General features: G+C 38.3%; 1 protein-coding gene across 1 annotated transcript; it reads right to left on the reverse strand.

Moving 5' to 3' along the window:
- Positions 1-6600: 6600 nt before the first annotated feature.
- Positions 6601-77109, reverse strand: cntn3a.1 (contactin 3a, tandem duplicate 1). The gene is made up of 22 exons (XM_053316873.1): positions 77055-77109; positions 67077-67209; positions 63924-64099; positions 51960-52055; positions 42894-43097; positions 42129-42231; positions 41594-41778; positions 38744-38883; positions 33445-33577; positions 28960-29110; positions 21936-22063; positions 16967-17142; positions 14840-14957; positions 13473-13631; positions 13111-13260; positions 12197-12267; positions 11435-11669; positions 10028-10143; positions 9561-9747; positions 8692-8804; positions 7584-7752; positions 6601-6708 (listed from the first exon to the last, which is right to left on the reverse strand). Exons 1-22 carry the CDS (start codon positions 77107-77109, stop codon positions 6617-6619), a joined length of 3090 nt encoding a protein of 1029 aa, XP_053172848.1. The 3' UTR covers positions 6601-6616.
- Positions 77110-144179: the final 67070 nt, after the last annotated feature.

Genomic DNA, 144179 nt, shown 5'->3' on the forward strand with positions numbered 1-144179 from the left:
TACTGTACACAAAGCTAAAACAGGACTCTTTTCAAGTCTAATTTCTTATGTTTTATTTGTATTCAAGAATAACTTCCCTGTTGAAACCATTCATGTTCAGCAGAATGGTTTGGATGTCGTGCTGCAAAAAAGAAAACATTTCACGGTTCTTGATTGGTTGACAGTATGCCACCACAGTTCCAAACATCTGGAACAATTAAAGACATAGTCCAACTAAATTCCCTGAAACCTCTCAGGGCCTCTGTATCCAAACCTCTCGCTTAAGTATTCCTCAAAGGGAATTAGTGCAGAAGGGGTTTGTTTAGATAATCTGTGTGCTCGTCTTCATTCACACTGTGGAATAATCCAAGGTCACATGTTGGTATCCTCCCAATTAGGAAATGTCATTTGTGGGAAAAAAAAGTTAAATTAGAAAAAAATGGCCATGCACAGAGGAGTGTCTTGTCCTGCTGTAGTGAACAACAAGACATCGTCAGACTCATGCTGTGTGTGCTAAAAAAAAAACCCAAAAAACTTGTGTGTGTGTGTGTGTGCTTGCACTCTATTAACAAGTAAAATAATGCATTACATTTAGCTCCAGTACAGTTACAGCATCCACTAAAGCAAGATTTAGTAAGCTACATTAAATTTTCATCCCAGCATAACCAATCAAATGAGCAAATGAGCTTTGCCCCACCTCCCGTCACACTGACTGACGATGCACTGTTGAATAGAAAGGATCATCAAGACCCTCTTCTGGTGTTTATTCAAGTTCTTCTGTCTCACCTTCAGGATTTTATTAATATTTTACCTTGATGTGTGGGTGGCAAGTAGGCTATGCAAAGATGTGATCTCAGTCGCTGGGTCATGATGGACCTTAATTGGACTTTTTGAGAATTTCTACATATGTGTCTGGACATTAGTAGCTGTCAATACACAGTATACCTGTTGTATTTATCCAAATGGTGGCGATTTAGTCTCTGAGCATGCTGATGTTTCAGAATGAGCCCAGTTTTTTCTCTTTTCCCAGCCTTTAGATGCGCTTTCAGAATACAGCTGGATATAATACCACTTTGTGTAGTAAGTACATAGAGTAGGCGCACACTATCCTACAAGTTGCCCAACGGGCTGCTGCATAAGTAAATCTAGTATTTGAGATAATGTTTGCATGATAAATCTTGCATTATTGGATTGTAATTGAGTAATATGGATATTAAGACAAGAATGATGGATCATGATATCCAGGACGACATGGTGAATCATGAAAGAGTCAACATGAGAAATCACGAAGAGATTAAGGCGGCAGTATTCACAATCTGAGTTTTGGCATGTAAAACAGGAAATTAAGTTTCCTCACAGGAAATGAAGAGTGTTCAGAAAAAAAGAAGCAAATTTCAAATACACTGTGCATTTGGTTTTGTTGATCCAATGACAGCAGAGTGGTTACAGTTCCCTCCCTCAGTCACAACCCATTAACACATTTATCTCATTTCAAGCCACTAATGCTGTTAAATTATTACATATCAGTTTGCTTAAAAAATACAAATTTTACCTCCCAATAAAGGAACACAGAGTAGGCCTGTAATGCCCACTTGTGTTTTTTCATTGCTGATTGTTTTACAAAATATTGCAAGACACCTTGAACTGCTGACAAGGTGTTAAGCATCAGAGCCCTTCCAATACTCTTTCAAGTGCAGTGTTCTAGATAAAACATACAGTAGGAGCATTAGTTCTGTGTGGTTTGGTACATAAATGTTAGAGCGATGCCATAGACATGTAGTGTGCCAATAAAAGGGGGCCTATTATGCTCATTTCCAGCTTTATATTTCTATTCTAGGACTCCACAAGAGTAACTTTGCATGATTCACAGTTCAAAAAGCTTCACTTATGGTTTGTCATAACTACCCCTAAAACAATGGAAAAATGCCATAAAGTTAGCAAAGTGGAGCAGTGAACTTGCACACTGTGTGTGGAGCAGATGACCATATAAACAAATCTGTCATGACCTGACATCAGCTAGGGCGAAAGTTGAAAAACAATCTGAGTAATCTGAAGCCGGTGCTTTTGGCCACATTTAATATGAACATCTGACATTTTAACATGATACATATATGACTGAAAACAAGGAAAAGCATAATAGGTCCCCTTAACGGTAAAAGTTAAATTGTACAAACTGATTTTGTATGAAATACTTCAAACAACTTTATATGAACAAGCTACTTTTAATTACTGAAGTGCTAAAGAGTCAAATGCATAAACTTGACATGGAAAGATTTCCCTTTAACTCTGGTATGTCTCACATTACTTGCAAATCTTGCAAACGTCACATTTTATATATAAATCAATAATTTCAGCTACAAAATCATACAGTTGAGAAAATAATGCTAAAAACATGTCAGGTTTATGACGGTATTACTGAGGTATTAACTTGGCCTTCAGACACTGAACTTTACATGTGTAGTGTAACTCCTGTTGTGTTTCATATTTTGGTTCCAAGTCATTTAAAGTGGTTAACTCATGAATGTGGGTGTCAAACCGGAAGGTAGGAAAAAAAAAAAGAACCAATGCAGCCATGCATACCTTGTACTGTATATTTGGTGCCGTTTGGTGGATTGTGAAGATGTAAAGTAGTTAATGGCCATGGGCTTGACGTACACTAGGGGGCACCAGTTACCTAAAAGAAGAGAGCTTTGCAACAACACCAACTGAAATCGCACTCATCCTCCATCGCTGAGGGGCAAAATTATCCATGGATCAACCTGTAAGGTCAAACTTACCCCCCTCTGTCCCGGAAAGGTCTGCTCTTGGAAGTCTTACAAGTAATAACCAGACTGTGATTAATCACTTACACTTGGCTAGGGCTGAGACACCTGGTGCCGAAGTCTGATTGGATGGCCTCTGGCTGACCCTTAAACTTAGCCCTCTCCTTTCTGTACAGAGTCCTCCTCTTCCTCCTTCCTCCTTCCTCCTCTGCAGCTTCATCTCTTCTGCTCTGCTGCTCTTCATTGCTTGGTGCTGTGTCTTTGCTGTACATTGTACTTGCATTCCTTCGAAATGAATAAAAGATGGGAGGGAAGGGAATCCTCTGTTTGATCTCCTCCACTTATCTGTGTTTGTCTGGTTACTGCTGGTGTATGTGTGTATTTGTTCTCTGTGATCGCTAATGAAGTACAGCTACTGTATTTTTAAATCATGAAAAAATAATGCAAGGAAAATTATTACACTTAAAGGGAAGTTATATATCCTATGTGGGGGTGTAACAGTGCGTGTATTTATCCTGAACCATCACGGTACGGACATGATGATTTGGTGCATGCTGTCATTTGAAGAATGCTCCATGACCTGAACAATCACCCAATTATTGTGGTGGTACTTGAATTTGGGTCATTGGTAGCCTGACCTTTCAAGTTTCTACTCTTCATAACAGATACACCTTTTTACACATGATTGTTGAATTGTTGAATCTCACAGTCAGAAACTGAGCATTAATGATATCCTCCATGTGAGGGCAGTGGGTGTGAAGATCTGTACAAGAGCACCAAACCAATCACAAGGAGGTGACGGACTTGCCTGTACAGGTACTTGTATATCATACTGATTGCACTTGAGTATCTTGTGATTTGAAACATGAGTTGGGTCACACATTGATAATGATTTACAGATTATATTCTGAAATTGCCAATTCAGGTTCTGACCTTTTATCTGAATGGAGTACTGCAGAATGACCCTGAACTTCATGTAAGGAACATCAGACTTTACAAAGAATCTATAGTGTTCTTGTGAGGAGAATGAAGTGTATGCAGGTCTGAAACACAGCCCCAGGATAAATTTGGTTAAATGTAGTGCTACTGAGTTTCTACTAGTGAGATCAGTGAGTAAGGCCTACAGTATTATCTGGGAATATTCCTAAAGCTTAGAAAGCAGCACATGTACTGCCTCTTCATAAAAGGGGGTATCACCAGTGAACCAAATTACTACTGCCCAATCCCCAAACTGTCATGTTTAACCACAATCTTAGAAAAACTCTTCAGTAAATAAATGCTTCACTTTATATGAGCATTGCATCAGTGTGGTTTCAGACTTGGACATAGCGCTGTGAAGACAGGATGTAGTAAAGCAGTAAATGATATAATCTGTTCTCTGGTTGGGACAGGGTGTTGTATTGCCCTGTTCATTGATTTGTCAAAAACATTTAACAGAGTGGCTCATACTCTTCTTTTGGATTGTACTTAAATCAATTGACACAAATGCATGCAACTGATTTCCCAGTTATCTGACTGGCAAGACTCGAGCAATAGTTGCTGACTGTCATCAATCTGGCTTGAAGTTATAAAAGGGGCGCCACAGGACTCAAAATAGGTCCTATCCTGTTCACATTGCACATAAATGACCTGGGCACATTGATTTTTAACAGTATATTATTAAGTTGATGACACAATAATTCACTCATCTGCGCCCTCTATTGACAAAGCCGACTCCTTCAGTCTGCATGTTGAAGTGTCCTTGGGCAGGAAGTAAACCCCAAAGGTGTGTCAGTGTGTGTGTGTGAATGATTGGACTCTTCATGATGAGCAGTCACCTTGTCTTATATTAGTGTCTTTTCTTTGTGTTCTTCTTACATTTTGTAAGTCATTTGTCTTGTGTTTGTAATGTAAGCATGTATAAGATTGTAGATTTTACATATTTTACAATTTTTCTTGTATGGTTTGTTTTTTGTATTTTTGTATTTGCAGGGCACCATTGTGAATGAGAGCTTTACTCTCAAATGTTTTTTCCCCATAAAACAATAAAGGTTTCTATCACATGTTATTCCACAGATTTGATCAATTTTGTCCTAAAACTGTGAGTCAGGTTAGTAGCGGTTCAGATTTATGACTACAAACGGAAGGTTTATGTACTTCATATAAGTTTAATCTCCTTTCAGCTCCTTGATGTGAAGTTAAATAAGACAATCCAAGTACACTCGGTACTTGGAAATAATAACTTCTTAGCTTTTTTCCAGAGCAAACTTCATCTGCTAAGGAATCTCCAGAAAGAGCTGGCAAGTAAGTGACACTCAAGATGTTTTCTTATCAAACTGAAATTTCCACAATCTCAAAATAATACCAACACATTTTGTAAAAGCTTTTCTTTAAATGTCATAGCCTGATGAGGAAGCAGCACTTACATCAGAAATAAACCCTTTGGCCTCTTCTGACACCAAAGAAGGAAATAAGGAAAATGGCATTATGTTTATTAAAAGCAGGTTGATCCATTCAGACATCCTAAGCAATGTAGGGATGTACACTGACCAATCTCATGCCAAACAGCAGTTGACAGTAAAATACCATCACTTCTTTGTAATAAGGTATGTTAGAAAAGTCAGCAATCACCGCCACTTGTACTGTATTACAATGCTCATCATGAAAGACATAGGAGAAAGGCATGTTGTTTCTGAGCCCAAAAAAGCCCAAATATATGATCTAAAAAGTAACAAAAGTGGAAAATCTGAACAAAGTGTACTGTCAGTTATTCATAAATTATAGCATGAGTGAGCCAATATACAATGCGGATAAACAAAGGAGGAAAATAAATAAAATGCGCCTTGAACAATAACAACATGGATAATAATCATAAGACTTAAGGCTCATTTGGGACCTGAGGATTTCATACATACAGTGCACAGTACAACAATGCTGCTCAGACTGCTCAGCATGACTTTGTTATGCACTTCATCATGGATGAGGGAGGAAGGTATGACATTGATTAATCAACACAAGTCTGCTGTTTACACTGGAAGGTATTTTGGGGGCATACACTAATTTTCTCATAATGATACAATAGGTGGAATCAAACCTTATTGGCTCAATACCTTTGGTTCCAGTCCATTTCATGGCAACTCTGAGGTTTTGATGTAATGTGATGTAACATAAAAGTATGAATAAAATCCAGGCAAAGTTACAAAGGTCCCAAACTCTGGTTTGTCATAAAGCAATGAGGCTTAGCGCCCTGTCTTTTTTGGCAGGGATTAGTAACAGTTGGTGTTCCTTCTTAGACAGTACAGAAACTTTCCCAAAGACAGTTCAAAGACAGGAAAGAAATCACTTTAACCATTTATTTTCTTAAACCAAGCTTAAATATAACTTCACTCATTTAGGTATGAGTTTTGTAAGTGTTTATGTCTCCTCCATCTCCAGTAAGCCACAGATAAAATTTCCATCATCCAACAAAAGTCCAGTGATACACACATATCCGTTCAGGAGAACCTGCACAGTCCCCAGGGAGAAAACATACACACATCCTATTGTGCATCACACACCACCGGGCCTCCAAGGTGAGAATGTTATGAGAATATCCATTGGTTAGAACAGAGCAAAGAAAAAAAAAATCCTCAAAGAGACTGCAGTCGAGTCACGGTGTCCTTTCAGTTCCATAAATGCAACTTCAGAAAGAGCCAGTTCCTTTCAGTAACTCCTTTAGAAAGGTGGATGAAAAAAGAGACTTCTTCACAAAGAGATCTTTGTAGAAAGAAGAGGAAAGACACAGTAGGGTAGGGAAGGGAGCAGGTGGAGATGCGGCTGTCAGCCTTTTGTTGTCTTTGACCTGCTGTTTCTCCTTTTAATAAGCAGCTGTAGTGCCTGGTTCCTGCAGATGTTTGTCATAGTACAGTCCTGGATGTGATGATTAGAGCTGCAAGGTTGACCAAGGGAAATGCTGAGCACTCTGGAGCTGCACCCATGGCTATGGCGCCTGAAATGCACAAGCAAATCCAAATATAACAGGTGTTAGGTCTGGTATTTTTAATGTCCGGTGTGGTCTAGAAATATGAACTCTGACATAAAGGTCTCACATAAATTATCACAGCACAAGAATACCAATTGCAAAAAGTATCCAAGAATTACTAGATCACTACAGAGAGTTACCAGATGGTGTGAGTACACACTTATCTCAATAGATGGCACTAGTGCATAGTGCTTACGTCTGAGGTGACCTGAGTCGACTTGTGAGGTGGGCACAGCAACAGACATAGTTTGATAAAAAGAAAGAAAAATCCACCCCTATAACACTTCAACACTGTTTGAACAACCAGCTACTGGCAATACTCCTCACAAGCCTAAGCCTATTTAGTTGTTTGATGATATATATTTCTCAGGCTTTAGATAACAGGCAGTATTTCACAGATATCTAAGACAATTGTACACATGGAGTTCATACTTAGCTTCAAAGAGAAAAGGCTTATTTGAAGAGTCATCACTCTACACAGTATTTAATGGGAGTCAGAGGTATCAGTTTATCTGTAGATAGCAGCGTCAAAAGACCATAATGCAGTGGAGTCGCAGAGCATCATGTAAGTCAGGGCTAAAATGTCGAATTGTCACAAGCTATTTTGTAAAGGCATTAGTATACATTTTATGTATTTGCTTAGACATCAAAGTCACCTCATGAGAAAGGGAAGTTAAGGAAAAGTAAAGTTGGTAGACCAAAAACTTTTTACACTCCTTCAACAGAAATTCCTTATATATTCTAAACACTAGTGCATGGGTATGTAGAACACTCAACACTTGCTAACATACATATTTGATGTGATATCTTACAAATAAAGACATGGCTCAGGACTGTCTCACCTGCTATCTTGGGGATGGTAATCTGGCGGCTGCTGCTGCCTTCCCCACCCTCACTGAAGGGTTTAATCTGGATGACATAGTCCTGGTTGACAGGCAGCGACAACTCCAAAGAGGTGGTGTTGGTCTCCACCACACTGGGGCGGCTGTGTTTGTCCTTGCTGTACATCACCTATAGAGAGCAGAGAGAACAATCATAAAAATGTGATTCTTGATAACACATTGACAAGCATCGACTCAAATCTAATTGTAAATGACCAAATGTGTTGGATGACCAGAAGAGAGGGTTCAGGAGTAACAAGGGGAAAGTATGGATGTAAAAGTCCAGATTGTTCAGCTGCAGCTTGAATTTATTCAGTGGATACACCAATCCATTTAACATACAGTAAGCTTGCTCTGTGCAGTGACTGCAGGTGATTCAGTCCCAAACTTCACAGTTGATACATTCTCTTAACGTTTTAACTACTTTTTTAGGCTGATAAAAAGATTCATAACCACCTGATGTTTAATCCTTGAGATGATTCTTAAAACATGTATTTTGCATAAGATGTTCAGAGTATGCTGCTATGATAAGTGAAGTGTCAAAATGTGGCAGAATAACAATCAATCACCTGGGAACACTGTACATGTATGCATCAATATGCTTTTGCTGCAATGACTCCTCCTTTAGTAACAATCCAAAAAGCTGTACATTTTTCTACAGTTTGTAGCATGGGGGTATTATTGTAAAAGAGAAAAGGTAATTTGTCAAGGAATATAAAAATGGCACTGATAGATTTCACATAACCAGAGCTTCAATATGAAGTGGGGACAACATAGCTTCTATATCAAATTAAATTGAGTTAACAAAACTGTGAGGGGTTTAAATGCTTTATGACATAATGTCTAAAATAAGTAGGCATCTAACCTTCCTTATGCTGGTAAACAAGGGTGCATTCACAAAGAGTTGTCAAGACTGACAGAAACATGTACTCATATGGAGTAAATGGACCAAGTGACAGTCTGTCATTCTCTGTTATGTTACAATCTATAAAACCATTCACTTGTCAGATGTGTAGCCAGTCCACTTTAAGCTCTCTGTTTTAGAAGTGCAAAACTCTTCACTTTTTACCTTATATCCTGTGACTTCTGACTCATTCTCCAGAGCGTGGACTTGGTCCCACCTCAGGATGACCTTGGAGTTGGAAGTGTTCCACATGATTTTGACTGGGGCTTGACTAGGTGCTAAAGGAGGACAGGGGGTGGGGAGGCAGAGGAAGAGGAAGGTGAAAAACAACAAGCCAACTAGTCAATAAACAGTAAAATCCTGAACCAACTCAGCATGAAGGATATTTCTCATTATCGGTTTATTATCCCACTGTTAGGAGGGAGCAGTGGGATGATAAACTAGGCAGAGTTTAGCTTCCCACACAAAACGTACTCTAGGAATATTTGAGTAGGAGTGAGATCAGTCTTTGACTGTTTGTAAAGGGGATGGATTGGAAGACAAGAAGAGACATGCAGGAATGTGTAATAGGTATATTATCACTGTGATCATTTATTTTAGACCACCCTATATAGGCTGGAAATAGCTCATCATTTGCCAGCTATGCCTGCATTGAAAATCGCTTGGTATGACAGTAAATGAAGCTAGGCTTCACTAAAAGATTTGCCATGTCTATCATATGTCATCTCTCTGTTTCAGACTATTATCAGTTGTGAGATGCCACAAAAAGCAGGAAAGACTGAAAGCTGACATGTATGGATATAAACAATGCAGGTTTCAAAATATTTTTAAAGAGCTGTGGACGTTTTATGAGAAAGAAATTGCATGTTTTCAGGCATCACCTAGCTGTGCATAATGCATTTTGGTGAATGCAAAAATAACTGTTGTTACACAAATAAACGCCACATGGAACCTTTAAGGCACCTGCAGTCAGAGAAAAACAAACAAAAATGCACAGTCAGTTGCCAGCTGTGTGTTGTAATGCGAGTCCTTACGTGGTTTCTTGGTTGTGACATTGACTATGCTGCTCTGTGGACCAACTCCAGCACTGTTATAGGCCCTCAGGGACATGCAATAGGCACTGCTGCCCTCAAGATCCCTGATGAGTACTGAAGTTTTATTCCCCACCGTCCTAATCACACTGGCTGTGTCCTGCTTCTCTTTTTCACGCCAGTACCGCAGCTAAAAAACACACAGCAGATACAAAGATATCACTTTATCAGTCTGCACGTAACTGCAAATACTTCAATCTACAACTATACATTTGTGGGCATGAATCCTGGAGGGCTTCAACATGCTCATATACTGCGGTTTACCTCATGAATGAATAATTATATACACAGAAATATAAAAAGGTCATCCAAATGTTTTCCAATGAACACACAAATACAATGCCACTAGCGGTTGGCACTGTCTACTATATTTGAACAATTCCTATTGTGTGGGCATGTGTTAGGTTGACCTCATAGCCCAGGATGCGTCTGCGATTGTTGCTCCAGGCAAGTGGCTTCCAGGTGACCTCTACCTCGGACGCTGATACACTCCTCGCCCTCAGCCTCCCAGGAGCTCTGCTGGGCTCTGAAACGCATACAGGAGAGTCAGCATAATGGAGGAGACATGGATTCACTACACCCACGTCTACAGTAAGACTAATAAATATATTATAGGTCCATCCAATCAATCTTTTCCCACATAATCCTGGAAAAAAAGTTTTTGCTGGAATCTGTATAAGTCAAAAGTGTGACATATCTGTGACAGCACAATTATATTAATAATGTGTTTAACAATTGAAGGGGTTTTGAGCTCTTCCATAAGAGCTCACTGATAAAGAAAAAGACTAATTTAATACTTTGCAGGAATAAAATATTTACCTGCTTTGCCAATGACATGTGCATGTTTAGAAGACACACTAAATAAGATAAAATTAGCATGTTTGGAGGACTACCTTTAGTTTTTACATCAAGCAAACCTTAGACATAGAAAAAATTATTATTATTAAAAATATTACTGAGTTTTGGTGGGCAACTTTCCTTGATAAGCAGCTGTTTGTGTGAGTGCAAAACTGAAACAAACACTGCTTGCAAGTGGCTGTGAGAAATCTTTAGACTAGAGTCTATCGATTGTACATGACTTTATAGCCTCTGAAAACCTGTGTTCTTAAGTATTTCTCTATAATAAAGTATTTATTAAATATTTAAATGCACCTCAGAAAGTTCAGAAAAACATTTTGAAGGTTTTACCACATTTTACCTGCATATTTGCAGCTGATCTGCACCTTCAGGACATGATATGTGTGGTTTGATCAGATCAGATTAATTGACTATGACTTCTCGACATAAACAAACAAACCAACAACTGTTACCAAAAGTTGGTTCTTATGTTGCTGAATCCCAATTGGTGTATGGAAATATTGTATGTGACCTAATTTATTTCCCCACTGTGCCCTGCCCACTTCAAATCAGTGAAATGCAAACATTCTCATGTGAAATAACCAAAAGTGTTCAAACATGTAGGACCACATTACTCATGGTACAAACTGGTTGATAAAACATGTTTTAATTCTTTTAAGTTGTTTGGGACCAGGTTTTTAGACCCAATCCACGCTACATAGAACAATTTCTAGTGTTCAGTTGTAGTGACAGTTATTTGAAATCGACAAATGTTTCTTAGAGAGTTGCACGACTTTGAGGCACTAGGTGTTTAAAAATGAAAATGACTAAAACTGGAATCAAAATACACATTAAATAAGATGAATCTAATGCTGCATTGTTGAAGTGTATAATTGCTGGCACAGTGTTAGTGTTGCTATACATTCCCAGAGAGAAATCAGTTAGTATTTTCTATATACAGTAGCTGTAATAGTACCCACCTTCCTCTGCTGAGTAGATGGTAGTCACTGTACTGAAAGGACCTTCTCCCTTGTTGTTGTAAACCCCGACTTTGACTTGGTAAGGGGAAAAGGGAGGGATGCTCTCATTCTTGAAGACGTATCTTGAGGCGTCCGGGGATGTGACAGCAGCTTGCATCCAGCCTTGTGCCCCGAGTGGGCGGAAAGCCACCACATAGCCAAAACCTGGACCGCTTTGCACCTCCTCAGGAACAGGCTAAGGAGGATTGAGAAGACTCAGAAGGGTGACTCAAGAGAGACAGATATGACTGATTTTAAAGTTATAAATACCTAAAGAAATGCACTATGAGCACTTAAAGGAATAGTGCTGAGGGTCATCCTGTACTTGCAAGCCTTGCATGAACTTATCAGTGTCTGGTTAAGAGGTTTTATACTGAGAAATAAAATTGAGGTATCCAAACAGAGATGGAGAATGTTAAAATATACATTATTTCACAGCTGCTGTGTTTCATGCTGCTGTATTAAAAGGTTGGTATTGTACTTTTCATATAAATGTGAAAATTGTGCTTTAAAAAAAATTTAAATCAATTTTAAATACATTAACAGTCAAACGTTTGGACACACTTTATCATTCAGCTGAATCGGAAGGTAGAATCAGTAGTCCGGACTTTTGACCGGTACTGTATGTATTTATTTTTATATAGCATATAAATGAAAACATATTCAGAACCTCTGACTCAAACACAGAAAAAAATCATGTAATGTATGTAAATGCATGTTTACCTCCCAAGTGATAACAAGCTCTGAACGTCCCCCACCACCACCGTTCACTCTGGCTGGTGTCACCCTGGGAACTGACAGATCAAACACAACTTTAGAAAAACCAGTTTACATATTCAAATATATATATCAACATATGTATGTATAAGTATCTGCAATCCTAAATGAATGAATAATGTAGTAATGTAGTATGTAGCACATTGAATCCAGTGACTTAACATCCAAACACATTTTGCTCTGTGGACTTTTCTTGGAGTTCTAAATATTCACATGGTCAGAACAAAAATGAAACAGGGACCCACTCAGACAAACAGGAGTGCTAATAGTGGTTAAAAACTCAACAGTGTACCTTGAATGAAGTCGTAAAATACTGACATGTACTCGGTTAGAGGGTCTTTTTATGGGTTGTTCATTATGAAACTGTTTCTTTTGTTTTAGCAGATAAATATTTTTCTGTATGCATATGTGTCTGTGCATGTGTTGCATGTGTCCTAATATGTGTGTACTTAATGGACACTTATTCATGCATTTGGCTGTGGATAGTGTTATTTTTTCATATAAATCCTTCTTAATCCTGTAGATGAAACAGTTGGTTCTGTATCAAACATGCTGTATCTATTATATATATTTCATTGCATTGCCTTAGAGGATTTGTTTTTCCATGTCAACATACACACATGAAACTGTCTGACTGACGCTGTCTGGCATCAATATATTTCTTGTTAATGGTGAATGAATGTGTTGTATGCCCTGAGGAAGTGAAGAATTTTATGAAATACGCTGGTACAATTAAGTTCTTTGAAGGGATCTAATTGCTGCCATGAAGTAGGATCTCTTTACATATAATGTGCATAATTTGAGAAAGATTTCTGTCACTATTGGCAATGGAGGAAATGTAAGGGACTTCTAATACATACGCATTTCTTTGGTGCGGGCCTTTTTGGAGGGTTTGCTGGGCTCTCCTGTTCCTATGGTGTTGGTTGCCAGGACTCTGAACTCATACTCCACCCAGGGACTCAAGTCAATGACAGTGGCTGACAGCTGCTTCCCCCCGAGCAGCTCAGGAACTGAGGAGACATCACAGAAATAACCTTTCATCAAAGCCCTGCAAGATCTGCCACTGAAAGTTAGCCAAGCTGATGATGTGTTATTTACTGCCATTTCATATGTGGTGTTTGAAAAGGATACCAGTCACGCGCCCTTCTTTCTATTTTATCTGCTCAATAAACAACTACATTTGCATAATCTACACAAAGACTGTCAGATGAAACCAACCTACCAGTGGTTACAGCCTGCCACCCGAGAGAGAAGGGCGTCCTGGCCTGGATGGTGTAGCTGAGGATGGGACTGTGGTTGTCCATCCCGGGTCCCCAGGACAGAGCAGCAGTAGTCTCTGTCATATCAGTCACCTGACAGTCCACAGGGGGGCCGGGGGGACCTGGAGGGATAATTAGTCATAGTTCACTCACAGGATGACATATACTGAAGCGATTAATGAAGACAAGAGTCAGAATAAAGTTCGAGTGGGTGGCTCATGTTTAGTACAGAGAGAATCTCAAACTAACACGTTCTGAAGCTTAAGTGCAATACTGAACTACAACTAATCCAAATACGGACGTACGTATGTTTGCTACGTTGGAGGAAGAGAAGAAGAAGAGCAACAACAGAAAAATCTAAACAAGGAGCAAAATCTACAGATTGATTGATTCAAGCAAATGTAATCTATTTTATCTCATGATATGTCTTTCTGCAGAGTAGCTTATTATACTGTAGTTTAGGCAATAAAGAAGGATCATAACATGTCCTACAGCAGTGGTTCTAAACCTGGGGATCAGACTCACTCCAGGGATTTTCAAGATAAATCAGAGGAGTTGTGAGAAGAGCAACAAAATAGGAAAGAAGAGAAAGCATGAATATACATACAGTTTGCCTGGCTTTTCTCTTGTAAAGTACTGGACATGTCTACTTCTCCTAAAAGTGACATGAAATCTAAATATATAAAATGGAAATTCATTCCTTGGTGAAAGTTTTTATAACTCACAAGCATAATGTAACCTTTGATGAAACAACATTGGTTTATTTTAAGTAGTAAAAAGCCAGAGAGGTTGGGAACCGATGCCATAAAGGGGTATATGTATTGTTCATTATCAGGCTTGTCATGCTTTAATTATATCTGCCACAATAGCAATGTTCATATTCTTTCATTCAATTTGTGGTAATGTCATAACTCATAATGGTAATGTTTGTCTTGCAAAGATTAGTGAGTTGATTAATTTAAAAAAGTCAAACAGAACTGAATAGAAGATTATTGACTTACAGTTATTAATAGATACAGTACTTGTGGTGACATTCTTTCATTCACTGTCAAAGGCAGTAAGCACTTGGCATGTGAAAAGACTTGCAGTGAAAACATCTTTGCTTTGTGTTACACTACAGTGGAGAGCCTTTCTCTGAAAGTGCCTTCTGTCTCAACATTGTATCTCCACAGCCGCCGTGGTCTTGCATGTATTTAAGAGAGTAACTGCACAGCTGCAGTGGTGTAAGTGTGGACACTTTTGTGCTGTGACACAACAGCTTAATGCTTTAAAGCTACAAATCTAACTTAAAGGTTTGATTTATTTTTACATGTGTGAGGGACATCCTTACCTCTGACTACCACATCAGTGGCAATAGACACGCTGTCCACCTTGGTCTGTACTGCACATGTATATTTCCCAGCATGCCTCAGCTGAATGTTCCGGATCATGATGTCACCAGCCGAGCGCTGTCAGTGCAGAAGTTAGGAAGAAAACAACGACAAATTCACAAAATTAATTCAAATGACTGCAAATTCAAGTGCAATGTCATAGTGATTTATTTTGGCATTCAGTTTATTACATTATGGAAGATAAATATACAACACAAGTCCAATTACAGACTAAATGACTGAGTGCAGGTTTTCATCATCATTTAGCATCTTTTAGCATTGTTGCCCAACAGCATTCAATTGAAAGCAAGTTTTTTTAATACTGTTATTGTTCTGTACTGTTCTATACTGTCTTTCAAAATGAGGCATTTTTACTGGATAGACATTTTGAGTCCCATAATTTCATCAATAATTCCACCAAGTGCAACTCTCACAGGAGCACAGCTACCCACAGGCAGTAACAATTAGCCCCACAAAAACGGAAAATGCAAAATGCTATAAACCTAACAAAAGAGGGCGGCTGTATCCAACATTGTGGTTGGTATAAATATTGCTGGAGGCATACATAACTGTTCACTTAAAAGATACACTATGTTCTTTAACAGCAGACTTCAATAGTGCTGCAAGGTTTTTAACTGTATATACCTGATTACTATAGTATCTATCTGTATGTATTTTAGTATCTATAGTATTTGAAAATAACAGCTTGAATTAATTAATTTTTATTACATTTCTGAGCAATAATGCATTGCTCAGGAAGCTTGCCACTACTCAAGGTATGATATTTCAACCTTAAGGTACTATAGCCTTTATCATTGTATATGACTCACTCAGCTTCTTAAAACAGACTTTTTACTCAGTAATGTGTAATATTTACTCTCAATCTGTATCAAAGATGTAAACATTCAGGGAATGATACTGCAGATGTAAAAAGTACACTGGAATATACACATTTAGGACAGCACCTGTACCTGGATGGTAGCAAATTTCTTAAGCCCTTATAAACCTGTGAGTCATGACACTACTGTATGTCACAAGCTTTACTGCTATCTTGTGCTCACAGCAGACTCATCAAAAATGAAAAACATGTCAGGGTCTCCTCTAAAAGAGAAATATATGCACGTTTGAGTAACGAGACGATGCAGCAGTAATATGTCATCATTTTCCTTTCCACAACATGTCAGCACCATACAGGGGATTGGTGCAGAGGAGTCAGGTTTTCAAATGAACTGCAGGGAAACACACAATTATAAAGCGCCTGTTGTTCATGATCATGCTGAAAGCAAATAATAACAAGAGGAGATAAAGAAGCCAAGACCTCATAATTGCTTTTCCTAATTAAAAGAGAAACATATTTGGTGTTAGATGATCAAATGTAATGCATGAATGAGCATTGCATAATGAATTCATTGGTTGATGCTTTTGTCAATGGAGGAAGTGTTATTAACAAGCAAAACAGGCAAACATAGAGCCCTCTTGTTCAGACAAAAAAAAAAATCTCGTCGGTATGATTAATCATGAACAATTCTTTACTCCTTAAAAGATTTGCCTAAAATTAAGCCGTAGAGAAAAAAAACCCCATAAATGTTAAATGATCACTTTAATGAGTCACTTCTTTAGCAGTCACTTTAAACTACTTTATATGTGTACAACTTTATCTATATAACAGAAGCAATATGAAGTGTGAAACTATACACATGTAGCTTTACTTTAAGCCTGTCCTTAGACTCTTGCTGAAAGCTTTTTTTTAAGCCTCAAGTCATAAGTTCAAGTTGAAACACGAGGACTGTCAAGAGGATACAGAAGTACTTGTTTTTTATCTCAAGAAATGTTACTTGGCCAACAAAATAATCTGGCATCTCAAATATATACTGTTGTTCTGCCACAATAAATACTTCAAAGGTCATTTGAAGAACTCAACTCAGAATGTGTGTGTGTGTGTGTGTGTGTGTGTGTGTGTGTGTGTGTGTGTGTGTGTATGATTTCCAGAGAACAAAGGGATGTTCAAGAGAAAGACACAGGCTGCAACATACAGTACTGTATTTCCTTTGGGGACCCAAATGATTTTAAGACACGGATGCACTTACCCCACCAACTTTTTCAAAATAAGCCCCATGGCTTCCAAAGTGGATGACCTGCTCATTGAAGAACCAGGTGAACTTGAGGTCCAGTGTGGGGTCGTGAGATACCTGGCAGGGTAGCACAATGCTCTCACCCACAGTCACATCCAGATGACCTGCTGGACTGGTGATCACAGTTGGGTCTGGAAACAGAGAGCACCAAGTTAGAGGTGGGTGGTTTTTCTTTGATGTACTGTTTTGCAGACAGTTCAGGGTGCCTACAGTATAAATAGCAATCCACTTCTTTCAGCTGACTTGTTTTTAGTTCTGTATGTTCCCTGAACACAGAGAAATAATTGGAAAAACATGTCACACTCAAAAACAAGTTGCACCAAATCCAGGCCCAGATATTAACCAAACATTAACAAAGGCTCTCAGGATAAATTACTTTTGAGTCTGGCAGTAAGTTTATATTACATCTCTTTCTTTGAGTTTAATAAATCAGAGCATGGTCTTATATATATCATTAGGCTTTGACAGTGAAGAAGTAAAATAAACAAACAAAAGGAAAAAAGTCTGCCATTATTGCAGGTCAGATCTGAGTCTATAATTTGGCTCTGTTTGTGCCGAGACAAAAAGCCATCCTATTTCATCCTCAGCGTGGTGCGCATCAACATAATCTTTGGTCTGTCTCAGCTGGGTGTCTCATTCAACAGCAGTGCGGTGCAGAGAATATAGTATGGGTTGAGAGGCCCATACACCAATCCACTGTGAATTATGCATGCATGTCATAAGCATCTAATGGACAGGCAAGCCAATGCAGCATGTCAGGGGGAGTAAAGGTCTATATTCAGCTCTGTCAAAACAAGCCAGCTTGTTTATCTTGCACCCCCTAAGGAGAACTGGCTGGTCATGGCAATGCATTCCAGGTGAGTCTTAGGAAACTTTGGCACTGGATGCAAAATGAGAGGGGCAAAACTTTCTGCTTCTGATAGCAAAGCTGTCACGCTCATTTCCTGCCATGACTGGAAGGAAAATCACAAACTGGCTCCTTCATTCTCTACAGCGTGCTCTGTGCATGCCAATTCCCATTCTGTAAACCATAAAGAGTGTTTTTTTATTGTATGGATCAGAGAGTGTGTATAGCCTGGATTTTAATGTTTCTATTTGAATTAGCATAACATCCATATTGAACAACCACAGTCTGAAGATGTGAAACCTAAATAATACGCTTGTGGTTCAGATAAGTCAAAACAACATGTCTGGGATGAAGTGGAAGCTGACATCAACTCCTGGTGGAATCTCTGGAATTATTTACACTTGGTAAGTCAGGTGAAATGCAATTAACTGCAATTAACTTGACAGTGAAAGCAAGCTGTGTTCTGAGGACCAGAAGGCTGTACCACAAACAAAGTTCAGCTCAGTCTGGCTCTCTTTGGGTTACCTCGCCTCACTGACACTAACATTGTTAACCTGGAACTACTAGTATCACAAAGCTGGTGTCATCTGGCTCTGTTAACTCTGGGCTTTCTAGTGCATTCATGTGAAAGATGTGACATTGTCAAGTACAAGTGACAGTATCGGAAACATGATTGAACTACTTATCATACTCTGGGGATAATTCAGATTTATAAAAAGCAATAAGCAGTATTCAATGAAGGGAGACATTAGAAATAACTTCCAAATATCAAATATAAGGCCAGAAATAAGTTTAAGAATTATTACATAAGGAAACTTTGCCCAATTAAAATGTAGCTACAATAGTCACAAGGTATTTAGTGTTGTAAACTATCACTTACAGTAGGGGCAAGAAAAGGACTGTGTGGCTTTTATGGCCGCAAACAACTGTGCCGAAAAAAAGAAACCATGTAATTCACAAAGCACCCGCAAAGGGTGAAAGGCACCCCAAACTGCGCTGTCAAGCAAATAGTGTCTTGGTGGTCCTTTGTTATTTGCACATATGCAAATTAGATAACATGCATACATTTGGCGCAAAATTGTCCCCTTTCTATGCAAATGAGCCTCATTGAAAAACAGTCAATTCCACAAAGAGCAGCACTAATAGGCACACACAGTTAGAGTGAAATTATTTGCTTCTTCAGAGAGTTGGTGGAAACTGAAGCACACACTCACTCACTTATTCTCTCTCTCTCTCTTCAAATCTTCAAGCTTGTTAGGCATTGAATGATATTGAATTGATATTGAATGATATCAAGGGAGAAATCTTCAGTCACAGATTGGGGGGATCAAGTGATTTTGGGGTGGTATGCTTATCTTGAACTTTCAGCTACTTAAAAATAAAAATGTCCTGACAGTACTGATGGAGATCAGGATTTATCCATGCAGGCTGCTTCATTGCAATCCCACGTATAATCCTGAATCTGTGTGTAACAGCTGACCTGTTGATGTGTAGCAGAACACTGTCAGATCCTGACCTATCAGGTGTTAATGAAATTACCTCTGCTGTGCATAAATGTGCACAGCTTCTTTCTCAGTTTGGAGATGCATTTATCATTTCAGCTCCTGTGTGATGCTGCAGCCAGCTGTGACACACAGCCAGCTGTGGACAACAAACAGAACATCAGTATTGATGTTTCTTCAAAATCCTGGATACGTTCAGTCACACCTGAACAACATTATTGTAAGATTCAGAAAGTAATCTAAAACATTTCAGACCTGCCTGAGTCACATTAATAGCTGTGTTTTGACATTTCAGTCAATTATGTTATAGATTTGAAATACTACACGAGTAAAAGAATATGTGCAAGTTGGTTTGTGATTGCGGAGAGTTCTGTGTGTGTGCACCTCTGCTAACTAAAGCCACACAGTTTGAGGCTTTTGTGCTCTCTGCAGTTTTCATTCTTTCAAGTTTTGACCCAATCCTCTGAAATGAACTTGCTGTGCAGCATTGGTTACCATGATGATCTAGCCCAAAAGCCCAAAGATCACTGGCTAACTCTGTAGTACCTCACTCACTTCATTTGACATTCACAGATTTATTTCAATACTAATCGTAAAATATAAAATCATATGAAACTTGTTGATTTATCTTCAATTGATAGGAAATTTACTGTTATCAATTTTTGAGGATTAAAGAATTTATCAATAAATTAAAAAATATATACAGATTAATCAATAATAAAATATATTGATTAGTTGCAACCCTAATCAACAGTAAAAGCATTGACTGTTTACTGCAAATACTGTGCTTGTGCAGTACCTCTGATTAAAACTTGAGAGCAGTACTGTCCTTGACTAAAGATATAATTAACCTTCCCTCTGTGACCAATATAATAAATACACACATATATACTGTATAACAGCTCCATTCGTAGATGTAGAGGCTGGGGGGGAGGGAGGGGGGGTGGTGGTAAAATTGGGCTTCTGTGCAAACCAATTTGCAATTCAAAAAACCTGTGAAGAGGAATAACCAAAAGGCATTTTAATAGAGCACTGTTGTTGACTCTGCTCTTTAGAAGGACCTAGAAAATTCATTGCACTGCAGAAGTGTGTGATTTAAATGGATTGAAATCTTAAACAAACCGAGCATGGCTACGAGCCACGGTGCAAAAAAAATATGAATTAAACATTGAGGCACATGAATGCAATGAGCCTCGTGTCTCCAGCCACTGCCAATCAACTAATTGGAATGTATATCTGTCAGGTAAGAAGAGGGCTAGGCTTTATAGCAACCCTGCTTCACTGTTTGTTCATCAAGTGTACAGTGCCGGTTCATTTAAAATGCAACACTGGTTGTTATCTCACAGCTCTTGTAGACTGCCAGATAATTTGTTTTGTATTCCTCCAAAATACTGACAACCAGAGATGATGTTTTAGTATATTACAAAAGCTGTATAGCAAATCCTGCACAAGCCCTGATGTTAATTTGTGTTGCGTTATAAAGTTCATTCTTAAAATACACCACAAAAAGCAAACACCCAGATAATACTTTGCATATGCTTGGTGTCTTACAAAATAAACATTATTGCAGTAACTGTATCATTTATGTGTAATATAAGAGCAGTTGTTGCCAAAAAACTAATGAGGATAAAATAAACAATGACTATGTCTACATGCACAAAATATTCTAGTTTTTGCCATTAATCTAAAAAAGATTCCTACTGAGCTGTTTACAGTACATGGATAATTAAAATGAATATTCTACTAACATTCCTGTTTCCATGCAGAGGGTTTTAAGGGTTTCCCTTTGCTTCAGTGGGAATGGGAATCACAAAATCTCTGCAGGCAGTGAAGTAAACCAGTGGGGTGAAAAACATTAGTGAGCTGCTGCCTGATATTTATAGGTGATGCTGATATGACTGATATTATAAATGTATAGTTACAGGCACATCCAGTACCTATGTTGTCCCATGATGTGTACTACGTTAAGTGTTTATTGTGTAACACGCCGAGTCGTCACCGTCAGTCGATGGCATGCATGTTAGAATAATAGCCAATCCTCCGTCCCCATCATGGAGAAGCTGCGTTCTGTTTTTCCAGCCCGCCATTAACAGCTCTCTACTCTTCTCTCATTCCTCTCTTCTGTCTGCCTTCCTGCTCCAGCATATCATTTTGCCTGTGCAGGGGTCCGTTACACAACCAGCCCGTCATGCATCTCTATCCCAGGATTGCAAACTGTTGGCTAGTTAGTTTGTTTACAATGCACAGAGCCACAGAGCGAATATGTGTCTCAATTGGCCCCCACAGAGACACATATTGAAATGTGCTGTATAAATGTTAAAGAATGCTCTTAAGACCTGAATGATACAGGCACATCCCACATGTCTTAATCACAAAATGTTACATTCGGAATAAGGCTTAATGCAGAATATCCAAACCTAATATGCTGTTAATATGAACTGTATTACATTCTAAATATTAGGGTAATAATAGTGCAATATTAGTATGTAAACATAGTCAATAGGTGATTTACAGCAAACCACCTAGGCCTGGTGTCTGAAGTCAAGTCATGACAAAATATTAAATGGTATCTTACCTTTAACCAGAAGGCTGCCAGCACTGCTCGCTACTCCAAACTGGTTTCTGGCTACACATGTGTAAAGTCCAGCATCCATTTTTGAAACATTGGAAATGCGCAGGCTTCCACTATCCATCACAGTAACTCTGTGGGTAAAAACAGGATATACATAGGTACAGTGTGTGAGTATAAACATCACTATGTTAGGTCTGTTGACAGTTCATCTACTCTACTCGTGGAAGCTTGAAGTGTCATTTTTACATATATTCAAACTGCATAAAATCTGTTTTAAATGAGCAAGCCCCCTCTCCTTAAGCATTTTAACTTTAGTCTGGAGTTTATCTCAGTGACTTTTAATTGGCTCCCTTTGCTTTGGTGTGACATAAGGAGAACCCCAGTGTGAGGAGTTTCAGTTTGATTTCTCACCACAGAGTTGATAAGACCAGAGCAAGATCACTTGGGAGAGGAGTCTCATTTTGATTTCTCAGTGATAGCAAAGGGAACTTTATATAACTGAATACTACACAGTAGATCTACTCATACTGTGTAAGTGTGTCTAAATTGTTAATAAGAGAAATACTGCATCGGCAGAAATAAATATACAAACAGAATTGGACAAGAACATGATTTTCTAAATTCCTGGCCTGCTGCCTAAACAACTCAAGTTATCCCAAATGCTTCACTAAATGCAGCTAAAATATTCATTTTAACACAGTTAATCCAGCACTCCTGTATTCAGTGCTACAGTGCATGGTGTTTTAGAAAGCTCACCCTAAATGCACCGTTAAGTACGGATGGAAATGCAGTGTAATGCCAAAGCCCCTTTGTCAGTAAATCAGATAAAAGCCAAGAATAAAATAATTTAACTATGAGATCATTGAGTTCAATATGTTGCCATTATACTGTAATAATAACAGCGTTTGCAACCTGGATAAATATCATGTATATTTCAATAAATAGAGAGTAGATGGTAAAACTACAAAAAACAACTACTACTCCTACTGTTACAAATAATAACAATATTTAATACTCATATGTCTTAATGCACTGAGACATAAAATAAAAACCTATCCCAACCAGTTTGTGGAATTTATCCAATTGAATCTTGTTTATGTCACTAAAATTTCAGCAGCAGAGGAAAAAATGTGATCTGTCTGGTTGTGTGGTAATAAAAGGAACCTCTACAACAGATTGCACAAGCAGTTGGCGTCATCAGTCAAGCCTGACAGATTTTATCTGATAGAGAGAGTGCACTGATAACACCAGTCAAAAAAAAGGTGCTGGAGTGATGCAAAACTAAATATGAAAGAAGTCAGCATCAAGGCACTGCTTGAACAAAGTGTGTATGCTTCTGGTCCCTGACGAGTTATCTTCCATGTTGAAACTTCATCAGACAAGAATAGTTTCATCTCATAGCAACAATTAATCTATAGTTTATCATTTCACTCACTTACACTTTCTTTGACTCAGACAGTCACAGCTCATTATCATTTGTGTGTGTTTAACTATAAACTATATTAACCCTAACCCTAACCCTAACCCTAACCCTAACCCAGTACTGACAGAGTAATATAAAGGCACACATTTCCAAGCTGAAAAACTAAACCTAAGAAATGTTGATGCTGCAAGCCTGAGAAGATCAAACATTAGAAAAGTGAAATGAATGAAAGGGTCACAGGTGACTGAAGCACACAATAAAGAAATAAATGGGTTGATTAAAAAGACATTCCTCAGTGAAAAATTAGCCACATACTACACAGTGAGCCTTGATGAAAAGTGATTTCTCATGTGTGCAAATAATGAAACAGAAGTGCTCATTTCTATTATTATTTTTTATGTTTGTTCTTATTATTTATTACCTACATTAGCCTTCTTGTTCTGTTGTTCCTTGTTTGTAAAATTAACAAAATGTGCAATAAATACATGTTTAAAGAAGTGCTCATTTCAAACCTTTATTTTATTCAAATATAATCAGATATCACTAATACAAGCTTTATATAATGCAGCACTAAATTATTTACTTTTCATACCTGCTGTTCATGTTTGATCTTTCCTGTAAACAGCTGGCTTAAAAACACATTTTCCTTGTTCTCTCTTCTTTGATTTCTGTAATTACTGGAGATAATCTATCACGTACCTTAAGAGACAGCGTGGATGAAGTTTTTTATTCTCCCTTCCTGCATTCTCCTTCTGTCTTTTGTCATTTCAAATGTTTTCCAGTGCTTCAATACTTTGAGGATACAGTAGTCACTGTTTCTTAATTTACTGTTGTTCAAAGTAAATAGTCTAAAATAAATAAAGCCTACATTATTGGCCCCTACTAAAGATGTTTCATTACTAAGCTGTAAATCATAGTTGTATTGTCTTTGTTAATTCCTATTATTAGTTACAGTATATCTGTATTAGGTGTCCTAATTTAGTTTATCTGTCAACCTGAATGTGATTTACCAAAGAAGCCTCTACCGTAATCAAAGACAACATCGTCTTATTATTTATTTGCTAAAAACATTTTATTTTGGGGAAGGTAATGGAGAGATCTAATAAGCATGAATAAATTAATTAATTAATTAAAAAAACTGCCCCCATCTGTCTGAAAGCATAAAAATATCGACTAAACCTCTTGTCACAGTTTAACACATTTTAATAAGTCTGTGATGATACAAATGTCCAAAACTCTTGTTGACAACAAGGAGTATTAGATGAGGAAAAAATAGATCTTATAAATATTCACAGTTGGGGGTCCAGTATGTAAGAACTTGTTAACATCAAAGGGATGGAAAAACAATTAATAACTACGGGTCATGATGTCAAATCACACTGAGATTACCCATTCTTCATTAAATATTTTCCTTACATGCTTGCAGTGATGGTGACAACACACTAGAGAAAACAAAATCAATAATGTGTCAATCATCCTTACTGATCATCATGAGACTTCTGTAATAGTAGGGGAAGAAATGGTTTGTCCTTCAACTGTCACACTGAAGTCAAGAATCTGCCTTGTTGAGATGTTCTTAAACAACACCAAGTTACTGGGTCTGATCTCCAGGCATGAAGAAAAAATCACTACTGGGATCAATAAAATATTACGCTGTTAACAAGATAGGTCAAAACCTAGAATATGGCTGGAGCATGTATGGTCAATGTGCAGAATTGTAGCCAATTTGTTAGAGAGATAGTCAGTGGTACAGTAGTATCTATAATGTGGATTCCTGGGAATGTAATGTTCATTGGCAATTTTCTGAAGTGGTCCCAGTGATATTTATTGTTAAAGTGTTGGGATGTTTGATTAAAAGAGAATGTATTTTAATTTTAAAAAATGCAAGTATGTTGTATTTTTTATTTCATGTATTTCTATCTGCGGATGTCTGTAAATTATGGTCCATCCTTAATATGTACTATTAGCATGCTATTTTAATACTAGGTATTATCATTATCACCCTGAGGATGTCAGAGAAAATGTTTGCGCTGATTCATTTTGAATGAGCAATGCCTTAGGTCGAAATTCCAACACTGGGCTGACTAATGGTGTAACTTTATCACTCATCAATAAGTCCATCAGTCAGTGATGGCCAGACATTCAGGGTTACAGAGGTGGTCTGTTACCATTCCAGCCAAAAATTAATTCCACTGAGCTAAAAAGGCAGCCACTGCTTGCTGAACTGATAATTAATTTGGCCTGGTGTTATTACAAATAAGCAATAACCATTAAGCCTAATGAGCACAGACTAATATTTCATGATGTGAAACAGTTGTTAAGACTTACATTCTGGCGATACAGCTAGAATAAGATATTCATGATCATTAATGTGTTGGGATTTCTTGTCTTAGAAAGAAACTATAATGCTGGATAAACATTCAATTCTTGTGGGAGAAATTTGTTATTGACATTTTTGATGGACGCTAAGCAGAAAATGCTACAGCTTCACCGTGAGCAACTATAGAAAATCTATCTACAGTTACTTTCTTCAGTCAGAAAGGTCATGCCAATTGGATCAAATTAAATTGCACTAATTTTTGATACTGCCTCTCAACCCTAGTTACAGAACAATGTCCTGACCACATTTGAATCCTTAGAAATTAATTAGCCCTGTTGATAAATGCCCACCGCAAATCCTCACTAAGAGCTCCCACCTTATCTTCTTAACTGCACATGACAGTGTAATGAGATTGAGACAGTCTTTCAAACATAACTGGTTTGAAAGGTGAACTTGAACACTCGTTTCTAAAAGATCCCTTGAAGTCATTCTGGACCTCCCAAAATGATCAAAAATGACCTGTATCGCCTTGGAGGCTGCAAGAATTAAAATACATTAGCCTCTTCTACAGAGCCCATTCCCCTGTGGTGCCGGAGGTATATTCTCCTAACTGATCTGACGACTTCCTTTGTAATGGACTATAACAAAGAGTTATGGATATGAGATGTCACACGGATAAGACCTGCCATTAAACTGTGCAGTAGCCTGTGTAAGGCTTCCTCCTAACCAAAGCTTCAAAGGAACGGTGAAAGATAAAGATGTAAGGGGCATTATCTGTCTGAAATGCTTTTACTTTGTTCCTTTTTTCTCTTAAAGGTTGCCCTGGAGCAATTAAGGTATTGGGGAAATTTGTGGTGTACATAAAAGCTTGAGCAGTACGATATAGTAAATAGGCACTTTACCTCAACCTTATTGGCTGGTGTAAAAGTGAGCTACTGGCTTTAATCTACAAGCTTGGTCTGTTACTCCCTGGTGTAACAAAGAAACTAAAAGGCTGTAATGAAAAACATTATTTTAACCACTTAAGAAGAATTGTATAATTAGCTCAGTTTATTACTAGGAACTTGTAGTACTCACAAGTGCTGCTTATTTCGCTTACTGTGATATATGATTAGCATCTGGAAAACTTGCCGTTTTACAGTAGCAGGATTATAAATGGATTCACATTACATGATGAAGCAATAAATATATTGTCTAGCATAACAATCTTTAACGCAGTGGTTCAATCTAAAGGTAATATTCCTGAGAGCTATTCCATTTTACAATTTCTGGCAGTGGTCAGCAGTGAAATGAAATTAGGGTAAGCACTTTATCGTTAACCTCATAGGTTGCCGCATAAGTGCACAGCAACCCTTTTATGAGCCTATCTTGTTATACATGCCTGGCATATGAGCTGATGTAGGTATCGCCGCTGCATGATTTCATTAACTAATCAGATCCTGCCTTGTTCTTAGTTGATTTGTTCTCCTCTGCTCCAGATCCTTGAAAACATTATCCCTGGAAGATTAGAAGGAATTATGGGTATTTTAGTTGAGCCAGTGGGATGGATTAGTGTTGTGCCACTGCTGTAATAGCATTGGTAGCAGCCCCATTTCGATATGGAGGAGAGTAAATGCTAACGAGCCAGGAACAGGGGAATAGGTTTGCGAGAGATGCTGCAATAATGTCAAAACCTAACATCTTGTATGCAGCTCACCCACTTCAGGGCAAGGCAGTAGAGTCAAATCTCAAATGGGAAATCTTGCGTTTATGAGCACAACTGATATTGCACATTGCAATATGGATGCATTTTCCCTTCAATACTTAAGAGGATGATAAATCTGCAATCTGGGTCGGACATTTAGCAGCCGTTTGCAACACATAATCTTGGTGCTGATTCTGCTGCCCCCCCCCCCTCAAATAAAACATCTCACTCCTGTTACCATGATGTCCCTGCCTGGCATTAGTAACAATCAGATTGCACCTTCAGTTTCCCCAACATAGTGTCTGACTAGGGGAGGTGAGACATGACTAAACCCGCTGAACCCCCACTGTGGTGAAGATGGATATCCCAGAGGTTGTGTGTGGAAAAGCTGCTGAGCTAGTTGAACAATTAATCCAATATCAAATGAGAAATCTGGACCCCCACTATGTCACCACATGTGCTAGCAGGTGTGCTTTCCCTCCTGCTGATACATTCCTGCACAAATAAAGATATTATCAGAATGGGGAAATGCATCATGACTGATTTGTGTAGACTACACTGTGTTTTATACAATGACAGATTATGAAAGCACACCTGAGCAAAACACACCCTGTTTGTTGAGTAACTGTCCTTACTGCTTTCCTGGGCCATAATTAAAATAATCAGTGCATTTTGTTCCTCTGACCTTAACTGTGGGATTAATGTTTTTTGAAAATGTAACGTGACATGTATATTTTTACTGTTTTTTGCAAGTAACTCACATTTGAAACACATAAAGCATATGTCTACTCTAACAGTGATCACTGATATGAAAGCCATGCAGTTTAAAAGCTGACTACCACCATCTCTCAGACTGCTGCCACGTGAGAAGAAACAGTATGAATCCTAATCAATGACTGACTGCTCACCCTACAGACACTTTGGCCCAGCATTACGTCTTCAGCAGGAGAATTGGTTTTTCTTGTCTGATTAACATTTGGTTTTCCTTTTTCTTTTCCTCTACAGCACACAGAGGTATTTCATTGATCTGTACTTAACCTGATTTCTAATAAAACAAGGTGTCCAGCTAGTTCCCCTGGTGTCACCACCACTATCGCATAAGTATGTTGTTCAGTGGCTAGCCATTGATCAGTCCATTTGGGGATTCTGCCATCTGTCTCTCTGGTAGCCTGGATCATCGTCTGCCTTGTGGTCTAATGACCCTCCAGGCCTTACATGCTGCTAATGAGCTGATGGATCAGCACATTGATCCAAGTGCAGCAGTCTAGGAATGGCCAATTACCTTAAGTAAACAGTGCAGAAACCAGCTCTGAGCATGGCCAGGAGAGCAAAGTAGAAAAGAGTTTGCGGAAGAAATGTAGATAGCAGGGGGGAAAGTGTTGGAGTGCAGAACGTGTTGTGCAATTCAAATTATATTGTGTCGTACTGTGGTTCTTTTCTTTGCAGTTTGTCACCATGAATACAAAGGGTTTTTTTTGTTTTTTTTTAAAAAAGAGCAAGTCGATGAAATACCATTCTGCAAGTAAAACAGTCAAACTAAACAATTGTGATCCCCCACACACACAACTCACTTATTGCTCTAAAGAAAGAAACACGGTACCTGTGGCTCTCTCTCAAGGCTTCCTTTCCCTTCCTCCATGAAATAACACCCCGAGGAGACATCCTGGGCTTACATTCGATTAGGACGTCGCCACTCTGTCGAGCCAGAGTTTGGGCCTTCAACAAGTTCTGGGAGAAGTCTGGCGCGATGGCTGATAGAGAGAGTGTAAAGAGAGGGATGTAAGTACTGTGAGGGAGACAGGAGAAGAAGAAAGAGAACGTAGGTTTTATTTACTGTCAGAGAAAGAGACAAGGGAGCAAAGGGAAAAGAGCTATTGAAGAAATGTGAGTAGAGGAGCATTCTTAAAACATGCAGGTCACTCCATCCATTAGATAGATCAGCTCTCACATCCTTTCCTTTTTACACACATATTGTTTGCACACAGGCAGACAGACAGACTCACATGCACACATAAATGTGGGGAAACAGACACGGCACATCATTTTCAGGAATACATTTTATTTGAAAGAAGAGTGGTTTTCCAATTCCATGCATTTTCCTTAAAAGGACATTATGCATGAAGAACGAAGCCGTGGGGCTCCAAAGCAAAAATGAGAGAATGTAAAACGAGAGTGAAGCTTTGTTGCTGCTCCTTTAGGCCTTAATTACTAAGGCGCCGTCGTCGGGAGCTGTTTTGTATGCGCACAGACTCAGCAGAAAGCTCTTCAAAGTGAACACACAGCCTGGCGCCAGTGACATGGCTGAGCAACTGCCAATGCATGACAGTGCATGCGAGTACACAACGATACATTCATACACACATTGCACCTCACAATTATTTCTTGACAAGTGTGAAATGCCAGCGTTTTTTTTCATCAAGGCAACAGATATTTATCTGGTCTTCTCACAGAAAGTGGGTATATTTACATGAACTTCTATGTTGACTTGGAGGAGTTACAGTTTCAATATAGTGTTTTTATCCTCACGCCCCTGTTTTTTATGTTGTTAGCCTAAACGACATGCCCAAGTTGTGAGCAGCACAGATCCCACATAGTTTGAGACTCAGAGATGTGTCTGGTATCATTGGAAAGGAAACACTCTCAGGATTCTTGTAGAAGTGTCTGTGTGATTCTGTGACTTACTGACAAAGAGTGGCAGAGGTTACAATGATGGGGTTGTTTACTCGCCCATAGGTTTGCCTTTACAATGACATGTGTACAGACATTCAGGGACATCTCAGCGGGATATAGACACAGTGAGGCCACAGCCACAGGTCTTGGCTTCATGCAGTCCAAATTTGGAGTCAAAAGACCAAAAGATGAATTTTTCAGAATTATTTTTCAACAGGTATGTCCATGCGTTTTCCTCAGGTCCTTTTTGGAGACTCCAAATGGACACTTGGTTACCAAAGCTGTATAACCGCAATCAAACACCTATAACTTCACATCCCCTTTGCCTACAATCAAAATCTTGGTCTCTAATGAAAGCTGACGCCATATTATTATTATTATTATTATTATTATTATTATTATTATTATTATTAATATTATTATTATTATTATTATTATTACATATAACCATATTTTTTTGTTTGGCCATATCTATCTATCTATCTATCTATCTATCTATCTATCTATCTGTTTATTTTGGTATAAGTCATATGTTAAGTCGAAGAAGAACCAACCGTGTACCAAAATGCCGTGTGCGTAATGATATATGGTTCAACTCTTTTACGCACCGGGCGCACGCCGGTTACGCTTGGAGTTTGTTTATGGACAGCCAAACTTCATAGCTTAGTGTCATACACCTTCGGAAACCTCTGACTTGTTGGTTGATTAATTAATTAACTAATTAATTAATTAATTGATTGGTTGGTTGATTATTTAATCAATGGATTAAACTTATTTATATATATATATATATATATATATATATATATTTTAGTTATCTTTTTAACTTTTTAATTTTTAATTTCTTATTTTTCTTAACTCCTCCTTTCCTCCCCGATATTCACCATTTTACATACAGACACACACAAGCAACACCCAAACATAGCATGTTACAAAAAGCCCCTTCCCATAACCCGATCATGACCACTTTCTACTCATTCACAAACAACTGAGTCCCGTCCTGTCAGTTTTGTCATCGTCCTGTCCCACTGTCTGTCTGTCTTTGTCTGTCTGTCTGTCTCTCTGTCTCACCTGTCTATCTGTCACCTAGTTGCGTTTCATGTGTTTGATGTTTCACCTCACGTGGTGCTATGACTCCAGGGTCACATGTATGGCTGCGGTAGGACAAATTGTATTTTGTAAAATGTATTGCCTCATTAAGAATAAAGTTGTCCTCCGAAGAGGGGGGGTGGTGGTGGGGAAAAAAAAAAAAGGAAACCTCTGACTATTGGCTAAAAGGTTATCAACTTCATTTCACCGAATATTTTCATAGGCTGGAACAGCAGTCAATCAAAGCCATGTCGTCTTTGTTGTCGGTCACATGTCCTCATTGGCTTTGGAGTACTGCCTCATCCTAAACACCGATTGGCTTGTGTGTGGTGTCGTCAGAAGCAGAAGAGGCTCACGGTCGTAAACATCTAGTCACGTGTACTCTGAGATGGACGTGCAGGTCAGGAAATGACGTAAACGGACTGTATATAGTTTGTTATTTGTGTTATTACGTTACGTGTTGGACTAAATACATGGACATATTGAGGAAAGTATTTCGGTTTTATGGAAACGGATTTCATATTTCACAAGAATGGATACTTGGCGAGCTGTACAGAAAGTCCTGAGTCATAAGATGATCGTTGTGGATAAAGGGAAGACTTTGAAGGTATGTAGGCATTATAGCTTTTCTTACTTAGCTCAGGGGCTAGCCGAGTTAATCGCTAATACTATTACGGCTGTGAGCAACCATATAAGTCGTGAGTGGTCTTGAATGAATCAGGACAATCTAAGCTTTCCAACGATGTACGGCATGAATATATATGTTTAAGGGTTGGTGTTTAAAACATCCAGAAGAACTTGTGGCTACCTCCTAACATCCGTCGGAACAGCGTGCGTTAAGAGGTTAAGTGAATGTACTAAGGTACTACAAGAATTAAACAGATCCTCTGGTACGGAGGGAGACCACATAATATAAGTGAGAAATGACGAGCATTCATGAAGTGTTCACAACTGCATGATGAACAGTAAATTAAGATATGATGGTGGTACATAAATGATGGAAAAGTGTATCAATCTAACACTAATAAACTATCATCTATTGCTATCTATATAAAGTGGAGATGTGGCACATCATCAGAAATGGCACTGGGCATTTTTCATAGTTTTCTGACATCTTATTGAAATGGGGTTCTTAAGCACACTACGTACATAATAAGGAAAAGAGATGGGGTTGCAAATAGGATCTCGTAGTGTATGTCTATAATTGTTTGTATTATATAACTAGCTGATTACTTTTTGGTCTCCATACCTACAGTACAGTCATCTGAACCTTCTCAGGGGCTCTCAGAGTTATGCAGTTTCAACCCTGTTACATGCAGTTACTTTGTGCTGAGCTGCCAATCAGAATTATAAATGTTTCTAAACACAAATGCTGAGCAAAGCTGCTGTGTCAGAGCATGAAGTGGATTTGGCAGCCTTCTAACACTTTGTTTTACTAATGCCATTGTGTCAAACTGCAACAGCAAAGAGCTGTGAGTGCTTATACAAGGATATAAAGTTTAGCAAGATACAAAGAAGTGAATGACTAAATGTGCGAAGATTGTATTGTATGTTGGCAGGTACTCATAGCAGCCAAGCCTTTAAGATTAGGAAAAAAGGATTACATTTTAATACTGAGTACTAGGGGAAAGATGGTCAGGAGATTATTTCATTCAATTAAATAGAATTAAATAGATTAACATTTAAATATCAAAGTGTTTCTCTCATCTCCTGTTGTTTTCAGTGCACACAGCTTCTAATCTCCAAGCAGTCATTTCACCTTTTCCAGCTGATCTGCATCCACTGAGGTTACTTGATTTTGATAGCAGGACAAACTACCGGCAAAAAAAAAAAAAGTGCACAGGAATGTTCTTGACCTCAACACATAGGCAAGAATAGAAAGAAATGTTGTTTTGAATGTGCCTATAGCTTTAATTTAAATGAATGGGGAAGGTTGAGTTTATCCCTCAGATCTACTGCTCAGCCTTTTTGCAAAATGTTTTTCATATACAAACAAAACAGAAATAGAGCAATATTAAAAAAAAGAACATTAGGGGATTTAAAAAAATGATATTTGTGATCCAATTGGCAAAACTGCAGACGGACATGCGTAGCAAATGTTCTGCCAATAAGACTGTGGGTGTCAGAGATGTGACCTCAAATGTGGACCTTTAATTATAGCACCACTATCAATCTGACTGGTATTGTATTTATTTTGGCAGCGTTTGCACATGTATCAGCATGCCAAATCTGAGTTTCTATCATGAACCATGTAACAATGATTGGGGAGATGGCATGGGAGCAATTCCACTGAAGGTATTAAGAGGAATCAGCAAAATGATCTTACCTATGACTCGGAGCTCAGCGTTGGTAAAGATTCTGCCGTGCTTGTTCTCTGCGACACACTGGTACATGCCGATGTCAGCCAGATTTAAGCTACTGATCGTCAGCACTCCATTATTCACCTGAACTCTGTCCTGCTAAGGAGACACGCATACACAAACACACACACATACACACACACACACATGCAAATACACACATTTAACACCATGTGGTTCAAGATGGAAGCTGTTGTACTAACCTGAAAACAAACTAAACACGTTTAGACAAGATGAACAGTCAGCAGCAAGTGTTCAAGTGGTTGCCTCTGGTATAAAAATGTACTCCAATAAAGCCTAAGGTTTACATGCAGTCAGGATTTATATTTGTGCTGAATATAGTGCTATCAAAATCATATTTCCAATCCTTTACATAATTTTGTGTCTGTGCCACTGCTTGAAGCTGCATTCATAGATTTATTGGCCACTTAAGATATAAGAACTTGAAGTTGAAAATTACACATCCGTTATACGCCTGATAATGAGTTAGCAAACAATCACCTATTTGTACAAACTTAAAAAACAACAGTTGCACTGATTGTGTTTCTAGCGACCCAAGATTAATATGAACTGTTTTTATTCACTTTTTCATTTCCACCAGTACCTTGGTTTCTTCATCAGTTCGAGTCATTAACTTGGTCAGTCTGCTGGTGGTGAGGAGATAGTTTACAGAGCTTATTATGGTGGATAATTATCTGTCTTTCACATTGCACACAGTCATTTGATCTATTGTGATCAAGCAAAAATGAAACGGGGGATTCAGGTGCATGCAACCAAAGTCAAAATTTCAAAGCATAAAAAAAACATTAGCACATCCAAATATGTTATTATTCCTTGTATTTAGTTTGTTTCATCAAACTTGAGCACAGGGGAGACATGCAGAGATGTATCCCTTGTTCAATGTGCAATATTTATCCACTGTGAACATAAAAACATATTGATTAGAGGAGCTTAAGCATCAAACTTCATTTTGATGAACCTCTGTTGATTAAGAAACCTTAAATCCATAGAGCATTGATCCAAATAGCATGATAACAAGTTATGGTAATGGACTTAGATTTTCTTGAGACATTAGAGAAAATAGGGTTACTAGACTCTGGGTTTCTCAAATGTTATCTCAATAAAGTTTTACTGATGTCACACAGGTTGACTTGTGTCACGCTTCCCCTGCTGTAAAAAAACACTCAAGCAATACAACAAAATTACTACAATCATACTTCGTTAGGACATCTGTCTATATCTGACACCTACTGCAGAATGTCTTTATACTGTTTGTACATGGTTTAATATAAACGTTACATGAACCATTTGCATTATTGCGCTGTTGCTTTATATGGGTCAATGAATGAGTTACATAAAGTAATAAAATGTCACTGCTAATTCAATTACTTCTCAGGTATTACATCAGCCTTTCAAGCTTTTTATATCTATCTCGTTTGAAGCAGCATTTGGTTAATTTACATAAATTTTGACTAAACTGAGATGGAAAAAGATAAACACACACACACACACACACACACACACACACACACACACACACACACACACACACACACACAAACTAAATGCTAAATGGTTAGACATTTGAAGTCAACAACTATTATACATTAGCAAAAACATCACTTCTTGTTGATCGCAAACTCTGGATGTTTTGTGTTTTACTACTGACCTTTCACTTTAAGAAATGTGTAAGATCTATTTTTATAGAAATCCTATACACAGTCCAATTAGTGCTATGACAGTATTATATGCTAGGTGTTAATATGAGAATACTGGACTAAAACCGCTTTGAGGTGGGTAATTAGGGCTATATATGGACATATTAAGTACTACGATGCCAAGTGTGTTCATTCTGATATATGGCCTGATCTAATTCAAGCTTTAGCCACACATTTTCTCTCCTCAGAGGAGTTGATAATTGAAACACTGCTAATTTTCTGTAGTCTTAATAGTCCCGTGGTGACTTGATGTAACCTCCCTCTGCTTAACATAGCACTGGCCACATTATCAAATGGTGGTTGAAATCAAACCTCAGAAGAATTACTCAGGAATAAGCTATAGCACACGGGGTATTTTGTTCTCCACCAAGTACCATAGAGACTTAGATGACAGAGAAAAAGTGCTAGATGTATGAAGCTTTTTGTTTAAAAATAGATACATACAATTTTAAAAATGCCTACACAGAGTACACATAGTAATAGCAAAACAGGCTTCTCTTCCCCCTACTCCTTTTGGCCTTTACAAGGGATGGCACTGCTTTCTGCTCCCTTTTTATAGTTGTGTCAATTTAAGTGTGGCAGCACTCATTGTTCTTGCCCTTGATCTTTCCCACTGAGTGTAGCTGGACCTTTTAATGTCACTGACAAAGTAGTCCAGAGGGTCCTGCCGCCAGTCTGTCTGTCGTCTGGAATCATTACAACACTGCCACTTGAAAAGACAGGGACTGTCCCTTAACATCAGTCAGGGACATGGCTGAGGATCTTCAAACAGGGCTATTCCTGAGGTCCAGTCACACGATGGACACATGGCTGACCTGGCGCTAATGCCACCACCAGAGGGGGTCCTGGGTGAGGATGGATGCAGCATTTTCCAAGTGGAATACAACAGGACCCTGGGTTTTTGGCTGGGAATGGAGGCTTACATGTGTGTTCAAGGGAAAAAAGGATGATAGAGAGAGAGAAAGAGCAAGGAAACGAAAGAGAGTGATGGAGAGAGCCATAGAGACGTTGAATAGATGATAGATGGTCCTTTTTAGGTTACACAGTGCAAGGGCCCCGGGGGATGAAAAAGATGAAAGAGATCTGTGTAAGTGCATGGGTTGGTGCCACACTGCGCTATTCTGTACCCACTACCCTGCTGAAAAACCCTCAGAGACTCAGTGGTGGCTCTATCACAATCTCTTTAGCACTGGAGACAAATGGTGGCATTCGTCTGCTTCATGGCCATCATTAATTATGCTTGACTCTACTCTGATACCAGCGTTGTTCCAAGTTGAGCTCTTAAATGGCAAATCATGGATACTCAGTTTGGTGATGTAATTATCCCATTCCTGATTGCAGAAGTGCACTGAATGTGTGCTAAAACACTCCTCAGAGGGCATGTCCCTGGCTTTGGAGGTCGGATGTAGGAAAAAAACACACACTCATATATGTAACTAAAGGGGGAGCTGGTGGTAGAGTTGAAAAATACAAGTGTGAGTGGGTCCTTGTTTCACTGGGGTGACATTTTGAAGTGACAGCCCTCCTCTGCGCCATTTAATTCCATTGGAGGGGCCACAAAATTAGATGGAAAGAGAGAAGAGGGAAAAGTGGGAGAAAAAAAAAAGCTTGAAAGAGACCATAAGAAAGAGAAAGAGAGCACAAGAGATACTGAGATAAAGAGAGCGAGAGAGCGAAAGGAAGACTGATCCACTCTAATGAGGAATAACAAATGGCCCCCTTGGCCTTCCTCTTCTTCTCCGTCTCTCTCTACATCGCTGACCTTTGGGTTTGGAAATTGATTTACTGTTGCCGCTGTTGACGGTGGCATTTTGAAAATGGTAAAACCCCACATCATTAATATAGCCACATGTACAGAGAATATGTTACCTTGGCCAACTGCCAAAGGATTTTTTACAATGTTATTTACAAATCAATACTGGGGATGCGCAGGTGGAGTGATAAGGGTTCTCTCTGGTTAAGGATGTGTGGCAAAGAGAGGAACTGACCTTTTGTACGCCCTTCAAAAATAACAAAATAGACAGCCACTAATGACAGAGGGATGAAATGTCCATGACAGTAATTCCTATTCATACAGATTAAATTTTTGGATTTGTGGATAACTACTTCTGTGTCATAATGGCGAGCCATTTAGAGTGCTACTGTTTAATCATCTTCCGTGCGAGTGCATTGTGATTCAGCTTTCTAATTAAAGTGCCCCAGATTTTGAATATTATCTTAGCTCTCAATTCAAGTTACAGAAAATTATACCCACCTGCCCCCTCTACAGACATGTCCAACAAAACAGCAACAGTTTGGTTTTGGTCTCATTACCCAATCCAAACACTGACACTATCAGTGACTGTGATTCACTGGAGTCCTACTTTTTAGGCAGAAAGCACACTCGCTCTAACTGCACAATAACACAAAACGAGGCAAATTGCCTAAATGTTAAATGTATTTTGGATGATAAGGCATATTTTCACCTTCCCCAGAGAGAGGAGACTTAATGATAAAATTGAGAGTAGGAGATAGGAGAGATTGAGCACTAAATTGTCAACAGTCCCTTGTTGATGACAGGCTGAAAATGGCATCACTTTGGCTTCCTTGCAAAACACAAACACCCTCCCCCAACACATACACACACACACACACACACACACTCTTTTGAAGCCAAATTTAGTCCCTAGCAAATACAGCCATTTCAAAGTAACATGTTCTTGCCAAATACAAGCCTATGAGTTGGAGCAATTTTACTTCTCAGCAAAATGAATGCAATAAAGTGTGAAGTAACACAGTGCACACTTAAGGCAATCTTATCATTATTCATCTTACACATTCATTGTGCTCATTTCCACCATTTAACCAGCTTAGGGGCTGTTTTAATGAAAAAGAATATTGACCCTCTCCTAACAATAACGATATGATTTAATACCAGCCAGTTACACAGAGCCTTCAGAAATCGAATGTGTTTGTTGTCAGAAGAGTGTTAAACACTTTCATAAGTGTTGATTAAAGATGATATTATCATGTTATTAGTAACCAAGCACAGGTTTGTCTAGGGACTAACACAGCAGCTTCTGGCTTAAATGTGAGATGGAACAATGAAGCAGTAAATAGTGTATTACATTTCTACAGCTATCTAATGTTAGGGTTGTAGATCAACAAAATACTGCAGTGGGACTGGAACAAATGCCTCAGGGCAGAGTTTTGTAAGCAGGTGATTTCCACAAGAATAATTTGAAGTACTTGTCTAGTTTGGCAATAAAACCAAAATTGTATTACTTACATTCTTCAATATTTGGCACTACAATATGAAAGAACAGTGGATGCTCATCAATGATATTCTAATGACTGGTGGCTGTACCCACTTCATTTTCCCAGATTTGAATTTTATTTTACTTTTTTATTTGTTTCTTTCCATCTTTGTTGTACTTTTGAAGGGGATCGGTGCTGCATTGTGCGGGGAATTGAGCATTCATTCATGTGTCTGTGTTCATGTTTTTGTTTTTCTCATGAAAAGCAATATTTAAAAAAACTGAGGTGAAAAAAAAGAAAAATCTCTTACCTCCATAGGGTCCAAAGGCTCTCCATTCTTCAGCCAGCGGTAAGAGGGCTTGGGCTTAGCACTGGCTTTGCATTCCCACACCAAAGTGTCATCAATGGTCTTCTGAACATCCTGGGGTTTCTCAGTCAAGTGAGGCGCAGCTGTGGGGTCACATATTACATACTGTAAATGAACACTTTAATGCTACTCAAATGCTTGAGCATTAACAGTATACAACACTTTTAGAATAAATCAATGAACCAACCAAGCAGGCAATTAGTTCATTAAAGAAGCATCCAAAGGCACAAATCATAAATCCACTTCCAATTAACCCAAAGCTGACCTCTACTTGAAAAATATATAAATAAAAACAACTGTAGAATCTTAATACAAGGTAGGATCAATAGTTGAAATAGTTGAAACTATCCACTGTAATGTTGAATGCTAAAAGATAGCTATTGGATTTTCTACAGCTAGTTGAAATTAACCATTTGATGCAGATATATTATAAGAATCAGATATAATTGTATTTATGTACATACATGTAGATGTCACAATGCTTATAACAAATAGGTTGTAATTCTTTTTTTGACCTTTTTTTTTGCAGTGCAGTTAATAACACAGATCATATACCTTATTTGTCTTTTGAAATATTTGAAATCCATAGAGAAAATGCCCTTATATTTATGATGGTGGTGCTGCTGTCACATAAATGACTAGCACCTTATCTCTGGTGACAGCATAAGAAGATTTATGGCTCTTGTGAAGCACCCCTATAAATACAGGATGCCCTGTCAGGGTAGAGGGGAGAGAGGTAGTTGAGTCAGTCTTTCCCCCTTCCTGGCTGTGCTACTTTGATAATTTAATAATTATATTATTAATCATAATGTGATTAATTTTTCTATACTGAAACAGCCTTTTATCTTATCGCTCTTAAGGGACATGAGAGTATAGTTTAAGCTAGAGCAGTATCCATGGCTCAGTGTCAAGGACTTTTTTAGCGAGGCAAATGCTCACCCACACAGGGGGACTTAAAGCAAGGGTTTTCTGCACAAAATACAGTCTCTCCTATCACCAGGTCATTATGCTGCTATGAATATTACAAGTGAAACTGTTTAATTCAGGCATGACGTGTGCTGGGGATGTTAGAGGGGGATCAAAGGGGGGAGGGAGGGGGCTGATTGAACAATTGATTGTTGTATCCTGTACGTAACAGTAGGTGTTTAAAAACTATATACAACTTAGACGCCTAAATTATGAAACCATTAGATGGCAGAAAAATGACTGGAAGCATAAAGCCAACACCAGTCTTTTTTCAAAATGAATTAAAGTGTTTTTTCCCCATTATTTTTCTTTGTATTTAATATCTTCAGTCACAGTGCTGCATTAGTTGTCTGAAGTGCATTGGACTTGGAACAAATTCTAACTCAATCAAGTAATATTTAAAAAGCTTCAGCAGCCCCATATGAGAATTGAGATATTTTATTATCAAAAAGTGAGCTCTTTATGTTCCTTTTATGAAACGATAGTGTATAATAAATATAATCGGAAGCGAGCAAGCAGTGCTGAATTGAAAATATATCACTACACGAAAATAAATACTACTTGACACTCTGTTAACGAAATTACAAATGAGACTGTCAGAGATAACATAATAGAAGGGAAGACATGATGCAACCAGCTTCTATACAAAGTCAATACAATCTCCAGTGAGCCCATTCAAATGCACACAACTGCTAAACCATGAATTCATAAACCCCTTGAAATTACAGAAGGACAATTAAGAGGGAAATTGAAAAAGAGGCCACCCCTTATTGTTCCTTTGCCAGCACTGGTAGGATGTTGCAAACACCACATCCTCATATTGATTCTCCTATTCTTCTATAGAGTTGATGGATGTCCCTTGAGCTTCTGTCTATGGGAGTTTAAAATAAGATTACAGATTTTTATCACCTGGCTGCAGGCCAGCCTGCCTTGCTTTGAGAAGAGACTTAAATCTAACAACATGTCTTCCACATGACTACAGCAGAGCAGAGCACAGGTGTAGAGGCCATGCAACACAGTACCACAGTGATATCTATCTTGTTGAAAAGTTAAGACCTTGTTTACAAATGGACCTTAACAACCATACTATTTCCCCTTGTTTCAGGACCTTAAAGCTGTCAAAGCCCAGTCCTGTGATGCTATACTGCTCTATGAATAGGCACTTGTCTTTAAAGTAAGACCTACAGGTACTGTGAGCATTTTGTCTTACCTACAGGTGCTGCAAAAAACTGCATTATCATATCAAAGGCATCCTCCTTCACACGAAAGAAAAATGTGGATTTGATTATTTCAGTCAAGCACATCCCTACAGGGCCTTGTGGGCAGACATCATCAATGCATAAACTGCAAAATAATGGCGAGAGAAACTATAAAAATCCTTCATCAAGGGCCATTAAAAGCTTTCTCAGAATATGGGCCATAAGTCCAGAGTTGGTGAGGGAAAAATCACCTCTCTCTGAAAGGTGGTATAAATCTGTGTGTGCTATGGCCCCATGTTAGCCGCTGGCACAATAAAGAGCTTGTCAGAAATGAACTACTGGTAATAGATTAATTTACTGCCACATTCCACTATATGATACAGTTATATATCGAGTCTAATAAAAGCTACAGATTGCATGACAACAAATAAAACTTTTTGTTAGACTCACACAAAATCTACACTTTTATTCTGCAAGATTTTCAATCATGCTTAGTACTATAAAGAACTATGGAGGGGTTTCAACTGAAAGCTATGAATCAATGGGTAGAAGACAAGAGAACCAAGACAAGAGGTTTGAAGCAGGGTAAGTTTTAGATCAAAGTCAGTGAAACCATCTTCATACTCACCATAGAAAGACAGTTTTCCTTTAACCGAGTTTCTTCCTCTGCTGTTTTCAGCCACACATTCATACATCCCTGCATCCTCCTGCTGGAAGTAAGGAATCTCTAAAACTCCGCTGGCTTTATTTATGTCCACCTTCCTGCCAAAAGTGGCTCCTTCCACTCTTGTCCAGCTGATGGTTGGCACTGGGCTAAAGGCGTGGAAATAAAACACACAGCAATGCCACAAAATGAAAAATACTCCTGAGGAAGGTTTTATCTGGGGCTTAAGCTTAGTCTAAGACATATATATGATAAGAGTGAATACTGAAAAACCCTGTTAAGCATGTCAATCTATAATTAATAAGAAACATTAACTGGTAAGTGTTTCTTCTCTCTGTAGTCACTCTGACCTACAGAACAAGACGAAGTCATTAGAGTGATACATATTTTGCTTACAAAATCACTTCACAGGGTCCCGACACATACAGCTGGGATTGGTACAGTAAACAACTAATGATGTAGTCAAGACTCTGGTACAATAATACACAGTGGGACGTACTTTCCAAGTGCAAAACATTCAAGCTTGACAGTTGAACTCTTAGCGACAGGGACAACTTCAGGGAACTGCACTTCAATCTTTGGCTCGTATTCACCCATCACACCTGCACATGCAAAGAGAAATACAGAAAGGGTGCCACATATGTCTATAAGGGGAACTCTTTCATGCCTGAAATCAAAACAAAGTTTAAGCCATGACTACGTTGGCAAAAAGACATAATAATGCTGCACTGTGTCCAACGAAAATACTGTCTCTCATTTTTCCTTACCACTTTTGGGATTTTGATTTAAAATTATTTTCTATAAATTACACTTCAGGCCTGTATTGGTGGTCTACACAGCATCAAACATCTGGAAAGTATAATTGCGAACCTATCTTGTTCTGCCTCATGAGGATGACAGCAGTCCTTCCAGGGTTGTCTTTTCTAATCCAGTCAGCCATATTAAAATCAACTTCAAAGAAAACTTGGATAATGTGATATTTTAACTACTCGTATGCAGCAAATCTATTTTCTACTCTTTAAAAATATATTAATACAGAGTGGTGTTTTCTTTCCTAAAGCCATCTCAGTACACTCAGCACACTAAACAAACAGCAGCAAATAGTATTACCTTGTAGTTAAGCCACATCTCAGACATAAATTAAGTACATTTGATTACATTTGCTGGCACCAGTTATCATTTCAGCAGGCAAAATCTAACTTTTAGCTCTTAAAAGTTCTTCTATTTCAACTTTGCACTGTATGTAAGTGGAGCTGTCTCATACCATCAACCCGCAGCACAAGAGGTGTTGGTGGTCCTTGAACACTGCTTTTGGTGACTGTGTTGGTGACTACACAGGTGTAGTTTCCCACATCAGATGGTTCCACTTTGGCAATGTAGAGGTTACCCGTCTTCTGGGACACGAATCGTCGTGTGTTCTGGATGACAAACGATGGGTATTCATTGAAGATCCAAGTGAAGGTAAGCTCTGTGAACAAAGTCGGGGATAATGGGTGTGAAGCACAAAGGGTTCAAGTCAAAAACACAGTGCATTTATTCATCATCTATATCCATGCACATATAATGTATGCCTCATCAGCAGTCTCATCACTTCAATTTGAGTGGATGCCTTCAGGGATAAAGCAATTAGTGGTTTGGACTGAGTGCCAGCCTTCCATGATTAAACACACAATTTATAATTGAAGAGCAATTACTCTCAATCACTGTTGGATAAATGTCCTTAATATGGTAAAAGTTTCACAGGTTCACCACGTTAGAGTGATGATGCTATGAGTATGAATGATTGGCTTTTCAGGAAAGTTGGATATTTACATCTACAACATTCGTACCTCTCCTGAAACTAATTGACATCGGGATACCAACAATAGCACTGTGTCAAAAAAATGCTGCCTCCTCATTAATTTTAATTAGACCACTGGATTTGAACTGTTTGTACTCATACCCCATTTCAATTTTTCTCCAGTACCTGAGGCAACAGACTCCCACCAACACAGTCCTTCACATTTATTTAACACTAGCTGTTTTTTCTCTGAAGACAGCCTCTGCTTGTGGTTGTTGTGGCAAAATGTTGATGCAAGTGTAAGAAGAGTAAAACCGAGAAGTTATTTTGATTATTGATTATTCATTCGAGACATTTTGGATGCAAAAATACCAAAAATTAACTAGTTCCATCTTCTTCAATATGATTATTTGCTTGTTAAATATTTTAGGGTTTTGGTCCTGTCAAACTACTTGAAATTTAAGTTTTTATATACATTATTAATTGCTTGATTGAGAAAATAGATAACGAAAATAATTGTGAGCATATTTGTACTAATCATACACCCTCAATGTAAAGTAACCTTAACGATAAAATAAGGCTGTTGTTCATTTTTGGTTCCTATTCTTGGGATGTACTACTGTACTTAATAAGAATTTATTAAAAAAACACACACAGTGGTTGTACGTTAAAAAAACCACCCACCCTTTGTAGCTGTCATGTAGCAGCAGAGGACCTTAAATCAACCCTTAAGTGGCAAATCCTGCATAAAAAACTGTATAATGCTCAATAAAACCAATGTAATTCAGAACATGCTATTCAGTATGGTAGCTACCACCTAGTCTACTATTCATCATCTGTGATAACAAGCTTCTGGGAAAGACTCCCAGTACTACCAACCAAATGGAGTGCAGACAGAGAGACTTTGTACTAACAATCAGCAACATTATAAAAAAGAATGATGGTGTTTTGACATATTGACACAAGGATAGATTGCTCTGGACCATATTGCATCCCTGTCCCAAAAGCAATCTTGGCCGTTGGTAAAAACTTGTTTAAGCGATGACTCGGCACTACAGTACAGGGAATAATTGAGACGTGAGTTGGACGCTCATCTACTGACTCAGAATTCTTCACTTCTGCTCTTTAGGGGGCAAGAGGATATATGGGCTTTGGCATATTACTGCAAAACTTGCAAATGACGTAGAATCTTGAGACCTTGTTAGTACAGAGTGGAGTTTTTTTTACATTGGTTGGACTGGTAGAGGGCGACCTAACCTTGTGATCATCCCAAGAACACAACATGAGATTTGGATCAGTCAGTGTAATCACACCTGTCTCTTGGTTTTGTGCCAAATATGTCAGTGTTTCCTGCTTTACAATCTGCCACATGTTCAATATAACAATGTGTACGAACATTATAATTTATTATAATCTTGTGTAAACACCCTCCTTTTGATTTCACACAATACATCTGCTAACATCCTGCAGTTATTGACAGATGAGCTTTGAAAATAAAGGAATAGTTATATATTTTAGAAAATATCTTTCTTTACTTTCTTGCCAAAAGTTGTATGAGAATATAAATACCACTCTCATGTCTGTCTATTGAATATGATTTTGGAGACAGGAGACAGAATATTGGACTATACAAAGGCCTGTAAAGTGAAAAAATTACAATTTGCAGATTCAAAGGGATCGTTATGTGCTGGACTATTTCTTGGCTGGGAGCAGTGACTTCCTGGAGTTTTGATGTCACTGTTATTTATCATTTTTTAACTTTGGTTTTTAAGATTAAAAAATGAGATGTAACATGTTAATTAGTAAGCTTTAGAGTTGGTTGGTTGGTTGGCTTATTTTTTTTCTTTAAGCTAAGCTAAGCTAACCGTGTTGTGGCACTACTATTCTCAAATATACATATATTCCACTAACAAACAGACATGAGAAAGCAGTAAAGGAAGTGGTATCAAGCTTCTCATCTAACTCTCTTAAAGAAAAGCTCTAATGACTTTCATAGACTGACTTGAAACAGATGCAATGAGTGGAGCTGCATTTCATTTTCAAAGTATTTTTCTTGTTCTCCTGCACTGAACTCCATCCTAGCATCTGTGAGTTGTATCTACTCAATTTGGCTTGATCCATCAGACCCACACAGGGAACAGCTGTAATATCCTCCTAACCCCTAAATAATATATCCCAGCTCTCATCCTGACAAGGTCATGTATATTTAATGTCTGTTTTTGAAACAATAGCTTCCAAAGGTGCAGGGCACAGCAAACTGCAACAACAGCAAATAAGAGGTTACTAATTGGTTAGTTAAAGATTCATGGTGAGAAACAGGAAGCAGGAAATAGGAAGTGGAAAACACCATTGGTTGTACTTGATGATTTGACTTGAGAGCCTTCTGCGGATGGGCTATAATGGAATAATGCAATCATGAGTGACAGTGAGTGGCAGATTTTCATTGTGGTTCCATTTAGCCCTTGTATAATGAACAGGGAACATCAATTTCCCCTTAATGATCTGAGAGGGGAAGAGAAATAGAACATGACAGACCAAGGACACACCGAATCAAGAATGGGGTTTTGCACAAATGTCTGTTGCATCAAAGGAAAAGTATATGCACAACTGGTGTCAAAGTTTGTACTCGCAAGTCTGTTCCCTTGACAGTAGCAACCATTAACCAGGACTACCTATCTGTATTCAAAACAAACAACAAGTTCACTCTATGGAATGGCTTAGGTCACGCACATGGAAAAATCCCTGCAAGCTATATGTGTTGTTACTAGCCAGCGAGCAGCCTCTGTTTTGGGGTAGATGCACTGCATAGAGAGAACAAGTGATTTCAACCTTGAGTAAATCTAAAAGGCCAGCTTCCATTAGTGAAAAGAGGTCAGATGCATTAGGTCCCAGTATAACCACAGTCATTCAGACCCTCTGAAAGCAAAGGATGACACAGACAGGCATCTCATACAAATACAGTTCAGCACATTGGAGGAATGCCTGGATTCTTGACAATATTTTGGTCATTTGCAACTTCAAACTGCTCACAGTTGTAGGGCATCCTGGCTGCACCAAACTACTTCCTGCAGCTGTCTGGTGGGTTTTGAGGCGTCGTTAAAATGAAATAATAGCTTCCTGAATCATGCATGGGATATTGAAATCCTTTAAAGGGGAGATGAGGCAGATCCTTGTCTATGTCTGAATTGTGCTGATCATGAATTATGTCCTTACTCTTTATGAGAGCGTGTCTTGCATTCTTTTTATTCTAATCTTTTAGTGTTTTTAGTTTAGTTTTTAATTACCTGTGACAATATAAAGCAATATGTCTCTGCTAAACCTACATAGCATTAAAATCCAAAATACATAATTTGCTTTTCTTCACAGTTTTCTTCTAAAAACGGGTTAGGGTTAGGGTTATGATATGTGTTGTTGAAATAAGAGGCTGAATGAGAACAAGATACTGTATTAAGTGTGCGTCTGTGAGTGTGCATGAACTTAAAAGTAGGCGGGATACATCATTACCATAGCAGATATAGTCAGACTTACTTTCCAGCAAAGATGCTAGAAAATTGGAGATGATTCATCTTAAAGAGTGTCTCAGCATCCTTAACATCTCTATCAATAGGCTTAATCTACGATGACAGCTGCTGAAAATATTGTCAGAAAATGGATCATTCCAAGTACTGTGCTGGGTCTCCAGAGAACAGCTATGATCCATCACAACAAGATGGAATGAAGGGGCTGTTGGTCTGTTGGCATAAATAAAAGCAGTCTGTACATTACTGTTCACTTGTCCAAAAGCAGACTCTGGCTGTGTTTATTTGATATGAAGAAAACCACAGGGAAGGCAACTGACCCAGTTTGAATGAATTTGACCAAGATTAGCAATTTATCATCATTCACAGGGTAAAATTATAGCTGACAGTTAGTCTGAGCATTGATATTACATATTGGATTTTGGATATCCCTGTATTTTATTTCATTATGTTTGTTCAATGTCTTTGCCTTACAGTATGAAGTCTATGGCGTTCATTTTAATTTTCCCCAAACACAGTTTCTGTACAGAAATTTGAAGAACTTTTAAATCTTCAGATCTGCAGTTGACATGTTCATGATATCACCTGATTTCTCATAAAAAAAATAAAAAAGCTAGGTGACATGAAATATCAGTAATGTAGTCACGTACACAACCAGGAACATTTTATATCAGTTCATCAGTTTATCTGAGGATTGTGTGGGGGATTAATGTGAGAACTTAACTTCCTTAAATGAAGGGGCCAACATTACTGTGCTCAACCTAAGAATTGTAGCAAACTGTCTGACGGAGCCAACGTCCACAACATTTGCTACCCAGCTTGCATAAACATAAATTCTAACAGTTTGCTATCAAATTTTAATTAATACATTATTTTAATGTAATAGAGGAAGCATTTACTTAGTTTATGTGGCTCTGTCGCATCTGTGATGGTATTACATTTGTCTTCTCTCAACATCAAAGATTATAGGATGATGATGGCAAACTGTTTAACAGGCCTACAGATTTGATGTTAGCATGGCTGTACTCTTGAAATAGGAAATTTCAGGATTTTTTAAATCTCCCCCTATTTTACCACACTTTTGTGTCTAAGTGACCAATTGGGACAACAGGCAACAGCCGTATTATTGTAATAACTCCCCATCAATGTGTGTCCAGTAAAAGTGCTTGTTTTTGGCACTGGCAGGCTCAGATTGCAACATTATGAAAAGGATGGGCCTGTCAGTAGTAAAAACAAGCACTTTTAGTGGACGTACATTGATGGGGTGCTATTGCCCTAAAAGAGCCTGTTGCTGCTGGCCGCTCTCAATCAATACTGGACCAGTTTTTAAAAAAGTAGCCACTTAAGCTCAAAATAATGAGAAAACACGATCCAGGTTGAACATTCCCAAAGTTTTCCTTTAAGAGCAGGTAAAGGCTTTGTATCAGACTGGATGTGACAGATGTGGGCCAGGTGCAATGTAACAGTTTTGGTTACTGACAACAAGCCCTCCAGGATTATAGTCCCAAATGATCAGTGTCATGCTGAAGAAAAGTCCAAAGGGAGTTTGGATCTAAATAAAAGCAGTAAGGTGTGGTATAAAATGAATTATTGAATAGAATTACTGAATAAATCTATTTACATTTCCCTGGAGACAAAAAACATCAAATGCCAGATATAGCATCTCTAATGATTTAGTCAAGTCTTCACCCAAACACACTGTGGCATACTTCTTTGTTAACATCCCTGAAGTGTGATATTGTCAAATGTGCAAGATCTCAGTCACAACAAAGCAGCTGGAGTTTTTGAACAAAGTGCAACAACAGAGGCCGGGGGGATTTCCTGAATGTTATCACAATTAGTTTCTATAGAGAGTTTCAAACGTTTTCAAATGACAAAGACATTGTGAAGTTCCTTACAGGAGAGAAAATCACACCTGCTGTTAAAGTAAATAAACTGAGATTCTCTACCAAATCTTCTGCACCCTAAAAGGCAGATGTGATGTTCATGTCATTACCTCCAGACAAGAGGAGAGCAGAGCAGCACTCCTGATTCATTCTTCAGTTGAGAATAAGTATCTGCCTTAAGTCAAAACCTTCCTTGGCCTTGTTCTTATATACAAAATCTCTCAAACCTAAAAATAAAATATTTCTGGACTTGAAATTTCCTTGTTACACTCTGTTGTACTTGTGCCATACTGTAAATAACCTCATGCACATTACTTCAACTGACAGTTAGTTGTTATTGTATCCTAATTTATACAATTGGCACCAGGTAAAAGACATTCATGTTTTGCAAATAAATAAATAATGATTGAAAATTATCTACTTGGCAGCCCGTACTTTGCACACCTTGATAAAATTAATTTTTAATTAACATTAAATCACATGTGTACAGATACTGGCTTCAGTTTCTACATTTAAATGATTAACCAATTTGTTTTCAAACAACAGGAAATTACCAAATGAATCGCTTGCTCTGTATAAAGCAAATACCTCCAGTAAATGCAAATCCATGCTCTGTACATAACTGTCTTATACACAAAATGAAAGAACTGGATTAAACAATATAACCTACACTGATGTCAACATTTATTAAACAAGCAAGCAATCCAAATGATTTTCACGACTCAAGGTGACTCATTAAACTACATCAATACATTTCAAAGTGACTAAATGAATTGTTGGTTACTTAATCCCCTCCGTTTTCTGACAGGCTTGCAAACACTACTTGTAGCATGTTTGTATGCTGCGTGCAAATTACACCAAAAGATATGGCATATGTAATCAATCCAAGAAGAGGTCAGTCAATGTCAACTCATTTCTGTGCCCATCCTTAAAAAGCTGCCTAATTCGAAAGGTTGTCCAGAGAGCGCTAACACTCCTCATCAGTGCACCCACATAAGAGCATCTTCATCTTTCAAGTTGTAAACATTTGTCTAGAGCATGCAGGATTGCCTTCATAACAAACAAGCTTCTAAAAAGAAATAGATTATTTTGCATATAGGGCTGTGTCCTGACAAACTGAGTGCTGTTTCCTCCAATAATGAATAAAAATGCATGCATTAAAATTGTGCCCTGACTTTTAAAATATTTTTTTGACACTGTCATTCCACTGCTACACCAAAACACATCATATCTGACAATGCTGCTGTTTTGTTTTTAGTTAGCTGGAGTGTGTGTTGGCATTGGGACAGTAGGGAATGTGTCTAAAAGAAAATCCATTAGACTAGGAGGCTGCCAAATGTAAGCATATGGCTCATTGTTCCAGTTTATCTTGTCAGCACAAGGTGAGATGTCTTATTGTAACACATACTGTACAGAACAAAGCACTACAAATGTATGCCTACTGTTAGGTTTACAGTACAAGTGACTGTGACAAAGACAAAAACACCTCACCTGATTCCCACTTCGGCAGCTTAACATGAATTAGTTGACTTAAATTTGTCCTGAGTGGTAAAAGGCAATCGTATCTGCTCAATATGTACAAATAACATCCAGCAGCCATAGCTTCAAGAACATACTTTTCCGTTTGTTAGCTGCTTCTTGATGTCATACTGTATTGCAATTTATCAATTTAATTGCTTATTTTGTTCTCATAATCATAAAATAAGATAAGCTTTTACCTTAAGGACAATGGCATATTTCTGTTTGTTAAAGTTGTACCATAGGTCAGACTGGGTGATGTGGCCAAAATCAGTATCACAGCAATAACAGCATGCATTTTTTTTCATAACATATGTTATTTGATATGATAAATAATAATATAGTAATATCCATGTTCATTTTTATTAATGTACAACTTTAATGCTTTACACAACAACCACAACTCAATTTACACATGTAAAATAAATATCCTTACAACACATTTTGTAATCACAGCTATTTGACATCCCCATAATTTCATGTTACAGTCTGGCCATTCTGAGTCAACTGCAAATGTCACAAAATATATGAATCAAGTGCTTTTTAAATGAACCTAAGAATATAATTTGGTCTAAGTGAATATTTACAGTAAAAGCATTATTACTATGCTTCTTAAACTTGCAATGCAGACCTTTTTATATATAAATGAACGTCGGTCACATTCAAGTCCTTACCAAACAAGTACACCCAATGCTGATGAAGCCTATCACCTCCAGAAAAAATCTCTCTGTATTTCACAGTATACCAGAGTTTTTCTAATCTGAGGTCATTGCTGTGCACAGTGTATGGTCATAGCATGTGCACTGTAGACTTCTACCAGCCTAGCCAGCTGACTCAGCCCTCTGCTAACTAGAATTGGGATAAAATAATTTAATCGTGTAGTTTTTACAGACCAAATGGATCAAAGTCTGATAGTGACATGAGTCATTTTGCATGGGTCATGTGACACTCAAAACCAGTGTTTTTATAATTACTCTCACTGCCAGAAGTAGCTTTAAAACTACGGTAATCTTTAAAAATAATGTCTGAAAGCTCCCTCCCCCCTGCTGAGTGCAGTATGTTACAGTACATCCAGATTCTCCGACAGTGGAGAATTACATTCAGGCTTGCTGGCTGGGAGAGCAAAAAGCCCATCTCCAGACCCCTGTGTGATAGTTAATAGCACTGGAAGCTATCTCCCATTGATAATGTCATGGATGCAAAGGGCTGATGTGAAGCAAACAAAGCACCTTCAGAGAGAAGCTCTATTACTCAGCCTGGCAGGGACCCAGTCACAGACAGCCTTTCCAGTCTGCATGCCAATTTTTTTCTCACCCCCATTGAAAATCAGGATGACGGGCCAGAGTGTCCCAAAGTAAAAATGACTCACTCCACTGACCTCAACAACACAAACAAACAAGGATTCGAAGGAGAGAGGACAAACATGACTTCCACTCAGTCCAGATAAACAAGTAGCAGATGAGGAATAAAAGTGATTCCATACCATGCTGACATTTTTGAGTAGGACAGTCAGTGACTCTTCACTGATACTGAATATTTGTGGAACTGCAGCACAAACAGTTTGAGGCAGTAATTCAAATATAAATCTTCATATGATAAATAAGTTCAGAATAGGGTGTTTGTCTTACCTCCAGAGTGGGGTGGTTGGCCACACAGTAAGACCACTCCTTGACCTTCGCGAACCCTCACTGGACTTCTTCTTTGAGTCTTGAAGTTCTCTAAGTCTGTTTACCACAACACAAAAGCAATAAAAGCAAAATAATAAATTCATTCCTCACAAAAACCATACGCACACAGGAAGCAAACATAATATGCCTGGTTGTTTACAGAGATAAAAATGCACTTCAAGTCACAATAACTGTGGTTGCTCAGTCATTTCATATGTGGTTTGAACCCAGCTATAGACTGAGGAGAATTTAACAGTATGATATGATGTAGACTTCTTGCACATTTTCATGAAACACTCTTGCCATGTTTGCATAAATGTAGACATGGTGCTGTAAAGTCCTAAACACTTCTTACTGGAGCAGAAAGCAATTCCTCAAGTATAAGTCACACATGAGTGAATTTAATTGGAACTGCGTATTGTTATCACTTTCTGTGTTTCATCTACTGCACACAGACCCGCAACAATTAAATGACTAAGACTGAAACATCATTTGTATGGAGACTTGTTGACAACCTGCTGAGAGAAAGCAAATAGAGACAGCAATCCTTGAACACGTTGCCTTTTCTTGCCTGCTGTGGCTCTTGGAGATATCGCAGGGAGTGCTGCCAAATATGCAGCTGCCATATAATGACATAATCAAGACTGAATTCAAAAACAGGGAGAAAGAATGCAAAACTGACACCTCCTGTGTACAAGCACAGCAGGATAAGCCTCTGCATAATAAATACAGTACATGATCTTTGCGGACCTTGTGAGTAATGGGAAATTGCATCCAGCAGAACAGTATTACATTGTCACATTGCCCACCAGTGATTTAGCGAAAAGTATATGACTTCACAAATTAATTAGTGGATCATTCATTTCTTTTCATTCATTTGCTGCAGATAGATTGTGCAGATGCTGCACTGGCCAATTCTAAATCTATGTATGATCCGTGTTTGATAATCTTATAGAACCTCTATGTGCATGAGTAGACACAGTGAAGGTCCCTCGGGACCAGCAAGCCATGTACAGATCCCTTTACTTCCTAAGTGAATGTGATAAATGTATTAAGTCCTTTACAGTACATGCAGTGTATGCTGGAAATATATGTGATAGTAATTATTATCAAGCCTCTAATGATGTTCATGTAATGGCATGCTTAACTCTGAGTCATATTGCATCCTCATGTCATATTAGTGCTGTTAATTAACAGAATAAACAGAATACTGCATGGTACAAGACTTTAATCTTTGTGACATTTGCAGCCAAATTTCAAATGCAAATCAATTGAAGCTTTGAGAATGTTGCAATATCCAAATCTTGATAACAGTTCACAGACATTAGCAGCAGCAGTGGAAACCCTGAAAAGTAGATCCACACATAGGTTTCATCTTTTTTCATTAACTTTATTTAAACAGGGAACCTCCAACAGATTTCAAGTAGCATTTTTTTCTGCTACTGTACCTACAGTATACACACTATACTGTATTGGCTTAGTGAGCAGGGTAACCAGCTATCAGATAACATATTAAACTATAGCTGCTCTGGCAGCTCCATTGCCTGCTGAGTCACACGGTCTGTCCCAGACTCCCAGCAGCTGCAGTAGCAAAGATTCTCAATGGTTTGATGTTGTGAATCGTTTGGGTTAATATTCTGCACACTCTTGTCATATGAATGCTGATAAGAAATAATACACTATCTACAGTAGACTTTCTGTGGTTTGAGATTTGCTGAAACTATGTTTGGTCTAATACCAGCCTATTTGTGTGATTGTGTGTTTCTATAGACAAAGAACAGATCTGTGTTTTGTATGTCCGAAGACTATAATATCTTCTGTGTCAGTGCTTATATGTGAAATTACAAAATGTATGATTTATGGTCTTGAATATTTCTAGAAAAATCTGAATTTTTCCTCATATCATGCTTTGATGCATTTTTTCATGGCATCAAAGTACACCGCTCTGCTAGATTCTTCTGTGTTTTTGTTCTATGAATTATATCAATCATAACATTCTGCTGAATTCATACATTTTTGATGTGTTCATTTCTTAGGCAAAATTCAAGGGTAATTTGAATGTAAAGTAGAAGTCTTGAGTTAAAAGGCAATTTCATTACTATACACATAGGGCCTGATTTACTAAGATCCCAAATAGTGGGTACTAAATTGCGTGCACAGTGCAATAGTTTACGCGTTTCATTTGCGTGTGTTTTGCAGGTGATCTACTAAGAATAACTGCGTAAATGAAAACAGGTGCAACAGGGTGGAGACAGCAGTATTTAAATGAGGGTTCTGCGTGTCTGAATGGAGAGTTTGGACGAGCAGAAAGCTGCAAGAGCAAAATGAAATGTGATCAGGTTATAAGAGGAAGAGGTTAACAAATATATTGAGTTATAACAAAAACAAATATTACCAGAAAAACTGACATATGGGAGAGTATTTGTGACTTGCTGTGTGTCGATGCTGTTAGTAAAACCAAAAACATTCCACTCCAAAATTATAACACAGGTGGAAAAACTCTGTCCTGTTCGTATTCTGTCATTGTGTCTCCGTCTCCTCCTCTCCACAGTGACAAAAGTCATCTGAGCGCAGTGCATTTTTTGTGGGTGATGTCAAGTTTGCACACGTTTTTACACACACAAACCTTTAGTAAATCAGGCCCATAGAGTATTATACTTCTCCTGAGTTGAATTGAAAATGTAATTTATTGTCCATAAACAGGCATCTGTGTGTGTATGTGTGCATGTCTGTGTGTGTGTGTGTGTGTGTGTGTGTGTTAGAGGTGTCAAACTATTCAGCCAACTAACATCAAACATCCCACTAGCATCTAAGATCTATACCAAACTTCTGAAAGCACACCAACTATTCACATAGCCTCACACATGACACTGGAGACACAAACATTACACACATGCGATGCAGGTATTGCACTGGTGGCTGTCATTTCATGTAGATCTGGTGTTCATAAGAACTGACAGGGTGCATGCGGGTAAAGTATATTACACCTGATTTAGTGCAACAGATGCCTGTGCATGTAATCTCTCATATACACACATAGTTACACCACATCAACTCATTACACCTTACAGGTTGATAGATAACTAGGTGTGTGTACAGGTACATTTTTAGTGGCCTTGTGTAGTGTGAGGTTACAGTGCATGCCTGTACTGGGAAACACAGCTGTCTATCACCCCAGAGACAATAGTGGGCAATAGTGAGTTCCATTACATATTATATAGTGGGGTACAATCTCATACTCTGCTTCACCCAGCAAAATCAAAAGGTCTTTAAAGACATTGTTAGTCCATTGCTGAGGCAAGCTGAGTCATAATTATAATCACTAAATCTGCATTCTTTTGGCCAGTGCATGTGCTGATATCCCTAAAATAAAAGATCATGAAAGATAACAATAAAGTTATATTTTCCAGTGATCTATATCGGTATATGCAATGTTTCTGAAGAGATTCCATTTTATTGCAAATACTCCCATGGTGTTGCTATGGTCCTGCATAGCTCAGTGGTAGAAAAGATGGCTCCTGACATTTCTCTCATAACAACAGAGTGGGGGTTTCATTTCTGGATGACTTTAAACAGCTAGTATAGCTACATGTGTTCTGTTAGTATCCTATGTACACGTTAGATAAATTATGCTTATTTAATATTTCTTTTATTACAGTCTTCCACTGGTCACCATGCAGAATGTCACTGTCAGCACTCATGTGCATGTACACGGGTAATATGACTAGGATGACCACCACCAGCGCAACACCTGCATCAAATGTGTCTAATGTGTGTGTGTGTGTGTGTGTATTTGTGTGTATGTGTGCATGTTTGGTTTCTGTAGAGAGCACAAAGTTGTGTTTGAAAAAAGGTACATACGATCTTATAAGTATGTTGTGAACAATGTAGAGGTTCAGATTGAATTGAAAAAAAAACAAAAAACAAGTTCACATATTTGAAAATATTAGAGTTGCTCAGCTCACACAGAGACTGAAACTCTGCTGATCAATATTCCTTTGGAGTATGGTGGGGCGTAAATGAGCTACACACACTAAAAGCCAACAATGCCTGACAACCCAAGCTGTTCTGCACCCCCTGGATCATCTTATCAAGCCTATCACGGCTCGGCACCTCCATGTGCTTCTCCATGGCAGGGTTCAGGCTATTTTGAGTGCTTTCAGATCCATGAAATTGGATGTGAATTTGCATTTTTGGGCTAGCTACTCCAATGTGACCCATTGTAATGAATGAGAGGCGATTGTAGAGAAGAAAAATTTAAGCCATTCTGTAGGGCGTAAGCTCGAGGACGATTTGTGATGTGGTTATATTTGTCACATAACTGGACAAAAGGCATAAGAGGTTTAAAAATATTCCAATAAGGACCTTTATTTGAAGTTCTTTAGCAATGGACTAAAGAACTTTTTACCTTAATGAAGGTCCTGTCCCTTAATGAAAAATTGATTATTAAGTATTTCTGAAGTGAGCTGAGCAGTCGAAGCATATTTGGATCAAATATATTCTTAAAAAACTACTGTATGACCCTTTAGGCTTTTATGCTTCGTACCATCTTTAACAAAAAATGAATGTTAGATCTGACAGAAAAATGAGCAGTAATATAAATTGTAATTAACATCCAATAAATGCCTGATGGTTTTTCTCTTGCTACAGTATTTCTATCTCACACAATGTAATTGGTGTAGCCAAGGTTGACAGGATGATGAACTGTTGAGGAATTATTAAATCCTTTCGATTTATCCTCTTGAGACCATGACTGTATGTACCAAATGTTATGTCAATCCATTCAAGAGCTGTAGATGTATTTTAATGGCAGACTGAGTGGCATTGTCATCACTAGAGAATAAAGGAGACTATACAAAAAAGGGGCTAAAAGTGCATTAACATGTTCGGTTTCTAAAGATACCAAACCAAAATTATGTTTTTTTTAGAAGTGCAAGTTGCAACAGCCAAGGCTGTGGGTGAGCTGCCAGTGATTCATCCACCTCCCACCCAGCTGTCTCCAAACAGCAAACCGGAAACGCTTTCACCCACTATGCCATTATTCTGCAAGACCTTTTTACCAAACCATTTACTTTTCTTTGAGAAAATGTTGTGCGAGTGCATTATAATCCATCCAAAATTCAGGAGTCTTATGAGAGTTATGGTGCAAAGGCAAATGGTAGTTGGATATCTCCTCTCACCCTTGTGTTGCCTATATCCCTTAAGGTACCAAGATGCATTTACAGTGATCGTTACAGTACTCACCAACATGCATTATGTGTATTCTTGAGGTTTAGCATATGCGTTGAATGCATTTCCTTCCTTGGAGACATTTGCAAAGCCTTATGTTTGTATAAATGCTGCATTACAGCCACCTGAAGATAATTGGACCAGTGAAAATGACAGGTGAATGTGCAATCCTTAACATGCATGTACTGTATCTAGTGTGGTAGAACAGTGGATCACCTGAAGGAAACTTTGAACATGAGAACTCCACACATAAAGGACAGAGACCAATATAAAGAATAGTAATCACTATAGCCACTAATGTACAAGAACAACTTTGGAATCTAGTCATCTCAGATTTAACAACATTTTAATTTCATCCCAACTTGTATCACACATTTCCAGATAGCTGTAAACAAACTTAACATTTTCTATTAAAAAAGGCAATATTTACGAGCTTCTAGGCAGCATCGGGTGTCAATCTAGTGAGTCATGATTTATTGAAATCCAGTCAGTTTTCACTTTGGAAGTAACATAATTTTATTCATCTCTAATATTTCTGAACACACCAAGTGGCATCATAAAATAATAATGCTGTTAAAGCTGGACTGCTACCATCCAAAATAAATACTACATAATACACTAATACATAAATAGATACATATTCAGTAGTCAAAAAAAGTACAAAAAGCTCCAATCAACAGTTTCTGCGATGGGCATTTATGATATATGGTATCAACCCATCATCTCCTTTCAAAATCTACCATTTATCATATGTATTTGTCTCCTTTCCATCTTTCCTCATCTCTCACCTCCTCTGTTCATGCAACAGTGACATTTGAGGAATGATAAACATCAAAGAGGCCTAATTCTTACAGAGTGATACTGCTGGTGTCCTCTGACAATAACAACACTGTTCTGAAGTGCCGCATTTAGAAAATGCCGGCTGCCTTCCTCTCAAAAAGTTGATTTGAAGCACAGATTGAGCACTTAACATCACAGTGCTGATCAGATAGTGAAAAATGTAGCCCATACCTTAGATGCTTCCCAGCTCAAACCAGACTTAAATCTTCACCTGAGGCAAAAGCAATGTATAAAGACCACAGAGGCAAAAGCAATGCATAAAGACCACGGTAGCAAAAGCAATGCATAGAGACCAGACAGCTGATGGAAATGAGTGCTGTGTAGTAGAAGCTTCATCTTAATGACCAGAACTGGTGTCGTTCATCCTGAATTCTCTTACATGCTGCAGTTTTACAGAAAAGGGCGAAACCTCCTTTCAGTATATAGCAACTGAAGGTCTCTTCAACAAACTGCCCATAGTAGTATCAGAATGAGTCCATTTACCAGGATCCTCTTTGGATATGCTTTTAAATGTTCCCCACCAAGCTGCTCGCTCATTAATAAACTTTCAGGTGATTCCTTTATCAGTGAAAATTGTGCAAGCCGTGAGCCTCTGATTGACTTCCACAATTCTTTCAGATCTTGGTCGTATCTTTTGAATGTTTTGGCATCATCTGAGTAAATATCTTTACAAAGTCTTTGCCTTGCAATACATCTCCTTAAGGCTAGAAGAAAGCTTTCAGTAATTTGTTCTGAGACTAGCTCTAAATGCACTGCCCTTGAGACAGTTCAATAGAAATGTATTAGACTGACCACTAGACTTGACATATAATGGTCCTGCAAAATCTACCTCAGTAACTTCAAAGGATGGGGAATCAGTAACTCCTTCTTTGGGTAGTGGGACTGTGACTTGCTGTGCTGATTTCACTCTCAGGCTCCTACAAATGTGACAGTGTGAAACCATTTTCTTTACTAACTGTCTCCCCTTAAAACCCAGTATCTCTCTCCCCTCACCTGCAGGAGAGTATCTCTGATCCCGGGGTACATCACTCTCACATCACAGTACTGAACTAGTAACTCAGAGTATTTGTGTTTCATAGGTATCACCCATGGGTGTTGCTGCCTGAAACTAAGCTTTGGGTGTCTCCTACACTTATAGGGTTATTTTCATCCAATAATCGTTTCAAGTCTTTGATTTTTAACCCTCTGTCTCTCTCAGCTGACTGAAACTATGCTCTTGGGTCACCTTCTCCCTCACTCCCCTGCAGTTAGCTCTCCCTGAGTCTTTGACTAAAGTAGGCATTAACTATCAACCTTTTTACCTACACAGTTATCCTCAGCACTGTTTTCAACCTGCTGTACTTCTCAAGGTCTAACAATGTCTGTAGTACTGCCTGACTTTAAACCTTTGCTCAGTGTTCATCTCATCTGCTACACAGTCCTCATCAACGCTCTCCGCTCCACAATGGCTGGCTCTGGATGAGGATTTCGATGCCCTGTCCTCTGGTTAGTAAATCAGTGGTATTAGTTATTTGCTGCTGTGACGATTTGTGAGACTTTTGTATTACATTCAGTCAAGTCTTCCAACCTTGTGCTGTGCTGCATATTCAATAAAGAACAATTAAATTTGTCCACATGTTAAGCTGATTTCTTTCAATGTTCAGTGGCTTGAGAAGATTGTTCCCCTAACCTTAGTTCAAACAGTGCACCTATCAGCTCCAAGCGTGGTAAAGTCATTTTCTTTAATGGGGCCTCTTTTGACTTGATGCTACAAAAATTGTCACGACTTCTCCACCCTTTTTCTGTCCTTGCAGACAGGCAACAGCACTGCATGCCTTCTCACTGACATTGCAGGAAACATGCAGCTTGATTGACTTTGTTTGGCTGAACCTCAATTTAGTATCATTTCAGGATAGCTACCAGGCGATGCAGCTCTGCACACCAATGATCCAATTTTCACCCAAATCCAGAGAGAGCTCCTTATCCCAACTGATTCCCTTCTCCCACAGTTCTTGAAACACACTTTACTTGTATGATGAAAGAAGTCAGGAAATCAATGGGATTAAAGATACAAGCTGATGTCTACAGTACATTACTCTTTGGGCCTGATTTACTAAAGGTTTGAATGTGTAAAAAGCGTGTGCAAACTTGACATCACCCGCAAAAAATGTGCAAGTTGATCTACTAATGCAGCGCACTGAGGTTTGCTTCTTTCAACTGTGCAAGGTAATACGCGCTGTCCATTGAGTACGTTTGCAATAATGAATATGTAATGTGGGGCGTTTCAACCCCAGTGTGCAAAATACAGAGAGGAGAAAATGCAAATATGTTATTTAGGACACGCATTGTGATTCACCAAACCTGAAGGTAATTTTTCTGACGGAAACTGCGTCTATAAATAATACCTTTGAAGGGCAGATATTAACCAGCTGTGCACTACGCATAGATGACTGCTATCACTGTGGAGAGGGGGAAACGGAGGCACAATGGCAGAATACGAACAGGACTGATTTTTTCCACAGGTGTTCATATATTTGGAGTTCTGTTAGTAAATTTGGATTTATTAACAGAATTGACTTTGTCACAAATACTCTCCCATATGTCAGGATTTCTGGTAATATTTGTTGTTGTTATAACTCAATATATATTTGTTAAGCTCTTCCACTAGAACCTGATCACATTTCATTTTGCTCTTGCAGCTTTCTGCTCGTCCAAACTCTCCATTCAGACACGCAGAACCCTCATTTAAATACTGCTGTCTCCACCCTGTTGCACCTGTTTTCATTTACACAGTTATTCTTAGTAGATCACCTGCAAAACACACACAAACGAAACGCACAATCTATTGCACTGTGCATGAAATTTAGTACTCTTTATTTGGGATCTTAGTAAATCAGGCCCTATGTGTTTAACGTTAAAGTTATCCTTCTCTGCTATCTTTCAGGACATTTCCAACGGTGTCTTTTTTGGTTACATGTTCCACTCCATTTTCTGTTCACTTGGCTCTCACATCTTTTGAATTTGTCATCCATTTGCACAGGTTCATGTCTGCATGGGAATCTCCTTTGCTATAGAGGTAACTGGGAGAGCCTCATCATCACCTGAATATAAAATCATCAATGTAGAGAGATGCTCTCAGTGCCTCTACTGTTCTAGACAGCTCTTGCTGCTGCTCCAGTCAAACAGTATTTCAGGTATGTGAATTTTTCCTTCTTGCATAGTGTATTGTTATTATGAATAGTTGTCCCATATTGAAACCAGAATTCTTGCCACTGGCTTATATCTCTACAATATTTATTTATCACTAACTTGGGCAGATCAACAATCTGTTGATTTTGGTGATGTGTCTGGAGTTAAATTTAAATTGCTCACCCTTCAGCTCGTCCTTCAGAACTACCAAGTTCAACAAAGTTCAAGGTCAGGGCCCCTGACCACAGGCACGAGCAATAAGAGCTGGTGTTGGTCGATGGGTGCAGCATTGCTGCTGCCCACTCCAAGTGTGTGCACGTATATGACGGGTCAAATGCAGAGGATCAATTTCCCCGATTTAATTGAGAAGACTGATCTTCTCATGTTTCTGCTGTACACACACAAAGGCCAAGTTGGCCTCCAAAATGTCCGAACCCTCTGAGCCTAAAGTAATGTTAAAGTGCCCCTGAATATGCTGCAGTTTTACAGAAATAGGAAAAACAGCAGAGAAAGCATAAGACAGCTTATTTGCTTAAAACTTCAAAAAAAGTATTTCCAGTATTTTCTTCATAGAAACATTGCATAAATACCATTACCAGGTTTTTCATAATGTGTCACATTTAGTGTAAATACTGTGTAAATGGTTCATCTTTTACATTACAAAAAACAATTACACAAATAAGGTAGTTCGTTAAGCAAAAAGAAAAAAAAGGAAATCGTGTGAAATTACAGGACTGAAATCACGGACAGCAAGATACAAGGGAGATGCATCCTGCATTGCTTTCATAAATACAGCTATTTCACCCTTCATTAAACACTGTGTTACCCTTGTGGCTCTATAGGCTACACAGCAACAAGCTTGTAACATGTTCCTTCTTCAGGACAGGCATCCAATATACCTTGTCTGTATTGCAGACATTGCAATTTGTTGTATAATGTTGCATCTTGCATCAGTGAAAACGCTTTCACTTACAACAAAAATATCCCAAGAAGATTAGGAAACTCAATCTGGCTCAATAACCAACTACAGTAGATTATTTCTTCCAGCACTCCCAGCAGGCAAGCGGAGCCTTTTAAACATTTAAGTCTGTATTGTCAACAGGATCAAGAACCTTTATACTTTTAGAGGTTTAAGCCCCTACCAGATGGTAACAGAAACTGTTATGTCATCCATCTTTCAGAGGATTAAAAATGTAGGCTATCTTAACTCTTATGTATGCACTACACGTTCATGCAATACAAATTTGATGTTGAGGGACGTCATTAGTCTGTGAAATTCTAATTAATTGATTCTGTCCACTGTCATCAGCGAGGAGTACCATGAACACTGCCAAATATAGATCATATTTCTAAAGAAAATAATAAGGTTAATAATAAGTTTTTTTTACAATCACTTTTCTGTATTTGTTTTCTGCCTAAAAGATACAATTATCACATTATTGTAGACTCTTGTATGCTCTTCATTAATGGGCTTTACCTTGGTCTATGTCTCACAGAGTTATTACGAGACTGAGAGGTGCAAGCCCTATGGTGTTTGAAATAGCATATTGAGCTACTCTGAGTCAGAGCCTGTTACAAATGACATGATCCTGACTCTCATAACAGGCTTCTCCTCCATGAATTATTCCCTTGAACTGAGACACGCTCAATCACACAGCACAATTAATTAAGTTAAACCAAGAGCAATAAATAAGACGTATCACACATCAACACTGATGCTTGTCCTCATGCGCTGACAAAAGCAGTGGGTGCCAGGTCAGGCCCCAGCAAAGGATGAGACCAATCACAGTGACATACAGTTCAGGTCAGGCCTCGAAAATTGATAGGAAATGTGAATATGATCAACAGCCTGCTGGAAACTCAGGACACCAGTTTGCACTATATGCTGAAGATTTAATGCTGCTTTGTGACAAAGAAGCACCAAATAGTGCAGAGATGGATACCTCTTATGCTCTCCCTGCCAAGGATCATCTCTGCATCTGCTATGGCAGAAAAACAGACATCAGAATTCAATCTAGCTGCACCATCTGTTCACAGATATCAGGGCTGTCATTTGATATGGGCTGCCCATCAAGAGTGGAGGCCTCAAGTTCACCTTGCCATCAGAGATGCCTTAGACTCTGGTCTTATAAAATGTGATGGATGAATGCCATAAAGCATCAACTATACAGGGTCTGTCAAGGCCCGCCAAACAATCACAGTCTTCTTCACAGAGGTATGATAAGTTTAGAACCACCAATCAGAGTAAACAGCATAGCACTGGAGATCCAAACAGGGCTAAAAGATGAAAAGACACCATGATATACACATGACCAGTTCACCTGTCTTTCACATTTATAACTTAACAGCATAAGCCTAAGATTGTCTTGTCACTGGTTGTTTTTTTTTGTAAGATGAGAAACAATTTCTAGAGAATCCACATTATCTAACAATTAATGAAACTTTTACTTTCTAAGACAAACAAAGACAGAACTGAACTCAAATGAGCTGAAGTTGAATTGAGGTGACCTAAACTCAACTGAAGTGAAATAATAGAAACTGAAAAGAACACAGATGTTGTTCAAGACAATACAACAAAGAGACTTCTTGCTTCTTCGTGCTGGAAATGCTTATAAACAATAAAAATTGAATTATTCTAAAAAAAAAAAAAAAAAAGCACAGTATACATTGCCTATAATATGAACTTACATGAAATGTGCAGACTAGCCTCTCTGCTGACAATGGTGCCAAAAGAGTTTGATGCCAGGCACTGATAGATGCCAACATCTTCCTCTTTATTCAGATGGCTGATGTGTAAGTTTCCTCCCATGAGAGAATAGCGTGACCCGGGTCTGGGCAGGATGAAAGAGTCATTTAACTTCCACCTGTAAATGCAAGCACATGACGCACAATAAAATTACACATACAGAAAGTTTTGGTCTCCTGGATTTTGTCATTTCAGTGTGCCAGTTGTCTGATAATCATTTGTGAAAACACTAGCCAGCATTCTTAACTGTGACCAAACAGTGCTTATTGTGGATAAAGCAAATATAATCAGAAATAACACAGTCTGATATGTGCTGCAGCAAACCAAAATTAATTTAAATGACATGAGAGGCAATCAGAAACAGTCATTACAAATGATTATTAATTTCTATTCAAACTTTTACTCACAACAAACAAAAAGTCTCACTCATGAATCAAATGCTCTAAATTCCTCTGACATTTCCTTTTCTTTTCAGTCTGTCCATCAACCATAGCCATATGAGGTCCAGTAGGGATGGGAGGGCCCTTTCAGTGTGAATCGAAATCCTTCTCTAGTGATTATCAGACGAGAGGGCTAAGCACCAGGATTGCTCAAACAAAATGGCCACAAGCAAAGCACAGGATAATGATGTGTTTTGATTAAACCTCTTCTTTTGAATAATACGAGAGTCTAGCAAAGTATGTGTGTGTGCGTGTGTGCATGTGTGTGTGTGTGTGTGTGTGTGTGTGTGTGTATGTGTGTGTGTGTTTGGGTTACAGAAAGAGCAAGATGCAATTTCCAGCAATCAACTTCTAACTGTACAAGTGGCTTGATGGTAAATCTTGATTTGGGAGACTTAATGTTGTTCACTTTGTGTAATTAAAGCTTATGGTCTTAGAAAACCTGCCGAGTCGATAATACGAGTTCAACTAAATGTAACATGTGACCATAACCTCCTAAATGACCATGCAAAGCACAAGGCTCCATTTCTATTTGCTGTGAATTTGAGAAGAATTTACAACATAAAAAGGATTAAACTCCACTTTGTTTTGCAGAAACTTTCTAAATTCATTCAGATACAATTTATCAATTCAATTGGTTCTTGAAGTTGTCTACGTTATACTAAGGCAAAGTTAGTGTGCAAATGGCACTTTCATTCTCAAACCAAATCACATTCAAAGGGAAGGAAAACTAGAAAAAAAGAAGAGAATAAACAGACTAACAACAAAAGTGACACTTGGAAAAGGAGACTCTCACGAAACTGCTTTTCATCATAGAAATAAGGTACAATTAGGTTCTTCGGTCTTGATTCGATTTTCACAGCTCTCTGAAAAAAGGAAGCAAGAAGTTTCTATTTCTGATTTTTTTCTCTCCTTTTTCAGTGGAAATGATTTAAACCAAGAAAGTAGGAGGAAGGGCTGAAATAGCGGGGGATTGGGAAGACATACTATGCAGCAGAGCGCTGCTCAACGCCAGATTGGCTGATTAGATTGATTTAGTGATTTGGTGTTGCAGCTGGAACTGGTCCAAGAGCGCCAGATGAGACAAATCAAGGGGCCATGGTGACAAGTCGAAGTAGCGGCTCTATGTGGCAGCGGTCGTTGGGTAGCCTTAGACAAATTAATTTGTCCTTGGCTCCCCTGAAATAGACCTGCCTAAATTTGCAGCGGTGAAGAGCCACTCAGCATATGGTGTCCTGCTGCTGAACCTCACAAGGACCCAAACCCCTTTCAAAACCAATTTCCAAGGCTGGCATACATGACCTTTGGTAAAACAAACAAACAAAACAAAAAAAACAAAAACAGAAATGCGAAGCTGGTGACAACCCTATGATGTATGCTGGTTGAACTAACATTGTAGCGATATGTCAGTCCCACCATTAAAAGTGATAAAAGTATGATATCATAACAGCTTGTGATCAATCTGAAAATCACTTCTTAATGTGGTATATCAACTGCCACAGTCGGTGGCACTTGCTGTAATTAAAGAGCTAATTAAAGCTAAATTTGATTTGATATGCGTCCGGGCACGATCTCAGGACTTGAACTCAGAAGGGCAAAAAAACGTGCAGATCTGAAGTCATACATTGGTTTTCATTTCAAAAGTAGGACTATTCAGACAGTGAAATAGCGACTGATTGCTTAATAAGTATTCCAGCCGATCCAAGTGATAAGATCTTGTACATTCATTTCAATTTGTGCCCATTAGGCATAACACCAAGGATCTTCAAGCTACATTAACAGCCGCATATGCTGATGTTATGAGGGATCGTTTCAACCTATTACACATTAAATGCTTGGCTTTGCAATTTGCATTTAATTATACTGACGGGAGTACAACAGCGATGTGGCCCCATTTGATAGATTATGAATTAATAGTTTATGCACTTGATGCACTTTAAAGCAAATCATCGTTTGTCATTTGTTTTCATTTGTCATCATTTTAGCAGCAGAGGAACTAGGCATCAATTTGTTTCTAACACAATCACTGGGAGATCACTCAACCACACAGGGCCAGTGTGCAGTCCAACAAGTTATTTAAATCATACTTATCATGTAGTGATAACCTCCAGTGAGATGCCCCTTGGCAATGTCTGTGTAGCCTTTGACAGTAGTGCTTTACATAAAACATCTAAAGGTCTAAAGCAGCAATGGAAGGAAATATTCTGCTGCCACTTCAATTTCTTGTATTTGAAACATACTCCACTGGTGTTTTTCCTCATCACTCGATCTCTGTCATGATAGCAGACGGGTTTTGGTGCTAATTCTCTTGGGTCACTTGATCTTTTAAATGGTCAGTGATACTGATGACAGGAAGCTCTCAAAGTGAATTCTACAGCAGATCAATGTCCAGCCTCCAATGCAAATGTACAATAGACCAACAACTGAGGCCAATTAATTCATCATTCTCAAATTAACCATGACTGACAGTGAAGCTAACTGCTGCAGGCAGTGATCAGCAGTGATCAGTTAGGTGCACCAATCCCCAGTTTTCCCAGGGCAATAATTCCATTCTCTCTTGGGTGTTTTTATGCAAATGTCAAAGCTCTGGGATATTGCCCAAAGGTTCTGTGTATCAAAAACCTGTGTACATGGAAAGATGTCTGCAAGTGTTACCTGTAGAAGGGTGGTGGGTGTCCCTGGGCCTCACAGCTGAACACCACCTCTCTACGATTCTCGCCAGGTTGAAGGGGAAACACCACACTGCCAGGTTGTTTGGTAAACACAGGCCTCAGCAGAACTCCACTTCCTGGGTGGAGAACCAAGAAAGTAGATCAGCTTTGATATCCTGGTGAGCCTGAAAACACTTTTCTAAAAAAAAATTCTGCAAGCAAGCAGATATGGAAGGCTTACAGAGGACAGAAGCATGAGGAAAACAGTGCTAAACAAGAAAAGGGTGAATTGTTATAAAATCTCTATTCAGTATAGATCCATTAGCCCTGTGAGCAGAGTATGAGCATTTTTCATATCAGTCATAAAAGTTGCTTGATCCCTGAGGTACTGCATAATCAGCTGCTAACCTTCATAAAACTTTAAAGGAGACATATTATGCTCATTTCCAGCTCTATATTTTTATTCTGGGACTCCACTAGACTAGCTTTTCAAAAAACTCCTTATTTATTTATTCTGATTGTTCTGATTGGCTTCAGGAAGCCTAGTGGGGGGCAGCAAGTATAAGAGTTGTGCTAAGCTACGGCCGAAGAAAACCCAACCTTTCCTGGTTTTGTAGCTTCATAGTAAAGACGTAAGTAAAAAGTTACTAAATGATGGCAGACTTTTATTGTGAAGAATTTATAGGGAATGAAATGTGTTCCATAATGAATTAGCAGAGCTTTTTTTGTGTTGCATTATTATTCAATGAAAACAGCAAGATATGGAGATATATTGGATGAGGTAAACAACTTGCAACTTGCCCTGCTGTGCAATGCAAAAACATTCACAGCATGCCAGCAGAACTTAAGTCATATCTTGATAGCCATAACTTTAATGGAGTGGCAGATGACCATATAAAGAAATCAGTCATGAGCTGATACTGGCTCAGGCTGAAAAAGTAGAAAAAACCTTTAGAAACTGAACATTCAGAGCAGTCTGAAGCTGGTGCTGTTCACTCACACTGATTACTTTTACATACCTTTACCTTCTTTTTTAAAAACAATTATTATGGACATCACACATTGTAATATTATACATATATGGCTGAAAATAAGGAAGACGTAATTGGTCCTTCAATGCAAACATCTGTACAGACTTCTCAAAGGCACATCGAGCTGCCACCATGCTTCAGCACAATTTCATTTAAATCCCCACCACCTCTCACTCACCACCTTCCCAGGGAATGTCATCCAACATCTGAAAGAACATGCCACAACAGATACTATGCGTAATATAGTTTCATTTTTAATCAGCTCCTCTCATTCATGCCATCAAAATGGTGCCTTTTGCAACTCAGACAAAGAAAAGAAGTCTATAATTTCCAAGTTGAGCAAAAATACTTGAGATTCCTGAAATACAAAATCCAAGCTAAGTCTTTTGCTCTTCCTAAAGATTTTTTTTGTTTGTTCTGAGGAAGTGAAACACTGCACTACGTTGCTTTCCCCCAATATAATCCAAACTACCCATTTTTTCTTTTAACAAATGAGATAACAAATATCCAGTGCTGCTTGAAAACACTATCTCTGAATTATTCACTTTTGCAAATATGCACTGTCTGTACACTGAATATTACTATTATTATTATTACTCATCATATGGTGTTATGAAAGGAAAACATACCCTTAGATATACGATATATACAGCACAGCACATAAGATCAGTACAAAAAATACAATAGATTGTGTCATGTGGAGTTTGACATTCCCTTTCAAGTTAATTACAAAGGTACAAGAGTGAATGCATTTTATGCAGGCAAGACCCACAGTAATATTGTAGCAAACGAGTGACCCATGGGGTAGTCAAAACTTCATCGGAATAAACATTTCTCTCTGCGACGGAAGGGGAATTCATTTGGATTTGTCAGAAGGCATTTGCATTTCTGTAATGGCATAGAAGTGGGAAGAATCTGTAGGTAGGATAACTAATTTGTATGAGAGGCAGGTATCCTTTTCAAGTCTCTGGAGCCCTGAGAGTACGGGTTTATCCTCAAGACTCAAAATAACTCTCTGAAAGGGTGGAGATGTTTGACAAGGGACCTTGTACACTGATTGTTTCTCTCCACAAGGATAAACCTCTCAGAAAGTTACACAGAATAAAAGGCAGCCTAATTATAATCTTTGTTAGATGAAGCGTGTCCCTTGAAACAACGTTGAGAGATGATTGATTACCAGTAGACACCTCTTGTACAGTCTATATTCAAACACAAATCCTCATGCTTGTACACAAACTTTCAAGGATGATAGTATGTGCTGTAAACATGAATCACCCTGCTTTATTAAATTGATAAATGGTTTCAGTTATTAAGTCACCAACATTTACATTCAGCATCATTTTGAAAAATGCTTCAAATGAAGCTTTTCAGCAGCCCAGAAATGTAATCCAACACTTCAGTTATTCATTAACATTGCTTTGACTCAAAGCAATAAAAAGTGAGAATGATTCAAAATAATTTAGTAGTTTATACAGTACAGGACAAACCAGTCCAATCTTTTGACTGGCACTATGTATATTAAATTCATTTTCTAATTTTTCCACACACAGAACAGTATCTTACATGTGCTGCAATTTAGCACTTGTATATTACTGTTAAATAGTATACAATGAATTCATTATGCATGCTATAGTTTACCAGAAAATAACATCAAAACATGATGAGGCTACAACACCTGATCAGATGTAGTTGAAGATTTTAAGGGTATTAATTCACATTTGAAGGAGTAACAATGTACTGTATATATATTTGGCACAATTTGAATGAAATTTCAATTTCCAATTACAGCAGCAACAGCTTTGTGTAAATTAGAACTATTATCTTAACCGTTGTTTGTCTTAAGAGTTGCTTCATTGTTGAGGGTTAAATACAGCAGACTAAATTATGCATGGAAACTGGAAAAAGAAAATGCACTGCCTCATACTCAACTTAATTTTATGACCTCCTGATTAAGGATGTGGGGGGAAAATAGTTTTTGAGCACAGTGAGTGATTCATGGTGCTTATTTAATGTGTTGGACCTCTTACTTATCACTTGTGCGCCTCTGTTGCTATGCTTAAAGCACAAACAACTGTGTACGCTCAAAAGAACAACTTGCATTACCCCGCCTGCAACCACAAGCAAACACCCTCAATGCACTGAACCATGGTTGTCAGAATGTGTTTGCATAACCTTGCTGTGTATTGCACTCTTAATCAATCCCTCACTGGACTGCAGCACACAGACATAATTCAATATTTCATTAATGGGAAATTAATCAACATAGATATTTGGTTGCAGCCTGTACACTCAGTCATGACAGCGCTGAACTGACCTGATCTTTGGCAGCACCATGGTAACTGTTATTATAATGGTGAATAAGTGTCAGAATAATGAGAAGGGATCGAGCTCCGGGGGCTGTGCCTAGGGCATCAGTTCAAACTGATGCAAACTCTCTGAAAGTCTTTCGTTGCCCTAACAGGAATGAATAAGTAAGAGGTGGTATGGAAAAGTGGAATAATTTTAAGCCTTGCTTTCTGGTAATCAAACATTGAGGTGCTACATTCTACACCAGACAGCTCAGCCTGGAATCCACAAGCCAAGAACATCAAGAACATGAAAGGATTTTTTTTCTTTCCCAGGAAGATTTCATTTGGGTGGCATAGCTTGTGACTTGGCTACACCATACTGGAAATACATCTGGCTAAGAAATGAAAGTTTAAAATTCTAAATCAACACTGAGACTCTAGGTGACAGACTTTTTAAAAACCTGTTTAAAATCTGAGATGGAGTCAAGAAATCATGTTAAAACCAGAATGTCAGAATCTCATAGCAGGTCTAACACTGAGCACCTCTGAGCACAGCAAGCAAAATGATGAAAAAGTGCTCTATCAGAGAAGTGCACTGATCCAGAATCTTAACAGGAAGTTGACTGCACAAAGCCGCAGGACAGAGATGGAGGTCATTGTGAAAGGGTCTTTTTAAAAAAAAATAAAATAGGCCGTCTCCACTCATATCTGTCACCTGCTGCCAGATGGTGATATGTTCAGCCGTTTTCCAAGACTCCTCAGACAAAACAAGACTCAGCATCGTAGCACAAGTGGAAGGCAGAGGGAGCTGTTTTGGAGGCTGAAATAAAAACTAATCTCAAATTCAATACTAGCTGACAGCAAATGAATTCCTCTAGCTTACCTCAGCATGAATAAACAGGCACATGGGGAGTCGGCTGTGGGGGAGGTATCGGCCGTTTGTGAGGTCCCAAATCCATTCGTTTCAGCTCAGGGTTTTATGCATCAAATAAAAAAAGCCAATCTTGGCTTTTAAAGCATCTTTCCCCCTCTGTCCAGCCAGATAAGGTGCACCTTTAAGGTCTCTTATTCAGGGGCAGCAAATGTTACTCCAGAGCAGAGGGAAGGTTTGGGTGGATTCGAGACAAGGTTTGATCACCTTTTGTCCAGATGCTTGAAATATTTGTGGAGCCCACTTTACATGTTCCATGAAAAACAGAAAACATTTAACTGTAAACAATTGAACAATTCAGATTATAACATTTTACCAGAAAATTATAAAGTAAAAAAAGTTCAAAGATATGGCCACATTCTAGGTTATTTCAGTAGTATTGATATACTGAGATGGAATATTAGAAACACATAAAAAAGACAAAGCCAAAGAGTCAAACTAATACAAAATATCCCAGGCCATACTTCACTGCTATGGCTATCAGCTAAGGTGTATTGTACTGCAGACTCATATAAGTTCACTACATTTTCACCCATCTAATCTGTGAGGAGAGAAATGTACACATTTCCAACCAATAACCTACCACATCACACCATTCTCTAGTTAATCAAAGCTAGTGCATCTGAAATTCAATACCGACCCTTGTATTGAGGGTATCCAATGTTCACAGGGGAAACACAGAATTGATTAAGTCCAACTCCACATGTGTGAATGGCAAATTATAGCAATTTTGTTGTTGTTCTTTGTCTTGAATGACTACATAAACCCAGGAACATATTGCTTCTGAGACTGCCATTTGTCATCTAATTGTGGTAATATCCCTACCTTTTCCTTCCCAAGATTGGTGAGAAGGTTATTTGTCACTTACCAGCTACTATGGGCTACACTAATGGGAACATTCATCATGGTTTAAACCTGTACAGTAATGTTTCCGAACACAGTGACTTACATAATGCCTGATTTGGCAATCGGTGGTTTCCTTTTTCTTTCTTTTTTGACAATGCAGCATACTGCACAGAGTTGATTTCTTTAATTTCTAAATATTTCTTAAAAAATGTATCATAAACCCAGGAATACTGTTAATAATGTGTGAAATAAACCATTCAGAGGTGGATAGAGTAGCCAAAAATTGTACACAAGTAAAGTACTGTTACTTCAGAATAATACGACTCAATTAAAAGTAAAAAGTAGTCATCAAAATAATTACTTGAGTAAGAGTAAAAAAGTGCTTGGTGAAAAACGAACTGAGTAACTGTTGAGTAACATTTTTCATCCGTTTCTCTTTTTTGTTTGCTACGACTGTAAATTGTAAAGCTAACCCGTTCCCGCCGCTGAGATTGAGTATGGTCACATGATGAGACTGCACGGCTACATTTGATTGGTGAAACACAGTCACGTGGTAGAGTCTTTGGTGGAAGTCTCTCTCTGACAAAATAAAAAATTAAAATGAGTCGTACACGGGGGAGATGAAAATAATGACGTGTAGAATACCAAAGAGGTAAAAAGAAAAGTAACTAGCTCAATGTAGCCTAATGTAGCGGAGTAAGAGTACAGTTTCTTCTTCACAAATCTACTCAAGTAAAAAGTATAGTGATTTAAAATTACTCCTAGAAGTATAATTTTTTTTAACTCGTTACTACCCAGCTCTGAAACCATTCATACATGCACTTAACACCTTCAGACTAAACTGATATATGTGATGCTGATAATAGATGTAAAATTATTTCTGATAAATATAATGTATATCATGTGAAACTGCTAGGACAATAATTACAGTCTTATTGCTACTATGTAAGACAATACAGGCAAAAGGTTCATAAGGTAATTAAAAATGACTGACTGGGAACTTAGCATTAGGAGGAGACAGGAGTAAAACCAAAATGTACCAGTCAAAGCAGCTCACAGCAATGCTCTAGGCAATTGGATGGAACCTGTCATAAAAACGTGTTGCTGTTTAATTGATAGTGACATACTGTATTTACAAGCAATAATACATAGTGCAGATTAATTATTATGGATCTATAATTAAAGCAACACTGTGTATGCAAACATATTTAAAATGGATGATTTTTCATTCCTGGGTGAAGCAAAATAAAAGCAGCTATGGGAGGAATATTCAGTGGGGAATATTCCTCATCTTCACATACAGAACTTCAAAGATGCAATAAAATCCTTGCTTAAGGATTCCTAAAAGGCTTTGCCATGTTCTGATGAATCAATGAGGTAAGTCTATATTTGAAACTCCAGTCATCTCTGGGATGCACACATGGGGGTACAGAGCAGAGAGAGAAGTAAAAGTAGTTCTAGGAGATTATATATTATGGTGGACAGAAGCTGGCACATCGCTACGACATGCACCCGCTTTAAATTAACAGTGATGGTGCTAAAACGTTAAGGTCCTGTATTTACTTATTGACGGTGAGCTGCTGTGTTCTGAACTGACTGTGTCACATTAAGGCTAACAGGTTTCAAGCAGCATAACAACAAGAATTCACACATGAATATTTTGATTTTCTTACAGTACAAAGATTAATCACAGCACGACTGCTGTGCCAAGCCACTTCAGATACACACAATTTAAACTTACTACAGCTTTGTGAAATACTTAGTTCTGATTGGCCAATGAATACAATTTGAAATGAGTGATTTCTGAACACTACTTATCTATTCATCTCACCCCACTTTCAACAAGTCATGGAGATTGAGCTTACTTTCATCAAAGTAAACATCAAGACCTGGTGCTAAAAAAAAAGCATTTCTTCTTGGAGACCATGAAAGATGTTTCTAATGTTAACTCTAACTTATTCTGAGAGCACAAAACACTTGTTGGGTAGAGCTGTAACACAATCTTACTCTTAACTCTTACTCTTAATTTCCAGTGCTGCTAAATTTGATCCCTTCAATACCAACTACAGATGTTTCTACAATTTCACATCTGCCAATTATTTTTATGTAGATGTTTGTAAAATCTTTTAGGGTCAATATTTTTCGTAAAGTGATTTATATTCTTGGCAAAAAGCAAAGTGCAAGCTTAACAATGGGGTTTTTATTTTCCTTATTTGATATATTTGAATGTAATGACTGCTGCAGTGTGTTGATTGAAAATACCACCTTCTCTCCGCTCCAAATAATTCAAACTCCAAATTAATCGCAATATCAATTTTGGCCTCCCACAATTACAAAAATGTGATAATTGACTTAAAACTATTATTATTCCGCCCGGCGCGGTGCACCTGTGACATAAATTCAACGCCCCCATCTTTTCCAGTAAGTTCTGTGCCCCGCCCCTTATGTTAGACGTGATCGTGTCTGCACCCCACGCCAACACGACCAATTTGTTTAATCATCTGAAGATCAATCAGGAGTAGCCTCCTTTACTACCTCTAAATATTTCAAAATGTTAACAGGTTTTAACAGGATCAATGTACTACTCTTTGTTCAGTACATTGCACTAGATTTTCAGTACTTTGTATGACAGGATGGCTGTAAATTAGTAAACAAAAAAAGCCTGGGGATTTTTGTTTTGGTAGGTTTTGGCTATTTATTTGTATTTATTGTTTTTACATATTGCTAGTTTGCACTAGGTTTTGCAGGGAGCAGGATGGCTGTAATTTTTTTAAATTAAAAAAAGCAACAACAAAAAAAGCTCGGCAGCCAGGGGATTTTTGTTTTGGTAGGTTTTGGCTATTTATTTTTTATTGTTTTTACATATTGCTATTATTATTTCCATTTATCGTTATATATTTTTTTCTTGATTTTAATTTATTTCTGGTTGTGCTGTTCAAATATATTTCAAGTTGAGTTCTGCTGGTTCAATAAATGCTTATGTTAACAAATCTATGAATAATCGCGTTTTATCATCGCAATTTCAAAATAATCGATCAAAATAATCGTGATTATGATTTTAATTACTACTTTAGTATCATTATTCATATTTTCATAACACCATTGTGAGTGTGCTCAACCAACTTGGCTATGACTATATACAAAATCATATAACCGTTATGCAGTAGTGGAAGTGGTTTGGCTGTGCAATGGCTAGCGGTATCAGTGTGGGGAAAACCACATCCAGCCTCAAACGCCTCCTCTCTGCTCCCTCGCTGTCTCTCTCTTACTCACTCATTCATTCACACAAACACACGTACAGTACACGCCCCTGCCTCAGGCTGTTCATACCCTCAGGGAGGAATAAGAGGGAGCACTAGTTAACTCTCGATGAACTTGCTATGGGAATGATTTCCCCTTGGCCCCTCTGCTCTCCCACACAGCCGATACCTATACTGCAAAAAATAAAAAATAAATAAACACACACACACACACACTTCCAACTCTGTATAAACTACCTAGAACAACCTATCCAACATCCTCACACTGTGCTTTCTCTTCCCAGTATTGTGCTTCTGCATACTAAAATGCTCATCATGTCTTTCTCTGAACACAGAGGCTTTAGAGGTCTATCGTTATATTGTGCCATACTTGTCTTGCAAGCTGAGCATATGTAATGTAGCCCCATACTGAATATTAATGCTTGGTTTCTCTGTGTTACCAACTGTGTGCGTGAGCCTCAAGAGTGAGGCAAGGGCTCTGCAACACAATGCTTTTCAGAAACGATTTGCCCTGTGCTCCTTTGTTAAGCACTAATTTGCTTTGAATAGATAACTTTGAAACTCAGTTTGTGCACCTCATGATTGAAAGAGTAAATCTAGTGCCTGGGATCATGTGTGCAGCACAGACTGAATCTTGAATTGTCCCCTTGAAGCTTATCCTCTGCCTGTCTGCGATCAAAACTCTGTCAGGTTTGTGTTACGATTTCACTGATGTTGAAGACATTCATTCATCTGTGTATTTAACAGAATGGTTAAGTAGGGCATAATATGTGATCCAGACTTGTGGTGTAGATTCTAATCCCGTAGTGAGTCACGGTTCCCTGAGGAAAGCCTCATTAGACATCCACTGATGTGTATTGGATTTAGTGATAAGTGGTGCTAATTGCCATGTAGGCAAATTAGGTGCTGACGTACTGTTGTTCTTTTGAAAAGAGGTGTGCATGCACAAACACACAGTGACAGACGCAGTCACCCGCACACACACGCATGTACACTAATTATTTTAGGTCCCAGCTGTGAGGAGGGGCTGCTGATTTGGAACAAGGCAACATGAAAGATTACTTATTCCTCAAGATACTGTGCTCATGCGACAAAGGCCTTATTCATCTTGTTCTCAGCTTCAGATTGTGACATTCTGAAAAGAACTAGCGTTTGACCCTGAACATTTTGTCAGGGAGGAAAATTAGGTCTCTCATTAAAAACAAGATCAATGACAAGATTTCTGTACTACTACCAGTGCAATCTCAATTAGGATAACAATTGAGGTGCTCTTTAAAATGAATGACTGCACATTCAACTGCTAGATAGGGACGGTCTTTCAGAGATAGAAACCTTAGTTATTCTTTTCCAACTGGATTCAATGCTGGGAAAAAAGGAGATAGCTGCTACGGACAACTGAAGGAATGTTGATTTGCTGCCTTAAGCCGCCAATGAAAAGAAACGGCGTGAACTCCTTCTATAATTTCTAGAATTGGTAGAAGGCTTTGGGCAATCTTTGCCATAAAACCTTTTAGCTTTCTTTTTTTACTTTCAAGTGCTTTCTGTTCTGTATGACAAGTATTCATCACAAGAAAAAAAAAATCTATAAATAACAATTCATAGCCATTGCTTGTTTGAGAGACTTACCTGCCAGACACTCCACCAATGACAGCAGCAATATAAGTTTCCATAGCAACTCCATTTTAATGGTCTCAGGTCAATACAAGCTCACATCCAATCACAGGTGTGTAGAATCCTGGCTTTGTCCTTTTCAGCACTTTCACCGTTCTTCTGTCAAATGAAAAGAAATGGAGGGGGAAAAGCCATTAGACACTCTGGTCACTGGTCTCATCAGATGGTGTTATTTCACACAGACAGTAATTGTCCATGTGTGCCAGGCAATTAATTTTATGATGTAAAACACAAGAGGAATGTTAAAAATATATATCAATCACAACCTTAAAAATCTAAATCCTTGTTCATAACATTTAATCTTTGAAAACACACATTTCTGGGTGACATTTAAAATCAGCGCTATTTCAAAATGCAGACAATGATAGTCTAATAGTCTAGGTATAGTGTATATCTGTTAGTATAATCAAGAAGCTTCTCTGTCATTTGCAAAAAACGAAAATGATTTGTTCAAGCCAAGCATTTACATAACACTTGTGCTGTAGAGTTTGCTTAAGTGTGCTTAACACTGCATAATAGGGATCATGTCTGCAAAAGAAACATAAAGGGATTTCTTGCTTGTACTGAAACCTGCTGAGACAAAACAAAAAGCAAGCTGGTTGTCAGACACATGTAATAAAGCACTGTCCTGGCTCCTCGAATTCTTTTGAGCTGGAGGGATTATGTATTTCTGACATAAAGAGCTGACTGTACCCAGCGCAAAAACATTTTTGGTCCCCCAGGAGACTCACACAATTGATTTTCTCAAGGACTAAACCGTAATTTATCCCTGCTTTGACTCAAATAAAGTCCCGTGAAAAAAGCTGGAACAGATAATGAGACGCATTCCTCCTTGCACTGATAAACAGTGACATATTTGTTTGTCTAAATACTTAAACATGTTGATAGCTATGATCATTTCTGATAAATCAGTACATAAATGTTTATTTATGATGGGCTGGTTATTGAGTGAGAAAGGATGAAGTGAGGAAATTAGCCGTTGTCTTCGCTCAAAGTGACTCTCCCTGGTACATTTAACTGACTGATGGCAGTTTTCTCCAACCACACACTATCAGCCTACTGAAATAAACGAGAGGGAAAAAAATTAATAAGAGCATACAGTGTAGTCTATCGAAAAGCAAGTGCCAAAAAAAAAAAAGCAGAGACAACTGAAAGATTACACGTTCATAGTTACTCAGTTATCTGCACACCTCTTATCTTTGCACCATTGCACGGTATGACAGAGCATACTGATGCTAATGTGAATATATCAACTGTGTTCCTGACACATTCGCCTACACTACTCTCCCTTCTGAGTGTACTAAACCATTAAAGGCAACACTTTCCCCCCATAAATCTCATTATGGAGATCGGGTTTAGAGTGTCATCTTAGTTCCAACTTATCTTGCAGTTATTAGGATGCAAATGTCATGAGTAAATGTTGGCTTTTAATAATAAAACAGAGAGACTTCAAATCCCTTTTTGTGCTCCTGGATATTTTTGGAGTGCTCCTCCTTTGAGGGAATAATTGTGAGAGATGCACTGAATAAATTATTCCACACGACGTATTTAAAAGAGAAAAGAGGAGCCTAGAAATTCAACAAACTTCGAACTTCACACGTATGCCATGATATCTACGTCTGGCAAACATCTAACTTTTATATAACCACTCAATTTAATGAATGATCAAGTTTTGGTTTGATTGCCTAAGTAAATACATCATCTAAGGCTACAGACTGAACTATCAATTTAGCACTAATACACAACATTTGCAACAATCGCTTGATGTTTTCTAAAGCTATTCTAGTCAGCCATGTAAATGTTTGACACTCGGGTCATCTAAAATTAATTTATCCTGCCTTGACAGCACCACGAGCAAAGACGACTACACAGTGTGTGAACTACTGAGATGCCCCATTCATAAAAGCAGGTATCTGTTGGCCTCTACCAGCAATCTCTTGATCTCTATTACTCAGCAAGCCCTGAAACACAAGACATCAGACAGGCTGGTTAGTAATAGGGGGGATAAAAGACAGCCTTTTGATTCCAAAGAAGCTCAGCACTAAGATGATGGCAAGGGGATGTGGATAGTGTCCATAGCAGTATTTGACTTCCTCTTCAGCACAAATGAATTATCCTTATGACCTTAAATGGTAATGACAAGGCCAATGACTGACTTTCATCCTAAATTGATTCTCTCATTTGTTTGCTGTATGAGATGCAAGTTAATGATAGGATAGGCTTTCAAACTTTGCCTTTCAAGTTCCACTCTCTTTCATGTCTGTGGAAAAAGCCATTGATTGAAAAATGGAATATGATCAAGGCTGGAATGACAGTTCATGGCCCAAACATTTCCTGACCCAATTTGTACAAACTCAGCAGCATTTAAATATAACACAACGTCAATGAATTCAGCCCCTCCTTCCACAAATGCAAATAATGTACGAAGTCCCAATGCAATAAATTACACATTTCCATGTTTTCTTGCTTTTTGGATAATTACTTAACCACTGCTGACACTGTGATGGGCATGCCATATGCATTACACACATCACATTATGCCTGTGAAGGGATCATCATCTCCCAAGCTGTAAAACTGACATTTCAGCTCAAGTACTTAAATAAACTTGTCAGTTTCTAGAGGAAATATAAATGGTATCTGCCAAACTCAAAAGCTTTGACATTAGTTTACCAATAGCTTGCCAAACTGCCAGTGAGAGGAGATCTGCAAAATGTCAGGTGCAACTCAGAGATATCATCTCTGAGTTCATAATATTTGAGTAAAATTTTAAATATAAACATTTACAGTTTGATGGACTAAAATGTCAAATGTCATGTTAACATCACACAAAATTAAATCAATCGTATCGAAATCATGGTGCCGTTATATGAAAATTATATGAAGATTGAACATTAATCAAAACAAATGTTATAATTAATTAATCCTACAATTTTTAATGAAGCAGTCAAAGTCCCACACACTGGTTCATTCCAGTTTGTCACATGTGATTTTTGCCACTTTTCTATGTTTTCTGTCACTCACACAAAACAAGCAATGAGAAGACTTTAACTCAGGTCACCTGCCCTTAAGGAAAGTGTGAAGTACATTTTTGTTTAGTCTCTGCCTTTTTACGAAATAAATGAATCAATCAATTAATCAGTTCCTTGAAGCATGCACAGTCAGGGTCCATGTCCATCTAATCATTTGAAATGAATGGTATTTATTTAAACAGCAGAAGGCTGGGATGTAAAACTCTGTGATTTATTTTTTTGACTTTTGAGGAAATTCAGCTGCTTTGAGGGAAGCTTTGGATTTGTGGAAACAAAGCACTCATACAAATTTCAGCGTTGTCAAAGTGACACCTCTTTTCCTCTTCTTCTCTGACAGCACCAGCTGGAGTTGATAAACCACAGATTATAGTTCAGTCAGCCACAGAAGCTGACAGTGATGGCAGTTGATTCGACCCTCTCCACTACAACCGATCTCTCCGCTGCCATCAATTTTTCAAGGCTCAAAAATGTATTAATAGAAGGGTACTCCAGGTCCCTTTGGTTGAAGAGTCCAGATGAAGATAAAATTCACACTAAAATGCATGAGCAAGCCACACACACGCACACACACGCCCGCACTCCCCCGAGCTCTGAATCATGAATGAGACCAGACTCCCACACTCCGCAGAAACGAGACAAGACCAGGAAAAATGGCATACAATGCTGCATCTTTAATCACCTGAGCTGTGACTTCACTTGATCCGCAGACACCAGCTCGATCAGTGTTTTCCTGCATGTGAGGCTCATCTCACGGCTCTGAGTGCCTCCAGTCATTTAAAATTCATTTTCTGGCGGTGCTCGAGTTGAGACTAGTAGTAGCAAGGAATGTGAAATTTCTTCCTAATACTGCATATTTTGATTCACCGCAGACATGAATCAAAAGATTTACCAAGCAGCTCTGTGGAAGAGTGGCAGTGATAATGATATCAAGTCCTAATCAGATAGTGTTTTACAGTTATGAGCCTCTTTTACTCTAAATATTTCATCATGCCAAGTACACACAGGAATAAGACAGCGATTAGATTTTCTTATATTTTTTTTTACTGTGGGAACGATTTATACAGAGAAGAGTATACTGCTGTTCTTTGAAGTTCTGAAATAGTTTTCTTTTTCATGATTGAACTGTCCTGGCACTCACTTATGTTAAGTCTCATATCTGGTGAAACCTTAAAACAAACTTGAAGCCACCTGTACAATTTACACATGAAAATAATGGTATTACTTCCAAAGCTATTCTGAAGGTGCTTAATTCTGCTAATACTGATTGTTAATATTGAACTCAGGGTAGTTTTCAAGTTATACAGAGATGACAAAGCCACAAAAACATGTATTTACTCCAACCAATACCGCACTTCAATAATCTATGCACATATAACCAATATGCTCAAAACTTTCTTGAGCTGCAGTTTTCGTGTGTGCCAATGCATTTTTTTTTTCTTCCTCACAAATGGCACACTACGGGAATCAAGGAAGTGCCAACGTATTCCCTAGCCAACATACTACCTCAAATAGTGGCACAAGACAAAGAGACTAATGGTGTTTTGATCTAAGCACACAAGCCGCAGGCATGACATAACACATGCCAGCTTCTTCATTTCTCCAGACCGCACCAGGGGCGCTCCACAAATGCGCTCATCCCAATCTCCCCTGTGACAAAGGCATCAGAGTATGTAGGGAGGTTCTTCCTGCTTGAATGCATGCTCCAAGCTCCAAGTTTTAATCTAATGGGCCCAGTATATGATAATAATTTACTCATCATTATATAAAAATGCATGAAAATTCAGTTTGTGTAACCATATATATATATACACACACACATATATGTATTAATTTATGTATGCACACATACATACATTCATATATATAATAACATTATTAATTAATTGATTAAGCCTCACGCAATGCACCCATCTTTAAGTAACTTAAAATAAGTAATCGATGTGAGTGAATTGATGGTTGTAACTTTATTATTTCATTGCAAATAGCCTAGATATAACTGGAATGGCCTAGATTTTAATCACTCTAATTAGGCACCTGCAGTGAGCATACTGTGTATTCATCTTATAACTGATGCTAGCTCTGACTGAATGCATTTTTAGGCACAAGTGGTTGACAATTCCTCTGCACCTGCCTTTACCAAGGCACTAATTAAGGATCCCATTAGGATTTAAGAGCTTGCCAATTAATAGTTCCTTAAATGCACAGATTTAGGTCTTTGGTTGAACACTTTTCAGTTATCATGGGAGGGAATTTTAGGCCCATGATGGAGGCAAAAGGCAAGCTGTTATTACTGTGAGGAATGGAATATCATCTTATAAACAAAAATAACTTAGCTGTCAGTGAGCACAGTGGCTTAAGGCATTTTCCAAAACTGGAAGCACTCTAATCACAAATAATCTGCTATATAGTGTGGTAGAAAGAGTAAACTATGGCCCAATGCCAGACAGTATGTAGTATGTATGTATGTGTGTGTGTGTGTGTGTGTGTGTGTGTGTGTGTGTGTGTGTTCTCACTTTCTGCACTGTCTCAGCATTTATAATGAATGTCCCTATTGTGTAAAAGTCCAGTATATCAAACCACAACTTGCGAGAACTCTAAATTTCAAAAATAACATTTTTTGTCCAGTGTGAATGCACTGCATCCTCTGTTCAGATTCATTTTTAATATATAATTTCATCAGTTGTTGTACAACAAACAAAAAGGAAATTGCTTGCTGCATGTGCCTCGTTTGAGTGTCAAGATGTAGAGAAGCAACGTCCCATCCATTTCTCAGTTTACTCACACTTAGAAAATAGGGTTTTGTATTGCTGCTGTTCAACCTACATATTGTGTAGAATTAACGTGAAGAAGAATTTTATTAATGCATATGCACTTTAGTAGGTTTCTTTGAAATGTCCCAGTTGTACTCAGTTGAATAAAACGTATAGATTATATAACTTAGTTCTGTAGCAAAACAAATGCAGTTCATTATTTTAGCACATAAAGAAAAGGATGAACAGCACAAGAATCAAACTTGACATAGATTTCTGACAAAACTATGCGGCTCATCCAGCTATCTGTGCTTACCTGTTGTGTTCAAATGCTGAGAAAAAAACATCCCTGTACATATCAGAATGCACATCATTTCACATGCATCAACATTTATTGGAGCTGTTCTTCCACTTCTTATGCAGACCAGGTTCCACTCAGTAGGATACTATGAACTTAATGTTCCACCCACCTCCTCTCTCTGAGACAGTGACATCATCACAAACGTGTCCAGCCATAAGCACACTTCCCCAAGGAGATGTATAGTAGTATTCCAACCACTTAGATACAAAAAGTCAGAGGAGTAACTACACTCCAAACCAGTGTTTAGTATGGGGAATTAAACCTTAGCTTGTGGTAGTAGCAGCAGTTATGCCTTGGGAATATCCAGATGGCACCATGTCAACATGAAACTAAACCCAGTGCTTACAACACTGAGACTTCCTGCTGAGAGGCAAAATTACACTAAATGTAAAAAGGTTGTCATGATTTAAATGCCAACAAAAAGTCTTAAGCCAGAATAATAATGTGCAAGGCAGCTGTTTAATAGCAGAATCATAATGTACAAGGCAGCTCCTTTTCAAACATATGGACACTTGATATAATGAGAATCAATGTTTCCAACAGAGTGGCATGCTAAAGGACTTTAGACAATCTGAACGGCAATCAAGCTGGAAGCTCGGTGCAATCAAAGCAAGAGAGAGATGATGAGCCCGGATTCAGTCCAATCCCCTGTTGATCACTGCCAACAAATGAGTTCTGCCAGAGGTTTTAAATGAGTGTGGATTAGATAGGTGAATGTGTGTCCTCTTATACAGAAGAGATGCATGGTATGATGGCCATGGCAATTAGAGGACACAGATAATTTTTATTACCTCTATTATCTCTTAATGCAAATTGTACAACTCAAAAAGGACCTGGAACACTGACACTGGGGTTTCAAACGTGTTCGGTTTTTCTAATTGACGCATGGACATGAAGACATGGACACATATATATGCCTTGACACGTCCAATTACACGCTGGTCGTTGTAATATCTGTGCGCTGCCTACCATTGCCTGTGATAGAAATACAAATGGGCACGCATAGTCTAAAAAACACAGTACAACACAACACAACCTACATACTTAAATATTTCAGTGAATGTCCAGAATGCTAAGTTTGACACTATTTTACTATAATTTACTTCGAGACCAGAAGTGGAAGTAAGAAGTAACAACAGTCTGATAATTGCATAGACTAAAAACAAGCAAGGGGTGTTGAGAATAAGGGTTTTGATATTATATAACCTACTAGAGAGAAGCAATTAGTTGTAATTATTTACCTGAGTACGTCCCCTGCGGTGTTTGTTGGTGTTTATCCCTTCTCGGATATCCATGTTACACCTCGCATCTCCTTTACTCTTTGAGCCCAGCAGCACGCAGCATCGAAGCGACGGCGACAGTGAAGTTCGTGTCTTCAAAGTGCGGGTGTCGCTCTCGTAGAAATGGCCCCAAACTCTTCTTCTCTCTCTAATATGGAAGCAGGCTAACCCGTTCACTCCGTCAACAGCTGTAGTCAGTGCCCGAGTGTTTCTCCAACAGCAGCAGCAGCAGCAGGAGCAGCCCGACGGGTCTCTGCTGTCTCTACTTCAATCCCCGGCACGTTCATTTAGGACACACCGGCACTCCTGTTCGCACCACCGCCAGTTTCCTATACCAATAAAACCGGTTGCACTTGCTTCAAAGACAGAGGTCTGCGGTTTGTGGGTTTTGACATTTAACTGTATGAATTTTTTTTTTTTGGAGCGAAAAGTGTCCGTGGTCTGCTTGTCGTCGCGTTAAGCCTGAGACGTCCGGCTCGTGCAGGGGACGAGGACTGTAGAGTAGTTGCCTGCGCGCGCGGCGGCAGTGACATGCGGGACATCAGAGGTGGATATGGAGTAGCCCACTTCAGTTTTTTTATGCTTTAGGTTCACAGCACTTTGTCTTATCCTCAGACTGACTCACCCTATAGAAGACCTTGCATATCTAAAGAGGCTGTAACAAAATTAATTCCCACTCATTAAAGTATAAATGGGTCATTTTCTCCCCATACATTTATTGGGCAGCTTTAGTTGGTTTATGAATTTTTACACAAATCACATGATTGGTTTGTAAAGTACTTAAATTAAGGTTACAATTAATGTTTTTTTTAAACAAATTAATCAACTAGTTCTTTCTCCAATAATGAATGCATTATTTGGTCTATAATATAATGAAAAATGGCCTTCACATTTTGTCCTTGGTGACATCTTCAAATGTTTTGTCCAACCAATTGGCAAAAACCAAAAGATAGTTATGTTAGACTATACATACTGTATAAGATAATAAACAGAAAAACAACATATCTTCATATTGGAGAAGATGGCACTAGAGAATGTTTGACAGTTTTGCTTTAAAAGGATTTATCTCTTATCAAATTGTTGCAGATGGGTTTTTTTGTCAATCAGCTAATCAGTTATGTAAATGTATACCATATATACCACATATACTGTGTATACATGGTACTGTACACAGGTTTTAGGCACTTTAGATGTTTAGATTCTTATCCATAATGCATTACCATCAGGTAGGTGTCCGATCTGTCCCAAATTTATTCTGAGGCTTGACAATGGCCCCAAACATAAAGTACAGTACTATCATAAAGTACTGTCTTCAGCAACATAAAGAAGAATGGGTCCTACATAGATGGTATGGACCCCACAGAGCCCTGATCTCAGCACCATGAGTCAGTCTAGGATTACATGAACACACAGAGACGACTGAAACAGCCTAAATCCACAGAAGAACTGCGGCAAGTTCTCCAAGATGCAGGAACAACTGACCTGACAAGTGCCTTAAAATCTGTGTTCAGGTGTACCGAGCAGATGCAGAATCAATTTCATTTAGGTTTTATCTGTTTACTGAACTTTGTAAAAAGTTCATTGATAAATAAAAACTGTTTATATTATGTTTGACAGCACTTTACTCCTCACTTTACTCACTTTACTGTTAGCGCCTTAAACGTTTTAACATTACTATGAGCCTATGTACATTATAATGCTACTTAAATGTTAATGTGTATTGATGTAATGATATTCTGCATATCATAATATAAACCTCTGATAGGGGCAACTCTACATAATGAGTTCTTTTGTTACTGATATCTTAAGTATACTTTTCCATTTCTGTATTTTTAATTAGGTAGAAATTCAAAGACAGGGGTTTTGCTTGTATTTGGTTCATTTCTACGGAAGAGGATTAGGGCCACTCAGAATTCTGACTTTTTTCTCAGAAAGTCAAAATAATGACTTTAAACTCTAAATACTGGTATTGCTACTTTAACTTAAATAAATAATCTGTGTATTTTTTCCACTGCTGGTTTATTATTCAGGTTATTATTATTAGATTCAACCTGTAGTCAAGTACAGGCTGCCTGTACATGTTTGAAATATCTTGTCATGATATTTGACATGGTTTGTGTATTTGACTGACATTAAGTGCACAATTTGCATGCACTTGGAGTTTAGCACCACATGATTTTGCTTCTTTGAAGCTCTGCTGATTGCCTTATGCTTTGAAAGTCGCATAGAAAAATTCTCATTATGGCATTGAACCTCAAATAATCCACCTTTAAAACAGGGTTTGTAAATTGGATGAGATCACTAATTTTTCATAATGCGTTAACATTTTTTGTCTTCCCACTTCCCCTCTCCCCCCTCCTCTTTCTCTCACAACTCCACCGGTCAAGGCAGATGGCTGCTCACCTAGAGCCCAGTTCTGCTCATGGTTTCTTTCCATTAAGGTGGAGTTTTTCCTTTCTGCTATCGCCAAGTGAATGCTCATAGGTGAATCTTGGGTCTCTGTAAGTATGATCTAGACTTGTTCTATGTGACGAGTGGCCTGAGATAACTCCTGTTGTGATTTGGTGCTATATAAAAAAATGCTTTGACTACACTTGACACTGTATATGGTATTACAAATTAAAACAAAGTATACACAATAAATAAGAGACAGTTATGTCTGGAATCATGTCCATGTCAGTTGATTGGGTGCTATGATCATGCACATCATTACTACTGCTGCACAAAACTGAACAGATTGCCAGCTCATAAAGTTTAAACAGTCAGAACTTGTTATGTGCGCTATGCCTCTGGCACATAATCCACTCATAATGTTGAGTGGGATTTAAGAGAATCTACTTCTATTTGAGCCAATGGGAGAGTGATAATTACAGAAGAAATTAATGAATGCCCTGCTGAGCCTTAGGAAGGCAAAAGGAAAAAAGAATATTTGGATTAACCTACTGAATGAACATTTAGTATTCCTTAGCCACCCATGCACACTGCTAATAATGGCAAATCAAAGCTCTAAGGAACATTTAATAGTATAGCCACCCTAAACACAAATATCTGCAAATGGTCCTGAATATTTCATGAAGTCCTTAATGCTCAAGACTGGAGGGAATTTTTCTTATCAATTTACTGTGATGATTTCTGCCAAAGGAAAACTAACTGAATTTGACTTCATGCAGTTTTACTTACTTCCCTCTAATCTTCATGGGGACAAATACTCCATGTGACTCCCTATGTGACAATGAGCTTTTCATTGCTGTTTGGGAGATGTCATTTAAATACTTGAATTACGTTTGTCCTCAGGCAGTAAATGAGATGCTAAAATGAGCTACTTGTCAACGGCGCCAGGAGTCAGAAAGGCAAGTATTTCAGGGCCGCCTCTCTGACAGCAAGAGAAGACAGATTATTTTCTGCAGAGGTGTCACACTGCCACACGCTCTTCAAGACATATGCAAAACAATGAAAATGAAATAAATAAAATATTGTCTTTAATCACAAACATTTTTTCTGTGACTTTCACTTGCTATACTGTTATATGTCAATTTCCTTTTATATCTGGTTCTGAGTCTCCAGCTAAAAAGTCATCCACTCACTGCTGCAATAGGTTGTATTTCGAGTCTTTGTTCTCCATAGCACAATGCATCATAACATTATTTTTCACCTTGAAATGTTGTTTTAACCACCTGCATTTACTTATGTAACTGGTGCATTTGAATAAGTGAGTAAGTTGAAGGGTAATTTGGGACAAGCTGTTTGTGTTAGACCAAAGTTTCTGGCACAAATGGGGGCCTAGGCGTGCACTGAGTTAAAGTAATATTCTCTGCCTTTGTCTCTGCATGATGTCATTGAGTTTTAATCAAATGAAGGACAGTCAACTGCTCAGTCACCTGCTCAGCAATGCAGACAACACACTGGAGCTTATTCTTGGGACAGGAGGATGTGGAGCTAAACCTGAGACTGCAGTCTGATGTGAGGATACAGTACTTTCCATTACTGGACTGCAGAGTGAGCAGGTTATCCACTGTCTTTTATATTGGCCTTTGATTTTAAATATTTTCATCCTCATTTAATTCTTGTGATGGTGGCAGATTCTTAGAAATTGAGTAAGAACCATGTGATTGTAGATTAAGGTCTCATTTGGTTTAAACTGTTTATTTGAATATGTCTATGGAAATATATCCTGAGATTGAGTTTCCCTGTTGCCATAAACCAGTTAACTGAATGTATAATGAGATTTCTTTACCTAAACTGTCACCCTCACAGACAGGAATCGCAGTAACATATAGAGAAGTATAGTCATCCTATCTGACATGAGAGGGCTATCACTAACACAAGAAAAAGACATGATAATCCCAAATTGAATGATGAGCACTGCTTCTAACCTAGCACTGTGTTTAATGGCTTACATAAATATAATATGTGTGAAGCAGCTAAAATGGATATATGAACTATAGTATGGCAGATCAAGCAGTTTAGCACTGAAAGCATTAGTCAATTAATTGATTTGTTGCTCAACCAGAAAGTAATAGACAACTGTTTTATTGGTCTTATACAATGTTGGATAAACAATAAAAACTAACAACGAAGCACAAACTTGTTCACAAAGGGGTACAAACTATTGTATGCCACATTAATAATGAATAATAATCTGTGTAGATATTCAGAAAGTGTGTCTACATGTATTTACAAGATCTGGATTGATGTCGAAATGCCGGCTTTTCTCTGTTAAAAAGCATCGAAATGTCACAATTATGAAGGCAAACAAACTGAAATGCAAAGACAACAAGCAGGCAACAGGAATTGAAGAAAATAATTATTTATCTACCAGACTCTGGTTACTGGCAGACAAAGGCAAAAAGAGAAGTGGCTGACTTGAAACACAAAAACACTGGGATACTGTAGATTGATCAGGAACTGAAAGAACAGACAGGTATAAATACACAAGAAACTAATCACAGAACAAGACACAGCTTTAGCAGGGCAGGCACTGGAAACGGAGAGGAAAACAAGGATTGGTCAACAATGAAGACACCAAGGGTATGGAAGACAACAACCAGGACAAGGCTAACAAGACTTATCCTGAATAAATCACCTGGTTCAAGGCAGGTTCACTTCAAAGGATCAAATCACAACCTGTCAACAGCTTGACCACTGACCAGTCAGATCACTGGATGAAAAGAGATTGTTTATGATGCTAAACACATCATGTTAATTTTAGCTACAGTACATGTTAACTGTGCAAAGTTTATTTTATCCCTGGAGTGACAGCTGACAGTGTGGATGACTTGATTCCATCACTGCAGCTCAGAGTAACATGACCCAACTGTGGGATGATAACTAGAAATAAAAACAAAAGATTGTCTTTTATTAGAAAAATAATGCTGTTAATTGGCTCCAGTTATTATAAATTCAAACTTGGGGTCAGATAGACCTCATCAGTCATTTTCCACTCTTTGCTTCAGTAGCAAAATACTCAGAAAGTTTATTTTATTTGACATAATCATAATGGTTTCTTCATCATCTAACTAAAAAGCAAACAATACTCACTTTATACTTAAGGCATATATAATAACACCTTTTTTGCCTTAGTCTATTTTTAATATGTGGAAATGATTTGTAGTGTTTCTAGATCTTCTCTCTTTTGTCTTACAGGCTGTTATTTACATTTCACTTTGTTGAATATGATTGTTTGCTGTACCTAAAACAAAAGTTTCTCGCATGTAGCTCACTGTTTCATCTCATACGGTATGTAAGCCTACTTCCCTCATGGTTCTGATAATGTTGCTCATAAGAGTAGAGTTGATTGAGCTGGTTGATTACCAACTTTGTAGTACTGGTTATCTGGAAGGCTGATGTTGGACTCAGTGAAGCCAGATAACAAAAAGCTATCCTGGCTTTGTTGAACTTGCTTTGTAGCACATGCCCCTGGACCCAAACAAGAAAAAATATCAAGCTAAACTACTACACAAAGAAATACAAATGACAAATGCAATTATTACAAACTTTACAAACATCACAGTTTTAAGCATTTTCACCTCAAGGCTATTGAAGGGACAATATGATTTAAGAATTTCACCTCTATCCTCAGCAACAGTTTCAAACTTATTTTTGTAGCTGAAACTAACAAGACTAGTGTTGTTCCATGAAAGCTTGATGGACAAGATAGGACATACAATCACGTATGTAAAAAACACACATTCCTGTGGCACACCTGCGCTTGCAGCCTGGAGTTTGACAGGTAGCTGTCCAATATCAACCCACTCACTGAGGGAGCAATGTACAGCTGCAACAGATTGCTGTGGAGAAAGTACAGAATAATAGTATTGAAAGCAAAGATGAACCCCAAAATGGGTTCCTGGAATAGAAACAAGGAGCAAAACCTACAGAGCTTTTGTTATATATTCCACTAAGCAATGTAGATAAAGTAGAGTTTGAAAAAGCAGGTCTTAAACACTCTTGAGATTAGCCAGTATCTGACTTCATTCTCATTAAGGTGAGTGCCAGCAGTCTGAGGTCACTGCAGAGAGTAAGAGTATCCTTATGTCAAAAGTAATGGAGACTGTCGAGTGAGAGCAGGACTTTAGAAAATACCAAATGCCATTTTAAATGACTATACCATCAGCAATATATTTTGGAGGAAGCACAATTACAGCATGGCTTATGGTCACTGGGAAGGTTTTTTCCAATCCAGAAGTCATCACTGTAATACACTGCAGTATACAGTAAATACAGACAAATTCTAACAATAAGGTACCATTTATATGGTAAAATACTGATGCTGTTTGGAGCCAAAAAACGGACAGTAGCAGTAAGATTCAATGATAAAATACAGTATTTCCATTTTCACCACACCAGTAATTGAGGGAAAGAAGTGACATGCAGCCATCACCACCATAATATAATCATGGTTCATCTTCCTTTGTGGAATGAAAATAAAAGGTCACTTACATCTTAATTAAAATTACCTTGTGCACCTGTTAACCCAATTATCAGCTATGTTTATTTTATGATAACATTCAATTGGTATAATCCTAGAAAACATCTGGCTGGAACAAGAGAGCATTTACAGCTTGAAGTTTGAATTATTTAAACATTATTTCATTGCAGCTTGTCTAGTCTAGTTTAGAGATTATTTTTGATGACTATGTTTTATGAATATGGATGATCTATACCTACACCTTGTTTATTCCAAGTGCATTTCATAATTAATAGACTGGGAGTGCATTCAAATATGTAGGTTGTAATATGTAACTTGGTTAAGGCATTGCTGGTCCCCAGAAGAAAATATTGGTTATCTCATCTTAACACAAGTTTGTTTCTAAGCTGTAGCTAGGCTGCAGCAAATATAGTGTATTTCATTGCCAAGCTATAATAAAACCTGAGACATACTAGTTGATTTCCAGGCAATATTGTTAACTCATACAAGTATTACATGTTTTCAGGTACTTCATTGTAAATAACCCTGAGAGAGGAATAGTGGCCAGCCTAAGAAGACAGGCAAGCTGACAGTCAATTATCTTCACCCCTCTACTGAATAACTTGACATCACTTCATCAAGGTAATTTAGGTCTTGTTTAAAATGTTTTGTCTCTGCCATTCAACTGTTTCATTTCTCTTTCTCTCACTCTGTCTAACAGAAGACATTTGAAGGCATTACCAACTGTGTATCCTGCAATCTGTTCATTTGTGCTTTTATATTTTAAACAGTAGTTTGCAATGGAGTTGCTGTTTAGACTCATGGCTATAGTGCTGCTGGCAGCTCAGGATATATTATATTCATATTTATATTGATCCCAGTGAAAGACATATATTTAAATATTCTTGTCATATTTGAAAGCATTTTAATAAATGTTCAGTTCCATAAAGTTGTCACTTGTCTTATCCTCTTTTGTGATAGAAGTTAAAGATTATGTGCTATGAAATGTAAAACTGAGCTGATCTCATTACTGGGACATTATGATTGAAGATGCATTATTATTTACAGTATATGTCTGCAATTTATAGCTGGTTTTTGTAACATGAATAAGAAGATAATTTTTCAGTTGTTTGTAGTAAGAAACTGTCAATGTAGATCACAATAGCACTATATTAATATAGTATATTACTGTCGGTGTGCCACAGGGTTCTCTTCTAAGACCACTTCTATTCACAAGTTTTATAAATGACTTAGGAGAAAATGTTACAATTTATCTATATGCAGATGATGCTATTCTCACAACTTGCATTTTGATGTCTGTGCTGTACAGCAAATTTGTATTTGATCTTAAATTACTTTTAAACTCTGATAAAACAAAATGCATGCTGTTTTCTTGAAAATTGACCACCAGTTCCATTGAAATTAATATTGGTACCCTTAACAGGACACCAATTAAAATAGTATACTCTTATAACTACCTTGTTTCTGCCTTGATGACAAGCTGTGCTTTGAGAAACAAGAAACATAATTAATGAACTGACTAAATCCTTAAGAGCAGCCCTCTGTTGCATTTCTTTTATAGAACTAAGGCATGTATCACCCAGAATTGCAAAAGGCAAATTGTTCAGTCATCCTGGACATTTGCACTGTCCTACCTCTACTCTTAAACCTTCGATTCAGTCTATCATCTGCGTTTAGGTTCATAACTGAGGGTGGCTTTAGAATACATCGTTGTATACTACATAAGAAGATTGTGTGGCAATTGTGGCCGTGAGAAGAGAAAAAGCACTACAATCTTTTCATTAAGAAACCACTTCTTGGCAAACGTCCTGGGTACCTCATATGTCTTTTTAACTATATATCAATGTCACACTTCACTAGGTCCCAAGACCATTTGGTCCTCAAAAATCATCCTGTTAGTGAGACTGAGAAACTGGCTTTTAATACTATGCTCTGCACAAGTGGAACGATCTGCAGAATCTTGGAAAATTTGACAAGCTAATCCTTTTTAATCAATTTAAATCTCTTTAGACTAACATAGAGCAGTGTCAATGCATGTTTTTGAAATGATGTTTTCCCTAATGTTGACACGTTTGGCCTGTTTGTTGTATAATCTGTTGATACTGTAATGTTTGTGTGCTGTTAATTTTATATGCATTAATTTTTTTTCTATTTTTCTTATACATGATTTTTTGTATACAGGAACTTTCGCATGATTTACATTTACTGTAATCAGGGTGTCCTTGAAAATGAGAGCCTGCTCTCAATGGCCGCTCCTGTTTAAATAAAGGTTAGAAAAAGAATAATGTAGTGCCTAATGGTTGAAGTGAAGTACTAGATTTGAGTACATTTTTATGATGGAATAAAATCTCTTTTGCTTTATATAGTGAGAACTGACAGATTGTTGACTCTTGTCAGTATTAGATAGGTGTGTAATACCTTTAACATATGTTTTTAAATGTAGCTTTAAAAAAAATTAGACTTTGAAGTACTAAGAAAGACAAATATGTTTATCACTTTATCATCTACATCATCTGCTACATTAAGCTTTACAAGTGTACACCTGTTGCTTAACATGCGGTTAGCAACCCTGAAGAATAAATTAACTAAAATTGGACATTTTTGTTCTATGCTGTAATTTCATTTTGACAGACAAGCAAGCTCAATTCAAGATCTGTTGTGTAGGACTAGATGTTGATATCCCCTATTACATACGTGCTTGAGGCACCAATGAGACTCTGTGGGAAGGTCAAGTGACTGATGGCATTGGATTGAGCATAGCTCAGCGGGTAGCGCACCCGCCCCATGTGTTGAGGCTATAGTCCTCGTTGCAGGCGACCCCGGTTCGAATCCCGACCCGAGCGGTCTTATCCTGCGTGTCATTCCCCCTCTCTCTGCCTCCTGTTTCCTGTCTCTCTCCACTGTCCTGAACATTAAAGGCAAAAAAAGCCCAAAAAATATACTTTAAAAAAAAAAAAAAGTGAGTGATGGCATCAAGTGGGCACCCTCCTTCTTGGGTGTTTCGCTGATAGACCCACGACACCTCCAGATGATTCAGCAGTGAATCCAGCTTCCCAGGTTCACCCCCTAGATGCCATCGACTCATTTGAGAACCCAGGGGGAGTCCTTCCTCTTCATCCACAGCCACTGACTCCCCTTTTCAGCAGACCCTCACCCTCTCGGACAAATGATGTTGGCTGCCAGCAGGATGATGGGGGAGGAAATGCGTTCACGTTTGTCCGCTGACTCTCTAGCACACTGCTAGACCTGGTTGTGCCGCCAGGTGTAACGGCCTTGAGGTCAAGACCTCTCCCCTCCTGCACTCTGCCCACGATGTCCCTGTGTCTGAGTGCTGCTTTTGGCTGCTCAGTTGCAGTCCGTGGGGTCCACTTCCTCCCAGTGGCCTGTATGGGGGCAGCTTGGGCTACAACTGAATCGCTTGAATCCAGTAGCATCATTTCCAGTCTCACTTTGGCACATTTGTACTTACATGACTAATTGTACTCTGTCAGACTGGAAATGGGCCTTTGCCATAGAGCCCAACACTGCTGAGACACCTGGGATGGCCAAGCCTCGTCCTTGCATACAAGCCGACTAGCCTCTCCAGCTTTTCCACCTTCGAGAGCGGGACCTCATACAAGGTTAGTGGCCACATGAGATGTGGAAGTAGTCCATACTGCATGCACCAGAGCTTCAGTTTGCCAGGGAGCAGGGTTTTGTCGATGTTATCCAGGCCACTGGCTACCTCCTTCTTGAGCTGATCTACCTGCGCTTTGTCTTTGAGGGAGGCCTCATACCAGCGAGTATTATTATTCAGTAAGAAAATCACTATTTCTTACCAATTAGTCATGTAAGTTTCAAATGGTGTAACATAAGGACTTTGATATTGACTTGTGACTCCTTGCTCCACAGGCCAAATTGTCTGAGTGGGAGATATCTCACAGAAAATCAAGAGGTAGAGGTTTTCTCTCTTACCACCAGCCTTCACTTGCTGCACACTAATGACTGTCTTGCCAAAGCATTTAACCTTGAGCCAATCTGTCTTCTCACTTAGAAAAGCTGAGTTCTTGAACCATGAAATAGAGGTAGTTGTCCCTCTGACAGGAGGTTACAACCCAGACTACTTCAAGATTAATCAGTTATTGCCATTTCAAATGTCATGAAATCGTTGGCTGGATTTATTATCAGAACTTTGTTTTCTCAATCTACTTTTTCCTCATGTTAATTTTCATAACAATTTCATTATGAATAATTTCAAAACATTGGAGACTGTTATTAAGACAAATTTGAATAAAAGACTGTATACCTAGGAGCTCCCTGGTAGCCAAATGGTAGCCGGGTATCTTTGTTACATGTCATACCCATCTCTTTGTTCCATGTTTCCTGTCTGCCTCTTCATTGCCCACTCACCAATAAAGGCAAAATGTCAAAAGGACTAAAACCTGCAGGGATTGTACACAGGTCCAAACACAGAATATGCAATGATACCCAGAATTAATTTAGTCAAACTCCAAAGTGATTGTACTGCCAGTCTTGGCAAATTTATTTTTTTAAAGTGTGGGTATGATACAGTGTACCAGCTGTCTCAATGCAACTAGGGAGCAGTGTGAAAGGGGCTGAAGGAATGTGGGAAATCACCCACTGAATCCACCACAGTCAAAGTACAACCTGCATGCAGAAATCCACTCTGATGCGTGTGTGTGTGTGCACCTGTGCAAATTAAATATTTTCTGAATATTATCACACTTTCTGAAAGACAATCTGATATGCACCAAAAACAGATTTATATGATACCCAACCCCTTGAGGTTTTAATCACTATGGTAGTTAAGAAATATTACAGATTTGAAGTGACAACTTGCCCTCAAACAGCAAACATGTTTTTAGATTTTTAAGCTGTATGTGTTATATTTGATGGTGATTTAACAGCTAGGTAAATTACATTGTCAGGTTCAGCTTCTTCCAACTCATAACCATCTCCAAAATTACAGTAGGCATTTCCTCTCACCCTTGAATGTAGAAAGAGTCATTCATGCACTAATCAGCTAGACTGGACCACTGTAACTCCCTCGACTTGGGCATTTCTCAGGCTAATACTACCAATTCAATATTCTGCTGCCCCGTCATTAAAAAGCTCCAAGAAACATGACCACATCATCCCTATCTTTGCATCCTTGCACTGGCATTTCAGGATAAACTTCAAAATCCTTCTATTGTCTATAAATCTCTCCATGGTCTTGCCCCTATGTATATCTTTGAACTTGTCACCCCTTACGGCACCACCAGATCCCTCAGATCCTCCCACCATGGCATGTTGGCTGTGCCCTGCTCATGGAAAGAAAAAAGGCCAGGGACAGAGCTTTTTCTGTAGCGGCTTCCAGTTGTGGAATAACATGCCGGAGGCCATTAGTCATGCTGAGTCTGTTGGTGCTTTTAAGATGCACTTTATAACCCACTTTTATTCTCTGGTTTTTAATTGTGTTCAAAATTGTTTGTTTTAATCTTGCTTTACTGTATTTTAACAACATTTGTTATGCACATATAAGAGTGTGTGGGGCAGCTGTGGCTCAGGAGGTCGAGAGGGTTGTACACGAGTCAGAAGATCAGCAGTCTGATTTCTGGCTCCTCCAGTCGACATATCGAACTGTCCTTTAACAAGATACTGCTCTCAATGGCTGTGCCGTCAGCATATGAATGTGTGCGTGTGAATGTCCTTTGAGTGGTCAAAAGACTAAAAAGGCGCTATATAAGTGCAGTCCATTTACCATACACTGTATGTCCTTATGCTTGTATGTGTATACATGTGTCTGTGTTTGTGAAGCACCTTGGCATGAAAAGCCTGCTTCCTTTTTAAAGTGCTATATAAATAATGAACTTGAAACTTGAAAAGTTTAATGTGTGTGCGTGGGGGCGGCTGTGCTAATGTTTGTGTGTAAATGCATGCCCTTGAGCTGTTTTTACAAATTTGTATGTGAGAGGTTTATGGGAGATGTATGTGTTTGTTATTTTATATTTTCCTCTATTTTTGTGGATGTATGCCAATCTCTTGGAGTATACAAAGGCCACCCGCTTACAGGAACATTCTGTGTAGGAGCAACATGATTAATATGTTCATATATTTAGCTTGAACTTAATGAGCTTAGGTAATTATAAAGTGAATACCAATAAATTATTTTTATGTTGTGATGATCAGTATTAAATGTGTTATTTATGGTAAGTATGTGCTGCTTTTGATTAGATTCCTTATTCTCATTCCTGAACTTAAAAAGTTTTCTAAGTGGAAGGTCTAGAAGTGCTAATTTAAAAGAAATCAAATGCGAACTAACAATGGAACATTAAACAGATTTTGATTAGATTTACCCTCTGATGAGGCTTTCTTTTACACCTCATATGCAAGGGATCACCTGTCCACCTCTTTGTTTACATTGTCAGAAAAGTCCAAGGTAACATCTCAGTTAAGGTGAGGAGAAATGCTTGGTTAATTATGGTCTTCCTTCAATGATTATTAATTGAATCATTGATAAAAATCCATTATGTGTACAGTGATATAATTACACATTAAAGGTAGAATATGTAGAATGAGCAGAACAACGCCATCTAATATGTCTCGAGATCGTAGTCGCAACAACCAAAAAGTAATTCCAGCAGTCGGGTTGCCAGGTCCGGTGCCGGATTTTATTTTAGCTCTAACTCTGTAAATATACCACTTTATCCACATGTCTAACCCTTTTAGGCGAGAAAGTAGCCCTTTAGATCCACAATGTGACGCTAATTTGTCTAAATAACATCTGCTTAAAGTTTTGTTCCTGCGAATTCGGAGCCACTCAAGTTAGCCGTAGCGAGTAACGCACTTCCGGTCATTTTCACAAAATAAAACACCCGTTGCCTTTTATTATTAAGAAAACCATAACGATAGAGTTGGTGCTTTTATTTTGAAAACAAGAAGCGAACATACCCTCGCTGTAACTGACTTGAAACCACCGAGGTACATTACATTGTAACGCCAGTGGGAGTAGCAGCAATGTCTCTGCGTGTACTGCCTCATCCTAAACACCGATTGGCTTGTGTGTGGTGTCGTCAGAAGCAGAAGAGGCTCACGGTCGTAAACATCTAGTCACGTGTACTCTGAGATGGACGCGCAGGTCAGGAAATGACGTAAACGGACCGTATATGGTTTGTTATTTGTGTTATTACATTACGTGTTGGACTAAATACATGGACATATTGAGTAAAATATTCCGGTTTTATGAAAACGGATTTCATATTTCACAAGAATGGATACTTGGCGAGCTGTACAGAAAGTCCTGTGTCATAAGATGATCGTTGTGGATAAAGGGAAGACTTTGAAGGTATGTAGGCATTATAGCTTTTCTCACTTAGCTGAGTGGCTAGCCGAGCTAATCGGTAATACTATTACGGCTGTGAGCAACCATATAAGTCTTGAATGAATCAGAACAATCTAAGCTTTCCAACAATGTACGGCATGAGTATATATGTTTAAGGGTTGGGGTTTAAAACATTCAGAAGAACGTGTGGCTACCTCCTAACATCCGTCCCGTCCCGTGAACGGAACAGCGTGCGTTAAGAGGTTAATGATCAAATATCGAAATCCGAATAGCGTCAGAAAGTCAACCCACTCTCCACATTTCCATTGCTACCGTTTTGATACTTCATGGTACACAAACAAATAGCATCTCATATGAAAGCTAAGACCCTGGCGAGTTCAACAGTACCACTATTATTGCGCTAAAAACTCAGTGAACCAGCAGCATACAAAGGTAAACAACCACTTATTTACAGTGACTAACAGATATTCTGTCTTACCTTCGAAGTTTTGTGATGAAAAGTTGTACTTGAGAGCAAAAAAACGCTGGTTTTAGTAAGTCCAACATGGCTCTGCTTGTTTACAACTCCATTTCACCCAGTGCCAGCCTACAGTAGCTGCACCGGAACAACTGACAACCCTGGCAACCCGCAATTCCGGCCGTTAATTGGCTGGTACAATGTACACAGAACGTGTCAGAATGTCATTGTCGAACCGTCAAAATTTTTTTAAAATATTAATTCAGACTAAATATTTTTTTTTTATGGAAAAGCAATACTTTCATTCTGTACCCCTCAAAACGCCCCGTGGCTGTATTATTTTAAAAAATATATAGCTTTTAATAAATATTCTACATATTCAACCTTTAACTTTATCTTTCAAGCCAGAAACCTCTGCAGACCCACTACATGCCCTGGTCTCCATTTCAAATAGGTTTATAACACCATCAGAAGCTGTGTTGTACCTGTCCTGACAGAGGGAGCTGGGGAAAGCTAAACACCAGGAATTTCAGTATGCCTTCTTTGAGATTTACAGAGTGATATAGTTAAGCTTTCATATTCTTTGTCTCCAGTACACCTCTGCAGTACACCTCTGTGTCTCTCCTGTCTAATGAATAATGCAAACTAAGACACCCTGAGTTATCCAAAACCAAGTCCCTCTTATCCCTGTTTGAGAGCATTGATTTCTGAGCTCTCAGCAGCATCTGAAGAGGCTCAAAGGCTGCTCCTGTGTGTGAGGTAGGGGGATAAAAGAACAACAACAAGGCAAGCATGGAGCTTGTAGTGCACTTGTGGATACTCTGGAGTTCACTACCTAATGCTCAGATGAAAGCAGAGGCCACGTCATCACAGTGCTTATGATATCTGTAATTAGAAATTCAGTTGAACTGATTTATGGTGACTGTATGTCAACTTTGCTGTAATCATCCTCAAAACAGGTAACTGACATTTGGCCCTGATGAGGCTTATTCTATTTCAAGGTGAGGGCTTGCAGTAAATCCTTTGTAATTACTGCTGGCACAAGGGGAGAGTTTTTAATGAGTTACGGACAAGGATGCTGAAGCAGCCTCTGTTCTACAGTTGAAACCAATCCTCATTTTTCACAATCAGTAAAATCACTCACCCAAGAGAAAAGATTAGATGCAACATCTATTGCAATCATAGCAGCATATTAGTGAGGATGAGAGTGGCAATAGTTTATTAATTTGTGAAATATTAGAGCTATGAAAACAATGTGTATTTATTCAGACATTCATTTAAGATGAACTCCATAATTGCACTTTTTTTTACTGTAATTCCCTGAATGTCAGCATTTTAGTTCATTTAAAAACATGTTTAATTTAGCAGTGATAGCATAATAGCATGGATCCAAAAAATATTAAAACTTTCAATGTTACCTAAGAAATTAAAGTGCCTTGTATACCAAGAGACACCAAGAGAAGACAGTGCATTACAGACAATTTCAAAATTCAAGGTCCTTCTCCCATCACCATCTGTCCCATATATAACAATTTCAGATTAAATCAATATTAATCTTGTGATGACCAAAAGGGACTTCACTCCCATTCAAATAAACCAATCCAATTTGATAAGGAGCCAGGCTATTTGGATAAGCGTGGCGAGCAAATCAGCATGAGATACTCTCTTGGAGATTGTCTATTTTCTCCTCATCCTTGATTGCTTTAAGGACTTAGCACACTGCAAAGTAAGTTTAGTGGAGTTTCATCACTTTTGGGGACAAGTCGTTTGAAAAAAGCTTGCTGAATACTCAAAATAACTCAAATATTGAGGGACCACAAGAGCATAGTATATGGTATAATCTCACCTCTTGAGTAAAATTGTAAGATTCAGAAAAATGATGAGTGGCCTCCAGTAACGCCCCATATAATCCAACTCAAGGGAACATTTTTCACTGTGTTCCAAAATGTATAGAAATCAATATTTAATCTGCACCAAATACTGGACAATGCACAAAAAACGCCTGAGATACTAAATGCTAGACAGTTACAGCGGGTTGCTGTCAATGGATGACTAAGCTTTTGGAAAGGTTTAGAAATAAACTTAATGCCTGGAAAAGCATCACTGTTGCATTAAGTAGACCACACCTTGTGTATACAGTAGCTCTCTTGAACCCAACAACCTCTGCAGGAGGCATAACAATAAGTTTATCCTTGACAGTCACCGAAATCTTCAATGTCAATTGATGAATAGGCGTTTACAGGAGGATAAGAAATGCATTCTGACGCTAGAACAAAGCATCACATTGCAGAAAGCAGAAAGCCATGCCTGGACTTCTTGTCTCGTTGAAGGTGACCTCAGGATTAGACAGAATAATAAGTTTGCATGACATCACGGCTGCTGTTGGTATGATCAAGATGGTAATTCATGCCCGCACTGTACATTGCCGTGTCTGCCTGAGATGAGCTTTTGTGTATGTGCGTGTGTGTGTTTGTGCGTGTGCTTGAATGTGTGTGTTCACAGTTCACAGTCTGAGGGATATGTCTTATGCTTGTTCTGATAGGCTTTGCTCCAGTGGGTGCAGGGCTTACAGGTGTACTGCATCCTTTCCACACATTAGATTAGACATTAGATTTCAGGAGTCATATCACCTTTCTTCTTTGCATGCCATTTAGTTCACTGCCTTCCCTAAGGGGAAAGTGTTCTTATATTGCTAATCAGACTATGATGATTTATTCATTGTTTTTAATTCAGCTACTTTTCAGTACATAGGAAAAAATGCCACATTGTTTGCCATTTCATATAATTTTCTGTATTTATTTGTTCTGGAGGACAACCAAAGAGTAAGGTGTTAGAATGAGTAAAAATAAACACACTGTGCTACAGGGACTTCAAACTTAACAGAAAACAGATGAGTGAAAATGCATCAAGCGTGTGACACTCATGGATCTGCATTGGTCACCACTTCCCTGTTTAGCCCATTCAGATTTGGTTTGAGCACTCTCTTGAAAATATGTGACATCTCCACCTGAGCACATGAAAGCCCGACCACCAACAGCGACACCTGGCAATCCACCTGTCACAAATGTATCATGCACCTCTTGGACTCATTAACAGAGTGGATACATGATCCCAGAACACAAAGCTAGCAGGGGCTTCAATCTCTGACAACAGGTACATTTGCTCCCCATGATTTCCCCCACAAAGGACCAGAAGAACCAAGATCAACAACACAAACAAGCAGTAGGATAGTTACCAGGTGCAAAGTCAGCATTAGCAAGATTATTTCTCCAAGCAGTTTACAGTTTTAACTTTCTTGTGATAATTAAAACAGTTGGTTTAATTTGGCAGCAAATATGTTGTCATAATTTCTTAATGACTTCACTGTCCATTATTTTAGATATGCTTTATGGGAAAAATGAATGTCTTGGCAACATTTCCAGGCTTGTCACTTAAAGAAAGTGTCCCAGTGAGAGACGGACAGCCGGCCTCACAGTTGGTCATAGCATCATCTTGCCAAGGTTAGGAAAGGTCAAAGTCACCACATGCCTCCTAACCAGAGCCATATCACTGATGTACATCCAAAAATCCCCATCAGATGCATAAACAAGGCAGGCAGGACAATTTGTGTTGTTTATAGCTGAGACCCACCCAATATGAATTGTATTTTCTGAATTTTAGTGACAGAGCCTGTCAAAACAGCCACAAGATAATTACATTTTAAGTTAGATGTTATAAATCATCAATGAAAGTGAGGTTTTATGATATAAAACAGGACATGCCCGGGGACATGCCTGAATCCTTTTTAGTAGCTCAGTATTATGACAAATTCACAGAGGACCCAAAACGTTAATACTTGAAACTGTCTGCAAGAGACTCTCTCCATGTAAGGCTCTGTCGTGAACACTTAAGCCCCCAACAGACACTATGGCAGAGTTACTTTAATAGTCCATGGATTAATATGTAATGCATAATAGGGTCCTTAAATGAAAAAGTAATTTACAATAAGCCAAACTACACAAAACAGACTTTGGCTGGGTCACAATATTCCTAAAGAAACACGTTTTTTCTTGCCTCAGAAGTAAAACAATTTTCCTTTCAGTTATCATTTTAAATATATATTTTTTTCACATTTTTCTTTTTATTAGAAAAAATGTAAAGGAAGTTCATCCACTAGTTTACCATATCCCAAAAATGCTGAGATCAGATTGGTATAAGATGAATTTGAAGCAGCTGCACAAGGTGTTGTAAATCATCAAGATTTAGAGCTTTGACTCCATATAATGCATCACTCTCTGACTAAATCCCTTTTGCTGCCAGCATTAACTCTCCACTAAACAAATTAGCTCAAAATGTCACTAAATGCATAACCAATATTTGTACATTGTAATGACAAACATACTGTGTAAATTACAATATATTTGTTGTCTTCATGTATTGAGCCTAATTTGTATGAGTGGAACACTGTTTTTGTGCTATTTTGCATGTGCTGAAAAAGGAAATAAACAATCTAATGCTTTAATCATTATTTTTACCACTGGGTATTTTATCAGTCATATAGATATAGTTAGCAGATATTCACCAACTTTTAATGAAAAAATAATGAAAAAGCTACATGATGTCAGTCATTTTTCCCCAAAGTCTTCCAGCTCATGTGTAATAATCTGGAAGCAGAGTGGACAGGAAGTGACTTGGGTGTGTGATTCACTGGAGTGGACAGTCAAACTGCGAGCATGCAAACATGGGTCAGCACATAGATCCCGCTCAGGAGAAGAACTCCCCGCAGGCTACAACATGCAGCCAAAGGTGGAGCACTCATTGAGGAACATTATAATGATGTTTGTCACTGCCAATGATTCTGCTTGAGTAGAGAACAAGAGGGATGCGAGTGGCTTTATGCTCAATGGAGCAGAAGAATGGCTGAGAGAGATGGTGGTGGGGGTGGCGGACTCAGGATGGTGCGGAGGTTCATTTGATAGGCTGGGCCAGCCAACACTGGCTGTGGAGTCAGTGTGTGGTGGAAAAAGGTGTATTGAGCGGCAACAACCCTGGTGATTAGCTCATTATATCAACATCAGCTAATGATGTAATGGTAGGTAATTAAACAGATTTTGTTTGTGACAGTATAGTGACTAGCACATAGATGAAGCTGTGGCATACTGATTGTGGGGAATGTCAGAGATGCTTCCCCTTTGTTTCCTGTATAGCTGCAATCACAAAACAGCTATAGGTCACGCTACAGCACAGACAGAAGACCATAGCTTGACTTTGATTTGTTGTTCCTAATAACCTCACTATTTGACCCCATTCAATCCCATGAACTGTTGGCTCACCCAGACTTGGGGATGAGATACCCCAAAGGCATTGTTGTGGGATCAGTGGCTTGACCTTACAGCACCACAGAGAAGAATACCATTTCTAAACTACTGTTTTGTCCTCTGACTATGCGTTAGATTTTAAAGGATAAGGCTGACAATTTTTTCTTGTTGTCAACAAATCTAAGGTGCATAGACAAACCAACAATTAATTTATCCTACTTACAAGTATTGTGTGTGTAACCAAGGCCTGATATATCTTATTCCTCTGTGCTGTAGACCTCCGTTTATTGTCCAAAAACTATTAAAAACACATCAATGAGCCACACCATTGCACCCAATGACATGATCCTTCATCACAAAGATTATGGTCTGACGTGAAAAAATCGTATTCAAACTATAATTAGCCCATTTGAATTTTAAAATGTCAACCATAGCGCATTACACTGTTTGTTTTTATTTTGTTTGCCATCTCATCAAGTAGTGGGCACACTAAAAGTTTTGTAGGTTATGCCCCCTCTTGACCCATCTGTAAATTAAGCAGATGATATGTTTTGTTTCGAAAATGGAAGACACGCAAAGCAGCCATCTTGAGTGGATAATTATGACAAAAATTATGAAAAAAATAATACATTTATGTCTAATATTAACTTAATTTTGTGCTACATTGTACATTTCTCAAATACTTTTGGCACAAGGTCAAGAGGCTTTGATGTGTAACACAACAAGCTAACAAAGCACTGTAAATGAAGCTGTGTTGCCCCATTTGCTGAGTGGTGTCTGCCTTACACAGAACCACTCTCCAGAGACTGAAAAGTCTTTGTGGTGAATGGTCACCCGGTACAATGATGTGGTTGATTGACATGTTTTTGGACAACAATAGAGGTCTACGGCACGGAGGAATAAGATATATCAGGCTTTGGATACACAATACTTATAGGAACAATTTATATCATATGTAATCATGCAATTATGAAATACATTTAATAAAGAAGTAGGAACACTTTATTGCACATGAAGTTATAAATATTCCATCTTTTAAAATTTCAGTCAGTCTTGGTGAGAAATTTTCTTTATGACGTTAATAAATTATTCACAAATACAGTGACAAAAAACAGTCTTTGTACACTTTGAACACTTTATTTAATGACATATTAAGCTCAGCTAGGGAAATGTGCTTTGAGAGAAGGGTCTCTTTGTATATATACTTCAAAGAACAAAAATAAGAAGACTGATTTGATATTTTCAGTCATGGAGTGTGAAAAAGCAGAATAATTTGTTGCATATGATTGTGGCATTGGTGAGAGCACAGTGACTAGAGGGCTGTTGTGTTAGTTTCTCTGAAGAGGCTGCACCTGGCTACTTGAATTGACCAGGCTTTAGTGTAGACACATACAGGGAAGGAAAGTGGGATCAAACACAGGATGGTAAAAACATCAGACAAGGCTGTGGAGGTGCTCCCTTGAGACATATGTGTGTCATGTTGTTTCTGTTTCATATAAGTCGCGGTGCAGAAGTTAATCATCACACCTCACCAGCTGTTTTGGTGTAATTTAGGTTTATTTATCTCAAACAACTCAACCTAAAAGCTCCATTAGTTCCCAAATGGAAAGCTGTTGGACAAATGTTGTTTTGCTGTTTAGAAGAAAGTGACCAGCATTTCTAGCTAGTCTCCATCTGTTGTACACTGTGCAGTTAAAAGCCGTGAGGCATGGATAATACAGAATTGTATTATTTATTAACAGTGCGAAGGCCCTATTGTAATTGTGCTAATTATTATTATACAAAAGAATCGCCTTTTTGACAGCCTAAACGTGCCCCAAAACTCACGAAAATTTGCACACACATCAAACCCGCCAACCCTCACCAAAATGGCCGTCGCACAATGGCTGAATATAAAAATTTAAAATATTGACGTACATGATCGAAATTTGGTATATATATGTGTCATGTCCAGACGCACAAAAAAGTCTGGGGGAACCATGACGTTTTCCATGCCTCGTACTTTAACGAACTTGTCCTAGGGATTTAAACCGTCCGACTTCAATTTCACTCAGAAACATCTTGAGACATTGGAGATGAAAAGTTATTAAAAACTTTCTGAAAAAAATCAAATAAAATTGAGACCCTCCCTACAGATTGATGTAGATGAATGAAATTTGTACATATATGTATCATCTAAAGACGCACAAAAAAGTATCTTGGACCCTTATCCTCACTCCAACTGGAAGTCGACCATTTTGAATCAAATTTGCAATTTTGGCACTGTTTGATACCATTTCCACACCACGTACTTTAATGAATTCCTCCTACAGATTTAATCAGACCGACTTCATATTCAGTCTGTGTCAAGACTTTGAAAATGCGTTGAGTCAAATTTTGCTGCTTCGGGGCGGGACGGGGCGGGGGAGACACTAATAAGACTGACTATATCTATCTATCTATCTATCTATCTATCTAATTACAAATTGCTGTACACCACAGAAAAATACACGTTTTGAAGTGTCTGGGTAACAGAAGGCACTGTTATATAGAGAATACAGAATAATTGTATTGCTTCTAACATTTTCACCTAATTCGCTTAGAAAAACAGTGAACAAAAACCGTCCTAGAATAGAAACCTATGGCACAACTTTATTAATACTCATTATAAATAGTCATCAGCCACAACAGCTTGTGTTCTATCTCTGAGATACTTTGCAAACTAAACTAAAGACTTTTCATGAAATCCAACAGTTTCCAGGCATTTCAAAATAATATAATGGTCAATGGTATTGAAAGCCTTATGGCGCTTTTCCACTATACAGTTCTAGCACTACACGACTTGACTTGGCTCGACTTGACTCGGGGTTTTTTTGCGTTTCCACTAGGGATAGTACCTGGTACCTGATACTTTTTTAGTACCTGCTCTGGTGAGGTTCTGAGCGAGCCGAGCCGATACTAAATGTGACGTCAACAGACTGCCGGCCACTGTTGAGCCATCCCACACAAGAATTTTTAATTAACGGCAACAGCGTAACAGCCATATGGCTTAATTTTCTTGCTTTGTGTGAGCCACATACAGCAGCTAGTACACCACTGCCTCCATGTCCTCCGTTGTTTATGTGTTTGTGTCGCGTATAAAACGAAGTCACTGCAGTTTCACGGAGCCATGCTATGACGACCCCGCCCACGTTGAGTGGGTACTTTTTTGTAATGGAAAAGGTCGTTCCTGGTACCGTGTTGAGTCGAGCCGAGTAGTGCTAGAACTGTACAGTGGAATAGCGCCATTAGATAAAACAATAAAAAGGCAACACAATTCTGCTTATTATCTAATGCACCAGCAACATCAATCAAGACTTTTTGTGCTGCCATCAGAGTACTATGCCAAAGTCTAAATCCTGATTGATGTGATTTTAAAATGTGTTGACTGATTGTTTATCAGTTTGTTTTACATTGAAACTAGACATGAAAGTTTAGGGATTGGATGATAATTACTTAGGTCATTGAACCGATCGACAAAGAGGAAGCTGTCTTCCAGAGGTTAAGGATGCTTACTGCAAGCACAGTTTGATTAAAAATATATAATAAGTTAAGCATTCAACTAGTAATGGATCTGCTTCCAATAAAAGCCTTTGCTCTGACTGACCAGCCCCAGTAGAATTCTTCGAATCAGTTGAACAAAGAGCATTAAATACGTCATGATTCATAAAAGGCTTCAATGAAAATGTCAGAGTGCCTAATTGGTTTGCCCAGCAAGGTGCATTATATATATGATCAGAAACAGTGGGAAGAAATCAAAGCATTTTCAAATGAATAACCTGATGAATTTAAATGTTTTGGGTCACATATTTTCTTTCCAGATGAGACAGTGATGAAATCTTGAATAATTTCATTGGGTAAGGATGAAGAAGGCCCTTTTCCACTACGTTGTTGACAAAAATATGTCCAGTCAGGGGGATGATTTTGTTTTTGGACCAGGCAGAAATCTTGTCATGTAACATTTCAGTAATTTCCGAACAAAACCAAAGATTGTTTCTGTTTTCGACTCAGTATTTCATAAGAGGTGCATACTTGTCTGCAATGGAATTCAATTATTTTATAAAATAATTTAAGGTCAGGTGTTTAGCAGAAATTGCCATGGTAAACCCAATATCACTATAGTACAAATCAAACAAAAATGCATGTTCAGAAAATAGTTTAAACTTCCCCTAGGGCTCTGGCTGTTGTGAGGTCAAGCTGAATGGGACCTAAGGCCTGGCTCCTAGACTAAATCAAGGGTCATTATTCTGCATTTGTGCCACACAAAGAGGAAGGACTTTGACATTCAACTCCCCCAACACGGCAGCTGGTGCTGGGCCAAAAGACAGTGTAGAGTCCAAACGTTTCTGCATCATTCCCACAACTGGATAGAAAGGTGAGTGGTAACATGCTGTATGCTTAAAAACCTCAGTATAATTTCTTAAAATCCACAGTAAAAACAACCATTCACTAAATACTAAAATATGGGCTAATTTTGATGACTTATGGTCCAGATGTCCAATGATTCAAATCCTTAATTTAGTTAAAATATACATTTAAAATGACCAAGATCTAAAAAGTGCATAATTGAAATGTGACTGAAAATTGGATTTTTTAAAAATTAAGTTTTGCATAGCACACACATCAATGTAGGGTGAAATAAGGTGAAGCTGTGATGAGTTATTTCAGGACTTTATCTTTGTCTGTTGCTGACTGACATAAACTTAAAAATGATATAGCATTATTTAACAATCCTCATGGGCAAAACTGACAGATACAGTAAGCTAATTTGATTTTGTTCAATTGAAGATACATGGAATTGTTTCTGTTTAACTGCAGACTGGGATCAAGTGATAATAAAAGGAAATATATTTGATTCATCTGTACCAAGACTGGAGGCAGCAACAATGAGTTGGACTTTCATGCTGTGTTTTAATGTTTCCTTGTTATATTTCAGAGATAATCACAAACCAGTTAAATTGTAATTGAATACACTCACCATGTTGAACCTATTAGTTGAAAATGGATAAAGGCAATTATAGAATTACAATTAACTGTGGCATTATGTAGTGATAGTTGTCTGTTTTTGAAGGAATGGTCTTCTCTTCTCTTTATTACACTGTATTTATGCTATGAACTAATTAAATTAGTTGCTGTTTTGTAAAGGAACATTTCAGTATTCATTTATTTTTAATTTAGGTGAGGTGTGGGTAAAACTTACAGATCGGCATACCATAATTATCTAATGTCTTATGATGAGGAAGTTTTCTGTAATTTATTGTCAACATCAGAAATCTGAACAACTGGAAATAAAAGGGTTCACAGTTGTCAACTGTCACATTACCCCCATTTAGTAATCAGATGTACGAAGCGATTGGTCACAGTGACAAACTACTATTTTACTATTTGTGTATGTCTGGAGGCCCAGCCAACACATTCATTTTTATAGACACATAAGAGCTTCACTTCAGTTTTCCTTTCTTGATAGATTGGCAGCGCCTCTGCTATGAAGTTTCAGGTCACAGCAAAGCTCTCCATAGAAAATTAAGACAGTGTGACAGATCCCCAGTCACAAACTTCCAGCTCTGTCATCAGTCTCGGGTCTTAATGTTCTCTGACCAAACTGAAATAAAACATCTATTCTGTGTAGCTGACAAAGATTATATTAAAAAATGGTTTGTCACACTAAGCCTTGTCTAAATCAGCATTCCTGAGAGGAAACAAGGAGGCCAACAACTCTAAAAGTGATCTAGATTCTACAGGCTAATCAACATCGCTTCATGTGTCACAAAAAACATGTTGATATGAACGGGGTCATCCCTATGGGAGCGTGTCTATGTTCCCACAGCCCGATGTTCCCTTAGTTTAATAATACATTAAAGAATTTCATCTGTCTTTCAAGCATTTTCATGGATGAAAAAACATGGGGGGGGGGGGGGGGGGGCAACACATTAAGTGCATTAGGGCCGTACCTGTGCTATAGGAATGCAGGCCTGAGGTAACATAAGGCCTAATTTTGATAGTATAGGAGGAACATTTCTTAGAAATTGGGGAACATAGGACTATGGGAACATAGGGCTGTGGGAGAATAGGGCTGACCCCAATTAATGTTACAAGGTCAAAGAAAATAATTCAATCGCCAAGTCCTGTTTATCTTAATGATGTAGTCTACAAACCTGGCATGGGGTCCGTGCAAAACCAAAGCAAAATCATCCCAAAACTGTAAAGATAAAGTTTACAGTATCAAAAAGTTACTCTTTCCTTTTTCTTCCTCTGTCTTTTAATTCCTCCGTAGCGCTTTTCATCTTCATTGTATGTCTTTGTATACAGAACTAGAGTTAAATGATTGGCTGTTATGGTCACGTTGCTAAAAGAACAGAACAGTTATTGTCATATCATTGTTTAAACCATTTTTAGAACATTAGGGTTAGGGACAGATATGGTTAAGTAATAAAAATGTCCACATTGACAATTATGAGACACAAATGTGGGCTGCCGGTTTTTAAGACAAACCCTTTTAAAGTAATTCTGCCGCTCTGACCTTCACACCTTATTTTCCATGCACTATGAATATCACACTATTTCATACATTCGCTTTGACAGTCACCACTGAACATAAATAACTAATGAAGAATACTTGCATATTTGAAATGTAGTGGTGCCTTCATAGTGTACATGTTGCTTGTTTTTGTTTTTGGGGTTTTCTTTTGTTTATGACATTACTTCCACTTAGATGAGGACTGCATTAGCCAAATAGGGACGCAAACACCAAACAAAGAAGAGCCATTCTTGAAATTGAACTATAGTGCCTTTATCTAGGCTTACTGATGGTAAATCTATTTTGAAAGGGCAATGTGTCTAGCATGTGGCCTCAAAAAAAAAAAAAAAATAACACCCCATATTCTTTTGAAAAAGCTGTAATGCAGCTTATTTTACTGGAACAGCTGGTGGGACAAAGATGATTGGGAAACATCTATTTGCAGGTCACAAAAAGCAGATGCACTGAAAGTAAGAAAGAGGGGAGGACGTACCACTCAGGCAGGCACCTGTAGGCAATATTATTATAGACTCAGTAGTGACAGTCCCAACAGAGTTTGCAATGGCTACATTTTTTTCAAGCACAGTGGATATTGTTTTACTACATATTCCAGAAGTCATTTTTTTTGTCTGTCAGAGTTAAGAATAGTCAAAAATACTGAAAACCTACCAGTTCTGTAATACTCCCCATAATGTGCAGTATTACTTCTGATAGCAGTAAAAGCCATTTACAGGGCCATAATTGTTAAGTTAAAGTGCAATGCCACTAGTGGTAGCTAGATGTTTGCATCAACTATATGTGTATATATATATATATATACACACACATATAACAGTTTATTTAAACTCTAAAAAACAAGCAACAAACTGAGGCCATACAGTTTTATGTACCCTCACATCTATATGCTCAAATGCATCATAACTGTAAACGTTACAGAGGGCTCTTAGATCCCTTGGATATGATTCATAAAAGCCTGCTTCACATAGACTTTAGTGTACTCCCAGTGCAGCCGTGGCAGTGTTGGAGGGAGTTTTGTGATGTGTGTCAGGTTTCTGACGTGTTGCTTTGATACTGATAGACCCTCATGGGTGGCACCGGAGGAGTCCTCCTACAAACCAGAACAAACAAACCAGCAAAAGTATTGCAAATGTCAGAAGTGACATAATGAGGACAATGAAAGTACTTCTCTTACAACTGAACTACTGAATGCTGTCTGCGGCCATGAGACTGCTGGAGTGTTGAAATTTTATCCCATGACCCTTTTTATTGTAAACTAAACAAAGTATCTGTGTGCTGTACAATGCTGTCTCAGATCTTACACAAAGTACAACCTGACCATTCAGTGAGTCATTATTTAACTTTAGTTCTTTGAGGTGTAGTGAACCTGCTTCTGTACCAAAAACTGTAAATTTGGCACTGTTGTTATGAAAGCTAAAGAAAGAAAAAAACAAAAAACATTCACAAGTCTACAAAGACAGTCATTCATTGTCTGGGCTGTCATTTTACACAAGGGTTAATAATGATGCACCATCGGCACGCAGGTGGTCGAGTCCAGGCCGGAGGTCCTTTGCTGTCACACCCCCCTCTCTCCCATGTTTCCTGTCTGTCAACAAGGTGTCTACGCCAAAAAAAATCTTTAAAAAAATAATAATAATGATGCACTATTACATTACAGAGGAAATAAAAGTCAGCCTTTGTCAAGCTATATTCAAACCAGTACAAGCAAGTGAATTACATTTCTTATTAGAGGTAGTGAAAAAATATAATAGATTAAAATGTTGAAGTGAGCAAGAGCAACTGAGCATGAATCAACTGAGCCTTTATTAAGATTTATGGAGTAATAATGACCCTCAGCAACAATGAGTAGGGATCTGCTTATTACAGAGGCAATTGTTCAGTGAAAAGAGAGACTTCTCCCACACAAGCACCACAGTATCATCACGAATTACTCACCAACTCACACCCATGCTTTTCTCAGTGAGACAGCCTCGATCATAGTCAATGGTGCCAGGAAGCATTAAATATCTACATTTCAACATCTCTTTATTCAAGCGAAACGGGTCCCGTGGGTCTCTACTAAAGGATAGTTTCAGTTTATTGGATTTTACTTTTGTTGCTTTGGACATTTCTATTGGTTATGATAACATTACACACACCAAAGTAGCATCAAGGCAACGTCATTAGACCAAAGTCTGACAAGGCAAGAAGCACAACCAGTCAGACGATCAGACAGGTTGCCAACAAACCAAGAGCCAAGTCAGATTATCTGAACCTATTATGTGGAGGTTTACTCAAACACTAGATACATAGGGAAGATTATTGTCTGACTGCTTGTTTTTCATTCAGATTTTGACTTTTTTTTTAGCTTTGTTGCTACATTTTGATATCTCATCAGTTACACTGGCCTGTATAATTGTATCATACCTGTGAGAAATAAACCAACCAATATAAGTTCCAAGTTACAGACAAAACAGGAATGATCCTTTAATGAGTGATTTAATACCAGTGGAAAATCCTATTTTGCCTATCTCTGGTGATTTAACTTGTAACACCAGGTAATATACAGTTCAGTTTGTACATGAAAGCAGATAAAAATCACCAACACCACACCAACAAGAAATAGTTATTATTCCTTTGAGGCAACCTGACTTGACTACATAAATGAATACCAACAATTAAAATACAGTATGTGATTACAGTCTAAAATACACTTCTGTAGCATCTCTGTTAAACACTTCAGACTCCCCTTTCTGACTTTTATCATCTTCCCAACAGCACTGTAGATTGCATATTACAGGCTTATTATTTAATTCTAAAGTGCCCAAGACATAATGTTTCTAGATAATTAATTAAAATATCAATTTTGAAATGATTATCTCATTCATCAGATTAAAACATGAAATCGGCTCTCAGATTTGATTCCCTCACAACACAACTTGTACGAAGTAGTTAATACTGCATCTAACATAAACAGAAAATTCAAAGAGTCATGACTATTTCCATGTTCATGAGCTGGATTTCGCAAGGCAGAGCTGCAAATGAAAATGCATTGTGTCTCGGGTTAAAACTCGATAAGGCAGCATTTCATGTAGAGTTACAGGAGAGAGGTAGAGGTGGAGGAGCATGATAGTTATGTTGTCAGGGAGGAGAACAATTGGAAAGGACATAGGAGTTACAGAAGATAAACACAACAAAAAGCATCATCTGTTTGTCAGGATGTTTTGCTGTAACTCTAAAACGTATAGGTTTTTCTCATGTTTGGTTTCTGGGAGCAGAAGTAATGCAGGAGTGGTGTTGACACCTACAAACAACTTTTTCTCTCTGAAATCTCTGTTTTTACAGCCCAGTTCTTTAATAGTCATGAAACTTGATTTATTGATTCCTGTACATGGACACAAATTTTCTATTATTCAGGAATCAGGAGCACATAAGCACAATGTTTTGTTTTTGTTTTTTTTTCTCATGTGTCATTCATTTTGTAACTATATCTGCTACATTACAATATTTTATCTTTGTTTTTCTTTCTCTATTTTAATTCTGTCAGTATAGTCAATGGTGGGTGGATGAATGGATGACTGATAGACCAGCTGAATGTGACAGTCTAACAGTGTGTTAGGGTTAAGGTGTTAGTGGTGATGCATTTTCAACAGACTGGATGGAGCATAGGGACAGTATCCCACCCTGAGCATGATGGTAGAGGAAAAATGGCCATTGAGTGGGTCTATTGTATGTTGGCGCATTCAACTCCAGCTTTGGCTAAATATCTGAAATAAACCAGCATTCTTCCATAACACATACATATCATCTAGAAGCAGTGTAATCAAAGACTCCCCCCAATCAAAAGTTTTAACCTTATCATGTCATCACACCATGTGGTGTTTTTTCATATGCTACATATGCTTTTTGCCGTTGTGTTTTGTTTAATGTTGTTGTGTTTTTCTTTTAGTCGTTGTCATTTGCCCTTCAGGGCCACCATATATCAGACAAACACAGTAAACAGTCAATGCCATTGCAGAGCATTTCAACTTTGAAACAGCAGTCTATCAAGAACAGTCACAAAACTATGGATTTAGTCAGGCGGGATTTCCCATGACACAAATCCAAGGAACCAATTATATATAATTATATAACCAATTAAAGATAATTATATGCAGAGATTTACTCCTCGGGTTTTCCACTGCAGCTGAGTTTGATCTGCATGCAACCTTTCGAGTTGAACGGCTGAGTCCAGCACATTGCTGTTGAACCTACTTTCCATCAGGATGAAAACAGAACAGCTCTTCATCACTCAATGAACACTCACAGTCTAAGGATCCATGTTGTTATCAGGTAAGTGAACGTTGACTAGAAAGAGCAATGAAATGGCTGGCCTGGTCACGTTAGCTTTTAGCTTGTCTAACAGACCGACTCCGTAACCCCTTCTCTGCTTTCATGCACACTGCTTCCTCTTGCCTCTGAGCCATTGTAGAAGCATAGTGTCCTCAGAAGCAGCAGTCTGCTGTGCGCTGCTCTAAGCTTCTGTGGAAATGAGGCAGGTGAGTTGTTAATGTTTAGAGGTTTGGTTTGGCTGTACCTTCTAGGCTTAGTTAATCTGGTTGTGGTATCTGCACACTCTTTTAGAGAAGAGGCCTCAACACTATATTCATACTTTATGGAATTTTTAATGAGGGAGAAGGAGTAGGTGTCATTTTAAGGATATTAAAGTCGTAATTATACTTTTTTTTCCTTTTCTTTTCTTTTTTTTCTTGCAAAAAAAAAAAAACATATTAAACACACATTATCATTCCAAGCAGAGTATCTTTACATGTCTAAATGCATTTCTGGATAGGATAATGGAAGTTACTTTACAAATACTGAATTGAGAGTACACTGAGGAGTTTAAGGGGATTAATGTCATCAGATTTTAAATAACTTATTAATTAACGGGTGAAAATTAATTCTAACCATATTTTACCCATATTTTACACTGCCCCCACTTGTTGACTATACTCACATGATAGCTAAGGTCTAGAGCTCTCTATAGGCTAACAGTTAGTCTGCAGCCCCATTTGTTTCTGAATTATAAGCCTTCAAACATGCACCGAGGTCAAACTTTAAAGGTCATTATTTCAAAGCTGGAGTCATGTAGAATCTTCATACTGATATATATTATTCTCCAGGCCGAGACCTTTTCAACAATGTATTTGCTTTAGCAGCAATATGACAAAGCTTTAATTTTCTAATTTTATGAACACGAGCCATAACAAGCCTTGTTTCAGAGAGCATTTTGAAGGCCCAATATATAAAACGAAGCTTTTTGCTTGTCTTCTCTTTTTAGTGGAAATAGTTGACCAAAATGACTCACCTTCAGAGATTACAATCTGACAATCTAAGGCATTACTATACAGGGTTGGAGGAAGGTCTGAGGTGCTTGGGTTCAAGTTGGGTTAGAAAGCATGGTTCTTAAAATGCCACAATATCCCCTGCGGGCTGGAGGTGCAGAAATCATGCCTATGCAAAGGGGGGAAAAAAGGTCTCCCCATACACATGCACACAAAAGGAGAATCACTCACAAATAAAAAGTGCTAAGGCTACTCCCAGATGCAGTTTCCTGTTGGTCTGAATTTGACAGCTGCTATCAGTTTGGTCCACATTTTATAAAGAACCACAGAAAAAGAAGAAGGGCAAGGATGACATTTTCCGGCATTTTTTCTCTCTCACTTTGATAACCTGTCTTCATCCTGTTTATATGGCCATGGTACAAGATTTGACGCACACACACACATAACGTCACATATTCTTGGAAATATAACATTAAATGAGTTACTCCACATTTTAGGAATCACAGACTATAAAAAACCTTTTCTTTACAGAGATAGTGGTGTTTGGATTTGGGTTGTGGCCCGCTGAAGCCCACTGACATCAGACAATCCAACACAGTAGTCAAATAATGCAAAAAATTCCACATCTGCAAGTAATAGTGCACTTCTACCTCTATCAAAAACGGACAAAAAAAATTATTTCTCAGAGTCATTAAAAGAGATGATGAGGCAAATAGGCTACATTCGGTCATCTGCACCACTTACCAGGCTGACACAGATCATTGACTATAGGCTACTGATTAAATTACAATACAGAAGTAAAACAAGGATAAAATCTCATAATTAAATGTTGAAGAATGTAACAGTAATAGTTTTTAAAAAATTATTATGAATGAGAAAAAACACTACAGCCTCTATGCTCCCGAGTCCTGATTGATGGTGCAGGCATACAGATACTTCTAGCTGACATACATTAGTGTGATTGTCACGTAAAAAAGAACAAAAAAGGAAAATTAACGCATGTGCACGCATCTATAGATTACATTTCTTGACTATTTCACTGGGTTGGTTTTTATTATCAAATACTCCCAGGAGTGCAAACAAATACTACAAGCTACAACATAAATTATTTTCTCTAATTATTTTTCTCACTTTCATTGAAAATATGTCTGTGTGTGTGCATGCTTGTGATTTACTACCATACTCAATCTAACATTTATCCACAACTACCATCATTAAAACCGCCAACCCAGCCCACATGAGACCACTTGATTGGATTGAAGTGGTGATGTCAGTTTTGGTTGGGAGGATGTCTTGACTTTGTGTAGGGCAAATTGATGTCAGGAATGGTGGAGGGGTGGGGGGTGGGGGAGGTAGTGGTCTCCTGATGCATGCTAAAGTGCCAGTGAGTGGACTGGCATCTATTATTTATCTCCCCTACCCACCATTAAGCCTGTAATGAGCTGGTTTAATTCACTGGGCAAACAGGCTTACAGCAGTCATGTATCAATAAATGTTAATTATCCTGGCTCCTGGTCGCGTCTCAGAGTGCCCCACCGCTGCAGTCCTGGCCTGATTGCTCCAGCATGGAATCCAATATGTTAGATGTCAATGCAGCATCAAATGAGGAATGTGGTGTGTGTTGTTTGGACAATTAGGACTGCCCTCCTATAGTCTTTGGTTTAGCATAATGGAACAAGCCCTCTATCACTACAACAATGCTGGCTCATCTGAATTCTCTGTCAACAAAACTATTGATCCAGCAATGAATCAGTGTCAAATCATTGTCTTGTTGTGCTGAATTATGGATCATGTATTTTGCATCCCTTAACATGAATACAGGTAAAATCATTACTCGAATGATTGAGAAAAGAAAAATTGATTGATATAAGTTGCATATAAAGTTCTGCAATCAGAAACTTATTTGGCAGTAAATAATAACAACTTACGCCAGTTATCAAGATGGAATGATATTTTCTCTATCAGTATGCTGATACTGCTCCTGCCTGTCACCAAGACCTAGAACATGTTAGTGGATTTCAGAGGGAAGAAGGCCACAATAAACTGCATCGCCATCCTAGGAGAGGAGATGAAGGTGTTGGAGAAAAACAAATCATATCTTCCAGTTTGACAACAGACTGGACTGGAACTGCAACACAGAGGCTCGTAGAAAAGACGAGGCAGAGCAGATGTATAAAAATGAACAAGCTGATCAGGAGGAACTTCAGTGAAGATTCTTAAAGTTGAGTCAAGAGCAGCTGGACTTGTAGATACTTGAAAAATGATTTGCCTCTGAAGATGCGACTGAGATGATTTTGGATTAGTGGCAAAAGATCATGACTCACCTCTTAAGGATAATTGATTAGGAAGTCTGGCTCTGCGCTAGGAGAGTTCTCTGGAGCCTTTATGGAGAGGAAGAATGAAACAATCAATCAATCAGTCAGTAATTAATTTCACTCATACATCATATGGAAACAAACTTTTGTGTGGGTATGCAACTGACAAAACATCGCCGTACATGTTTACACCAATGTATTTCACTTAATGAAATACAGACAATGACTGAAAAAGGAATAGGTTGAAGCCAAAGCTAATTTTTGATTTTTAAATTGTCATAATTTACATTATAATCCTTAGTTTACCCTTGAAGGCTTTTTTGAAACTCAACAGAGAGTTACACAGTTTCATCTCATCACTGAGACCATTCCATAGTTTGACTCATAACACTGACACACATCTGTATTTTACATTGGATCAATGTAAAATACATTACTGTATCTGTCTATCTGCCAATCTATTATGATATAATGAGGAGGCATTACAATAAACCACTGTTTCTGACAAATGCATCTTCTTTTCTCTAGAGGTATTTATTGCATATAGAAATTAATTTGAATACAGAATCTTTAGATCTCTAATACAGAATCTTCAAACTGAACCGATAACTGAACCACCACTGTCACCTAACAAATCAGTAGCTTTTAGTGGTGGAGCTCCCCTCACTGGTGACTGAAAACAAGGTTGGCAGCTCAGCCATGATAAACAGTGTCTCTTAAAAACTTACGAAAAGATCACAAAAGCCACAGAAACAATCATTCTGTGATAACCCTATTACAAATAAAGCCTGCTGTGCTATTCACTTTATACTGTTGAACAAGTTTTGTACTGAACTGAACGTAGCAATTTGAACCAGCATCAGACTGAGCTTAATAATTAACTGGAAGCAGACACAGCACTGAACATCTTACATTTTTAATATTAACCCTAATTCTCACTGAGATGCTAGGCTTGATAAGAGACATCTACATTTTGGGAAATAATCTCATTTGCCTTCTTGCCACGAGGTAAATGAGAAGATGACATATACAGTTTCTATCTGCTAAATATTAGGCCAATACCGGTAGCCGCTTTACTTAGCTTCAAACTGTACCACAGTGTTGGGTTTGGTCATGGTATGGTATGTTATCGGTACAGCAGAAGAAGAAAAAAAGAGTGGAAGGTAACATTTTGGTCTTTACTTTAAAAAAGTGAACATCCATCAATGGCTCATTGGACAAAACTATTTCTGAAACATTTTAATTGTGCTGTAGTGGAAAAGGGGGAAAAAACTGCAAGAAGTCAGTACACCTGCTGTCAGTACACCTATTTTATGCTGATTTATGGTATATAAACTGTATATAAAGTAGTTGAAACTAATTCCACCTCCAGCAGCTACAAGAGTAACATGCTGCTTACACACTGATACTTCAGTACCAATGATGTCATACATAATAATATATCTGTCAGAGGGACCAAACCACTACTTTTTAACTACATTACTCAGTCAGAACTGTTTCTTACAACGTGCTCTCCAACCACGTCGGAAATCAAATGTTTTTATCGTCGTTATAAACAGCTTCACTTAAATGTGGATGACAAGTCAACCATCACAGAGAATGGAGGGGGGTGGGATATTGCTTCACTATGGAGATAATGGAGTATATATTAGTAATAATGTTACACTCAGTCAGTGTTATGGGTCTCTCTTTTGTCATACTTTTTTTTTTCCTCACCCACATTCCGAAAAGACCAACCCGACTCCATTTGTGATTGGTTCTGACCCTGACATGTCAAACCTCTACTCCACTAACCCTAATTGGACCTAACTAATATCACTCCTCGTATCTAAACCGTACCAGTATGCCAGCGAGAAAAAAAAAAGACACTTGTCATTCTGACGGCAGTGACACTACAGGATAACCAGACTACCTACTGTAGGCTACGTGGGCTAGCATACATCCATGAGTGGGTGGCTTCATGGTTTGTTCTAGATTACCTCACAAGAATTCATCCTTCCAGCCAATCCTATGCATCCAACTTTGCATTTACCCTGCTACAGCTATATGTTGCGATGCCAAAACTTTCTGGTAGCAAGTCACGCTCTAGAATGAATGTTCTGCACATGTGAGTATGTGGGTTATTTAACTATTTTGGTAGTTAGTTGGTACAACTGTATGCACCAAACTGTATTGTCCACACTGTGATGTTTCAGGACAATTGCATGTACCATTAAACCCAGAGAGTAAGAAAATGTAAAGCTCACTAATTGACATATTATATTTAATTTGTACAAGTATTAAGTATTCATTTATACTACTGATTTTATCATTCAAGTTTTGCCAAGAAAGCGTAAAAAATGTTTTTCCAAAAGGGTGAATCATTCCTTTATGTAAGTCAAGTGTCTCATTGGGAGCTGTACCTCACTATGGCAATTCAAACTGATCAAGTATACAAGATGAGCATTCCTCATTTGCCTCCGTCAATAAAAACAACAGCACAGAGAGACGAAACAATAACCTCGTGTGGAAACCAATAAACTCACTTCCCAGGAGTCGAGCAACAGGACTCGCTCTTGAGTCATTTAAGACTTAAGACACACTCACAAATCACATGGCTCAGAAAAATTTAGCCACGTGTAATTCATTTTTTTAAAAGAACAATATCTTCTGCAATTTTTGGCTTTCTTTAGGTGAAGATTAGCAAACAGTGGCTTATGAAACATAACGATATATCTGTGCCCACCCTGCCTCTGTCAAATTGAATCAGCGAGGGTGGCTGTGAGGAGGAAAAAAAAAACAATGTTTGGGATTAAGAATACACTTTAGAAGGAATAACAGCACTGAAAGGTAAGTATATCCTTTCGGACTGTATTGCAAGTGAGCCAGCAGCACAGCACACCACAGCACTTTAATCTCTATCACTCTCTCACACCCACACACACACACGCACACACATAGACACACACACGTGATTTTCTTAAGACATGATTTGGTTCAGCTGCTTTAGCTGTTCTGGTGAATTCTTTCCAGTTCAAGTGCAGTTCAGTCCTCTGATCCCCTCAGCCCTCCCTGGAGTTTGTCCGGTGAAAGATGCACAACATGATTAATGGGCAACACAGGTGGCTGATGGGAGAAAATGAGGGGGAAATAGCCACAAACACCGCAATAGGAGAAAATATAAATGAAGGTGTGAAGTAAATGAACAGGTAGGAAGTTAGCACAGGTGAAAAACATCTCTCAGTACAATTTGCTTGATGACCTCTATTAAACAGATTAAATTGCATGATGTTTATTTAATGCTATTGAATAGATGCATTTATTTTCTGAAAGAGGCATCTCCATTTCTTCAGTAAAATAACAACTCTGGGTCAAAATGACGTAATTAGTAGATGACATTTTCACTCCAAAAATGAGGTGAAACAACACCAAATGACATTAAATGTTCCATTACCTTGTGATATATGCAGCAGAGATTCACCATTTAAATAGAGGTGATTTGCCAGCATCTCCAGCAGGATAATACTTGTTGAAATATCATGAAATCAAGTATTTCACCAGTGCCTCCTGAAAACAAGCCAAAGCAAACAACAACAAGCAGGTATAATGGTGGAGTAACAGGTAATTTCACTGCCTACATGTGGATGTTGCATACTGTTCACACTGACTTGTCACTGTTTTTGCATTGTACACATGTCTTTGTGTGTGTGAGTGTGTGTGTGTGCGTATATGGCAGAGAGCAGAGAGGAAGAGACAGGGGGAGACAAAATGTGCCCCTCTAGCCTTTGTAATTATCTGCCAATTTTCTCTCCGTCAGTTGCCTTTATCATCCCTTTCAGATCTCACCTAGAGGTCAGAGACTGTCACTCCATGGCACTTCCATCTCTCAATATGTGCCAAATGAAATGTAGAAGTCCTCCCATTGACCTCTGCCTGCCAGCTCCCACTGCCAGCTCTTGCCTTATGTGTTTCCTCGTAACAGGAGACATTTGGAGATAAGGATAATTATCAATCAGCAATCTCAGCAGCTATTTATGCAGTCACTGAAGAGGAGGCAGCAGATTGGTGATACTTTCTGACACCAACTCAAGATGGCATGATAGATTGTCTCTTTTTTTGTCTAACTGTTCTTGCAGGAGATTTGGGCATTAATATTAAGGATAATATAGGGGTGTTTTTCTTTTTACAGTAAGAAAAGCACGCTATGGCATGTGATGGCAATTAGAAAAAAATCTGTAAAAAACAATGTGAAAAGCTTTGGCTTGCATCATTTTGTCACATTTTTAAAAATTGTATTCTTCAAATTACTTAAGCTATGACATTCAGCAGCCAGGCCCTTGGGTTAAACTGATGTCAGTGCCCTTACCCTCATATGGCATGCTGCTGTCACCCCAGTGCTTCTTGACAAAAAAAATAATCCCCCGTCTGATGTGACATTTGGACAAGCAAAATGGGAAAAAAAAGCATGAGACAAGAATTAAGAGCATTATTATTGAGTTCAACACTCTTGCAAGTAAGGGTCATTCATGAGGAGGTAATCCCACCATAAGCCTTAATTGTCTTGCTTCCCTCATTTTAAAATGTCACAACTGTATTGCTCGCAAAACATTTATGCCAGCCAAAGGGGACAGGACATAATTAGAAATATGTTCAAGCTCAGGAAAAACATGATTGAGCAGATGTCTCTCAGGGTTTTCAGCAACACTTGTTTTCCAAGATGCATCCAAGGAACATTGTGTTTTAAACAGCAGTTACATTTTGGAAGGTACACTGTTAGCTTATCTGGTTTATTTAGATTTTCTGGGGGTTTTTTTCTTTAAAAAATTGTAACATAGAAACATCACCAACACCAACAGATTGATATTGAACAGACTGATTGAGTGAGTTTGTTGTTGCTGTTGTGATCCATGTTAGATATTAACACTGGTTTGAATATCACCTCTCCACTTTGCATGCAGTATAGGATAAAATACTGGTGTTTAGTAAATGTATTTGTATGTAAATTTGTATTTAGCCAAATGCAGATGTCAAGACGTGCTTATATTTTTTGGAAAAAGTCGAAATGTTTTGAGGTGTACTGACAATATGAAAAGTAGTTACTATTTTATGTTTGTGTCACAATTTTAAAGGGAACCTGTTATGCTCATCTCCACCTCTATTTTTATCCTGGGAATCCACTAGAATAGCTTTGCATGATTTGCTACTCAAAAACTCCTTATTTATCTTATATTGGACCTTTATGCAGCCCCTCATTTGAGCCTCTGTCTCTTAACAGGCAGTTTTACTGCCTGTGTATTTAAGGATACCCTCCCGATGAGCCCATTCTGTTATGACTGGGCAGGTTTCAGGAAGCTGCCAAATGATCATATCAGTTGAAAATAATGCAGGGAGGAACAGAACAAGCAGGAACAGCTACAGTTATGATGTTTAATGAAGAGCTGTAGACAACCAACATACCTGCAGGTAAAATACTTATTTTACTATATTTTGTGTAATGGAAAAACAGTCATAAGCCATGGGTTAGTGTCACTTCCTAAAACAATGGAGAGGCACAATAATGTTATGGGAGTGGAGCAGTGAATTTGCACGTTGTGCATAGACCAGTGCTTTTTGCTCACAGGGATTACTTAGATACATGCCTACCTCATTATTTGACATTTAAAATAAGGGACAACAAGTCCCCTTTAATTTTAGAGAATGAAAGTGAAATGCCCATTTTTAAATATGTCAGAGGATATCTGTTAACAACTGACAACTAAGGCAGTATCAACACAAAAATATTCAAATAAAGCATCACATTTGTGTCAATTGAGTTTTGTCATTGTCCAAATTGGGCAAGTCGAATCTCCTTGACCCTCTAACTTTCTCACAGAAGTTGAATGCTTGAAAAGCCAGGTTTCACTGGAAGGGGTTATTTAAAGGCTCGCTGGCTCTCAGGTAGAAATGCCTGCCTTGACACTGAGACAAGCCAGCAGGGACTTTGACAGTTTGAATTACAACAGGTAGGTGTAGTTCATGCAGAGAGGTGTTATTACAACCAAAGTTAGAGCAACATCCGCCTACTGCATGTCAAGTCAGCGTGACAATAAATTCACTCCAGACAGCAGAATTCTGTTTTTTAATTTAGTGTATGCACATAGTTTGTGGAAGGAAAACACAACTTGCAGCATTTAGTAACTTTGTCTTTAGATCAATATTGAGACACAAAAAAGTCTTGTATTGTCATAATAAAATCTATAATGAGGCAACTTTGAGAGATATTGGCATCATATGTATAATGTATTTTGTAAATTTAGAATTGTTTGCTGTGATCACTGTAACCACTTTTTGCTCTTGTAATGAAGGTTTATTACCAGAAATGATCATTTCTGAACAAACTACAAACTAAAGTATCTAACCATGTTATTTATTTATGTCCTGTAAATGCAAAAATCAGCTGCTTCTAACTAAGTGAATAAAAGTTACTGCCCTATGAACCTGAATTTGGTGAATCAAGTCCAACATGATGCAGTAACCGGTTGTTCATCTATGGAATGAAGATCTCTGTTGTCTCCACATTGTCTCATCACCATCTGTTTTTACATCTGGAACCCCAGTTCCCCATAGAAAAGCTGTTGAATATTATCTCATCTATATTTAGCGGGGTAATATCAACTGGTGTTGACATTCCCTTCTCTCATTACACTGTTATCACAACCTTGCAACCTTTGAATTAATTAGTTGCTGCAAGTCAATTAGCCCCCTCAGCAAATGCACCATGCCTGTCAAAATACCTTCCAAACCTCAGAACTCCAAAGAGTTTAAAATCATTATTTAGGGGTTGATCATGAAAACTTAAATCTGTTTTGAATTATTGGCTTTGCTCACTGTTTGTGTGGTTCGAAAAGTAAATCAACTGCAGAATATACTCTTCATTAGCAGCTGAAAAATCGACACACATAGAAATCAGTTCATGTTTAATGACAAAACCGTATATGTGCTCACAGTAGATTTGCATGCCATGTTTGGTCTGCAAAGCCATACAAATCTGAATTCTTCACTCCACACAGTCTGACAACATACCAAATAGAGCATGAGAATAAATGCTTTATTACTGGCTGTTGTACTGATGGTGTGCATGCTGATGCATATAAGATATAGTCTCCTATTTTGATATGCATACATGGAGAAAGCCCCTGCTGTGCACTGCATCTCATCTTGAAGCTTCTCCAGTGAACTTTCACTCAGGGGATTTCATCTCTGTGTCCAGCTGTGTCCTTAGGCACTTGAGGTGCACAGCAATATCCCAATTTCACTGCTGCTAATAAAATATTCAATTGAGAGGCCGCTTTTTGAGACATTTTTTTCTCTAAAGTGAAAATTCCTGACGATGTGTGTGTACAGTGCTTTTTTTTTTTTTTTTTTTAAAGAAACGCTTCCAGTTCCAGTGAGAGATCATCATTTATAAATATAACTGTGTCAAGGACATCTTTCCTTTGTGGTTGACTTTTGTTTTTGTTTTTTCATCCCTTATATGGATATAATAACATGCTCCAACTGGGTCATTTGTGAAAGTCAGAATCATGAGGTGACTTCACTTTAAAAATCACTTTATGTTTTAAAAATACAAACAGCTGAGAAGCCTGTGGTGATATTTGGAGAAAAACACAGCAGGGGGAAAAAACTGAAAAATAAACCCACGCACAGAGAGGTGAAACCCAAATAATAAGATCCAACAACCGAGTAAAGTTCCTCTGAGATCTTTTAGGGGCACTGTGCGGCTACTTTGGGTTTCAGGTCATGCATGCAATGGATTTTTCTGGCTCTTACAGTCACTAAGAACATGCCTCAACTGCCAAGTAGTGGATGAGAAATGGAGCTGTTAGACCTTATAACAGCATAAAACAACTATTTATATCAGCACTGGTTTCACGGCTGGATTTATGATTCTTTTAACCTGTCTCTCCAAAAGGCAGCGTCTGAAGCCCAGACACTGTAAAAACACATTACAGTCTGTCCAATACTCTAAAGTTGAGGATTGGTACAAAAGCATGTATAATGAAACAACCTTTATCATTCTGCCATTGTATTGTATATCACTGCATAATCTTTTGATAACTTGACTGATCGTTATCAGTTTCATATTCACCAAAAATAGGCTCATCACTATATCTTCATGTCAATAATAATTCCTCCACTGTATGACTGCAATCTCTCTCTCTCGCTCTCCCTCTCTATAACCTAACTATAACTTCTGATAGTTTGTCTCTTAGGGAATTTGAAAAATCAAAATAAGCACGATTACGATATAAGGTTTCTATACTATAATCATGAAATGTTCTAAATGTTTGATTAGATTCCTTTCTGTGCTGCACTGTTATTTATTTTTATGCTGCACTGTAAACACGCTATTGGAACATCTGTTGTAATTTTTGTATGTTCATTTGTACTTCCTGAACTGGTTTTCTTTTCAAACGCCATCCTCATGCATTTTTTCACCTTCTGTAAAGCACTCTTAAAATTGCTTTCTGATTGAAAGGTGCAATACAAACCAACTCACCCTACAGATAGTTTATCACTCAGACTAAGAGAAAATATAGTGGTGGGAGTAAGAGACTGTTGGGGGTATTGATACACTTCCCAGCAAAAGCTACAATAAATCTTGACCTGCTGTCTACCTGCCATAACAGCACCACTTGTCTTTCTACTGACGTGCTGTTGCTGAGAATCATAGCTATAAAGACGTGAGAATCAATTTAAACAAAACTGTAGACTTTCCTTTTGAGCAAATTCAATGCTTCTGTGGTTTTAAGGTTTACAGGTTGCCAGCAGTTATTTTAGTTACCCCGCCACAGTAGACTCGCCTGCATGCATGTGCAGGTACATTTGAGCTTACACCTCACGCTGCTTTTAATCGAATACATTGTCATGTGAGATTCATATCCATTTCCTTCCCACACTACTGGGTTGCCATATAAATGGCTCCTTTGTACAAAGAGCAAATCTTTATCCTGCAATATAGATCAAAACAGGGAGAATGCGAAAGCACACTGATGAAAAAATGGCACGGGAAAAAGAGATGGATTTAGTCATGAATTTGAATAAGTGTGGAGGGAAATAGCACAGGTTAATAACAGGGATAAATCAAATCTTTCTCTCAGCTTGAGGCTGCGGCTTGTCGATCCTTCTGTGTCGTTAGTCATCCACTCTCAAAGACCTGACAAAAATACAAACGCATAAATAGAGGAGACAGAAATCTTTGGCAGCAATTCTGACCTTGCTTCTCAGTAAAATCAAACGAATAAAATCACTTAGATTCAAACCCAGCCAGAGCAAAGGTGTTTTGCTCATATCCTCATACCCATTTTGTCTGTTTTCAGAACTCAAGAGCATTTTTGTTTAGTTGTTTCAAGACTTTAGGGAAAAATGGGGTACTTGTAATGAATACATTACATTGTGTATTCAACAAAAAAGTAAAGTTTTTGTCTTACTCATGAGAGTATGCTATTTTTGACAAAGAAAAAAAAACGAAGGAGCTTTCTCCCCAAAACAATCCCGGAAAACATTAAAAATAAGACTGTCATATAAAAAATGGCAAAGAAAAACACTCATTGGATAGAGCTATTTAATTACATCTTTACATACTGTATGATCTGCCTCTATGAAGTCAGATGCTACATAGGTCAATATGCAACTCCCCTATTAATTTTTCATGACTAAGGATTCACAGGTAGCAAATTTCACAGCTCATCATTACAAAGATTGTGTTTCAGACAGGAGTTAGCTGGAAACACAATCGCTCCGAGGAGATGTGATCTCCTCTGGGGTAAACTGAGGTTAATAATGATAATATGCAGTGGCTTTCTAGGGTCTTGGGGTCAGTCTTTGTGTTTGGAAAGTGGTGAGGATCCATTAAACAGATTCATAAGTCAGATGAAAACTGAGTGATTTATATGGGCATATAGCCAATAATCCTCCTGTGACTGAAAACGATATGCTGATACAGGAAAAAACCTTGATTTTCCTCTAGATAACAATCTCCTGTGAGAGCATGTACAATATATAAGACCTCTGTGCGACTTTTCACTCTGAACCTCTTGGTACAGCTGGCTTGAATCACTGTCAGACAAATCTAAAGAGAGAGATATGACAATGACGGTTTCCTGAGTGGTGGTGGTGGTGGTGAGATTTCCAGTGAGCACTCAGCACTGTATTGTCACAATGTCACAGTCTGTTCTGCTCTTCTCCTGCTGCTGGTAACTTTCCATTCATCACACCCCTGCTCTACTCCTGCTAATCAGCCACACCCACCTCATCAGTTAACTCTGTTCACCTGGGCACTCAGCTGCAGCTCATCAGTAAATCACCTGGACTGTCAACTGCACCCCATCTGTAATCAAGCCAGCATATATACTCTTGTTGTACACTCATTCTTTGCAGATCGTCATTGACAATTGGTTATGCCAGACCTTCCAGCACTAATTCATGGACTGTTTTCCTGGTTTCGACCCTGCTTGTTTTTTTGACCTCCTCTCCTTGTGTCTTCCCCAGTAAACGCACCAGCCTTCTGTCTCTGACCTCGAGTGTTGCCTGTGGCTTTGTGGCGTCCTCTGGCTTTGATCCTGTCAGGAGAGCACAGAACTTCCAGCTTGGTCAACCTCATGTCCGTGAGTGCTACTGGCATAGTCTTACCTGCTGCCAGCTCTGTCTTTGATGAACCTGAGCCCTGCCTGTTGCCCTACGTCTGTACCTGTTCAGTTACCTTGCGGACTAAAATAAAGACATTTTCGAACTGCTCACTGGTGTTCTGTGCTGCAACTGGGTCCTACCACCTCCACCTGTTACACACTTAAGGTCATCCCACACCATGTTAAGATGAGTTGCCATTATCTGTGAAATATCAACATTACTACTGGAAATAGATACCATAAATAGTGAATTACAACACAAATGGAAGTCTGTACAGCAACTTAACTTGGAAGCAGAGACTCTTATCAGTGCCAGTAAATAAGGCCCAATAGCATCACATGATTTACATAGTTTTGTTGCTATGTCAAATTGGCTTCGAAGCCTAGCACTGTTCCTGGGGGGCTTGTATAATAAGTGAATCTTCTATATGTGGGACTTCCATGGTTGAGTCCACTGCCTGAGAGGTACTTCGCCTCATTGTCTTTCAGTAGGTGGAGTTCTACATTTTGTCCTGCATGCTAGAATAAACAGGTATGCACTTTATTGTTAGCATAGCATCTCAGTTAGCACATCAGCGTGTGAACCATTAAAATCAATGCTACAGTTCTCCAGATGTGAGCTACTGGCATGTCTGCAGTGCAGGTACAACAAACTGGAAGAAATTGTTTTACACTTAGTCTATTTTGCACAAGTTGTGGGTGAAACAGCAGCTTCTCTCCCCAGAAAAAAGAAAGTGTAAGCCAGTGTTTTTGAACATGCATGCCTTCAAAACAATATCCAACAGACCATTTACTGACATTTAGATGTTGCAAGATGTCATAGGAGGATCACAGTTTTTTTCCCACTAGTTACCAGAACATTGGAAAAATTAAATCTAAGGTATACAACTCAGCATTTTATAAAAGCAAAAAGTATATAAGACTAGACAGATCTATGACACCTACCACATAATTACTATACTAACTAATTAAGCCCATGATATGCTCTATAATTCCAAGTTTATTCCTAGGTGATATTCTGTCAATATGTGGTGAGAGAGAGTAAAAAAAACAGGAGTGTCTTACTAACAATTTCACATTATCTGCTAGTTTTGATCAGACACAAAAATATGTGAGTTGCCTGTGCGCCTAAATATTTGGCAGTGCTCCAAACAATTTGAACTTGAGGGCAGATGTGCGCCTAAATTTAAAAGTCAGTATTTATAATCATGGGAGCTAATTATTTTTCAAACAAACATCTTTCATTTTTATTTCCAATTACTATCACACAGTTGTCTCATATTATTCTGATGTGATGGAATCAGGGTGTAAAATCATCCACACTGTCAGCTACCACTGTAGAATGAAATAAACTTTGCACAATTAAAATTCAGCTAAAATCATCATTATGCATTTAGTGTCGTCAATGATCTCTTCATTTATTAGAAGCTTTGCTTTAAGCCCAGATTGGAAACGTAAACCCAATAAAATGGTTTCCAGACATATGAATATATATATATATATATATATATATATATATATATATATATATGGCTCTTTTTTTACTTGTTACTTTATTGTAAACTCAGGTCTTTTGTCCATGTCAGGATCCTGTAGGAATGATGACTCTTCATCGAGTGATCTGATTGGTCAGTGGTCAGGGTGTTGACAGGTTGAGATACAATTATCTTAAATTACATGCTTCAAAGCAGGGTAGCTGTTAAGCATAAGCTGCCATGTCGATGTACCCCAATAAGAAGTGAACCGCTATCATAACCCTAAAAACCTAGAGTTAAACCTGAAGTTACCTATGGTCTATTTCCGATACTTCTTTACATGAAAACAAGCTGTTTAATTAATTCTCTTCACTATGACTATTTAACTTTTTCACATTTTTCATATGAATGTAAAAGTCAATTGCTTAAATGTAACATCTGTAAGAGGACTGCTTTATTGTTATTGCCCATTACTATATAAGCTACATTTTTACAGTCTACATGAAACAATATGAATATAGAAAAAAAATCCCAGTGCAGCCTGTGGCAATGGGCCAGTTAGCGTATTTAAATTTAATCTGTCTGAGCTTTATCCCATAACATTAACCAATCACAGGCAGCCAGTTGCCAACCTGAATTCAATGACCTGAGTTGTCTTTGTGTAAACTTCTGATGCTGTGCAAGGCTCCATGCTGAATTTTACATTTTGAAGCACATGTGCCACCAACTTAAAAGTTTCAGGAGCACTGTCAAATATTTAGGATCACAGACAAATTACATAGTTTTGTGTCTGTGTTTGTGTTTGAACTGCAGTTCATGCATTTTCCCACACTTTTGTACCAAATACATTAGAATTATAATGGATCAAAACAAGCAGATATTGTGAAATTATTGGTAAAACACTAAATACTACAACTATAAATGTTGTTTTTTCCCCCTCGCTCCATATATTATCAAGGAGGAATTATAGCCAAGATTAGATCATAGGGTTAATTAGCTAGTACATCAATCATAATGTATGTGTCACAGAGCTGTCTAGGGTTCTATACTTTTTGATTGATTTATGAAAGACTGAAAGAATGTTTCAATATTCTGGTAAGAAGTGGGAAAAAAATCAACTCTATGGTATGACATCCTTCATCATCTAAATCACCAAAAGCAGCAGGAACATCAGCTGTAGCTGGAGCTCTGATTCATTGCTCAGCTGACCAGCCAAATGAACCTGACCTACCTGCCACTCAAAGCAGACATACCGGTTCTGTCCAGACACAAACAACCCTTTTTAATCTGAAATGTCATTGTGTTTTTACACTCAAGGCCACCATAGTAGGACAGCTAAATAGAATGGAAACCACAAGTGACCATCTAAGAAGTGTGATTCAAAAGCAATATCATGAACTGAATATTCAATCTATGAGCTAGAAGAGGTATTAAATGACACATTGTTACCAGCATTTTAAAAAGTGTATGTGTGTACAGAGGTTCCACTCAGGCTACAAAGAAATGTCAAGCACACTGATTGGAAGTGAGAAGAATAACAAAGATCAGGCACAAAAGTAGCACAAACTTTTAACAAGCAAGGAGTGTGATAAGATGTGGCTCCAGAAATGGTTTTTGAGCCATCATGCCTGCAAGACAGTCTTTCAGTCACACGCACTGATATTCACAGTTTCCATAGCAACACATCTTTGATTTTTTTTTTGTAGCTGAAGTATTACTTTTTTGGCAGATAAAATAAAACATCATTAATGCTTCACTCAATATGAAATATTGGGTGAATTTTTAAAGATGAGAAAAGATCACACTACTGTAACTCCTTTCTTATCTTTTGTCTGGGAGATGTGACAGTGACAGACTTCAAACAGCTTTCTAAAATGTTTTATTTTATGGTTGTATGTGCTTTTCATTTATTGTTTTGGGTATGCACAGCTTACTCAACTTGCACAACATCACAGCATGCATGTGAAAAAACCCCAACAACATAGGAGCGTGTATATATTTCTAAGCAGTTATTTTCTGCAAGTGAATTTATTATATTTTCTTTTGCAGTCTCAAAAGCTTGATCATTAACATCTTTTGCATACCTAAAATTAGTGTGTGTCTGACTGGAGTTCATGATCGGGTTGCACTTTAAAAATTCCAAAGGGTATAAAGTGATATGATACCACTCATTTGTTGTAAAAAGAGATTCATTGAGCAAAAGTGAGTTACTTTAATGAGCTACTTTAAGCATGCCACCTGGGTTATCAGCACTCACTTGATTTTCTTTATGCTTTGACATAAAGAAAATAACAAACACTCAGAGCCCGGTTTGACAGATGTTCCCCCTGAGCAGCCACTACTTTGTTTGCCCTAAACAAATATATTGTAAGAGGAATACCAGAAGGATTTGATTGTGATTGGATGCTGTTAAAAAAAACAACATATGGATCCACACCAACTGTTGGAAACAGTTTTACCAGCCCCTTAAATTGCTGAACAATCTGCAAGCAGATGAAAACACAGTGATTCTCCTTTTAAACTTACTGAACTCCAATTCACTACTGATTGTTTTCCTTCACACTAAGAATCAAACTACAGGTTTCATGGGTTGTGTTCACACTGCAAGCCAAAATCCAATTAGCCAGATGGCTCTTATGAAGTCTGAACAGTCATAAATCACATGAAATTTTTTCAAATCACATTTGGACAGATGTGTCTGAGTCTGAACAGCTCCAAACACTCAAATCGGATTTGACTGTCCGTGACGTCTCTCTGCGTCTCTACGCTACGTCACTCTATGCGACACCAGACCCGCGCTTATTCGAGTTGCTGTTGCTAGCTGATATCACCGGGGCAACTGAGGACGCCGAAAACATCAGTCCTTGGACAGAGCACAAAACCAAATTCTTAATCTTTGGGGAGATGGCTCCGTTCAAGCGAAGCTAGATGACACCTCCGCTCCGACGACATTGCCACAACAACCTGTCAGATTGGTCATTAATGTGGCCCAGTCTGAATAGAGCCAAATCCCATTTGGACACTTGCTAAAAACAGTGTGGACAGTCAGGCCTAAAAATCAGATTTGAGAAGGAATCAGATTTGAATCAGATTTGCCTGCAGTCTGAATGCAGCCATGGTGTGTTAGTTATGTTACTGTATGTAATTGCACCATAAGACAGTTTGTTATCCATATACAAAAGATTTAAACTAAGACTATGGGACTTCAGAAAGAAAAAATACAACAATCGTCCTCTTGCAGATGAAAAAATCAAATCGTAAGCAATAAAATGCAATTCAGCACACTCAGGGATTTTTTCCTCTGCAGCCTTATTTAGTCTAGTATGACCACAGTCTCATCAAATGTAAGAGATATTTGCTGATGGTACTATATAGCTCTTCTCTATTTGTTCAGAGAGGACTGCATTGTTGTGTGAATACATTAACATATTATCACCTATTTACTCCATGGGACAGAGGCCAAAATGTCACTTGTCAGTACCACTCAAGGTGGCAAAGGTTATTTATAATTTTCTGAAAACATCCATGTCTGTAGATGATATTTTAGTATGATAATCCTTCCTGAGTCAGAGCTATATCAGCTGTTGAAGTTAACTCCCCCCTTGGAAAAAATGTGTTTTAGATGCTGCTTTTTCAATGTTTAAAAATATTGTGTTTGGTATCATTTTAAAGGGGATACTCAAAGCTGAAGACCTTTTGTGAATCTTTATGACAAGTATAGTGGTCACTGGAGCTCTTCAAGCTGTTAATCACACACATTTTTCCACATTTTTTGACTAAATCATATCCTTTCTTTTAGTCCTGTGACATCAGGAACATCAGAGACACAAAACACAAAAAATGGAATACTCACAGAACTCTAAGGATTCAGGAAATGTATAATATGCCTATATTACTCCATTCTGAGGGGTGATTTTCAGCCTTATATTAGAAGGGCAGTTTTACTTAGAAAGTAACCAGACCAAAGTCAGTTAGGTCACAAGGGTGTCTTTTCAATTTCTTTCAATAGACAATGAAAATCCAGCATAATAAGTTACCACAGTGAGTTACCAACTATCAACATTGACATTTGCATGAACTTGGTCAGTGTGGGATATATTATCACTAATGTTACTAGTATCAAGTTCTGTGTGCACTTACTGTAGATGGTGTTAACTACTACTATTACTATCAAGAATGATAACACTGTGTTACTGATCAAACTGATTATCTCTTTCATCATCGGACCCCCTAAATTCAAAGTCTGATTCTGGCTCATTCAATAGTTTTTGGTTACTACAGGTCTGTAACCTGCAAATGTCTGTGCAGGTCAGTCCATTTGACAGGCAGGTGCAACTTGCATGAACGCATGTTAGCAGGTACAAGACCACATCTGGTGGGGAGTGAATCCAGCTTGCCATCATTGTCTGTCCATCCACACTGAGTAAGGCTTGGCGCCATGGGAGTAGCTTGCAGACAGCACTTCCAGATTGCTGCCTGATAGTTGACTCGTTGAACATGCATGAAGAGACAGTCTACATGGTAGCAGTTGGCTGGACTCAACTTCTCCCCTTTTAGTGCAGAAGATCTGGTAGCGCAGCTCATGTACCTCACCAGTGCTGCTATTAGCAACACACATGCGACAGGTAAACTGCTCAATTTTGTGGAATAGTTCCTCACTCACATTCCATGACTTTCCCAGTTGACTGAAAGTCTCTTGGCAGGAAGTGTCCTTTCTGACCATCACCAGGGCATTCAGCTTCCCTCAACCAATTGAGCTTACCAGTTTGCTGATGTCAACAAAACGTGTGCGGTTCTGTGATCCACATTTCTGGTAGATGATAGACGATGTCTTTCTGGAAGCCAAGACAAAGCACCATGGCATCAGTGTCCTCAGCTGTGATGATAACTGCCTTTGAGCCTGCAACTCTGCTACTTCCTCACACTTATCTTTAGTCAACTAGCAGGCTTCCTCACAGGTCATGTACAAGACCTTACCATGCACCATATCTCTGTATTGTGGGCATTTCCACTCTTCCACTAGAAATTTGATGAGACTGGTCTTGTTGGAGGGACTGCAAAGGAATTTTCACTACTGCCTGACATGCTGCCTGACCCTCACAGGGGGTGTGAGGGTCTTGTACTGGAGTGTTTTGTCAAAAACAACATCAATGCTCTTGCTTTATGCTCCTTCCTAGAGAACCTGAGTCAAGACTGACTCTACCACCTGTGCAAATATTTTGTCGTCACCATTCGTTTTCTGCACCAGGCTCATCCAATCAATGATGCAGGTAGATGGGGTTGGGATGTGTTCTGCAAGAGTGACATTCTTTTCAAGCTTTCTGGCGAGTGCAGCCTTGTTTGTCTTTCATAAGGACCCATCAGAATTTGCCAGTGCTAATGGCAATGGGCCTAGTGGGCCACAAGGATCATGTGGCTAAACCGATTTCTATTAGCCTTTGGAACCACCTCCTGAGCTTTCTTTCTATGAGTTCTTTTTATGCTGATATTCGAGAATGTTTGTTTCTTTGCTTGGTTATCTTGTCATGGAATTTTAAAGGAAGTGGATCCTCTTCTAATCGTGTTTGCTTGAATATCTGGTAGGCCTCTTCTCCTATCTCAGGAGCTCTCATGAGATCCCTGGTCACATCAGGTGGAGCAATGGAGCCAGTGAGGCTAACCAGACTGATGCCATTAGGGGCCATAGGATTGAGCCAGGTATTCTCCATCAGGTCAATGAGAATTGACATCTTCTTCATCTCGTTTGATCCTTGGACCTTGTAGATCTGAGAGAAGCTAGGACAGCTTGGAGCTGCCTTGACCTATCAGTTCCCTCAGCTGTCTGAGGTACATGCTTCTGTACTCGGCTGTTAGGTCATACTTTGTCCCTCCAGCTGTCTGGGTGTCTTTGTTCACTGTTTTTTCAATTGCTTGATCAACAGGTTAGTGTTGTAGTACTTGAGATCGGTCCTATTCTTGTGACTGTGTTTTTTTAAGGTATTGGTCTTGTCTCAGAATCAACTGCATTTGTACTCGGTCTCAGACGAGCTGGACTCTGGTTCTTTTCTCAAGACCAGTCGAGACCACAGTTGCATTTAGATCTTTAATTTTTTTTCAACTGTGATTTAGTGTAAAATCTGTAAAGTAATGTGGGAACATAGAGCTGACCCCATCTCAGCGGGGGTGGAGCTGAACCGTTCGTGCAGGCCTCTTGGCAGTCCAATTGACGGAAATCTGTAGTAGCGATGGAGATCTATAAATCTGTAAATATTATATAGTTTCTCTCCTTCTAAATTACTTACTTGCAATTGAAATTTGAGCTGTTTTTTTATTTTTTCTGGTCAAAAAGGTATGAGAAAAAAATCAAAAATGGTTTGATCTTTTTACATTTGGAATAATAAAAAATAAAATCATTACTGTAGCAAACAGAAACGAAAATGACCTGCTTATATTCTGAGACCGGATGCCATCATCAAGGCAAGAGCGCAATAAAGATCAATAAGAAATAAAAATAAAATCCTCTCCTTCACTCCTCACTACAAACAGTGGTCAGGCAGACTGCAGTATGCCTTGTTATTGGTAAGCTGCAGGGGCATTTTTCGTCACGCTCTATGTTTTGCGCGTCTGTGATATTTTCCAATGCGTTTCCATTTGATATTACATTATATTACACTATTATTATTATTATTATTATTACATGCACCATACGCGGATTGTTTCTTCCTGTGCTTTTTCTTCTTTTATTCTGCAATGTGCTAATTGAAATAGGCTATATAATATAGCCTGAGATAAGTTTCAAGTTTTATATTAGAGTGGGCTTGTTGTATTTTAGCATTGTGAGGCAAATTGGTCGGCAAATCTCAACGGGAGACATGCATCAGTTTAAATAAATAAATGTGCATGAAAAAACAGATGCAGAAAAACAACTAAAACAAGACACAGGACATTTTTAGTAACTTCATCAAACAAATGAATGTGTTATGGTGCATGTATTATGGTCTTCAGGTGATAGCTCTTTATATTGTCATGATCTTTTCCTCCGTCAGTTAGGGCCAGTCAAAATGTCATGAGGTGGGAATCCCTCCTGATGAATTGATTTGATGATTTGCTAAAGTTGCATTCCTAATCATTCAGTATGTGTACTTCATCAGGTAATGATAACATAAATCTAAATTGACATCGCTTGGTTAGACTAGATTGACTCAAATGATAATTAAAATTAGTCTGCTTTCATAGACAAAAAAAGACTATCAAAAAATTAAAATGAGTTTCATACACTAAAAGTAGACAAAAATACTTTGGGTTTTCTTATAACTAAAATCAGACTAAAATGCCAAGACTTTCAGTCGACTAAGATGTGACCAAAAAAAAGTATACAGTGGACTACATATCACAAAAACTAATAAGCCCATTTGACACAGGAGTAAGACTAAGACTACTTCTAATCAATAAATATTACTTCTCAAAAACTTGGTGTGTAAGTTGTCAAATTGTCAGTCTTTGTGGTTCATGTTGAACAAGAAAAAGAATGCAGGTAACAGTTTGAATTGTCCAGTATGAATAAGCTCATGTGCGGCAGGAGGGTTACAAAGTATGATAAATTCTATGCAGCGATGTTTGATTAAACAAATGAGACGAATAAGACTGCAAACAGAGCGCCTGTTCTTTTCCAAGCTGCTATTTCACCTCATGAATGTCAATGAGGAGGTGGAAAGGGGGTTATTTATAGTTGAAGATTGAATGCAGGGTCTATCCCTCTGCCTGATAATGCCCCCCTGTTTGTCTTCATGTGGAGATGGAGAGATGTTTACGCTTAGAGCTACAGAGCCCTAGCATCACACCCAGCGCCCCAACACAGACAGAGGCAGAAAGGATAAAGAAAGCGAGAGGAAGATTTAGGAATAGAAGGACAGAGAGTATGAGTTATATTTGTAGGGAATGCCTGTAGCAGGGGCACGCAGACACAAATAAACAAGGGTGCACACATACATAGACAACACAGTGTGTGTTATTGCAGGCCACAGTGCGTGCCCTTCTTGTGACGCCAGCACAGTGGACACACAGCCTGTAAGAGTCATCATTGCCTGCCACAGATAATTACCATAATGAATGTAAAGGCCTGGACAAAAAAACTGCTGCAAAAAATAGCCCACTAGCATACTGTACAGTACAACAATAGTGTATTCTTGAACTAAACATGAGGCAAGTCAAGTTTTGATATGTGGTATTTCAATGCCTTCCCAATGTCTTATCAAGAGCTTTCAGCCAATATATTTATATTGTTTGATGTACTGTTGTTGTGTTATATGTGCCTTGTAAGGTGACCTTGAGTGCTTTGAAAGGCGCCTTTAAATAAAATGCATTATTATTATTATTCTTCTTATTATTAATATTATCTTATTGACATTTGTATGTTCATTCATGGTTAGCCACAGCTAATAATGATGGAAATTTTCCAAAACATTGTGCATGCTGGAATTTACAAAACTTCTCAAATGCTGAAATATTACCCCTAGGCTCTATAGGACATATCTGCAATTGCCCTGCCAATGCTTTTCAAAGTATAAATAATCTTGAAGCTTCACAGATCTTACAGCACTGTTGAATAATGCATGCTTGAAATTACAGCTGCCTCTGTTGTATCAGGGCATCTTCCTTCTCCCTCTCTCTCCGATTGATCACAGCCCATGATTCCCTGTGTCTAAAAAGTGGGATGTCACAGAGAGGCCTCTGATAAGAGATTCTGCTTTGTCACCCTTTGAAAAAGGTCCCCCCATCTATGGTCGTGCTGCAAGCGGAAATTGCACACTCCACCAATCCCAGAGTGTGAGGTTGAGAAATAATACCTTTGGACAACCCTGAAATAACCACTCAGACGAAGGGCATTTCCTCTCTGTAAAACCAACCTGTTTGCCTTGTTTATACATTGATGAACCAAAGACTTTTCTCCAGGTAATTCCTCAACTTTCTGGAAAATGCAGTTCATAAACAAATCAAGGGCAACTCTTGGCCAATTAAAAAGAGGATGAATTATAGTAGGTCCGCCCAATTATGATTCCCACCTAAAATTTAGAAAGAAGCTAGTATCTTAGTAGAACCATGGCATTCAGAAAGCCTATTTCTTACAGTTGCAGGACGAATATACCACTAAACTTTTATGGTATTATGATCTTCTTTCCATGTGCAATAAACATTATATTTATGGGGGGGGGGGGACTGAAAAACTGTTGGTCTCCATCTTAAAATGTATGCATGTTAAGCATTTTGCTTTGGAAAATTCATTGCTGTAACTGCACTAAATTGTAAAGTACTATACAGTATGACACCTCTGTGACCAAAGTAGTGATGAAGATCTGTAATTGTAGGCTCTGGAAAGTTTTCCCTCTACTCTGCAGAACAGAGAGAAAGAGAGAGGGAGAGCACAATAGTACAGACAACAAATTTCTTTGTGACAGCGGTGCAGTTTTATGACCTGCTGTGTTGTTTTCTGATTATACTCTACTCAGTGCCATGGATGCTTTCCAAAACCTGTATATACCGCTGAGCTACCTATTGTCTGGGGAGAGAGAAACACATGGTCCTTCAATAAAACATAATAGAAATGACAATAAGATTTACTATCTTCATTCATCTTCTTCATTACCATCTTCAAGATACTTGAGCCAACCCACAAGCCTCACTAGCCCACTAGGTCTACTGGAATACTGCTTATGGAAGGCAGCTGGTAATTCATTACATTTAATGGAATGTTACACTGCAGTTGTGCTTCAGGGCTACTACTTATTCAGTCTTTGATAAGGGTTATAAAATCTACTCCTTATGAGTTCCTCTGTGGAGAAATCTTATACAGCCAAATCTCCAAAAGGAAGCTCCTCTATAAAAAATATACATGTTTTATGATAAATCTAATATACTGCATGCTTACACAATAAAACAAATATAGGTACTTCCATATATTTTGCAGACAGAGTTTATTTTTCTATCTCTGTGTGTGGTGCCAGAGACCAATGCTGCCACAGTATAGCCTTTCGTCTTTACAGCACTCAGCAGCAGACAGGAGAAAATTGGTCTCTGAGGACAAAAGCAGCATTAATGTACTGTAATTTTTTTTTTAAAGGTCTGGAGTACAGTGAAGTTACTTTCCAAAGACATGACCCCATTGAGGTGTAAGTAGCAAGTGCCATATAAAAGCCAAGCCAGTCTTCTCCCAAAGCTTTGAATGATGTCTGAACATGCTCCCTCCATCTAGGAATCATCACAAATGAATGATTACACCAGCGAGGTGTGAGAGTCGAGTTCTTTACTGGAGCAAAAGGAGCTTAGAGGGACGAGAGGTCAATGATACTATGTGTATGCCTCATGATTTTCTTCATTTCAATGCTACAGTGTAATGGCAAGGTCTATTGGTTTACCACAGGGTGTTTATGTGTGTTGTAACCAATGCAGAGCCAGCAAAACATTGTGTATATTAAATTGTTTATACACTCTCATAATTCTACTCGGAGGCCCTTTTTTTATGCGCCAGTGAATAAAGAGGGGGAAAACCTGACTGACTGACTGCAAATTGCTGTCTTTGGTGTGCAAATATATCCATCCACATACAGAAAATGACATACAGACAGGACTGAATTTCACACTCCGCCCTCTATAGAGCAGAATTAGGCTCCATCACAGCTGAATAAGTATGATGGGAAAGGACAGTGAGAGGCTTTCTAGAAATCGCGCATGTCAGGGAAGATTTCTCTCAGGCAGAAAATGTGGAGTTAAGAAGAAGGGTGAAGTGCGAATAAACGAGGTAGGCGAGACTTGATGGATTCCAGAGGAGGATGAGTGACCACTAATTGAGGAAGAGGTGCCCCTGTTGTGTCTCAATGCATGTCGCCAAGACAATGGAGGGCAAATTAGGTTTCTTGAAGTCATACGGGAGATATAAGGCGTGATAGAGTATAATGGAGGCAAATGAAATGAGGTGATTTAGACTGAAAGATGCAAAGGACACAGCTCCTTAGGGACGCTTACAACCACTAGAGTGTGAAAAGTTATAAGAAGTTAGGTATTACAAGTCCAGACAAGTCAAACTCTGTGTCCCTGACTTCTTATTATGGACAGTAGAAATGTCAAATCTAACATTCCAGGTAAAGTTTGACATGAAGCCAGTTTCATCCAATTCACACAATGTGAACAGTAGAGGGTGAGCCATGAATATGTCATTGAATGAGTGTGCGTGAAGTAGTGCCTGTTAAAGTCAAGTCAAGTTTATTTTTATTGTCCTGGAAATGTCTGTGGGCTTAACAAGTTCAAAGAGCAACAGATCTTGACCCACTCCAGAATAACATCACAAAAACACAGAGGAAAAAAAACTACATGAGCATAAAAAAAAAAACTTTCAATGACAACAAAAAGTTTCCTAATCTTACAGAGCTATGGTTATGGTTTGGTTAAGTTGTTAAGGTCAGCGAAAGGTGCTTAGGGTTAGGTCACCTTCTTCAATATGGTTACAACAATAACCATTAGTGAACAAACATGGTCATGGTCAAAAGAAACTACATTGATTGTCGACAGGAAACAAGAAGGGAAAAACGGTCTCTTGAGGCAAAGTTTTTGACGTTTATTTCTTGACCTATCCAACCCCTCCAACCTCCTCCCTGTCAGATGAGAAGAGTGACGGCATGCTAAGGTGAATGTAAACGCACAAACACAGCGTTGGGGAATTAGCCTCTCGTTGGATGAGGCAGGTGTGGAGTTTAGCGATGGAAAGACACAAAAAGCTCTTCCAAACAAAAAGACACAGCATTGAATCCTGAGAGCATAGAAGACACAACTAGTCTACTGCCACTATAATTTAATCTCTCATTTGGCTCATTGTCTCAGTCGTGCATCTGATGACATGGTTCTTTAATCAGCAATGTAATGTTAAAAGTTATTGCTAGTTCATTTTAGGTGGTTTCACCTCAACACACTGAGTTGATTTAAATACAGGATCTATAATTGTAACAGAACATTATGACACATGGCTTGTTTCCACTGGATCCCGAAGTGCTTGCTGAACAATAAATCCTCTGTGAATCATTGAGACATTGAGACATCAGATGGTGTCTGTGTTCTAAATCCCAGTCAACTGTTGCTAGTTGCTGCCATTTCATTTGAGACTTTAGTTTGTTCCAAAACATCACAAATTATTACCACAAGTAGCAGCACAAGTGTTTCAGCAATTTACCGAGATATCAACTGAAGAAACAAATTCATCTAAGAAATAGCCTCCATACTGTTGTGTCACAACACAACACTTTGCTGCTGCCACTATCAGCCTGAGTTCTGCACAGATAACGGTATTTGAACCGTGCTTTGAGGAGACATCACATGATTAGAATAAAGACTGTAATAAAGAAAGGCAATGAAAAACACAAAACCCCACTGAACACATAACACCCATCTGTGCTTATTGCTGCAGTGTGTGCATGGGATTGTGTGTGTGTCTGTGTGTGTGTGTATGTCTTTCTATCTTTGAGAGAACCAATTTCAATTGAAAACCAGCATTTTGAGGACATTTAGTCCTGTTCTCACAACTTCAAAGGATAATTTGAGGGTTAAGACTTGGTTTTAAAGGTTAAGGTTAGAAGTAGATGTAGGTTCAGTTTAGGGTTAGGGTTGGGTTTTTGCATTAATAATGGTTAAGGTAAAGGGCTAGGGGATGCATTACGTCAATAAATGTCCTCATAAGGATATAAAGACAAACATGTGAGTGTGTGTGTGCGTGTGTGTGTGTGTCTTTGAATGTTCAGCAGTAATGGTAAACAGCATGCAAAAGGATCAAGTATTTCCATGGTGTAGCACAGGACAAAGCCATTACAGTAATCAGTCTGTGTTGAGTGGAATTGAAAGAACCAAATATGCAGGCTTTCATGTTAGTGTTCCACCAGGATTTAAGAGTCGATTGTGTGATTATCTTTGGTAAAAAATGATGCCTTTTGCACCAATTTTACTTGCCATTTTTATCCATTATGCTCTCTTGCCTTTTCACAACAAATTGAGATGTAAAAAGGACAACAAAATTGGGGACAAAAATCAAAACCTCACATAAGCTCAGGGTGTTACCCATGACTGCAACATTTCTGCATTGCAAAAAGCCAATGATGCACAGCTTGTTTTATTGTACAGGAAACATAAGTAAATGAGTCCACACTCCACTTAGATCTCAGTGTTGTAAAATGCATTATGTGTGGCAATGCAAACTAATTTGTGTCAGTATTCAATTCACTTAACAATATAACATTGAGCTTGTCTTGTCTCTGTTTTGATTCTTGAGGAAACATGGAGCACAACTTGAGGTGGACACACAGTGAGGTGTTGGACCGCATCATTATTTGTAATGTTACTCTAAT

This window comes from Scomber japonicus, chromosome 4 (genome assembly GCF_027409825.1).
Source record: "Scomber japonicus isolate fScoJap1 chromosome 4, fScoJap1.pri, whole genome shotgun sequence".
Classification (NCBI taxonomy): Eukaryota; Metazoa; Chordata; class Actinopteri; order Scombriformes; family Scombridae; genus Scomber; species Scomber japonicus.

Coding starts and splice junctions, on each gene's coding strand:
- cntn3a.1 (XM_053316873.1), bottom strand. CDS start 77,109: ATGGAGTTGCTATGGAAACTTATATTGCTGCTGTCATTGGTGGAGTGT. Junction 64,100..67,076: donor CACCCACCACCCTTCTACAG/GTAACACTTGCA, acceptor TTGCATTTACAG/GTGGAAGTTAAATGACTCTT. Junction 52,056..63,923: donor GGCTAGTCTGCACATTTCAT/GTAAGTTCATAT, acceptor TGTGGTAAACAG/ACTTAGAGAACTTCAAGACT.